The sequence below is a fragment of the Anolis sagrei genome, chromosome 4, assembly GCF_037176765.1.
Source record: "Anolis sagrei isolate rAnoSag1 chromosome 4, rAnoSag1.mat, whole genome shotgun sequence".
Classification (NCBI taxonomy): Eukaryota; Metazoa; Chordata; class Lepidosauria; order Squamata; family Dactyloidae; genus Anolis; species Anolis sagrei.
In genome coordinates, this window is record NC_090024.1 from 40,650,349 (window position 1) to 40,794,527 (window position 144,179).

Sequence of the window (144,179 nt, forward strand, 5' to 3'; positions counted from 1 at the left end):
CGGAGCGATACTGGAAAAACAATCGAGGTGACTTCCTAAAGTCCTTAGTTCTGATAAGATAGAAAGCCAATGCTCTTCTCACATCCAGGAAGTGTAACAACTTCTCCAATGGAATAGTAGGATCTGGAAACAAAGCAGGTAGAACTATATCTTGCATAGTGTGAAAAGAAGATGCCACTTTTGGGAGAAAAGAAATGTCAGTTCTCAGCACCACTTTGTCAGCATGGAAACGCAAATAGGGAGAGTCTGCTCGAAGAGCACAGAGCTCACTTGCCCAATGTGCTGATGTGATTGCAATGAGGAAAGCTGTTTTCCATGACAAATGACAAAGATCTGCTGTAGCCAAAGGTTCGAAAGGTGGCTTAGTAAGTGCAGAAAGAACATGTTGGAGATGCCAACCAGGTGGTGGAGGCCCAGAGGCTGGCCGAGAATTCTTAAATCCCCTTAAAAATAGTTGCACCATGGGATCCTGAAAAGCAGAGGAGTAACCTGCCTTCTTCCTATAGGCGGAAATGGCTGCAACATAGCACTTAAGGTACAAGAGTGCTAGCACCTTAGTCCCCAAAGAAGCCAGGAAGTCCAACAGTGTCACCGTAGGTGCCGTGAGTGGATCCAAGTGCCTCTGAGCTACAAACTCAGTAAACTTAGTCCATTTCCGCTGATAGGAGCACTTTGTGGAAGGCCGATGCGCTGCATCTAGTATGGTCTGGACAGCTAAAGAGAATGGTGAGTATGGACGTGCCATGCCGTGAGTTGTAGCCACTGAACGTCTGGGCGACGAACTCGCCCGTAATCTGCGGTGAGCAGGTCTGGCCGCTGAGGAAGGCGCCAATAGTTGCCGCTGGCCAATGTCTGGAGCATCAGAAACCATGGCTGTTGGGACCATCATGGCGCTATCAGGATGCAATTGGCATTGTCCTAGTAAAGCTTGGATATCACCCTGGTCAGAAGAGGGATTGGTGGGAACGGATACAGAAGCTGTCCTCCCCAAGCGTACAGGAAGTCATCCCCGAGACACCTGCCCGACGGACCCTGTACTGTCCAGGCACAGTAGAGATGACATTTGGCATTGTTGATGAATGGCTGACCCCAAAGTCAAAACAGGTGAGACACCTCGCTCTGATGCAGGGACCATTCATGATTGTTGGCAGGAACCCTGCTTAAGCGGTCAGCCAAAGCATTGTCCTGTCCCAGAACATGAATGGTGATGAGATGAATGCAGTTGGCAATGCACCAGTTCCAAAGCTCGATGGTGAGGCCGAGCAGCGACCGAGACCGTGTCCCGCTCTGCTTGTTCACATACCAAAGAACAGCCTATTGTCTGTGCGTATTTGAACAGTGCTGTTGGCAAGAATATCCCAGAAGGCCTGCACCCCCTTGAAGAGAGCCAGAAGCTCTAGAAGGTTGATATGGTACTGGGTTTTAGACGTCGACCAACAACCCTGGACAGTCAGGGTTCCGGAGTGCATCCCCCATCCCTGGAAGGAAGCATCTGATGTGATCGTTCTGGATGCACCGGGTGGATGGAACAGCATGCCTCCACAAACATTCTTGCTGTACATCCACCATCTGAGTGATTGCCTGACATCCGATGGTAACCAGAGCATGGCACGTGGTGAGTCTCATAACGGGTCGAACAACTTCAGAATCCATGCCTGCAGAGGCCACATTCTGAGACATGCATGCGCCGTCACCGCTGTGGTGGAAGCCATGTATACCAGAAGGGATTGTACTTTCTTGGTCGGAATAAGAGACAACCGAATGTCCTCTTGAAGTGAGGGCCTGTCTGGATCCAGCCTCCCAATAAAAACTATTTTTCCCATTCCACTTCTCTGAAGTTCAGAATGACTAATCAATGGTAGGTAATTTCCCAAATATCTCAAGTAATAATTATTTCTTTATTTGAAATAGGTCACATTTTCTTTAAAATACATATATGGCATTTTGGGAAGGGGATCATTCCTCTACACAACTTGATATATACCAGCCATGATAAGGAAATGATGCAAAGTAGTTTTGACCAACAGTATTTTTTCTAAATCAGCAAACAGCAGAAAGTGTGTACGTTCCCCCTTTGTAAATGAACAACTGAATCTATTAATTATTTTGCACATGAGACCATTAATTTACTATGATCTCTCTTGTGCTTTTATGAACAAGTCTTCTATATTTTTATTTCAAAGGAATGGTCTTCCACTTCTCAAAAGCTATTCAATCTTATGTATTTGGGGTTTTTTTCCCTCCCATCATCCTTATCCAAGTTTTCTGTTCTGAATTGACATAATCATTTAAGTCCCTCATCCAGTGTCAACAATGGAAAATTTTCTATTGACTTCAGTGGAATAACAGTGTCATCCATTGTTGGAAACAAGACAATTACCAATGCTTATATGATATGTTTTGTCATTGCTTCTTCCCTCCATCTTCTCTACTGCTACAGATATTGATGTGTAATGAAATGAATGAAATATCCATATGTGTCAGATAAGGTCAGAAGCACAGAGCATTTCTTCTATTGTACACATCTATTAATAAGGGAGAATCCATATAACATAAGACCACAAATATTTTATCTGAAATAAATTCATGGTGAATGCTAGTACAGAACAATAAGGAATACTAAGGAAAAATGATCAGGCATGAAATTTGGTTTAACTGCAACAGATATCTTTGTGAGTTTTCCAGCAACTATCTTGAATATGTTAGCTTTGAGGACAAAAAAAAATGGATGCGATCTACCTTTGTCAATCCTGGTTTATCTACTAGACCTCTTCACTATGGTGTACCAAGAGTAGGTGATCAGCCCTAAGGGGGCACTTTATTTATTATTTATTTCCTATATTTCTACCCCACTCTTCTGACCCCGAGGGGGACTCAGAGCGGCTTACAGATTGGCCACTTCAGTGCCACATTGCAATACAAAGTACATAAAATACAGCACATTAAGCATCAACAAAAACATATGAATAAATAAACTGTTAAAAACTGTTAAAACCATATACCTAAAACTATAGTCATCCGTCACGTTGCTACATATCAATTCTGTGTTGCATTATTCCTGAATGCCTAATTCCATGACTTTGTCTGCATACCTACACATATCCAAACTCTTCTTTTGAATCTGGCTTTAAAATATCATTTTTTCACCCTACCAATCCCAAGATTTATTTTAATAAAACAGTACTTACAGAACAAAAGGACTACAGCACCTAAAGATTGCACCAGTTCTGCCTAAAGCAAAGATGACACAGGATATTGTTATAGATATCTGTGTTTCTTTGATAAAAGATGACACAGGGCCATTTGGCATAATTAAAAAGTGTTCACGTGGATTAAGTGAAGGAAGTGGTAGAGATGAGGAAGAAAGTGGTGACTCTTAGCAAATGCAATGCCTTGCTGGGAGGAAGAAGTGGAAGTAGCAAAATGTAGGGAAGGATAGCCACTTGATCCTCAACCACATGTTGTTGTTGGTGAAAAGAGTCAACAATGATGATGGAAGCTGGTGCCACTGCCAACTTCTCTTCCCCTTCCCTTTCCCCTGAGGTCAAAGGCAAGATTCTGCTAGCAAGGCAGCCAACACTACCATCACCAATGCCAATTCATCCAGCTTGGCTCAATGCTAGTTCCATGTGGAGGGGAGAGAGCAGGCATGGATTTGCCATTGATTTACCATAACACAGTTGAGATTTGTCCCCACCAACTGTCCCTCCCCTGTTTTCTTTATTGAAAAAATACTGAAGAAAATTGCTGACAGTAAAAGATAACTGCTATTATGGAACTTTTATGCATATATGGTGGGATTGTGACAATATACAAAAATATAATAAAATAAAGAAAGAGATGGAAGAACTATTGGGCAAAAAGTTGAGATGAATAAAAGAGATTTTTATTCAGAAAACTGAGGACAAGAGCAGCACAAATAAATGGGCAGATATTAAAAAATGATAGAAGTGGCCCAAGCAACAGTAGCCTTGGGCTGGAAAGAGCAGAAAAAATGGAAATGAAAAAAAGGTTTGAATATTTAACAGACTGTATAATCCAGGATTATATTTTTTGAAAGGAGGTTGTAATACACAACAGGCAACTGTAAAAAAAATGTGATTCAAAATGGGTAACTCTGATTGCTAGAGTAAAATGAAAAACAAAATATAAACTAAATCATATTATTTTCACAACTGATCATTTCAAATAATGCTTGAAGTCACAACTGTTCCTGGTGGAGAGTGAAGGTGGGGGGGGGGGAGAAAAACTGTTAGATACAAGAGATTGATGAGTGTGGAATTGGTATTGATAAAGTTCATTTAGGTTAATTTAAATAAGATATATTATATTGAGATAAAATGTAAGTGGAATTTCATTATCGAGATGTGTATTACCCTACTTGTGTCCATAATTTTTTTTTAAGAAAAAATACTTTAAAAAGATTGGGAATGAGAAAGAGAAAACAGAAGGGGAAATAAGAAAAGGAAAGGGGAAGAAAAGAAGAAAGAGGGGAGAAAAGGGGGAAAGAAAGGAAATGAGAAAGAAGAGAGGATGGAGGAAAGAAGGGGGAAAGAAGAGAGTGATTCATGAATACTCCACTGGAGACTTTCTTTTGACCTTTCCAGACAAGCAATGGAATAAAGAGGGGAAACCTTCCTTTCCTTGCACATCTATGCACTTGCTCTTGAGGTGTTGTGAGTGTTCTTGTCGAATTCTTGAAAAACTTTGTTTACAAGGGAGGTCTTCCCCTATTGAAGAAGTCAATCAATACATAATTTTTTAACTTTTTGTAATATCTGTAAAACCTTTATATCTGGATTAGCTAGTATTCAATGACCATAATAGGGTGGGATTGCATAAGTATGATAATTTATTTTAAACTAGCTGCACCCACCACGCATTGATGTGGCCAACCTTTCCTCCCTCTTACATCTTTTTCCCTTCCCTTCCCCATTTCTTTCCCTTTTCTTTCTTTCCTTTCTTCCTTCTCTACCTCTTTCCTTCCTTCACTCTTTGCTTCCATCCTTCCTTCTCTCTTTCCGTCTTACCTTCTCTCTCTTACTCACCTTTTTTCCCTTCTCTCCTTCCATCCCTCCTTCTTTCCTTCCTTCCCTGGTGGCAGATGAACCCCCCCCCCTTACCAGACCCACCATTGTGCCATCCATTCCTAGCTCCTGCTCTGGCCGGAAGAGGGAGGATGGTTGGTGGTTCCTCTCATGCTTGCTGTGTCCTCATGCAGGAGGGGGCCAGGCCAGGGAAGTCATTTGCATGCATGCGCTGTGTTGTCTTCTACCTTTTTTGCATTTTAAAGTTCTTTTCACTCTTTTTTGGGTGGTTTTTTGAATGACAGTCACTTCTTGGGTTAGTATGTGTCTTATGGCCAATTTTGGTGTCATTTTGTCCAGTAGGTTTTGAGTTATGTGCGTCCCACAAACAAACATTACATTTTTATATAGAGAGACTGTTTAAACACGTGCAAAGATATAGACATTAACTAATGCATATAGTCGGGGTGTGCAATTTTTTTCATTAGTAAGTCAGATCAAATTTGTTACATTCATACTTATGACACAATATCCAACATGTGGGTGTGGCCCACACCAAAAACTTAAGAATCAAATACTTTTTCTTTTGCATTTTGTAAATCATGGAAGCCTCACAAAGTCAATTTCATTTTCAGCACAAAGAACAAAAGCAAGGCCAAAAAGGCTGCCTTTCCTCTTCAAATGAATGGCCTCTTGACATTAGGAGAGGGAAGCAGCAGGGAGAAAGCTGAGTTCACTGAGAAAACACAGATTTCTGGAAAATGTTGGTTGGGAAAGCAAGGAACCCTATGCCAGAGAATTCAAAAGGCTCTGCCCTTAACTACATTTCTCAAAATTCTGCATTAGAAAGCCCTAATCAGGATAGGGGGAGATTTGTCCCTCCATAGCAGTAGCCAGCCAAAGTTCCAATAAATTGTTGAATCTAAAAAGAGGAGGACTGACTGATACTACTAGTAAGCAAATCTCTGTGCTGGGAAGAAATCCCTACATGGAAGTTCTATTGGTTAATGTGAGAGAAATTCAATGGCATAACAGTTGCCGCTTTTAAAAAATGTTTTTGTCAAAAAAAATTAAAATCCCTAAAATCAGTAGATATATGAATATTTCTGAAAGTTGGGGAAATCATCCCCTGTTATCTTGTGTCATTGCACAGAAAATTCAAGGAGATGGCTCTTGTAGTTTTTCTTTTTAAAAATGTTCTTTATAAAAATTTGAAAACTCCCAAAAATCCATGGATAAGTAAAACATTCTGAAACTTGGTTGGCTAACAGTACTAAATATGTTCTACCATTGTGGCAAGTTTTACCCCAATAGCTATAAAAATGAGGGAGAAAGGGACCTCTGGATTTTCCCCACTTATGCAATTAATATAATGAAAAATTAACAAAATTTCTTTACTCTCGTTATAGTAATAAAATTTTAGTAATGATACTTTAGAAAAAGTTTAGAAATAAAATGTCAGCACCCCTAATTTTGTAATGGATTTTGAAACAATTTTTTTATCAATCACACATGGTTATTGTTGAAGTTAATAGACACTGAATGAAATGAATGATGGATACAATTTTTACTGTATCCAGCACTTATTGCTGGATACAGTATTCCCTCACTTATTGTGGGTGTTTGGTTCCAGAACCACCTGCAATAAGTGAAAATCTGCAAAGTATGAAAAATCTGCAAAGCCATATTAATTTTAGTATTTATATAATATTTTATATATTATTTTCTTACCCAGGCTTCCTTACCTGCCTCCCGGCTCATCCCAAGGGCACTTACCTGCCTCCCTGGCCTCCGAAGACCCCTGCAAAGCCTCCGGAGCCACGCAGATAGCAGCAGGCCAGGGAGGCAGGCCTTCCCCACCGCACCTCAGGACACCGCACTTTTGAGATCCATGGAGGCCAGGGAAGCAAGCCTTTCCCACCACACCTCAGGCCGCCGCACTTCCGGGGTCCCTGGCCTCCACTGGATGTAAATATTTTATATTTTATAATTTATATTAATATTTTCAAAAACCCGTGAAACAGCGAGGCCGCTAAAAGCAAACAGCAAAGTAGCGAGGAAACACTATATTTCCACCAGAAATTTTAAAAACAACTGTAACAAATTACAAGTCATCGGCTAATTTAAACCTTTCTTCATGAGAGCCCTCTCCAACCCAGGTACTACATATATGTTGGACGGCAACTGCCATAATCCTTAATTAGCACTGCTATTGGTTTTGTGTTTTGGTTTAAGTATGGAAACATCTCCTTTTATTCAGCTGAAAACCAGTTTGGAATATATTTTAGATTTTTCCTTACAATTAACTCACTCTATTAAGCTGGTCACATCCCACAATACATGCCTTACCTATAGAATTTTATCTTAATTTAATTTCTTACTCTCCTAGACTTAATTCTCATTAACCTTTAACTGGCAATTTTGGTCTCTATTATTGCTTTAAGTGAAAACAGTGCAGTTATCAGGAGAGCTGAATATGTATTTGATCACTTTAATGCTTTAGATTAAGCATCACAGGGCTTAATTAATAATAATGCATGTGACATTCTAAAGGTTTAAATCATTCCTTAAAATTATCTGATCTTGTGATTGGATGTTTTAAGATAGAAGTCAAAGGATTCTAGATTTTACATGCTTCCTTATCAGAGATATGAAGCAATGTAGTAAAATCAACAATTTCATTGCAGAAAAGAAAATGACTACCAATTTGTCAGCAATTGCATGAAGATGTTCCACAGTAGTTAACGCAAAAGAATTATCATTCCTTTATGCAGACAGAAATTGATTTTGCGATTTAAGCTATTAGCAAGCCGATAAAGATTCATCCTTGCATATTCAAGTAGTCACCTCTTTTGTCATTCTAGCAATGTCATTGTGCGATTCACCAGCAGAGGCCACTTGGGGTGGCTCTGGAGTTTTTGTTGAGATCTCATGAGATCTTTCTCCTTTATTACAATAGTACATTAATATTCCGGATGAAATACATTCACTGTTTATCCAACATTTTGGAAATCATTTCTAACTAAAATTTATTATGATGTGAAGTGAAGAAAGGATCACTACCAAATTTCACTTTGCCAGAAGAATACACATTACACAAGAAGACTGCACATACATTCATTTTGCATTAACCTAGCTCTAGTATTACCCAAGGTAAACATAGCCAATAGGCACAAGGCTCAGAAGAGTTAATCTTTTGCTTGGTCACAAAATGGTTACTTTAATCTTTTAAAATGGCATAAATGCAAATCCTCACAAGACTAGTAGAGGTGCTTAGCTGTGGAATTCTAGCTGATTCTTTGGCTGATATGCCAGCTGCACTCCTTCCTAGATTTGGAGGATCTGAAGATGGTAGTACATGCACTGGCAACCTCAAGGTTGGACTTCTGCAATGAGCTTTACATTGGACTACTTTTGTAACAAATTTGGAAATGCCAGCTGGTTCAAAATAAAGGAGCCAGATTGGCTATGGGAACATCCAGGAGTGAACATATTACATCAAACCTAAAGTCACTCCACTGGATGCCAATTAGTTTCTAGGCAAAGTACAAGGTGTTGGTTTTCACCTTTTAAGCCCTACATGGTTTGAGTCCAGGTAACCTACAGGATTGCCTTCTCCCATACAATCTGCCTCGAACACTTAAGTCCTCTGGGGGGCAGCTACTGCAATCAGCCAAAATCCGAATGGTGACCATCACCCAGTTGACCTTTTCATAGGCTACCCCAAGACTTTGGAATGACCTGCCAGAAGAGCTCCAACTGCTAGATCAGCTGTCAGAATTTTAAAAACATCTAAAGACCAATCTCTTCTGGCAGGCATGAATTTTAAACTCGTGTCTTGTGTTTAATCTCTGTTGTGTGTATTTTAATATTTATTTTATAGAAATGCATTTTAATATGTATCTTTTATAGAAATATGTATATTTATAGAAATTTTAGAATGTTTATGTGTTGTAATTGTGCTGTAACCCACCTTGAGCCATGAGGAGGGGCGGGTAAGAAATAAAATTATTATTATTATTATTATTATTATTATTATTATTATTATTATTATTATCATCTCATAAATTCCCCTAACCCTAACTCTAAACCTAATCCTAACCCAAGATCTTTTATTTTACTCCTCCAACTATAGCTACAAGGAGAAGATTGATTCATTACATATGGAGAATATGGACCAGGCATAACATGCTCTATCTCATCATAAATATAAGTACAGAACATATGTTCAACACTCAAATGCCAATGATGAGAGAGTTCTTTTGCAAACTGGTACTTCCTTACATTACACTATGTAAAAAAAAATTTAAAAGCTTTTCTGTTCCTTGTCTGAATGTGTTATTCCTATTTAATCGTATGGTACTCACCATACATTGAAAGTAATTGTTATACTCCCAAAACTTTGCTTTTGTGACTGCAATAAAACTGCTGAATTTCTTGAAACAGATGAGATAGTCATTGAAAAATTTAAGCAAAATGTGCTATAGCATGTCCCTCAAAACAAAGTTTTTGCAGTTTAATAAACTTTTTCCATGTTTTTAAGATAGAACCAAATAGGAAATTATATTTATAACCCAGGAAAAGTCATGTGGGGGCGACCACATTGTGAGGGCAACCACGTAGGCTCTAGACCCTTGCCCGTCTTGGCTAATTAAATCAGCCAGGTAGGGGTTAGTTGATTGGTTTGTGTTAATGCATCATTGCAGCAGGGTTTTTTTCCATCTCATCTGAAACAGGCTGTGGTTCATCCACTCCTTAAAAAGGTCTCCCTTGACTCCACGGTGCTGAACAATTTCAGACCAATCTTCAACCTCCCTTTTTTGGGTAAGGTGCTGGAGCAGGTGGTTGCCTCCCAGCTCCAGGGATTTCTAGATGACATCAACTACCTAGATCAGTCACAGTCTGATTTCAGGCCTGGTCACAGCACTGAGACAGCCTTGGTCGCCTTGGTGGATGACCTCCGTAGAGAGCTGGACAGGGGGAGTGTGACCTTGCTGGTTCTCTTGGACATCTCAGCGGCTTTCGATACCATCGATCATGGTATCCTTCTGGGTCGACTCTCTGGAATGGGTCTCAGGGGCACGGTTTTGTCGTGACTCCGATCCTTCCTGGAGGGTCGATCCCAGATGGTGAAACTGGGAGATGCCTGCTCGGACCCCTGGCCTTTGATCTGTGGGGTCCCGCAAGGCTCTATTTTGTCTCCCATGCTCTTTAACATCTACATGAAACCGCTGGGAGAGGCCATCCGGAGTTTTGGAGTTAGGTGCCACCTCTATGCGGATGACACACAACTCTATTACTCATTTCCACCCAACTCCAAGGAGGCCTCTCGGGTGCTGGACGAGTGCCTGGCTGCTGTGTCTATCTGGATGAGGAGGAACAAGCTGAAGATCAATCCCGACAAGTCAGAGGTCCTCCTGGTCAATCGTAAACCTGATCGGGGTATAGGGTGGCAACCTGTGTTGGATGGGGTTACACTCCCCCTGAAGCCACATGTCCGCAGTTTGGGAGTCCTCTTGGATTCATCGCTTACGCTTGAAGATCAGGCGTCGGCGGTATCCGGGAGGGCTTTTGCACAATTGAGACTCATGCGCAAAGGCTGATCTGGCCAGGGTGGTCCATGCCTTGGTCACCTCTAGATTGGACTACTGTAATGCGCTCTACGTGGGGCTGCCCTTGAAAACAGCTCAGAAATTTCAACTGGTCCAATGGGCAGCGGCCAGGATGTTAACTGGTGCTCCTTACAGAGAGAGGTCAACCCTCCCGTTCAAGGAGCTCCACTGGCTGCCGTTTATTTTCCGAGCCCAATTTAAGGTGCAGGTGCTTACCTACAAAGCCCTAAATGGTTTGGGACCATCCTACCTGCGTGACCACATCTCCGTTTATGAACCCACGCGCTCACTTCGTTCATCCGGAGAGGCCCTGCTCGTGATTCCACCTGCGTCGCAGGCGCGTTTGGTGGGGATGCGAGACAGGGCCTTTTCTGTGGTGGCCCCTCGACTCTGGAACTCCCTCCCCAAAGATCTTAGACAGGCCCCTACATTGGCAGTCTTTAGAAATAACTTGAAGACCTGGCTGTTCCGATGTGCCTTTCCAGAATAGGAAAACTCTAATAACAAGTCCCAGAAGCACTTTATTAGAATTAAGATTGCTGGCACACTGCACTTATCCTATAATCCTTACATATCATCAGCACTTTTAATCTGTACCCATTACTCTGGCCCGGCCCAGTTTTATTGTGTCTTGGTGTATTGTTTATTGCTTGTTGTTTAATATTGCTTTAACTGTTTTTAATTTGCTTTAGGTTGTGTATTGTTATGTTGTGTTTTGAGGCCTTGGCCTTTGTAAGCCACATCGAGTCCTTTGGGAGATGCTAGCAAGGTACAAATAAAGATAATAATAATAATAATAATAATAATAATAATAATAATAATAATAATAATAATAATGTTACATCACTTTATTGCCTGATACCATGTTCAAATATTGGTAATGCAACATGTTTTCAAAAAATGCAGAAGGCCAAAACTTGGCTAAGAAGAACCATTCCAGTACCATATTCAATGGTACTCCTAGCCTGAATCTCATGAGACATTCTTTTCTGAGGATCAGATCCAGATTGCAAGGAATCAAACAAATGGGAAGGGATAGTATTTCCTCCACTGAATAATGGCAGCATTTTGTTTGGCTTGCATTTTAATGAGTTTGTATTTCAATAATGGCTATCTAGATAGGAACACAATGATCATTCTGATTCTGAATGTCTTCATATTTTGTGATACAGCTGAAAAACAGCATACAAAAATGGATACATTACAAAAAGTTGCATATCTAAATGGTACATTGACGACAGATGCATATAAAATGTGTGAGGGAATATTTCCTAGAAACCCAAGAGCAAGAGCATGTGTGTGTGTGTGTGTGTGTTTGGGGGGGGGGGGGGTCTTATATTACCATACTAGAACACATGGATGAAGAAAAGTTGATTGAATTTATGCACAATTGATACTGCTTGTTTTTGGTTGTAACTCCTAACATCCTTCAGCACTGGCTGCCCTAACTTGGAGTGCCAGGACTTACTGTTCAACTAAACTTGGGAGGCTAGATGAATCCTACCTTTGGCATAGAATTTCAGTTATTAATGTACATTGCTGCATTACTATTTGCCATTTAGTTGGCTTTGACTTATAGTTAATTTATTACTATAATGTGTGCATATGTATACACACTCACAAACACATATTCTAAGGACTATTTATTTTGTGACTTTTGGTATGAGTTTGATAAACCATTTAAAAAAATACAGTTTGATCAACATCACATTAGCATTCTAAAGTGGAGGTGCCTGTTTTGCTATTGTAGGGCTGCCTCCTGCAGAATTCTGGGAAATGTAGTTTAGGGCCTCAGGAATTTCCAACCAGAGAGGTCTTTGGCTTCTCTAAACTACCTTTCCCAAAATTTTGTAGGAGGCAGCCACACAATAGTAAAGCAGTTGCCTCCACTTTAGAATGCTAATGTGATACGTTTGTCTGAAGTTATATGTATTTATTTAGGGAAGGGACATTCCAATTTTTTACAAACCTCAACAATATAGCCTTGCCTGTGTGAAGAACTACCTGTAACTGTCATGTCTAGAAAAAAAGTGACTCCAGATTTAAATAGATGGTAGGGCCAACTGTAATGTGCTTTAGTTGCATACCACCAAAAAGAAATGTGTTGGGCTTCCTTCTAGGATCAATCTTACTATGCTACTCTAATGTAGGTCCTGTTTTGGATTAGACTATGACTAACCCAGAGCACCGAAATCTTGGCTAGGATCAAGTTTCAGCACAGTAAAAAGTGGAACAATAGGGCACATTCAACAGATTTTTCTTTCTTAAAAAGTCAATGGCTGTTTGGCATTTCCTATTATGACACTTTGTCTGTTCCATCTGGTGATCATAATAACCATATAACTTTAAACATTGGCAGCTATGAGTTGTAGCAACAGTGTGGAGAGGAATCCAGCATCTTCAATTCAAGGTATGTGAGATACAGAGTGGAAGCTCCGCTCCACTGACATGAGAGCCATTTGCGTACACTTATTTTAAGATCTGTTTTCTGAGTTTGCTTATTTTCTCATTTAATCTCCACCTCTGTCACATTTTGCACTGTGGCTATTAGATTTCAAGGTTGAGGTTGATTGTAAGCTTTGTGCAGAATGTACAGTGGGAATACACCTCTTTTTAAAGGTGCTTTACACATAGGAGCCCCCGGTGGTGCAGTGGATTAAACCGCTGAGCTGCTGAACTTGCTTACTGAAAGGGCGCAGTTTCGAATCCAGGGAGTGGCGTGGGCTCCTGCTGTTAGCCCCAGCCTCTGCCAACCTAGCAGTTTGAAAACATGGAAACGTGAGAAGATCAATAGGTACCACTCCAGCGGGAAGGTAACAGCGCTCCATGCAGTCATGCCAGCCACATGACCTTGGAGATGTCTGCAGACAATGCCAGCTCTTCAACTTAGAAATGGAGATGAGCTCTAACCCTGAGTTAGGCACGACTGGACTTAATGTCAAGGGAAAACCTTTACCTTTACCTTACACATAGTGACTAAGTTGTAACACCAATACACAATTCCACTACAATGGCATTAGCTTAGATAGTGGATACATTTGAGACTGAGCACCTTCAGTGTCACAATTCTCTTCGTTGATACAGTTCCATGAATTTGCTAATCTATAGTTACATGATCATACTTCCACACCATAGTTATCCTGTTTTTCTGCATGTTTGCAGCATCTTTCTTTCTTATTGTTATTTTTGTGCAATTGTGAAATTCCAGCATTTAAAAACAAAATGCAAATATTAGTAGAAGATTCTAAAAAACAACCATCTGGGAAATATCAGGGGAAAGGGGAGAGAGAAAGTGGACAATCCCAGCACTGACATCACATTACTGCCAATGTGCCAGCCCAAAAGCAGAAGGGACCAAGATAGATGACAATAGCATTGTGGTATTGGGAATTATTGAAGAGTATTATCCGTTAATAGAGAATAGGAGTTAATGGAGGAGGGCACTGGTAACACAGCAACATGTGATAGCACAACACTGGTAGCACAGCAACATATGATAGCACAACACTGGTAGCACAGCAACATGTGATAGGGACTGCAATGCAGGTTTGTTTGTCTTGTGTGATAAAATACTAAGAACATGAAATAAATGTTGAAGGTCAAAATATTAGAATTTTTATCATGGTCGTATGTGGGTCTCATTTTTTGAAAGTATTATCATTTTTGCAAAAGTTAGATAATGAATATGGGGGTGGGGAGCTGGTTCTGAATTTATATTTGTTTGCACACTATTAAACAAAAGCAATCTTTCCATGTGGAGACCAAATAATATTTTGATCTCCCCAATGTTAACTTTAAAATACCTAGGAAGCTCTGAAGTATCCGCAACATTATAGATTTCCCACATATCTGCAGTCATAGATTATTTGACAGCATCAGTAATTTTATGAAATAACCTACCTCAAGGTTTGTTGCTTGTTTGTTTTTTGACTGATTGGATTAATTATATAATAGGCCGAAGTGATGATGGAAAAAGCAGGAGTCTATATATAAAGATCCCAAGGCATAGCTTCAGATAAAAGATATAGAAGTAAGCCGAGAAGAGTGTTTTTATGAATGCTTTAATTGTTTGGGGGCCAAAGGAAATGAAATCAGATTGGGAGGGGGGAGTGAGGCGTCTCCAATCTTACTCATTTTTGTTCTTTGATCCCCTGATTAACATTTGCAAGCACTAACTCACTTTTCTGATGGAGGCGACTGTTGTCACATCGTGCTGCTTCCAGAGCCTGGTGCAAAGTTTCCAGCTGTGGATGCAGACAGATCAAAGCTTATGATGGACTCCCTAGAACATAGTCTATCTGGAATACTAATAATAGTCTGTACTACTTGTAAAGAATCAAGTCATTTTTCTCCACTCTTTCAAATAATCAGGGTTTCCTTGTACATGCTATTAATTGATTCAATATGCTGGAAGGAATGTCTGAACTTTTCCCACGCCTTACATTTACCCGTTTATTATACTCTACTTCAATCTACCTCCAGAGGTTGTTTTAATTGAAATCAGGTTTATTTTATGTAGAAAAAATGGATTGATTACAACTTGTTTCTATTTCAAAGCTATGCTCTTTTTTCTTAATATATGGATGGCTTATTGTATTCAAAGGTCAGTTTTGTGCTCATGGCTCAGTGTGTTTAGTACACAAAAGAAATGGGAGCATTATAGTACAAGCAGAATCCTCCAAAAGATCAGCTGACTGGGGCAAGATAGTAGGGGGTGTAGAATTTGTGATTCCCCCCCCCCCAAAAAAACCTGATGTACCTTCTGTTCTTTTTGTAAGAACATGCTTAGCTCCTTCTAATAGCTTGACTAACAGAACAGTAGTTTTATTGTAATGCTATTTGTATTGTAAAAGCTTCTGATTCATAGCCACTCATGGGATTGCCATAAATTGATAGGCAACTTGAAGGCACATACACATACAAAGAATCTTCCCATCTTGATCTAGATCAGTGGTTCTCAACCTGTGGGTCTCCCAGGTGTTTTGGCCTAAACTCTCAGAAATCCCAGCAAGTTTACCAGCTGTTAGTATTCCTGGGAGTTGAAAGCCAAAATATCTGGGGACCCACAGGTTGAGAACCACTGATCTACACACACACATACTTCTTCAAGATGTCAGGATGTCCCTAAACATGCATACTCAAAGATTGATATCAGGTAGGGCAGCCCTCCTCTGGGTCCCATTACATTAGTCAGGACAATATGGTGTAAAAGGATGTTGGACATGCATTTTCTGCTGTAGCATCCCACTTATGGAATATCTTGCCCTGATGCCAAAATTGCTGTTCTCCACTGCAACTTTCTTAAACTCTATTTTTCTTAAACTAAAACTTTTCATGCCAAATTAGTTTTACACAAGTGTACTCATGCACATGATCTTAAATAGATTTAAATTGCCATATTTACTCATGTCTAATGCTCACCTTTTTTGGCTAAATTACATTGCTAAAATTGATGTGCATGTTAGAATCCTAGCTGGGGACAGAGAAGGGAAAGACAATGGTGGCCATGAAAAGGCTGGTGGGAAGGCCAGACTGGAAAGGGGGGGCTTCCCATGTGGCCACTATTGGCTTCCTACCAGGCCTAACAGAGTAGAACATGAGCCACAGTGTGATGCAGCACCTAAAAAAGCCAATGGGATTGTCTAGATCAAGCAGTCATAATGCAGTGCTCCTCTATTCTGCTCTGGTCAGGCTTCATCTGGAATACTGTGTCCAATTCTGGTTGCCTGGGATATTGACAAGCTGGAAGGTGTCCAGAAGAGGGTGAATAAAATGATCAAAGGTCTGGAGGTCATGCCTTATGAGGAGAAGTTTAAAGAGCCGGGTATATTTCACCTGCAGAAGAGAAGGTTGAGAGGGGACATGATCACCATGTTTAAATACGAGGGGTATTTTTTTAAGTAAGGTCCATTGGAACTTAAGTACACAACAAAAGTTTATTTCAAAAAAGTAAAATTATTTTCAGAAAGTACATACTTCACTCTATTTTTCGACATAGTTGCCAAGTTTGTTCAAACACTTATCATACCTCTGAACCAATTTTAAAATACCCTCTTCATAAAAACTTGCCGCCACCAAAAGCCACCAAATCGTCTGTAATCAAAGAAGGGTGACCGGAGCGGTCCTCATCATGGATGTTGTCACAGCCATCTTTGAATTGTCATACCCACTTACTCACTTTGCTTTCACTCATAACAGTATCACCGTACACTTCACAAAACTGTTGATGAATTTCTGCAGCAGGCAGGTTCCTTGCTGACAAAAACCGTATCACTGAGCGAACCTCACATGCGGAGGGTGAGTTGATAGTCTTAAACATTTTTAAAGCACAGAACAGAACTGTACAGGTTAGCGGAAACTGAGCACAGTTGTTCCCGAGGCACGCACTCATTGCGGTATGCGCGCGAACTACTAGTGTCTACAACAAAACGGACCTTACTTTAAAAAAAAACCTCGTATGTGAAAGGATGTCACAAGGAAGAGGGAGCAGGCTTGTTTTCTGCTGCCCTGAAGACTAGGACTTGGAGCAATGGATTCAAATTACAGGAAAGGAGATTCCACCTGAACATTAGGAAGAACTTCCTGACCATAAGAGCTGTTCAGCAAGGCAACTCTCAAGCCTCAGATGCTTTTCCTGCACAGTAGGGGGTTGTACTAGATGGCCCATGTGATCTCTTCCCAACTCTATGATTCAAGATGCACAAAATGTCCTACTATACTTGATGGAAATACTATACACTGAAGTTAGCATATCTTATCTTACATATCCAATCAGTGTAGTGAGCACTTGCTTGTGAATTCAAGGTGTGATTTGTAAGATTTCTTACTTAGAGAAATATTGCAGTCAATCAGTCATCAATTTATTGGCACAGTCAACAGACATCAAAATAAAACCATGTCTAACTCATTCTTGGAATTTCTCCATGCGTTTTTTCAGCACTGGAAAAAGAAATAAAAAAGGTAAGTGCCTCTCTTCTATGGATAATTTCAGGGCTGGTGATTAGAATTAACAACCAGATACTCGTAGTGGAGCTTTATTATAAGCATGAAATTTACCCTTTAAAATGTCTGGAACATGAACATGTTATTACAAGAATAGGCTATTATCAGATATGCTAATTTAATTTAATGTTAATAGTAGGAAGTAAGTGACAGGATGTGCTGATCCTCACCACCAAATTGGCTGTCGTGATCACTAACAATACTATCATCAAACATATAACAGAACAATTGAGATAAAGTGCTAGACTAGGATCAGAGAGTCCCAGGTTTGAATTCTCACTTAGCTGCTGAGATCACTGAATACTTTCTGATCATTTTATTTTCACACATACATTTTATTGTTACAGAGGCTTGATTGCACCTGTTTTGTGAAGTCCTCTGGATAAATGTTATAAAAATGAATAAATGTCCAATTTACTTCACTAGGATGTTGTGACAATCACATGATATAAATTCATCTCTGATACCACTGAGCTCCCTAAGATGAATATGGAAAAATATTTTCAACTTAATAGTATGTACATTCTCCTCCTACATGATATCATGCTCTTGCAACAATGACTTCTTAGGATAAGAACCAGTTTTTCATCATTATTAACAAAAATCAAAATTCTTCAGAAAACTAATGTAATTTTCCCCCAGCATTGTTCAAAATACTAGGATGACATCAGTGACATCTAGAAGTTTGGAGTGCTATAAATCTTCTAATATTATGCATAAAAACCTCTTACGGTATTAGTGTGGGTAATATATAATGGAGGAGACAATATATATCTAATTAAAATCAAATCAAAATAATACCCTCTTTACTCTTCTGAGAGCCATCTGTTATGCATATTAATGTTATATAATAGATTACACTAATGCTGCAGAAGCAATTTACTTTTTCTCAAGTATCTTTAAAATATTAACATGTATTATTAAACCAGACACAATATATTTCGGGTTGCTTTCATAATTATGTGAAATTAAAAGAGAGAGCTTAGACTCTCACAAATTATGATTGCATAATGTAATGGCAAAGAAGGCAAAATGTACCATGTTTCTGTTGATACAAATAGAATGATTGCTAGGTGAAGGAAATGTTACAAATATGATCAAGGTACATTTTAGATGCTTATTTAACAGGTCAACTATTAGCCTCAGAGGTTGTTACTCTTCTGAATTCACTTCAGAGGAATAGTGGCAGATGTTTCTCTATATAGAAAATCTAATGGAGAAGATATTCAGACCTTCACCTAAATTTTAACCCCGGATAGTTTAATACTGTGCACAAAAAGTATGTGAAATATTCTACTGGAATGGTTTATAAGGGAGGGATAAGGTACAGTTCCTGGGGCCTAGAACCACTTCTGTGGTTGTCAGAGAAGGAATCTCAGGATAGCTCCTCACAAGCAAAAAACGTGGCCCTGAACCAGTATTGGCCACACAGTAGTGTGTCAAGCACCTCTGCAGTTGAACAGCAGCCCCACAGCCCTCCTGTGCCGAAGCTGTCGGAATGGTCAAGAATCTAACCCCCCCCCCCCACTTCCCCAGCACCCCCTCTGAAAGAAAACAGCAAGGTACTCTCAAGCTGTTTACTTCCTGGTTTAATTCATGTAAATGAGCAAAGCAGCTTGAGAGGAGTGATCTGTCTTGTTCAATCACATGGCAGCAATCAAGAAATTAACAGCTCAACTTCCTTGCTGTTTTCTTTCTTTTGGGATGAAATTTGAAGTGCTAGGGGCCAGGAGGGGCAGCCTCCCTAGGTTGCTCAAGCCTTGTGGGCATGCAATGACTGTGGTAATAGTTATCCAGGATCCAGCATAAGAATCAGAGTCTCCACTGTCTCAACACAGAAAAAAGTCTGAATCCTGCTGCAAGATTTGGAACTTCCCATGTGTCTTTTGAACCTAAAGCGCAGCTGCATTAAACTGCTTACCCCAGGCTAACTCACATCAGCCTGCATGCATTTTGTGGAGTGAGGACGCTGCCTTGGAAATCAGTGCGTGGAGTATGTGTGTGTTCTTCATAGTTATACTTGGTGTTTTTATTTGATTAGTATAGTCTTGTTGTTGCTGTTATCACTTAGTTGTTAAATATCTTCAATCATTTATGATGTATGGTGAACCCAAATCTCTAATGCAGCTTTCTGTGACTAAGAGTGTATGGCTTGCCCAAAGTCATCCAGTGGGTTTTCATGGCTGAGCTGGGATGTAAACTCTGTTCTCCTGAACTGTAGTCCAATGTTCAGACCACTATACAATTGTGATTTGTACTTAATGTAGCATGCCAAAAACAGAAGAAACCGGTCTTTATAATATTATCATGTCAACCAGAAGTTTGGGGAATGTATTTGGACATATGTTTCCTTTGAAAGTCTCCATCTGAAGTATCTCAAATCTCTTTTCTATTGTGAAAGGGAAGGGTGGAGTTTTTAAAAACTAAGGCAAAAAAACTAAAAGCAAAAATAAATGGTCTCATTTCTAAATGATAAATGTAAAACCATTTGTAGAATTACTTTATTATGAGGCATTCATAAAATTATTGAAGTTTAAAATATGACTTGTAAAGAATGACATTAATATTTAGCAATGAAATTTTAACTGCAGTAATTACTTACTTTAAATCACAAGCAATGTATCACTAGTGCCATTTAAAAGTAATTGAAAAATTAGTAATTCAGTAATTACTCTCTCTCTCTCTCTCTCTCTCTATATATATATATATAGTTGAAATTGATCATTTTACATAAAGACACAGAAATGTTGGGATTCTGAGAAAAATTGCTACAAGGCAAAAATGAACACAGGGAACACAGTCTTCAGAAAACAGAGCTAATCTATTTTTCCAGGGACAATGAAAGAGCACATTTGCAAAAACATGGCAATTCTGTTGGCAAAGTTTGATACCAAACACGCCATTTTGAGTTGAATTTTGTCATCCTGTTTCAAGTACAAGAAAGAAACGGAACTTTTGCCACACTATAAAAATGTAGGTTACTTTTGCCCTCCCTTGCTTTGACTTTCAGACCCCTCCACCATAAACATATACATAAAAATTCTTGTAAGGTTTTTTCAACTGTCCTCAACCCTCTCAAAACAATCATAACATTCTCAGAACCAAATCTTCCGTTTTTGGATGATAGCTTGAAGTGAGGGCTGGAAAATATCATGGAGAATAACATCATTAGTGGCTACTAGTCCAATATCAAAGGCAATATGTTTTAAAATAATAATTGCCAGGGAACTTAAGCAGGAGAGTGTTACTGACTCATGTCATGCTTCTGCACTCCCCATAAGCATTTACTGGGTCACTATAGGAACAAATCAGCTTTTACTCTGGCGCAGCATGCCTCTTATGTTCTTAATTAAATCTAGGTAATATGAAGGTGGATATTGTAGCATATGATGGATGATATGATTGAGGCAAGGTCTATATCTTTTGGAGAAGTGAACCAAACATGGCTGCAAAAAGAAACTCTGCTACAGCTGTCACCTAAATATTAGATCTCAAGCTTGCTCCTTTAAGGCAGGTGACCCTATTTAGACAAGGATGTGTATCTGTCGTGTCTCTGCATTTGAAGCTCTTGACACAAGATACAGACAAAGGAAACCCAAGAAAATCAGGAGAAGACTATGCACTACATTGTCAGCTGTTATTTTAATTCAGAATCAAATTTTGTAGTACATTAGCATTGTGTTTAAATAGCTCACATGGTGGAGCACAACTCTGTCATTAAAAAGTTTGGGGAAACCATTTTGACTGGAAATGGAAGGTCTAACACTGTTCTGTGGGATATTTTTATACTGAAAATTGTATATTTCTCCCTGTCATTTGGTTCTGAAAGTGATATTTGTAGTCAACAACATATTAGATCCAGTCATTTGTTCAGGATGGGATTCAGGGAGTATAAAATGACTTCTTCATAGTCCTGATCCAAAGACCTATGTGCAAGTTTAACCCCAGATTACAGAGAGTAAAAATATGATATGAGCTGAAAGAATGAGTGTATCTACATTGCAGAATCAATGTAGTTTGGCACTATTTTAACTGCCATGACTCAATACTATTGAGTTATGGAAGCTATGGGTTAAACCAGTGGTGCAATGGATTAAACCTCCAAGCTGCTGAACTTGCTAACCGAAAGGTCGCAGGTTCGAATCCGGGGAGCGGCGTGAGTTCCCGCTGTTAGCCCCAGCTTCTGCCAAACTAGCAATTCGAAAACATGAAAATGTGAATAGATCAATAGGTAATGCTACGGCGGGAAGGTAACGGCACTCCATGCAGTCATGCTGGCCACACGACCTTGGAGGTGTGTACAGACAACTCCAGCTCTTTGACTTAAAAATGGAGATGGGCACCAACTCCCAGAGTCAAATGTTTAAAAGCAAGGTTTTAAAAACCCTTATAGCAACCTATGACAAGGTACAACATAGGAAAATGCTACAAAAAGTCTGCCATATTACCCAAGACTATGGTTTTACCAAAACTATCCAGACTCTCTTAGAAAACCGTAGCTTCTATATGGAGTTTCAAGGCAGGAAAAGTAGATGGAGGAGACAAAAGAATGGTTTACCCCGAAGCAGCATTCTTGCACCAACCTCATTCAATATCTTAACTAACGATCAGCCACAACCACCACTCACAAAGATCTTTATATATGCTGATAACCTTGACCTAACAACACAAGCAAAAGACTAAAGATCTCTTTTTTTGATAGAGTTACAAGCTGGGTAGATGCGGGGAATGCCATGGATGTAGCATACCTGGATTCCAGTAAGGCCTTCGACAAGGTCCCCCATGACCTTCTGGCAAACAAACTAGTCCAATGTGGGCTAGGCAAAACTATGATTAGGTGGATCTGTAACTGGACGAACCCAGAGGGTGATCACCAATGCTTCCTCTTCATCCTGGAAAAAAGTGACGAGCGGAGTGCCGCAGGGTTCCATCCTGGGACCAATCCTGTTCAACATCTTTATTAATGACTTAGATGAAGGGTTAGAAGGCATGATAATCAAGCATGCAGATGACACCAATTGGGAGGGATAGCCAATAGTCCAGAGGACAGGAGCAGAATTTAAAACGATCTTAACAGATAAGAGAGATGGGCCAAAACTAACAAAATGAAGTTCAACAGGGACAAATGCAAGATACTCCACTTAGGCAGAAAAAAATTAAATGCAAAGATTAAATGTGGGATGCGTGGCTCGAGAGCAGTACATGTGAAAAAGATATTGGGGTCCTTGTGGGTAACAAGTTAAACATGAGTCAACAATGTGATGCAGCAGCAAAAAAAGCCAATGGGATTTTGGCCTGCATCAATAGGAGTATAGTGTCTAGATCCAGGGAAGTCATGCTTTCACTCTATTATGCCTTGGTTAGACCACACCTGGAATATTGTGTTCAATTCTGGGCACCACAATTGAAGAGAGATATTGACAAGCTGGAATGTGTCCAGAGGAGGGCGACTAAAATGATCAAGGGTCTGGAGAACAAGCCCTATGAGAAGCGGCTTAAAGAGCTGGGCATGTTTAGCCTGCAGAAGATAAGGCTGAGAGGAGACATGATAGTCATGTATAAATATGTGAGAGGAAGTCATAGGGAGGAGGGAGCAAGCTTGTTTTCTGCTGCCCTGGAGACTAGGACATGGAACAATGGCTTCAAACTACAAGAAAGGAGATTCCATCTGAACATTAGGAAGAATTTCCTGACTGTGAGTGCCATTCAGCAGTTGAACTCTCTACCCCGGAGTGTGGTGGAGGCTCCTTCTTTGGAAGCTTTTAAACAAAGGCTGGATGGCCATCTGTCGGGGGTGCAATATTCCTGCTTCTTGGCAGGGGGTTGGACTGGATGGCCCATGAGGTCTCTTCCAACTCTATGATTCTATAATTCTATGAAAAAGATATTTAGCCGCCTGCACTCCTTCTATTTTTATCTGTTTTATACTAATTTATGCAATGCTTTGATATGAAATAAATAAATAACCCCCAGAGTTGGACAAAACTGGACTCAATGTCAGGGGAAAACCTTTACCTTATGGAAGCTGTAGCTTAACAAAGTCTTTAGCCTTCTCTGTCAAAGAGTGCTGTTGTTTGCCAAATAATTCCCATGATTCCATAGCATTGAGTCATTGTGAATAAAGCGGTATCAAACTGCATTAATTTTACAGTGTAGATGCACCTAACATCATTTCAGAAAATTGAACAAATGTGAAAACCTGGGAAAGAAGGGACATTTGGCAAAAAGGGGATATTATATGTTACTTGTGCAAATCCAAATTGCAGACATTTTTCCTCTTTAAACAATAACCGTTTTCCTGCCTACATCGCCATGGGGAATAGAGATCAAAAAAGAAGTCACAATTTGCCTGCGTGTTTTTAATAAAAGTCAGGCTTTCCATCCAGTTTACTAAGAACAGCACAATTTTTAATTCATACTTCACCATATCCATAATGCATTAGTAGATTCACCTTTTTGACTAAAAGACTTCCAAGGCAAAGGCATGTTCAGGTTACAAAACAAAAGCCTGAAGAGTTATAGATGTGCATTGCCAAGGAGAAGTGAGTAGGAAATAAAACACTGTTTTTTATACAACAGTGGCACCGGGAAGTTCAAGTAAGAAAGTTCTAAATCAAATAATCTTTCAACATAAATACTTCACCGGAAACATCCAGCAAACGTATATACATTTTAAAACATCAAGACAGCAAACGTTTGCAGAGGCATAAAAGGGGCATATCAGGATATAAACAGGGCTTGGAAGCAACTAGTTTAAATCAGTTCCTTTTCCAAAAATGAACACAGAACTGCTTCTTTTTATTGATGTAACTTAACAGAGGCTGACTTACCCCCTTTTGTGATTAAACATTTTCTTTCAAAGTTGTAGGAGAGTGATCTCACTAAATGTGCAGGAATATTTGCCACGTATCTTCAAATCAGATCTCATAGCAAAACAATCATATAGGTTTTTTGCCATGATTTAATCAAAATGGTTTTGCCATTGTCTTTCACTTAGATAAAGAGAGTATGACTTTCTCAACATCATCCATTGAATTTCCAGTGGTTGAGTGGGTATTCAAGATATGGTCTTACAGAAACCAAGTCCAAAATGCAGGCCACTGCATCACACATATTGCAGAGCGTATAATATGCATGATGCAATTTGTATACTAGTTCATGCTGTGTTTCATATTCTGTTGAGTGTTGAAATGATGAAGTAGATGGTGAAATCTTCAGTTTTCATGAACTTCAGTGGAATGACATGGAAATAGCTTCTAAACAAGTTCATTGGGGGGAAGGTTTCTGCTACATCATTCACTATTACATGTTAAGGAGGTAGTCTATTGGTAATGTAAAACTCCCAATGTTTTCCTGTCCCAGACTATGCAAATATAATGAGTAATTACTCTTCTTGGGTCACTTTTACACAGACACTATAATACAGTTCAGAGGTGAATTAAAATTAACCAGTTTCACTGTTCATTGACTGCACAAGCACCCCAGGAATTGCTTTTAAGGTTGGTACAGTGGCCACAGTATCCGCTGACTGTAGATTATAATTGAACCCGGGAATGGTCTTTCCTGAGCCAGTCTGCTGAGATGTGGGTTGCCATGTCTGTGGCAGAACACAGAGAATGAGAACAAAAGAGTGGAAAGTGAGGCCCTTTCCACACAGCTGTATAAAATCCACATTGAAGTGGATTATATGGCAGTGTAGACTCAGATAATCAATTTCAAAGCAGATATTGTGGATTATCTGTCTTGATATTCTGGGTTATATGGCTGTGTGGAAGGGCCCTGAGAGTCCTTATTGTTATGATGTGGTTTCCTCTCTTGAGGAAATGCTTACCTTCCAGCCAGCTGAGTTTCAGGGTTTTGTAAAATGTGTCAGTGCTAGAGGTGTCCTGACAAGCACTCTGCATATTCTGGTCTCTGACACAAGCCATGGATCAGATCTGATCAGCTGCAGTGGGTTTTCCAGTTTATTCTAACTTTCTGGATAATTTTTTAAAAAAGATTATGTGACTGGCATAATGCAAGCTGTAGTGCACATTGAAGATGTACATTGTGCGGACATCCCAATGCTGAACCAGCTTCAAGCCTTATTGTAGCGTGTTGCAACTCATCAATTTTGTATTTGAATGTCTATATGTGTGCAAGTGTGGATGCAAGTGTTCTTTTAAACTATATCCTTGAAAAGCAGAATTTAACTAAGTTAACATGCCCTAGTTTATCATGCTCTAATTATTGCTAAAAGACATGTGCTCCAAGGCTGGAAAAATAAATATTCTCTACTTGTTCAATGATCAGAAATTCTTGCTGCTCTGCCTACTTGTGAAGCATAGGGACAGCTCCAAGGAAATGTGTTTTTCCAACATATGGACAGTTTATGAACAGTTTACATTAGTATGTATGTCTGCAGCACATTTATATTCTATATACTCCCCTCTTTTTCTTGTCTTTAAAATCATACTTTTAAAAATCCAATTTTAAAACAACCATCTGTATGTGCTTCTGTGCAATTGAAAGCCCAACGTCATCAGAATTCCTATGCACAAAGTTGCTCCAACTGAACACTCTGAAATATTTCCCTAAGTTTATTACTGCCTTAGTTTTCTTGTAGAGGTGTGCAAGGCACTGATCAGACATTATGTTTTATTGACATGTTTGTTTGGCAGTCTATGGCAGGTCGCCCCACTTTGGTCTGAATCTGTGAAGGTAGTTCTATGGCCTGTATTCTCCAAAGCTTACTACTTTAATTATAAAAATGAGGAAGGAAGGAAGGAAGGAAGGAAGGAAGGAAGGAAGGAAGGAAGGAAGGAAGGAAGGAAGGAAGGAAGGAAGGAAGGAAGGAAATGTAATAGCCCTTTTAAGATTGACTGGCTTTTATTTTTGCATGTTCTTGAGACAGGTAGCTAAGGAATAAAATATATAAGCATTTCAATGTGTTATTTTCAGCAAGCATGAGTACATTTTATTGTACAAATTAGGGAATGGTGAATTATCTAAAACTGTCTCTTACTTCACCCTTCAAAATCATGTTTTCCCCATGAGGAGCTTCAAAAAATGGGACTATCTTGTCTCTGCCAGGACTCTCTAGTACAAAATTGCTCTCTCCTACCATGATGTGACTAGAAGATAGAGAATGCAGGGAGTTTTGAATATTTTCTCCTTCTTTCTGATATGCTGACTGCAAGCACATCACAAAGAAGAGCCTGGGGCTGATGAAACAATGGGAAATAAAGTCCCCTTGTTTTGGAAGAGGGTTATTTAATTTCAGATGATTTGTATCACGTATTCATCCTGAGGCACCTTTGTCAAAATTTGAACAATGTTTTATGGAACTAATTGGCATAATTAAATATTTGACACAATGTCAAATTCATAATATATTCAAAAGGCAACTATACACAGAGGTTTAGTGAATGTTTTTCATATTGAATACATGAACTATTATATGAAGAAAACCAGAATGGTGTCATGCTTTAATTGTTAGACCACGACTCTGGAGATGAGGCCTTCGAAACTCAACAGGAGATCTTCCACACCACCATATAATCCAGAATATCAAGGAAGAAAATCCCACAATATCTGCTTTTAACTGGGTTATCTGAGTCCACATTGCCATATATTCCAGTTCAAAGCAGAAAATGTGGGCTTTTATTCAGCTGTATGGAAGGGGCCCTAGGCAAGTCACACTTTCTCAGCTTCAGAAGGAGGCAAAGACAACCCTATCCCTAAATAAATCTTAACAACAAAATCCTTTGATAGTTGAAGACACACCATGACAGTTCTATAAACTTCTAAGTATCCTTGCAATAAAACTGTAAATGTACTTGAAAAAGAATCACTTGTTGAAGGCATAAACAATAAGCAAGAAAAACATTTATTTTTCAAAATAACAAATGTCATTTCCTCCCCAGCACCACAGCAATATTTTGTTAGCAACTAAACCCTTTTGATATAAAGTTACTCTCTCTTTTAAGACATTGTTGCTATTATCGTAGACACATTAGTAATCAGCAATATGAAAAGCATTTCTTACATTTCAAACTTGGTCATTAGTATGCTTTTGAAATGGCTGAGTTTAGTCATTCATTTCTTTATTTGCAGCATTTATATGCCAGTTTTCTCCTGGTGTAGGATCGAAGGCTTCTCATGAACCATAAAGTTATCAGGGAAATCTTTGGGGTAATTTCTAAAGATCCAGAGCATAGTTGCTGCAGAATGAGAAGCAGGCTGGAGAAAATGGCAAGAAATTACTATGTTAATAAAGAGGAGGGAAGAGCAAGAGGAGGAACAACATTCTTGTTCCTGGATTTAAAATGTCGTTTCCTAATTGTTTTTTAAGCTGAAAAAACTTTGTTTAGGCGGTCTGCACATTAAAAGGTTTAAAATGGCATATTTTCATTATGGAAAATTACAAACGAAGTACCTAAACTGAAGGAAATAATAGTACTACCCTCAGCCACAAAAACAAAGTTTCTGGAATACAACAACTACTTTCAATGTAAGTACTGCACAATTAAACAGGAAATGACACTTTCAAACCAGGAACAGTTTCTTTTTATCAAATTTTGTTTTGTAGTGTTATTTGACATATCAGAAGGCTATAGCAGCGGGGAATCCAACTTATGATGTTGACTAACATAGGATTACATCACAGGAGCATTGACATGGACCTCAGGAGGACCAAATCCAGTCCTATAGAGAAAATTGGAGGAGAAGCGGTTTTGGGGGGGAAATATCATACAGTATCTCTAGCAGAGGTAGGCATTAGGCACATTTCTGCCCATCCCTGGAGATCTTGGAAGGCCACAACATCAAAATACTTTAAACATCCAATAATTTTTTTTTCCAAATGTGCAGGATGAATTTTCACCATGATTCAAAGCCCTATAGGCCATTTTAGGCCAAGAGCTCTATCTGAACCACAGGAAGAGAGTGAAAGTAACTTTGTATTTTAATTTTTTATGCTTCTCCTGAGACTAAATGTCCTGAGAGACACATGCATGATGAAAAATAACCCTTAAACCCCCCCCCTCCCCCAGAGAACATTTGTGTGCAAGGAAATCCCCTATTTTATTTTTAATAAAATGACTTCTGGAGGGCTTGATCCATGGACTGATTTGACCTCATTGAAATAACCTGAGGGATACTCTTAAGCATTCCTCAAAATCTGAAGTACAGACCAACTTTGGGCCCGGGTAAGCTGCTGAACTACCTTCTACCACAAGGCAAGAAAATGGTGCTGCACATCTCACTCAATGCCTGGAATGACAATATCCACAGCAATGCAGCAACCAGAGGACAGGTGAACAGAGGAAATGATTCCTCCTTTCCCTCCTTAACTCTCTCAAGTTGGCATGGTAGGATCAATGGTTAAGTGGTGCTGCCAAAAAGCCTCTGGGCTGATTCAGGGGTTTGCTGTGCAGCCACCATCCAACTCTCAGGCTGCTTGGGAGTATACCATTTAACCTCCAATGATGCGAATATAAAGTACCCCAGTCTATATCAGCATTGCTTTTCCAGCCAATGAAAATGCACCCAGAGAGAGAAAAGTGAGGTGAGTGAATGACTGACTCAATGAATAAATGTGTCAGAATATAGCCTTGCTAACATTATCAGGAAACTACATACATTTTTAGTGGTCAAGTAATATAGCCATAAGTCAAAAATGATTTGAAGGCACACAACAACAATAGCAGCAGCAGCAACAGCTAACTTTTTGTTGAGTGTTATATGTGACATCTCTTTTGACATATTCCATAAGTGTTCAACATAGGTTCATAATGACATAAAATCAAGTTAAAGGCTTACAATTTAAATAATTTTATTGATGTACAGTATGGATGTTCAACAATGCTCTTGAAAAAAATAATAAAAATACAAGATTTTTTTCTAAGACAGTGGAACAACTGTATGACTCTGGTTTCTGATTAATGTCTTGAGAGTTCACATTTGATCTGAAAGTGGAAAATGATATTAGTACTTGCCACATATTCTCCCTTTTTTGCCTTCACTGGTCATTTGCTGTGCTAAATTAGCTGCAGTTTTCCTTTAATCAGTGCTTAAAACCAGCCAGTAAGTAGTCATACAAATGTATTAACAATGTTTACTTTGTTGTGAGAAGGAGTCGGTTTTGGGTTGGTTTACCACTTGACCATGGAACAGAATGGTTGCTAATGAAAAGTCTGTATAGGATTGAAAAGGACATGATTAAAAACTAAAGGACTGTTCTATCATTCCTGTTCAGACATTATTTTTCTACAGAGAACAACAACATCTATAGAAGGTACAGCATAAACACTACCGACGAGTGTCCCCAGGTGAGCCCTTTCTGTTTCCAGTCCCCTGAACCCTACTTGAGTGGAGATGGTAGGCAAAGTACAAGCAATGGACCACTAGGCCTTTCTACAGTCATGTTTTGCCCCCAAATTTTGTCAAAAAGGTTTGGTTTTAGAACAGAATTCTAAAATCTCAGCTCAAGCTTTATGGTTTTGTTTGCTCAACAATAAAAGTCTACTTTTCTCCAGCCCTTGTTCCCTATCCTACAAATATTGATGCTGCTAATACAGAATATAGTGATGCTGCTTATACAGAATATAAGAAGAAATGTGGTGGTGTAAAAATCCATGTTAAAATGACTTTGTTAATCATGGTGTGCTTTAATAGCTTGGAAAAGTTACTATTTTGGGGCTCCAGCTCTCAGAATCTTCCACTCAGTATGACTAAGGACTCTGAGCATTGTAGTCCTCAAAGTAATATTTACTATGCATTTGTAAATTTTCAAACACAGCAGGAAATTATGAAACATTAGTACTACTTGCTCAGCTTGGCCTATAATATCAAAGGGTGAAAGAAATTGTTCATTTATTCCATTCTGGCCACTATTTTTTCACCAGTTCTGGAGTACTGAGAGCTCAAAGTGGTTTCTCTTCCCTGGAAACAGCAAGCCATTTCAGCCATGCATTGCACACCTACACTCCTCCTTAATTTTCTCTTCTCACTATTGAGGTTTAAAGGTGTAATTTGCTCCTATCATAAAGCAAATACAAGCGGCTGAAAATCTAATATTATACAAGACACAGAAATAGGATTCTAAAATATAAATGCCATGTATCATAAAATATTTAAGAATAAAAATATACCATTTTATCTATTTAAATAGAACTCATCATCATACTGCTTTAAGCCTCAATGGGTTTGGACTGCTATGAAATGCAGAAGTAACACATGACACAGGGCACCTCTTGAATGCCTTCACCGTAAGATCCATTTCAATTCCCAATGGGAAAGAAGCCTCTCTTTTTCTTTAAAACAAAAACACAAAAAGCAGACATATTTTCCTGTCTTTCAGTTGCTACCAACATGCTACTATGAATGTAAATTGGAGACCGACGACGAGACCACCAATATGATGCTTGCAGTGCCGGTAGTTTTCCAAACCCAGAGTCAGAAATTAGGCTTTGGGCCCCATACTGAAAGGCTAGAATACATATCAAAGAAATGAATATGTTACCAAAAAAAAGGTGTTACCTTTAATTAAATCAAATCCCTTAATAATTAAAGGTAGATGATATTACATTAGAATTATATCTTAATGTGCATTGTACCACAGTTCCACAAGTGGTATTTTTTAAATCACTGGAAGGTACAGTAAGTGTCTTAAGTTACTTTTGAGTGTAAAGCATTTCCTTTCAAACATAGTAACTCTAATAGTAGTTACTTGCAGTCACTACTATGTCCATTAATTCTGTTTTGAACATCCAGTGCTAGAAATATTTAAAAAAATTCTGAAAAGCAAATATTAATTTTTCCATTTTACATAATGGATAGTATTTTATGATGCAATTATATACAATGGGACTGAGTATCCACAGATTTTGTTATCTATGGTTTCTGGAACCAAACCCCAGAAGATGCCAAGAATCCACTGTATTTAGAGAGCTTCAGAACTATAATTGTTACTAGTTACTTTCCAAGTTTTCAGTAGGCCTGAGTCTTCCCCCACAACTATTTTGGCTATTTTCTGGCAAAATGACAGCACTGATCATTGAGAAATTGAGCAAAGGGAGGCTTCTCGTCCCTACACAGAGATACCTCCTCACTCTGCCTATAGGTTTATCTATGTTGCAGAATTAATGCAGGTTGACATCACTTTACTGCCATGGCTCAATGGGATGGAATTCTGGGACTTTTGGTTTTACAAGATTTTTAGCCTTTTTAGCCTTTTCTGTGCATCACCAAACTACAACTCCCATGATTCCATAGTATTAAACTATGGCAGTTAAAGGTGTCATCCTAGTCCTCCAGGTTACATGACCCATCAGCAGGCTAGGCTAGGAAGTTGGGGAGGAGGGGTTGAGGTGGTCTATCGACGTAACATCTCCCTGACCAAGATTCCCTTGCCCCACTTGGAAGTGTCTTTCTTAGAGTGGGTTGCTGGGACAGATTAGGGATCTTGTTGGTGTACTGGCCACCTCATTGCCCAAAAATCTCCCTACTTGAGCTAGCAAAGTTGGTCTTGGAGCTGGTGCTGGAGTCCCCCAGACTGGTTGTGCTGGGGGACTTCAACATTCATGCCGAGAGCTCCCTCATAGGTGTAGCTCAAGACTTCATGGCCACCAAATTATATCTGGTCCTACTCATAGAACAAGTCACACATTTGACCTTCTTGTCATCAGAAGAAGAGAGGGGCATCATGATACGATGGTGGAGGATCTAGACATAGTTCCTGTGTCATGGTCAGACCATTTCTTAGCCAGGGCTATAAATACAATTGCCCCGAAGCATCCCCTTCCCCCAAGTGGAGCTAAATTGGCTCCCTGGTTTTTCAGTGAGCTGCTAGCAATGAAACAAGGCGGGGGGGGGGGGGGAGAGACTACAGCACAAGTGGCAAAAAACTCAGAACAAATCCAAACTACAACTCCCATGATTCAATAGCATTAAACTATGGCAGTTGAAGTTGTGTCAAACTGCATTAATTCTACAGTGTAGATGCATTTTCTGAACCACTGTCCCTCACTCCCCAGTTATATGGATGGGGAGTGAGAGACATAACCTTGTGGTGCATTCAAAACCATAGTGTCAGAACATTGATACTAGTGCTCAATAGAAGCAAAAGTTCAAGAAAGGACATGCTAACAATCTAAGATATTTCCTGCTGGTATAGTGAAATCTCTCCTTTAACTTTCTTTAGCTTTTTTATTCAGCAAACAGCCACTTAACAAAGGGCGCTTTTAATCTGATAAAATAAGATAAAGCTACTGGTTTCCTAATAAGTATTTGTCTAGCAGATTTTCACAAAATTTCTAAAGTCTGGACAAGCCATTTATGAAAGAAAAATAATGTGTCTTTTTCTTGTTACTGCAATATGAGGTTGGCGGGGCTACAACTATATATGAGCTGAACAGATTACATATCAGATCATTGGAGGGGAAAAGGCTCTTTGAGTTATTGGAAACACCTGGATAAAAATAAAAGCATATCCATATGCTAGCATGAAAGCCTAACAACATGTCTTCAGATTGTTTCTGGAAATATTATTTTCACCTTGACTCATAAATATAGGTAGATCTAAGAGTCCTGCTCAATGAGACCACTGGCCCATCTAAAAAAAATATTTTCCACTATGCAGTGGCCAGTCATATGTTTCAAAGAAGCTACCATAGTAAAGCATGAAGGTTTCCCAAAACCCAATAATATGTTCTTGAAAGCTTTTAGCTGTTGTGGCTAATAGTTTGGAAAAGTTAACTTTTCTGAATAATTTCCTCCCAGCCCCACCCAGTATTGAATATTTATATCTCAAAGTTTTGTACCAGTCCAGATGGCAAATGCTAGCACATTGTGTAATGGTGAGATAAAAAGGACATCCTCATGATTCCTAAATGCCTCAGAATGACCTTGTTCCTCTATGTCCCCTAAGCTGATCTTTCCTGCACCCAGTGCCCTGCTGCCAACAAACAATGTCAGTCTTCATTACTGTTCTGAAGTTTCTACTTAATTTCAGTTCATCCATTGATGACAGTCTTTTCAGAAATTAACCATTGTGTATATGTCCTTTTTTGTGCAATTTTGTATTCTTAAAATCTGCTGAAAGTTTTAAAGTGCTTTTCTCTTTGCAGAAAACCTATTATTAATTTTCCCATCTGGGTGCTCATGTGTGCATCTTATCAGCCCTTGTTTATGCTCTCTGAAGTCCTTGGAAACATCCGATTGTCTCCTTCTCCATTCACCTTAGCAGACTGAAGAGATATAGCTAACACACCTTCCCTCTTTCTTCAAGTCCTTCTATTTTGTCATAATGACCACAATCTGTTGCTCCATTTTCGGTATGAAATCTCAAAAACACTGCTGTTTTCTTTTGCAGAAACCTTACAGTGCCACTCTATTATCTAGAAGAGGGGGCTCTAACGTATGCATGGCAGTTACTGTTAATATAAATGAGGTGTAATTTTCTGAGTCAATTGTGCCAGATGAATTAGAAAAATGCATATGGCAGAGTTTCTCTTATCACCAAGTGGATTCCTATATTTACACACTCCAAATAAGTGTGATAAATGTACATTTCCCATCCTCAGATCATCAAGAATTTCCAAAGAGTATGGCTATTATGTATGTTATAGGTGAATTTGGGGAGCTGTAGTCCCAAAAGGTAACTTTTTCAAGTTTTCTTTGAATGTGGTCTTGGAAATGTCTCTCATTAAAAACGTGGGTGGAAAAAGTGATTGAGATGGTTAGGCTGTGTTCTTTCTATGTCATGCTTCCAATATGTACTGGCGTGGTAATAATGGCTAGCAGTGAGGGCTTTAAATCACTTCTGTCATGGCTGAGGAAATGGATAATGTTTTGCTCGCAACCTATGGGCTGTAGGTTGCCAACCACTATTGTGTAGTGATACCATCCACAATCCACAATATGGAAGGTGAGTATACACAAGTGTACAGGCATTGGCCAAGCTCTCATAATCACCAAATATTTTGAAAGAGCTGCAGAGAGCATATTTATTATGTTAACACTTAGCAGTTCTTTGGACCAGTGAAAAATATAATAACTTTATTTTTATACCCTGCCTCCATCTCCCTGAAGGGACTCGGGGTGGTTTACAAAGGGACAAGCCCAAAAAACACAGATTTCTGGATAGGGCTAAGGATAAGTATAAAATCCGATAAAAGGTAGGGCTGGAAGAATAATGTTCTTTAGTATTAAAATGTCAGGATTATAGGGTAGAGGGCAGTACTAAAGTGCAGGAGCTGCTGGTAAGTTAGGGGCCAGTTGTCTGGTGAACCAATCAGTCTGTGCCGACACAGTCCTATGACATCATATTATACTGACTTGGCCCTGTTGTAAAACTGATAACTTCTTCCATATATTTTCATATAGCAAAAGAGTTGACTAAATATGTAGGGAGGAATGGGGGGAGGAGGGCAGTTCATCATTCTTTTGTTTTGCAAACATAACATTAGCTTCAAAATGCACACCTCACATTATTATGGCAGAAAAAAGAAACTAAAAACACTCTCTCCTCTTTGGCTGATTTAGATTGTTTCTGGCTTATTTTCAGTACACATATGGATTTACTTCTTCTCCCTCTAAGTTTGGAGAATTGCCAAAATGTAGACATGAAAACTTTCCCTCTAGACAGAACTAAAATTCATTATCTGAGCTTTGGGATATCCTTGCTTCTGCTACTAATATGGTTGGACACATCTTTGTTCATCTGTGATTAGTGACAGTAGATTCATGTACAATAATAGTTCTGCCCTATATAGAACAAGAGCCTATGAAACAAGATGAAATTGTGGCAAAGAATATTTTTTCCTTTAATGACTATACCAAAGCATTCAAAATTGCTTCCTTTCGATCCTGCTGTTCTTAACTGTGTGGCTGGTTCATAAAAACAAAGATATTTTAAGAGGATTTCTGGGATTAAAATGGGATAAAATGTTTTTTAAGAAAGGAAGTCTGCAGAAAATCTTATGGAATACGACACTTTGGGACTTGTTGTCGGAAGGGGTTTCTCACAAAATCAGCTTTGACTAGGGTTTTGAGATTTTGATTTCAAGCAGAGATAGATGAACGTTTTTTCGGAATGTTCTTTTGGGAGCACTGGTCCCCAACTCACAGGCTTTGCTGAAATTGATTACTGAAAAATTTAAACATGGGGAATGGGGAAGGTTACTAAGAGGCAGATCTGGCTGAGCAAAGAGAAGCTGGAGGCTTAAAATGAGAGATATTTTGAAGGGTAATCAAGGAGAAAATATAGCAATTTTTTCAAAAGAAAGGTGGCCATCAAATATTGTAAAAAACCGTTTACCTTTCAAAGGGGGGTGCCTTTCAGTTCTCTCTATGCACAATGCCCTCTTTACCTTACTTCAAAAGCAACTATGGCAATCTTAAGCCTAGAAAACTCACTGGACATTTTTTCTCTGATGCACATTAAACAAAATTGATCCAGTATTTCATCTAACAGTTGGTGACCGAGGAAACTATAAATAAGTCTCAACTATAGGGAGATCAATCCAAGAAATTAATCCATTATAAATAACCAAACATTCTTATCTTATTCATGTTTCCTTGGAAGTCTATCATATAGGACTTAGCATAGAGGTATATTTGCCCCATGATGTATCTCTAACACTGAGCCATTGGGTTGCAACTGGCAGGCATTTAGGCTTCTTCAATTCCATCTACTTCAAAGGGATTCAAAGCTACTGCATTCAAGGTAGCTGTCATAGACATTATCTATTTGATTGTTTGCCTGTATCTCAAGCTTACTGCTCTATCCGCCCTAACCAAACAAATTTCCACTAATCTTGCTTGGAAATCATCTAGTAGAACAGCAGACTGGATAGCAGTCAGTACCATTTTTTACTTTACAGCAAGCTCTGGGGTAATCCTGAAAATTGCAAACTTGTGAGCTGACCAAAATAATATAATAATAAAATAAAGTAAAATAAAATAAAATAATGAGGAAATTATTTGAAAATGAAATGAATGTCAGAGTTATAAGAACTACCGATGAGCATGATACAATAAGGACAAAATAATTCAAGGTCTGTAAAAGAAAACTCTCTCTGTTCAACCTATTAGTATTCTTTGAAGGGCTGAAGAAAATAGTAGATGAAAGAAGAGCTGGTGGATATAATTTATTTGGACTTTCAAAAAGCCTTTGATAAAGTCTCTCACAAGAGGCTATTAAGGAAACTAAGTAGTCCTGGGGTGAGAGGTGAAGTTTTGTCAAGGATTAGAAATCGGTTAAGAGGTAGCAGAGATTAGGAATAAATGGTCAATTTTCAACGTGGAAGGAGGTTAATAGTGGGGTGCCCCAAAGAGCCCTACTAGGACATGCATTATTTAATATATTTTTTAATGATCTTGAGGAAGGGTGAACAGTGAGGTGTCAAATGACACAAGATTATTTATGAGAGCCCATACTGGAAAACTCTATAAGGAAAACCAGAGGAACTGAAGAAAACAAGGCAGCTGGACAGCAGGTTGGTGAATAAAATCTGATGTAGACAAATTCCAGGCAATGCATACTGGAAAGATTAGTTTGGACTGTTCATTAGGTTGTTGGTTTCTATAGAAATTACAGTGCTGAGTGGAAAATAACTGGATATCTCTATGGAAAAGTCAATGAAAACATCTGCAGCTGAAGGTTTTTAAAAGCATGTAAAGATGTTAAGCTATATTGGGAATGGAATACATGCATATTCTGAAAACACAATATTTTCTACTGTGGGCAGTGTTCATTTAATTTTTGGTCACCTGACCATAATCAAAATAAATATAATAAAATTTAGAAAAGAGCAAAAAGTCATGGCAATGATAATGGTTTGGATGAGGGCCAATAGAGATTTAGTTCAGATAAGAAAAAAGTGGTGATACAGGATGGGTCATCTGTCCAGCTGATTTATATTACATTTAGCTTGGAAGGGGATTCACTTCACTATTCTTCAGGTTTGTTGTTTAGGGAAAAGGGGGTTTTATCCTTGTGTTGTAGATTTATTTATTGTGTCAGAAGCAATACAGTGTTGTAGATAAAATTGTCTTTTAAAATGGTCCAGAGTGTTAATTATTCCAAGGAAGTGCAGCATGACCCAAACTGGGACTGACCCATACAACCACATTGTACCAATGTTTTACAGTGACTGATGCTCTTGTTCCATGCCCAATTTAAGTATTGGTACTAATCTTTTAAAGCCCGGCAGTGTTTTGGTCAGGCTATCTGAAGGAGCATCCCTTCTCAAGTATCCTTACCAATTTGAAGACCTGCTCTGGATGCTCCAAGTTAGAACAAATGATGTGAGGTTTTTATTAGAAAGATGTCTAATATCTTCCATTATGCTTACACTATTCATGTGACCAAGGTACTCCTGGTCTTTCTTGAGTATCCTGAACCTTCCTCTTGGTTTGTCCCATAATTCTGGCTTCCTTCTCTTTCTTACATAATTGTTCCTGCTTCCTTGTTTGTCCTTCAGTTCTTAGTTCTTCAGTCTGCTTTCTCCTTTAGTATGCATGACTACTGGCTTGAAACCCTGACTCCTCCTTCCCATGCAACTTTGGGTACATTGTTATGTTAAGAAGCTTTCACTGGTTCAGCTATGACACATGATCACTGCTGATATTAGCAAGGACAAAAATTCATATCTTGCATGTCATTGAGAGTAGACCCAATAACATAGGCTCATTTACCTTTATCCATGTATTCCTATCAAATGAAAACTGTTCTTGACTTACGACTATTTCATTCTGAAATATATACTTTTATTTATGGGTTAAGATTAGTATAAAAATAACCTGATATTTACTTTATATTTTATTTGGCTTTTGATTTTTTTAAATTTTTATTTATTTAATTACTTTCAGGACCTTGAATGCTATCAGTAAACAAGTGAGCTATAGAGTTACTGACTAAATATAACCAGGGCTTGATCATAAGATTTTTAAAAATGCTACAGTTAGGGTGTTGTCTCCAGTGCCAAGTAAATCTGAGGCTAGTCTGGATCAGAAATGCTTGGACTGGCCCCAAAGGCAGCCCCATGTACCCTCTTGTACCTGCAGCTGTGGCAGGTTGAAGTCTACAACGTCCCAACAGGCCAAAACTGCAGCAGCTCCGCTGTCTGTATCACTGACACTGTTTCCAACTGCACATAAGGTTCTGTGTTTATAATTTGAAATAATACAGTAGCTTGTCTCCTTCAAACTCTGAGAGACTTGGTGTTTGTTTAGAAGGAGCTCACACAGTAAAGGTTCTGGGTGAGCTCCTGGGCATTGCAGGTTGCTTGGACTAACATCAGCAGGGGCACTCACATGGCCAGAAAGAAGAGGGAAGTTGACTTCCTTACCTTCGTCTTAGTTACATGGGCACCTCGGTTGATGTCAGCATGGAGCACCATTGATGGTCAGGAGCCCACATAGAGCTCTGTGGCCAACTGGGAGAGGCAACAATAGCAACACAAGCAATATACACACTATTTTCCCTACATGATAAGCACAGGGGAAAAGTGATGGGAAAGATCTCTATTTGGACAATGGATCAGTGATATTTGGACCTTATCCAGCTGCCCACACTGTCCTAAAGCCATGTGATACTTCAGAAACCCACCATCACTTTATTAAAGTGGGGCAAATCTAGGTCAGCCCATGATATTCACTGGAAGTTAAGAAAGCCAGGAAACAGCTCAGGGTGAATTGAGGTTTTAATGCCCATGTAGCCCTAAGTATTTTGCCTTAACTGAATGTGGCCAATTACCCATGGGTTTATGACACTGGTACAAAGATAATTATGAACGCAATTACAATTGTAACATTAAGGATTTAACTTGTTGAAATATTAAACCTAGAAATGAATATATGTATGCATCTACCTCTGCACTGACTATTGTACATTCCTATATATTATTTTTAGTTCTTTGGAACCATATATATATAGTAATCACTCCTACAAGAAGGATTGGAATCATACAACTTTACTGTTTGAATTGAATGAATCTACATGGCACCATTGCCTCATTATAATTTCAAAGTAGCTTGTCTCCTTCAAACTTCAAGAGATTTGGTGTTTGTTTAGAAAATTATGTGGGTTTTTTTTTTCATTTCAAATAAATTTACAAGAAAGAGCCTAGGCTGAAGAGATCTATGGTGTGTTCATGTCATGTTTTAACCCAAACAACACTAAGCCAATACTTTATTAAATTTGGCAGTATGGGAATTGTGGAGGCCATGGGTTAAAAGCCTTGTATACTCAGTGTTTGAACCCAACATATATTTTTATAACAGAATGTTAAACTCTTGAAAAATGAGCTTTAGGAAAGAAATGGGGACATAATATAGTTAAGTAGTGCAAGCAGCCATTAACAAACTACAAATTTTTTTGACTTTCTGTTTGAGAAGGGAGGGAAAAATCCTTTTTCTTCTGAGGCACATAGTATAGCACGTTAATTCAGCATTAATTATAGAACATGTCAAACTGTATTTCAGTCAAAGCTCCCTGTTAGTCTCCAGAGCTTTCTTAATGACAGTAATTATAGGTCATAAAGAAGTCATCTAAAATTAACATTTCTCTCATGTCTTGATAGGAAAATGTAAATGGCTGCATAGTACAGATGTTTTGATTAGTAAAATTTACACTTTCTTTTTTGTTTCAGTGCTTGTCAAACTTCACAGTGTTAAACCTAAGGTGCTACATTTTTAATCTTTCTGATGAGATGAAGGTGTACCCAAACTGACTGTATGATTTCTTGATATTTTTCAAATCATGTGCGTTTCTGTGGAAATGATTCAAACTAATTGTTACAAATAAATCTGTAGCTTCCATCTAAATAAAGGTTAGTTGAAGAATGGGGCATATTTCTTCTATACCACAGCAACTGGTGGCTTCCATGTTAGTGAGGTGACAAATTTGCACCAGCTTTTAGTCCAAACTTGAAAGGAGCTATCCATGTTATGGAAGCTATATCAAGGATACAGTTCAACACCTTGAATACCTACTTTAAAATTTGGACAAATGCAACTTTATCACCACCACCTTCCATTTACTTGGCTCGACCACTATTTTTCAGTGGATTCGTAATCCCATTAATATGAAAAACACCAGTCACAACTTGTTCATACCAACTATTTTAATTATTTTGTTTTAAAGACTGCTTTTATGATATCTTTCACCTCCACAAAGGGTCCTAGTAGTGGTACCCAAGTACAATAAAAATACAATGGCATTTTGTAGAAAAATAATGTGGAAAAAAATCAGAAACATAACTTACAGTAAAAGGTTTTGGGTGTGGTGTAACAGTTAAATGTTAGATCATGACTCTGGAAACCAGGGTTCAAATGCCCATTTAGCCATGGGAACCCACTAAGAAAACTTGAAAAATTCCCACTCAGAATAAGGCAAAGACAGACCCCTCTCTGAATAAATCTTGCCCATAAAGCCATGTGGTAGGTTTGCCTTTGGTTCTCCTTAATTAAGAAACAATTCAAAGGACAACAACCACAACATCCACCACCACCACAACCAAAAAGGAACCTACTCCAACCCTGGGTTTACTCCATCCCTGAAGTTGCAACCAAAGCAGCTCTTCCTGCATCCCACCTAGACATTGAGTAGCAATATGACTCAAAAGAAGGCTCAACTTAAAAAAATACATCCTTTATTCAGACTCATTTAGACAACCACCTGATTCTTAAACTTCTTTGGATTCATATTTAATAGCAGTCCATAGAATGGTGATTCTCCTTTAGACTACTGCAATGCATTGCACGTGAGGCTGCCATTGAAGATGACTCAGAAGCTGAAGCTAATGCAAAATGCAACAGCTCAGCTGTTGACTGAAACAGACAACTTATAATGTCAATCTTGAAAGAATTGCACTAACTGCCAATTTGTTTCCAGTCCAAATACAAGGTGCTTGCAGTGACATTTAAAGCCCTAAAAGACTTGGGACAAATGTTTGAGGAATTACTAATCCCCATATATGTCTGCCCAAAACTTCTTCTGGGGAGAGTTTTGTTCATACTCCACCATTAAGGTGTTGAGACATAGGAGGGGATTTTCTTTCCTGTGGCATCCTACATATGGAATGCTCTCCCCTTGGAGGCCCAACTGGTGCCAACAGTTATTTCATTTAGGCAGCAAGTTAAAACTTGGTTGTTCATCAACGCCTTTGGATCTCATTAATTCAACCCAAAACCTGTTGTACTTAGTTTTAAAAATGTTAACTTTCAACTCATTATGTTTGTTGTATTGTTGTTCATTCGTTCAGTCGTCTCCGACTCTTCGTGACCTCATGGACCAGCCCACGCCAGAGCTCCCTGTCGGCCGTTACCACCCCCAGCTCCCTCAAGGTCAGTCCAGTCACTTCAAGGATGCCATCCATCCATCTTGCCCTTGGTCGGCCCCTCTTCCTTTTGCCTTCCACTTTCCCCAGCATAATTGTCTTCTCTAGGCTTTCCTGTCTCCTCATGATGTGGCCAAAGTACTTCAACTTTGTCTCTAGTATCTTTCCCTCCAGTGAGCAGTCGGGCTTTATTTCCTGGAGGATGGACTGGTTGGATCTTCTCGCAGTCCAAGGCACTCTCAGAACTTTCCTCCAACACCACAGCTCGAAAGCATCGATCTTCCTTCGCTCAGCCTTCCCTAAAGTCCAGCTCTCACATCCGTAGGTGACTACAGGGAATACCATGGCTTTGACTAGGCGGATCTTTGTTGCCAGTCTGATGTCTCTACTCTTTACTATTTTATCGAGATTGGACATTGCTCTCCTCCCAAGAAGTAAGCGTCTTCTGATTTCCTGGCCACAGTCTGCATCTGCAGTAATCTTTGCACCTAGAAATACAAAGTCTGTCATGGCCTCCACGGTTTCTCCCTCTATTTTCCAGTTGTCAATCATTCTTGTTGCCATAATCTTGGTTTTTTTGACATTTAGCTGCAACCCGGCTTTTGCGCTTTCTTCTTTCACCTTGATTAAAAGGCTCCTCAGCTCCTCCTCGCTTTCGGCCATCAGAGTGGTGTCATCTGCATATCTGAGGTTGTTAATGTTTCTTCCAGCAATTTTCACCCCAGCTTTGCATTCATCCAGCCCCGCACATCGCATGATGTGTTCTGCATACAAGTTAAAAAGGTTGGGTGAGAGGATGCAGCCTTGCCGTACGCCTTTCCCAATCTTGAACCAGTCTGTTGTTCCGTGGTCAGTTCTGACTGTTGCTACTTGGTCCTTGTACAGATTCCTCAAGAGAGAGACAAGGTGGCTTGGGATGCCCATCCCACTAAGAACTTGCCACAATTTATTATGATCTACACAGTCAAAGGCTTTAGAATAGTCAATGAAGCAGAAGTAGATGTTTTTCTGAAACTCCCTGCCTTTCTCCATTATCCAGCGGATATTGGCAATTTGGTCTCTCGTTCCTCTACTTTTTCTAAACCCAGCTTGAACATCTGGCAACTCTCGCTCCATGTATTGCTGGAGTCTTCCTTGCAGGATCTTGAGCATTACCTTACTGGCATGAGAAATAAGGGCCACTGTACGGAAGTTGGAGCAGTCTTTCGCATTTCCCTTTTTTGGTATGGGGATATAAGTTGATTTTTTCCAGTCTGATGGCCATTCTTGTGTTTTCCATATTTGCTGGCAAATGGCATGCATCACCTTGACAGCATCATCTTTTAAGATTTTAAACAGTTCAGCTGGGATCCCGTCGTTTGTTGTATATGTTTAAACTAATTTAAATTATGTTAGTGTTTTATTGAGATAAGGAAGAGGAGGTGGAGCAGAAGAATTTTGAATAGTGATAGCCTAAATACCCTAATGGTACCAAATCTCATCTCATCTTGGAAGACAAGTAGGCTTACCTCTGGTCAGTACTTGAATGGAAGACAGTCAACACATACCAGATGCCATGAGTTATATTTCAGCAGGACAGATCTGGTTAAACCACCTCTGAACATTCCTTGCCTAAGTAGACCTATGATATTGATGGAATCGCTATAAATAGACGGGTGACTTTCAGGCTCATCACACTAGAGCATTGATTCATTTAAATCTGGTTTCTGCCTCCTGCAGAATTCTGAGGTTTATAGTTCAGTGAGGCCCAGGACCTGTCAGGCCCCTCCTTAAACTACAAGCCCCAGAATTCTGCAGGAGGCAGAAAGTGGATTTAAAATGGATCCATTCTTTAGTGTGATGAGGTCCAAAGGCACATACACATGTACTTTGACTAAAAGCCAGAAATGACCACAACAGGAATTATGTGCTGTACAAAGCAAGCTCACAAAAACATTCTGCTAAAAGTATTTTCTACCAGTTGAAATTGCAAACTGTTCTCGACTGTACAGTTGCACTCACAGAGTGTATAAGTGTACCTACACTACCTGGTTATAGCAGCCTGGTTATCATGACTGAATTATATTACCAGTGTTTAGTGGCACAGACTTCTTCACCAAACTACAAATCCCAGGACATTGTAAGATGGAGCAGTTCAAGTGTCATCAAACTGGAATAATTATACCATATAATTGTATTTTACATTGCAGTAAACCATGACACATTACAGATATTCACATATTTTCACCCATAAAGTATTCCTGCATAAAACAGGTAGGCAAAGTCTCTAGGAAAGAGAGAAACCAAAGGAAAAATGTATAAAGAAACTGAATAGACGACAGGTACGAATCGTATTATGGCTTCTGAATGTATCCCCCACTGGCCCATCTTTTATTATACCTTTTCAGAAAGAAAACATAAACTGGTGTATTCTGAACTGTCAAAATTTACTTACTTGAAAATGAGGATGGAAACATTCTGGCTTAAACAATGTTAATATCATCAAACATCCAGGGAAATATAACAAATTAAAAGGTAATCACTTCATAGCATAAAAGCCCAACACCTTAAGTAATAATAAATCTAATACTTGACATTCATCTCCCTGGAAAATAAAATTAGATAAACTTTTGCAAGGGCATTCTGAACAGTCAATCCAGTTTATTAATAATTTCCTGTTTCATACAGGAAGCTCATATTATCTGGTCACAGCCACAGTAGACCTCCACAGATATTTAATAATGCTGCTGTTGGTAATCCTCTCTGATTACCTATAACCTTCTAGCTATAACACACACTGTGCTCCAGCTCCATAGAAGGACATCACACTGTCACCTGGTATGATGTTTGACAGCTTATTCTGCTACATCAAGCAGCACAAAATTACTTTTTCCAAATCCATCCCTAGTTAATAACCAAAAGCAATAATGGTATTCAGCATGCGTAATACACTGAGAAGGCAAAATGAGGCAACAGAGAGAAAAAAGATTAAAGAGAGACTATTATGAAGAGGAGATCAAAAACAGAATCTTGTAACATACAACAATGTTTCAATTATAACATCATGCAGAGAGCGCCGCATATCACTCGACAAAGCCCATCCTGCAAATCTAAGAAAACACAAGAGAAAATTCCTATTGTGTTTACACTGGATGCATCCTTATTCTAGTTCAAACAGAGAGCACATTTCAAATTTTCCTTTCTAAATTATGCTCTGAAATTCTCCAGGGAGCAGATGCTGACTTACCTTTAGTGGGAATGTCTAGTTAACAGAACTATATTGCTTTGATCATTTTTTTTATTAACAAAAGCATGTGCCTTATTCTGTAGTGAGATTAATATGGTGTTTTGCTTATAGAACAGTTCAGAAATTACTGTCAGATATGTCCATAGAAATGCGGGAAAACTACTGAGCAAACCTAACAAATGTCGAGCACATACACACACACAATGAAAATTAATGTGATTTTTCTCTTCCGGTTGTGGTGTGTGTGTTTTAAATTTCTGCTTTCTTTTGTAAGGAATTGATAAGTGACTTCCATGAACTAAGGGGAAAATGCATTAAATAGAGAACAATAGATAATAAAAATGGTTACATCTCTTTCAACCACCCCAACACATGCACACACACACATACAAAGGGTGTATTCTGATTAGAAATACAATTGGGCCTTGCTTGCTGATTTTACAATAATTACCATTTAATTCCTCTCACACACATCACAGCAGGAATACCATTTAGAAATTAGATAGGTGGTAAGAAAGTCCTGCAAATTGGAATTCTAATGAATACAGTTCCAATATCCAATTGTATTTTTTCCTCTGAGTTTGGAATGATAATAGAAATTATCAAAGAATTTTTATGGTATTTTACAGGAATCGGCTATTCAAAGCAAAGAATGAGTTGGACAAATTCCTAACTGTGTACGTTTGCAAATGCAAATAACTCATTAATTTGTGACCTTTGAATCCAGAGTTTGCAAATCAATCCTCTTTTGAATTTCTGACTCACCATGAGGCATTTCTTAATTTGTAACTCAGTATTTCTTCTGTGTACTTTGCTATTCGGCACTTGTACATTCAGTATTATAATACTGGCTTGGATAAGGTTGATTTGTAGCCAGACTAACTGGTTTATTTAACTTTGTCGGCGGGGTATATATAACACAGGAACATTTGGGTTCAAGCTGCCAAAGCAAATTAAAGGCAGCAAGTTGTAAAGAAACCTAAATTAATGCAATATTTTGAAGGGAGGTTATTAAAAGGAAAATTCTCAAATATAAATTTCAGTATTAAAAAGTAACAACTGCATGATATTTAAAAATAATTTCAGGTATTAAGTTATACTTGTTTTGCTCATGTCCTATTTTTCCCCCAAAACAAATACAATTTGGACTGTAACATTGTGGCTTGCTATGTCAAGTCTTTTGTACCACGGAATTTCCGGCTCTTCAGATTTTCCATGTGTGGGGAGGCACTTAGTAAGCATTACTGTACAATATAAACTTTTTGTCTTTTGTTGAGACAAAAAGCAGCCACATGGAAGTAGATTTCAGGCAAAGCTTGAAAAATCTGCTCTTTTGGTCCTTAACTCACAGAACCTCTGGGCTAACATTACTTGAGGTTTAGAGTCACTTTCACATGAGCATCATAACATCCAAATAAAATGTTGGGCATTCTATACAATCCAAAGTAACTGACAAAGAGACCTCAACTACACTGGCTGATTAATCCAGGGTCATTCCACGTGTGGCCACATGTACTATTCCTAACTTGCCACTGCAGCAGAGGTCGGAGTCCAGGTTACCTACAGGATTGCATTTTCCCAAAACAATCCAACCTGAACACTGAGGTCCTCTGGGGGAGGGCTACTTAAGCCCACCAGATCCTGACTGGCAACTATCACCCAGGGAACGTTTTCATCGGCTGCCCCAAGACTGTGGAACAACCTGCCAGAAGAGATCTGACAGCTAAAGGAGCAGTTAGAATTTAAAAGCCATCTAAAGACTTATCTCTTTGGAAGGCCTACCCAGCCAATTTTAATGGTGAACTTTAAACTTGCTTCTAATGTCTTTGTTCTGTGTATTTTAATATGCATTTTATGTTTTAATATGGTGTATTTTGTATAATGTTTTTCAGATTATTGTGTGCTTTTAGTGGTGCTGTAACCCACCTCAAGCCATGAGGAGAGACTGGTAAGAAATAATTTTTATCATCATCACCACCACGAGTTGAGTTGCTCGTTCAAATGCTATATTTTTCTACTTTTTTGAGGGTTGCTAAACCCTTTCTCTTTCTAATGTCATAGATGTAAGAGATAAAACTTTAGGTGGTGGATGCACAATACTCAAAGTAAGGCATAGAAAAATCAACTTCTGCCTCCCCTCCAAGTTTTGAAGACTTATTGGACTAATATTATTCAAAGATGTTTTAAAAACATGCCAAAATAACTACCCTAGCAGGTGTTTGGGGCATTTATTTTCTATTTATTGGGAATACTCGAAAACACCTCACATTTGACCTAGGGGCCATCTTTTCCTATGTAAGTGAAATAAGGGAGGAACTCTGAAAGACAATCAATTTTGGAGTCTAGAATTATCCAGGGGCACTACTGTGTAGAAATGATATTGGTGCAGCTTTACTTACAAGGAAGATGTATCTACAGATGGTTCATTCTGGAAATTCTTGGAAAATGCTCTCTCAGTACAATTTTTCTGATGTTTCCTGACAAACTTTTACCATCCTGGCAAATCATTGACTGTTATAATGGTCTGATAAGAGCTGATCCATCCCATTACCAATGCTAGAAATGTGGTGATTGACATTTTGCAGAGCATATTTCTGTAGAGACCCTTGAGTAAGATATAAAATAACCAAGGTCGATGTTTACTGTATTGCAGTGCCTAATGCCTTTTTTATTTTAGAATATGACTCCAGTTGGTTTAGTATGCCAACATTCTCACTTTAAATGATGGTGTTACAGAAATGACCAAGATTGGCTTTTCTCCTTCTCCACATACTGTGAAATTGCTATCTTTCCCTTTGGGGTGTGAACCTTGCCACTGTTATCTACTTATCTCCTATGATTAAACAATTGCAATGTACTTCGCATCAGGCAAAATTCTGAATGCATTCCAGGAGTGACATTGGCACAGCACATATCAACCCCCTCATTAAGTGCATATATTTCAGGGATCTCATTATAAAAAAATGCCCTGGGATCTGCACTATTGTATAACTACAGAATGGTATTTAAGATGTTAGTTTTTGACTTGTAAATCTGCCAATATCCTGCAACTGGTATTATTTTGTAATTGGTTACTTTCTATAATCTGTGAAATGGGGTTAATTATAAACACTTACAGCAAAGCAACTGAGTGCAAAATAGAGGTAACTCAACAGAGGCTATTGCAATGCCAGGAAGTATTTTCTGGTATTCTCAAGAAAAAATAAAAATAAAAACAAACAAACAAATTAGCAAGCACATTTATCTCCTGATTTCCAGTTGACATATAAGGATGCATGAAAAGAAATCTATGGACACTTTGTAGAAAAACAAAAAGGATAAATAACATTTTAATACAAGTCAAGACTTATTCTTTTGACTACCATATCTGAGACTAATACTTGGTATTTCTTCTCTCCTTCTTTTGGATTGTCTCATAATAGTGTTTTCAAAGCATTGTGTATGGATAGAGGATTGTCACTGGCACATAGAGGATTGTCCCACCCTACCTTTCTATGATGCTATTAATTCTTTGGAGATGCGGGATCTCTTACATATCTTTTTATATGCAGTTTCTGTTAATCAATCAGAGTCTTGAACAGGGGCACAGAAAATCAGTAATAGGATTTGATTAGATTGCTCCCAGATAGTTAGCTTGTCAGCTACACTATTGACTTATTTTCACCATCATTTATTATGGGATAACAACTCCTTAACTCACTTCAACCTTGAATTTGTTTACATACTCAGGGGGTTAAGATTCCTCAGAGTATGTAAACAAATGAATTAAGTTAAGATGGAAGAGGAGGCAGATGAGGCAGATTCAGGAGAACCAGAGATTATTTTGTCACACTAGTTTTAAATAGGAATAAGAGACTTTCAAAGCAATGTATTTCTTGAATTAGAACATCAAATGCTTTCAAAAATGTATGCATGTGTGGTGGGGAGATATGGTGATTTCCAATGTGAATTAGTAGGACAGGGTCAAGGTTGGATTGTTTGGGTTGGGTTGGGCTACTTCTGAAGAGGTCTGGAGATTTCATTCCAGAATGATGGACATTAGAAAACCCCCACACATATGCTTTCCTTCCCTTACTGTTTAGATTTGACCTTTTCAGGATTGTAGTGTAGTTTTTATTGTCGATATGTTTCTTCCTTGTTGTAAATCATCCTGAGTTCTCTTGGAGAGAGGGGGCAGGATTCAAATATTATTATTATTATTATTATTATTATTATTATTATTATTATTATTATTATTTGAAACACAACAAGATTAGTACATAACTAACAAGATCACTATGCTGGTTGTTGTATTGGATCACATGTCGGACATTTCCCAAGTGTCTAGGACTATGTGATGTATCGACGAATAATGCATGCAGAGCCCAGTAGGGTGGCCTTTTGTAGCTAACAGATGGTAATTTTGTATCATCGAAGGCTTTCATGGCTGGAATCACTAGGTTCTTGTAGGTTTTTTTGGGCTATATGGCCATGTTCTAGAGGCATTTCTCCTGACGTTTCGCCTGCATCTATGGCAAGCATCCTCAGAGGTGAGGTCCTCACCTCTGAGGATGCTTGCCATAGATGCAGGCGAAACGTCAGGAGAAATGCCTCTAGAACATGGCCATATAGCCCAAAAAAACCTACAAGAACCTAGATGGTAATTTTATCAGCGCCGATTGTGTTTAAGTGCAGGCCAAGGTCTTTAGGCGCTGCACCTATTATTTATTTATTTATTTATTTATTTATTTATTTATTTATTTATTTATTGTGGGATGCTTTATAGATTGATGTGATATGGAAGAGCTAGAACTGAGCTGAATGTTCACCCAGAATTTGGCAGAGTTTCATAGGGGAGTTCAAACTGCAGAGAAAGCTGTATTTACTGTCACTGATTTTATATACATTCCCCTTTCTGTCTTTCTCAGCTTAGGGTTTACTCAGGACTAGAGCGATTAGCAGAGGATGAACAAAGAGAGGCAAACCAGATCCAAGAGAGCTGAGTGTCTGCCTGATATGTGGCATTTGCAAAGGATTTCTCTCTGTGTGTTTTCCTCATGGAGTTCCTCTGCACGTGTGCAGGTGAAATAATTTATAAATAATTTATTTTACTAGTAAGAGTCTGATTTTTCTCATTCTTGTAGTTTAATTTCCCTTCTCCAAATTCAGTCCAACTCACTTAGGAGCAGGGTGAATGGAGGAAACCAATTCCTTTAGGTTATATACTTTTTACTTTTCCCATTTTTCTTCTCATTCTTCATTAGATTATTCCATTCTTTTGGTGAAAAACTATTAAAGACCATTCAGTTTTCTAATGATGGCAAGGGAGAAACTATTTCACACAGTCTTATCAGGCATTTAGTGAAGGAAAAGTAGCCATGAGATTTGGAAGAGCTATTTTATCTTTCTTTTTTAAAAAGAACAAAAGACAACAATTTTGCACCATTATTAGCAATGACAGTAGATATGCTTACATTCTGTGTTTAGGGTTATGCAGGCCTTTCATTCTGCACTCTCCTTCATCCCATATGAGTAGCTACTTTTTGGGGGGGGGGGGGGATTGTTAATTCCAAGGAAGAAAGATAAAATGTAAAATGAACACCCAAGCCCTTCAAGAGCCCTCTAAGTGAACCCTTCTTCACATTAAATTCAAGGATTATCTACCCATAGAACACCTTGAAAATGTTAGGGACCATTGGAAAAAATGGAAGACCTCGATCATTACAGTCTGTGAAGAAACCATTGGATATTAAACTAAGAAACATCAAGACTGGTTTGATGAAAATGATAATAAGATCCAATGATAAGAAAAAGAAAGCCTTCCAAATATGATGAAGAGACACCAGCTGTGCTGCTAAGAAAAAATATCTAAGCGATTGCAAAGCAGAGGTACAAAGAAGGACTAAGGTAAAGGTAAAGGTAAAGGTTTTCCCCTGACATGAAGTCCAGTCATATCCGACTATGGGATATGGTGCCAAAGATCCGGTGTTGTCCATAGACACCTCTAGGGTCATGTGGCTGGCATGACTGCATGGAGTGCCATTACCTTCCTGCCAGAGCGGTATCTATTGATCTACTCACATGTGCATGTTTTTGAACTGCTAGGTTGGGAGAAGCTGGGGCTGACAGCGGAAGCTCACGCCACTCCCCAGATTCGAACCTGTGACCTTTTGGTCACAAAGCTCAGCAACTCAGTGTTTTAACCCACTGTGCCACCAGGGGCTCCCAAAGAAGGACTAGAGAACTCAAAAACATCTGGTGGACAAAAATGGCTCAAGAAATCCAACACTTTGCAGATGTCCGTGATCCACAAATATTCTTTAAAGCCACTAAGTTTATTTATGACCAAACAAATCATGGCATACACTCTCTACCTTCATCAGACGGAAGCAAACTTCTAAAGGACAAAAGATCATTTGCACTACATTGGAAAGAGCATTACCATAACCTTCTTAACTGCAGCTCCAACATGGCCAAAGAGGTTCCCTAGCAAATCCCACAACAAACCAGGAATTAGCTTGCAGCACTGCCCTTTTTGAAGGAAGTCAGAAAAGCCATCAGCCAACCAAAAAATACCAAAGCCAGTAGACCTGATGGGATCCCTGCCAAAATATTTAAAGAGGGTGGACCTGAGCTGACCCATCATCTCATTGAAAAAGGGCAGGCAACTGAAAAAAATCCCGCCAGACTTCAAGGACATCACACCATCATCACCCTCTTCAAAAAGGGGGAAAGAACAGACTGTGGAAACTATTGAGATATCTCCCTTCTAACCTCTGCTGGGAAAATGCTCACAAGAATTCTTGCATATTTCAGAAGACATCCTCCCGGAATCCCAAAATGGCTTCCATCCCTCCAGAGGAACAGTGTATATGATCTTTATCACACAACAGCTCCAAGAAAAATACAAAGAACAAAATCTCTGTACATGACATTCATTGACCTTGAAAAGGCATTCAACACAGTGAACTGTAGTGCTCTTGGGACCATCCTAAAAATCAGATGCCCTGATAAATTTGTGAACATCCTGTGGCTTCTCCATGATGGCAACAGTCTTGGATAGCAATCACTCCCAAAGTGACTCATTTAAGGTGGAATCAGGTGGAATCATGGCCAAATATGATTGCCTTCCAAGTGTGGGATCTTGGTGGTATGTTCATATGTGACTCTAGAGACCTATTCTTGATCCGCATGTTCTTTGGTAGCGAAGACATTAGTTTCCAGTTGGAAGGTGGTCCCTTCAAGGGTTGGATTGACATGTGTTCCACCTGACACATTTCTTGTTGAAGATATAAGTATGTAGAAATAAAAACATTCTTAAGCATATGAAGCAAAGTGCTTTTTTGTTACTTGCCTTTGGAAAGCAGTCTTCTCATATTTATCTACTATGACCAATGCAGAAGGTACAATTTGACTGATGGCAGAATCAGTTTCTTTGTTGGTTGTTGTGGGATTTTCTGGAACTAATAATGCATGGATTCCACAAAACTGCATTCAAACCAATCAATGCTGAATTTTGACAAGGAAGATAATGAATTAAACATTCCTACAAATTTTAATATTTATGCAAAAATATTTCTAGCCCTTATGGCTAGAAGCCATAAGACTGATTTCAAAATGTATGTGTGAGAGAGTAAGTGTGTAAGTTCTTCATAGTTCCCAGCCCTCCCTCCATGATTAGTACAAACTGAATGTGTTACATAAATAAAAAACAAACATATTAAATGTTACATACTTTTTGTTTGTTGGCACTTCAAAGCAACATACACACACTAACGCACACACATACTCTTTATTATATACAGAACAAAAACAAATGCATGACATAGTACCAATAGATTGAGATAATATCATGCCATTGCAAAATGCAGACAGAGGTAGATTTTTTTAAAGTAGTCCATCATTTATTTTATAGGGTTGTGTTGTATGTGTGGGTATAGATGTAGAAATATAGATATCTTTGCTGCATGTAAATAAAATACCATATCACAGAGGAAAGTTTGGAATAGCCATCTCCTTGATATGTTAGCTTATAATGTACTAGAAACCCTTCTTACCTGCAGACTGAGATGATTTACCACTGTAGTCTACTACTTTATTCTGCAGTGTTGACTAGATCAGCAGTTATTCTTACAGATTTTATGACTGTTATAACCAGGCCCTCAGTACTTGAAGGAAGCTTTTAAAAAGAGAGTGAGGAAAAAAGAATGATCATCTACTACTTCTTTTATGGGGTTACCATAAGTCAACATGCAACTTGATGGTGCACATACACGCATGCTTAAATTGAAAGGCAAATCCAAGAAAGACACAAAGAGAAAGCAAGCTCCACATGGTAATTGATGGTGCACTGTTTAATCCATTTAAAAGTCCAACAAATGTCAGTTTAAGGATTAAGAGCAAATACTAATAATATTAATACTTAATACTATTAGTAATAAAGAGCAAATACTATTAAAATCATTAAGGACATGGTGAAGTAGAGTAAATTCACCACCGAAAAGTAGGTTGTGGTTCCATAACTCCTATGGTTAGTTTTCGGGATCCTCTTAACATCCTTAAAGTGTTTGTTTGATATGATAAAAGGTTGGAGAAGGATGAAATGTATACAATGTGGCAGTTAAATGCTGTAATGGCTGTGGCTTAGTTTCCACTGGCTCTGCCTTGGATCAGAGCATGCCTATGTTTTCTTGGTACCCTCTCCTCCCCCACTCTAAGGAGAAGTTCATTGATTCCATTAATGGTGTGTGGGGTTGGGGATGGAGGGATGCAATGTTTCCTTAAAGAGGGGGGTCTCAGTGGAGGAAGGTGGCAAGTGACAACAGTGCCACATACTATTTTTAACCTGTCAACAACAGGATGGCCATCTCAGTAGAGTCAGGGTAATCTATCAATATTCCAAATGGGAATTTCATTCTGGTGGATCTCTAACTACTTTCTCCTGTTTACTAACTGTGTGTTCTGTTCAACAAGACATTAGAGGCTGTTACTATTAGTACACTCTTCTCCTTTTTTTACATGACCTGGGTCTTATTATTGTCTGCTTGTAATGATAGATGCCTGGATGATCTTGAACAACTGATTTCAAAGAGTTAGGAGTCCTGCTGTCTGCAGGCCTTCACCCAGGAAACACGGGTCGTATTGTTCAAGGACACTTCATGTCGGTGTGATGATGCATCTGTTCCACAGTTCAGATTGAATTGTGAAGGAACTATCCAAATAATAGCCTTCTAAATGGTTGGCTTTTTAAAGGTTTGTACCAAAACCCAGAGATGTTCCCATGTCATCACCCTCTGATGTGGGAATATACACCAGCCACAACTAACTGTTGCATATGCCCAGCTTTTGTTCCATTGCGTCTGATTATCCAAAACAATGCTTATGAACATGTAAATATGAGTGACATTTCACTTCAAGATCCACACATCAGGACCCCAGAGCCATCACCCCAAACTTTTATGAGATATACCATTTTTTTTCTTTCCTTTCGACCATCTCCAGGAACAGATAACTATTGTAATCATCTATCAATACAGGCACTTCTATCAATGAAGTCACAAAGAGTCAGAAGCGACTGAATTAATAAACAACAACATCAATAGAGGCACTTGAAACTTGAAACTTCTTCAACCAAGGCTTCTGCAAAGTCAAGTCCTATTAGAAGGTAGCCATAAAGCAAAAATATCTACCTTGGAAGAAGGACTACTCCATGTAAAGGGGAGAGCTACTGTGTCCTGCCACTGACATGCAAACAGAGAAGGGCTCAGTGTTAATTAGATCCCATCACTTTTGATTTTGTAGAACATGCTTTCCATTTGGGGCAGAAATGAGCAGAAACAGCTGGAATCTCCTTCCCATCTGTGGCTGCTGTGTACAGGGGCTGTCCTTTCAACTTTTTGTGTTAAACAATGTTCATGAGTATCATGAAGAGATTCAAGTATTCACATATAGTGATGCCAGGGCACTGGCGGTAGTAACATCAGTGTGAGTTTATGTTACTACTGGGATTAACACATTTTGTTCATTGTATGGACTCTGATGCATATGTCTCTGTTGGGAAATTCTTCTCAACACCATGAGATCATTAGCTCCCTCTGTGTATTGTTAGCATATGGCATTCATCATTGGCACATGTATACTTTGGCAGCTGAGGAAATGTCTGACAATGATTTTTTTTTTTGTTTTCTGTGTTTCGATTTTCCCCTTTTCTCCCAGTCTGAGCAGACTGTTCACCATTTCAGCTGAGGTTTTTATGGGAGCTAAAGGCCAAAAAAGTAACTTTTCCTATCTGGGATTTGGAAACTTTTCTGCCAACGTTGTGAAAGATTGTCTCATCACCCACTAGAATCAGTTAATTTGTAAGGAACTCACTTTTAGAAAAATGTCAGAAAACCCAGCATCAACGGGGATTATATAAGTTAGTATCACACTCAAAAAAGATCTTCCAACAACACAGAAATACAAAAAAAGAGGTCCTAACAAGAAATCAAAACACTTGAAAAGTAGAGTGATGACTTTATTTCATACATACTAGTTTTGCACTGAAAATCCCATCCAGCCCTTTCAGAGAGCAGTGATAACAAAACAAGCATTTCTGAGAAAGAGAAATAAATATTATTCATATTAATACCTATCTGTTTGAACCCTAACAAGAACATGTCCAATGTTTTCTCCAAAGTAACGAAAAATGAAAACTATATCTCCTACCTAGGCCTCAATTTCAAGACTAAATTCATCTGGCCACATCAAATCCATCTCTGTCCTTCTTTGTCCTAGCAATAAAGTAATGTGATAACTTTTCAGAAGACAAGATGACTCCAGTAAGTAATTCCTATCCCTAGATATGAATGCAAACATTTTTTACACTTGGAAAATGGATAGAAAGCGCGCCTTGACAAATCTATGAATCAGAAGGCAGATAACAGTGTGCTGCAGATGGATTCATATAAAATAAGATGTAACATTCATACCATATGCATTCATCATTTATTAATCAACAGATGCTTAAAAATACAGTTCTTGAGTCCAGGTAGAAAAATACCAATGTGCAGGTACACCTCTATTCACCTTCACATTGTAGCATCTTCAGTACATGTTTATTTTATTTTTTTAGGATTGCTCATAAATGAAGACTCTCAGGGCTAGCATGGTATAGTGGTTTGATTACTGAATTACAGCTCTGGAGGTCAGGGTTTGAATCCCAACTGGAAACCTATTTGGTGACGTTGGGCAAGTCGCACATTCTGTCTCAGAAGATAGCAAAGAACATCTGCTCTCTGAACAAATTTTGCAAAGAAAACACCATGATAGCTGGCCACAGACTCACCATAAGATGGAAACAACATGAAGGCACACACCACCACCACCACAACATGGATGATCTTCTGAGCTACACAGGCATTCCCTAGGTTATGAACAAGTTAGAACAGGTACTTTTTAAAGAGTAACTCCATCCGTATGTGCATGTGTGTGTATGTTGGATAGCATAGGGAAGGACTAAGACCCCTGTTTTGTTTTGTTTATGCACTCTGTGCCCCTGTTCAGAAGATTTCACCTCACATTCTGTATCTGTAATGATTGAATTTTGAAAAAATTGGCTTGCTGTGAAAACAAGGATTGGTGATAAAGCTTTAGTGGAGACACTTTTTCCTTGATAACTTTTACATAAGTGATTTTCTCTTCTTAGAGGTAGATTTCCTCTTACTTCCTGTTGTCTCACCCCCATTCTTAATTATGAGTCATAAGTAAGTCATATGTCTGTAACTTGGGGGCTGCTTGTATATAAACTGTATATAAACTGTTCAGGTTTATCATGTAGGAATGTCTATAGGCCATGTCCTAACTGAAAATGTAGTGTGTGTAATTAAAATGACAAGAAATCCATTTCCAGTTTTAACGCAAACATCAATAACTTACCTGCAAAGTTTTTGAAAAGCAAGACACAGCACCTATCTGTACAGAAAAATAGCCCTTTCTACAGGTTTTTAGAACTGAAACTGTGCCTTTATTATATACTATTTTTTCTGGTAGCAACCAAACGCATTGGAAACTCCAGGAGGCACAAAAATGAGAAAGGTCACATTTGGACCACATTTTGTCAAATAATGACCAGGTCTCATTGATATTTCAAGCCCCTACACATCATCTACTCTCGTTCCATTTGACTTCTGGAGACCATACCTTTTGAGTATCAGCTTAAAGAGCTGGGTTTGTTCAGAAGGTTGAGAGGAGAAATGATAGCCATGTTTAAACATTTCAAAAGATGTCATAAAGAGGGAGCAGCCTTGTTTTCTGCTGCCCTGGATACTAGGACTCAGAGCAATGGGTTCAAATTGCAGGGAAAGAGATTCCATCTGAACAATAGGAAGAACTTCCTGACCATGAGAGCTATTCAAAATGGAACTCTCTGCCTGAGAGTGTGGTGGAAGCTCCTTCTTTGGAGGCTTTTAAACAGATGCTGGATGGCCATCTTTCAAGTGTGCTTTGATTGTGCTTTTCCTACATGACGGGTTTGGACTAGATGGCTTATGTGGTCTCCTCCAACTCTGTGATTCTATGGTTCTGTTTCAGCATGTGGATGTAGATGTTGGAAAAAAGATGAGGTTCAGGTGGGAGTCAAAGTATTGATTCATTTATATATCATTATGGAAATTCTGTGCAAATGGGGAAAAGGTGTCTTCTGAAAACCTAAGTTTATAAATAATGCCATTAGGCCATCCTTCTAACGCATGTCATAGATGTAGATTTAGAAGCAAGAGTTCCTTGTCTAACAGAAGGAATCCTCCCTGAATTTATCCAGGAATAATCAGGATTTCAATGTTTAGATTTTAAATGCTCTTTTTCATATCTGTTGTTGTTCATTCGTTCAGTCGTCTCCGACTCTTCGTGACCTCATGGACCAGCCCACGCCAGAGCTCCCTGTCGGCCGTCACCACCCCCAGCTCCTTCAATGTCAGTCCAGTCACTTCAAGGATGCCATCCATCCATCTTGCCCTTGGTCGGCCCCTCTTCCTTTTGCCTTCCACTTTCCCCAGCATAATTGTCTTCTCTAGGCTTTGCTGTCTCCTCATGATGTGGCCAAAGTACTTCAACTTTGTCTCTAGTATCCTTCCTTCCAGTGAGCAGCCGGGCTTTATTTCCTGGAGGATGGACTGGTTGGATCTTCTCGCAGTCCAAGGCACTCTCAGAACTTTCCTCCAACACCACAGCTCAAAAGCATCGATCTTCCTTCGCTCAGCCTTCCCTAAGGTCCAGCTCTCACATCCATAGGTTACTACAGGGAATACCATGGCTTTGACTAGGCGGATCTTTGTTGCCAGTCTGATGTCTCTACTTTTTACTATTTTATCGAGACTGGACATTGCTCTCCTCCCAAGAAGTAAGCGTCTTCTGATTTCCTGGCCACAGTCTGCATCTGCAGTAATCTTTGCACCTAGAAATACAAAGTCTGTCATGGCCCCCACATTTTCTCCCTCTATTTTCCAGTTACAAACATCAAACATTAGTCCTAATTCAACATGGATTGTGGGATACCTTCTGCTTAAAGGTCCTTCTGACAGCAATGGTATTGTCATTCTGATACCAAGTACAACCATGAATTTTTTTGAAGCGTTTTGGGACTTAATTAATTTTATCCAAATCTGCACATGCAGTATGGTTTTCAATTGTTTTAAACTGTTTAAATGGTTTTTAATTCTCTTGCTTTAACTTGAACTTCAATATATTTTTAATCCATTTATTTCTTACTGTTATATAATATATAAATTGGTTCAATTGATTTTATTGCATGCTGCTCCTGAGATCATATGGTATAGGGCAGGACTAAACTATTTTAATGAATACATATAAAATGTATACATAGAAATAGATCTTTCTATGTAAAAACATTATTCCTTTCCCCTCCAAGAATCTCCTGCCTGCATCTACTGATCACAGAAAATTTGGATGGAGCTAGTTGATTCTCCTTGTTCAGCACTCTTATGGGCCTACTGATATTTTTCTCATGGAAAAGATGGTTTGTGATCCCTAGAGGAATTACAACCATAATAATAACTAGTTTATCTAATATAAAGTATAATATCTAGCCTTTAACCCAAACCAACCCTTAAAAGGGCTGGGGCCTACTATTTTTGCCCCTTCCCTTTCCAAAATCACAAGTTCTTTTCTCTCTCTAATAAATGGATTATCTTTGATCTAAAGACTGAATATTATTTTTTTGCTGACTTAAGATTTTTAGTGCATTGTTTGAACTTTTCATTTGATTGTTTTAAGCCCTTTTTGTGGCATTTCTCATGTTTTTTCATAAAGTTCCAGTGCTGGGGGGGAAATCAAATCATTCCTTGTAGCCAAATGCTGAAGTTGTTGTTAGTCCTTGAAATAAGGAAACTACACTATCACTCTTTTTAAAAAGGACATAGGGAAAAGACGTGCTCTCATATTAATGCATAAGGTTTTTTAAATGGCGTTCATCAGGTTATGCAAAGGTGGGCAAATGGGAAGTAATAAACAATATATACAAAGACCAGCAAAACTGCAAATCAAATCATTAATCTGACCCCAAACCTATGTTCATGCATATACCTGTATTAAAGGGAAATGGTTGCTTTTTATCACTTTCTGGGCTATACATCAAAGGTACAGATAAAACTACCTAATTAACATTAAGACATTTACACAAAGAAGATATTTACATAAGGTTGCTGTTGAATTAGGGCTAGATAAGTGTGTTAGTAGTACCTTTATGGAGAATATGAGGACTGGGGGCGCATCTACCACAGGGGTTCCCAGACTTTTAAAGCAGTGGGCCAGTCACAGTCCTTCAGACTATTGGAGGGCTGGACTATAGTTTGAAAAAAACCTTGAATGAATTCTTATGCACACTGCACGTATCTTATTTGTAGTGCAAAATAACATGAAAGAATAATACAATATTTGAAATGAAGAACAGTATTTCAATGGGAAGTGTGGGGTGATGAGATTGTCAAATTAATTAGGGTCATTGTTGTTGTGTGCCTTCAAGTCATTTCAGACTTAGCGTGACCCCAAGTCTGAAGTCTAGGGGGGGGGGGGCAGGCAAATGACCTTGGACAGCTGCATCTAGCCCACAGGCCTGAATGCAATTTAACACCACATTAAATGGCATGGCTGAATATTATGGAATCCCGTGATCTGTAGTTTGTTGAAGCACCAGCATGCTCGGGCAGAAAAGACTAAAGACCTTTTAAAACTACTACTTGCATTAATCCTACAGCAAAAATGCACCCAGGTTCCATTAAGATTAATCTCTTTTAGCAGAATATGCAAGTAAAAGTGTTAACTTTTCCTGTTTTGCAGACTAGTTTTCAGCAAAATAAAGGAAAAAGGCACAATGCAAATTACTGAACTAAAATCTTTTTAGACTCATTGAAATGTACATTAAGAACATATAGACATAGATTGCCCAGGCTATGGCTAATGAAAGGAAAAATTTAAGTAAAGGATTATCTCAGCAGTATTGATACTCACTAGCTTGAATGATGAAGACTGAACAAGAAAAAAAGAGAGGAAGGACTCTTTATGTTGCCACAGACTTAAATTTATACGGTCATGTGGTGTGGTTCCTTAGATATATGGACACATTGATGACTATTTATTACAACTGGTGACTGAGCAAATGGGAACGTTCTAGAGAGTCAATACGTAAGGAAACAATATGCTGCCTAAGCCCCATTGACCTAATGGCAAATTTGAAATGGAATGTAGAAAGAATGCCTGGCTGAGTAGCATTTTCCAACAGTTGCATTAATAAGGGAAGCAAAGAAAATTAAGCTATTTCCCTCCCAAATCATACAGTTTTGATTATGGGCCTTCTGCTTTATATAAAGACATGAATTAATGGTAGTCTATGAATATACAGAACCTTGGGTTGTGACATTCCTTTAACAGATGTCCCAGATGAGGAAATTCCTTGCAATCTTGGCTCAATAAGTTCCATTTATCCTGGGTAGATGAATGAGAAGAGACATAAACCTAGGGTAAATCACATTTGAAAGTTTCCTGCCAAAATTCTCCACCTCTGCCTCTATTCATGCAGCATGGGACTGCTAAGATCTGCTAAAGTCTGATCTTCTAGCCATTCCCAATCTAATCGCTACTGTATTCTATCAATCACAAATTAAAGAGCTCCAGATACTTAGTGGTATTTCCAAAGCTACTTTTCTTTCCCATTTTTCTGATTTTTCAAAAACAATTGAAGAGTTTTGTTTTTGTTTTTTTTAAAAAAAAACAACCTACCAAGTGGTACATACCATTGACCTGTTATACAAAATTCTTGTGTCCACTTTGTATTCACCCAGAGCACAAGCTAACATCATTAGCCAGCCAGCATTTGAAACATAAAATATTTCAGCTCTACTACTTGGTGAGACCATACTCCCTTAATCTTAGTAGTAACAAAAGTATTGTATGACACCCCTTGCTGAGTTAGACTCATAATTTAGATGTCTCGGTTATTCAATGAAGGTATACCCCTATACCTTATAACTAAAATCCTTCCTTCAATCCAAATGCTTTTCTTCCATGATGACCTGGAAAATTAGTTTTTGGCAGTCATCTTTTAGAGTTCGTCATTATAACAATTTTAAATAAGGACCTTCCACTCTTAATAAAAACCTCTATCTTTTTGAAATCAGAACCTTCCACCTTTCTGATGTATTGATTGATTGTTAGGCATTGTTTGGTGTATCACTAAGAGACAATCTTACTTCTTTGATATGGGTATCTCTGTAATTTGTTGTTACAGATTCATTGAGCAATCCCAAATTCTGGGGGAGAGAGTATTCTGCTACTACACTGATGGAATGGTTCCCCTATTTCAGAAAAGGCTAACTGACTCAAAAGAGGTTCATGGAGGAAATTGATAAAAGAGTTTTCAGAAATAGGACCTACATCTCAAAGCCACAGTATAATCCGCATATTTATGAGAGACACATTTCTACAGCTTACTGTAGAAGCCATGGATAATAGCAAACTTCCTCCAGAAGTTACCATAAAGTCACCCTGGATGACCTAAAACATTGTCAGATATGGGTAGATGTAACCACATGTACTAGCCCCATGGATATGGGAGCTACACTGTATTTGTAAGACACCAGAGAAGGGTAAGAGTAAGTGATAGTGAAGAGTGTAAGTTCCATAGGCTTTAGTAGAATTGAATAAAAAATGGTAAGCATGAATGAAAAAGCATGTGTTAAGATAACAGAGTTGACAGAAATCGAATTCAAGCACCAGATTCCTTAAGGAATAATCACGGCAAAAGATATCATTACTGCAAATGTAAAAGATTGGATCACTGGATTTGAAATAACCCAGTTGTGTGAATTTTGTGTATTCGGAAAAATACTCAGCTGGTTATGGAAATTTACAAAGCCATCTTTAAAGTTGTTAATAAAACGAAATTGGTTAAATCTGAACAAACTTCAAAAACATGAAAAATTATTTCACAAGGGTTCTTGACAATGGAACCAAACTCAGACAAATGAAGAAAATGCAAGAAAACAAGCCTTTACTGTTTATGTCAGTGAATATGATTTTTCTCATCAAGGATGCCTTTCTTGCAGGGCATAAAAAGATTTACATGACTGTTGTTCAATGGGAAGGATAATTGATCAGCACCAAAATGTACTGCCCTTTCCACCCCTTCCTGGACCAGTCCAGGTGGCAGCTACCCAGTAATCATTCTATGCCACTGAGAATATGCAGAAGCCTGTGATTGTTGTCATGTTTTAGGACCTTCAGAGAGGCTAAATTCTAAACAGAATATGTAAACTGAATGCTCGCTAGATTGGCCTCTGTTTATGTTCTTGTCTGGTATGATCTGATAATTCCATACCCTAATAATTAAAACCAACATAAATGAAGAGAGACATCCCACTAACAACCATTCTCTTCTTAGTACAAATATGGTGAAATGCTGCATTTTGAACATATATAGTGGAATCTATGCATTCTTTGCATAGAGTAGGGGTCCCCAAACTAAAACTAAGGCCCATGGGCTGGATGTGACTATGCAGTCATTTACCTCACCTGCCCTAAACATTAGACTTAGGATCACCCTAAGTCTGAAATGACTTGAAGGCACACAGCAAAAATAATAATAATCCTAATTCACTTGGCTATCTCATCAGCCAAATGCAGGCTCAAACTTCCCATTGAAATACTAGTAAATTGATGTTCGTTAAAATTATTTTTCTTTTAAAATATTGTATTGTTCTTTCATTTCCCCCCTCACTACAAATAAGATCTATGCAGTGTGCTTGGGAATTGATTCATTTTTTTCAAACTATAGACGAGACCCCTCAACAGCCTGAGGAACCATGAACCAGCCCTCTGCTTAAAGAGTTTGAGGACCCCTGGCATAGAGTAATATAGTCTACCAAATATTTTTGGGGCGGTGTCCTACAGCCTGATTATTTATTTATGTATTTATTTAGTGTACTTATACTCTGCCCTTCTCACCCCCAAAGGGGGACTCAGGGAGGCTTACAAACAATGGCAATAATTCAGTGCCAGATTCAGACAATAACAATATCAGTAAAACACAATATTATAAAACTATAAAAATGTACTTATCAATTAAATAGTTTTTCAATTAAAACTTATCAAAAATATCAAAAGTCTAGCACCAACTGAGTTTTTTAAACATTGAACCAATTGCTTTGCCGTTCTTCCATCATAATTATGGGAGTCATATTAATCCCCAAAGGCTTGGTTAAATATCCAGGTCTTAAGATTCTGCCTGAAGCTTAAGTGCAAGGGGGCTGCTCTGATGTCACTGGGGAGGGAGTTCCACAGCTGCTGGGTTACCACTGAGAAGGCCCTGTCTCTTGTCCTTGTAACCACACCTGTGATGAAGGCGGGACCAAGAGCAGGGCCTCCCCAGAAGATCTTAAGAATCGCACCAGATCATAAAGGGAGATATGTTTGGACAAGTAAGCTGGACAGGAACTGTTTAGGGATTTATATGCTAAAGCCAGCACTTTGAATTGTGCTCAGAAGCAAATTGGCAGCTAGTGGAGCTGATGTAACAGGGGAGTTGTAAGTACCCTTATATGCCACTCCAGTTAGCAATCTGGCTGCTGCCTGTTTCACTACTTGAAGCTCCCGAACAGTCTTCAGAGGCAGCCCTATGCAGAGTGCATTACAGAGTGCATTACAGTAGTCTATGTGAAATGTAACCAGAGCATGGACCACCATGGCCAAGTCTGACTTCCCATTATTAAAACCAACATGTATGAAGACGAGGTTGTCCATCGTATAATTAATTACATTAATATAGGCATATTATTTTTGCAAATTTATGGCAGCAATTGAAGTTTTACAAACATATGAAACACACGAACCTCACTAATTTCTTCACATAAATAGAAGAATATTAAAAGATTAAAAACACAGCTGAATAGTTTCAATGTTCTTGGAATATTTTTCCCTAGCAGTATACTTTACAGTCAATTCTTTTGTCATCTGTTTTTGCCATATTCTGGCCTCAGTATTGCTGTTAATTAGAGGTGACTAAAGTTTGATTAATTGCTAACATGTGCCACATATGCACAATATGAAGACCTACAGTCTAAATTTTTCCACTTAGTACATGCCTGAATACAGTGGATCTAAGCCAAACATTTTTTTTAAAAAAATGACTAAAAACCTAATCTTATCAAAGTGAACAATATGAATGTAATCAAAATAAGACACTATAATCCACTTGAAGTGTTAAAAGTTCACAGAAGTATGCAATAACCATGGGTTACATTTCACAATGTAATGCAAGCTGAATCACAGAGAAAGAATATAGGCCATCCAAGTGTCCTTTTTCTGGCTGAGATTCACCACATTTGCTTCCAGGTTTGTAGTGAGTTTTTGAAGCCTCATAACTCACGTTTCCATATCCTATGGTTGGCTGTGATTCAGAGCTTCAAAAATGTCCTTATTCGAATATCCTTGGGGCACTGTAAACCAAACAAAAGGCCATAGTCACATTAGAAGTTTTCTTAGACTCAGCTAAAAATCAAAACACCAATGTTAGTATGAAATATATTAATTACACTTTTTGTATGTAAAAGTCATTTAGGACTTGCTTACAAAACAAAATCCTGGGCCACACTGACCCTGTATTGACCCAATTAACACTTTGTGGTGAGATTGCCATAACCAGCCACACATATCTCCATGGTGAATTCATCGCAATGTTAGGGGATGGACCACACTTCCAATCCTTTTCAGCTACATGGTCATGACAATTGAACTTTTTGTTCTTGTTTTCCCCATCATGCATGTAGCTATATGCATTTTATATTGGAGGTACACTAATATTTATATACAAATATACAAGTGTCTGGACATATGTACTTCCTTTTAGGCATGGGTAGGAATGGTTTTAAATGGTTCTAAAGTACTTACAAAACTAGGGGGCATTAGGGCTGCTAAGTTCTGTGCTGCTGCATTTAAAATTAGAAAGATGATGATTGACCCCACAAGGCAACACCCCGTTGAGAATGTTGTTAGAGCAACATGTAACAGCTGAAATGCTAATAGACTCGCAATGTGCCCCTCCCTTCCCCTTTAGTGCCCCCCAGTGTTTTTGACCCCTCCTATCAATCTCTCCTCTCCCCCCCCCCTTCAGTTTCATACCTGTTACAATATCCTATGTTTTAAAATGTGATTTTAAACTGTTTTCTAATCTACTTTTAAATAACTGCTTTACTGGGTTGTCCTTCCCCTCCCAGGGCGCTTGTGCACCGCCTTGTGCTGGTCAGTGACCGTAATAAAGTTTTGTACTAGGGGGCATTATAAATAGCAGTTCCTAATTGGTTCTGTCATAAATATTGCCAATAATGAAATAATAACAAAATTTTGAAAGTTTTGTTAGAGTTCTGAAATTTTCACCACCAGAACTTCAGCAACACTTTAGAAGCAAAGCATCAGTGTCCCCTAGTTCTGTAAGTACTTTAGAACCATTTAAAACTATGCCTACCCATGCCTACTTTCTTTTTTAAAAAAAATTAGAGTTCTTTCTGGGAAATAACCACTTCCTGGCAGGAATGCTCACCTCTCGCCAACCAGTTCTACCCACCACTATCTCCTCCCATTGCAGGGTAAAAGTAAAGAGGTTGAGTTTTTTGGGGGTTTTTTTTTTGCACCAAATTAGTCCAAAGAGCCACACTAAAAGTGAATAATCAATAATGCTGTGTGTCGATTGTGGCACCTGTGTGGTAAATGTAATATGTTTAGTCATGTAGACAAGTCCTTAAACAGTAATATAAGCACATTTTTCCAGATGAAATTGAATATAATTTAGAACAGTGCTTGTCAGGCTATCCAGTATGTGGAACTAGCATTCTCCAGTATGCTAAAGATATTTGTATCCATTTTGTACAATTATGTATTTTTTTTTCTGGAAAACTACTAGCAATCTGTAGCCAATGGTTTAGGGACTGGGACTGGTCCACAGATCACCACTTTGAGTAGCAATGATTTAGAATGCCTTTATTAGGGAATGATGGAGAGAGTTTCATAAACTAGTTTTCCTGTTCTTACTCCTTCCTATGACATTCTCACTAGATCTTGTAATTATTATTATTATTTTATTTCTGACCCACCTCTCCCCATGGCTCAAGGCAGGTCACAGCACAGTTAAAACACACACAAATACTATAAAAATTCTACAAACACACATTAAAATTTAGTTCCATAAAAGATACAGATGGAAGCAAAATACACATTATTCACACAGGACAGAGACCAAAACACATGACATGAGTTTAAAATTTATTCTTAAATATTGGGTGGGTAGCCCTACCGGAAGAGATAGGTCTTTATATGGTTTTTAAATTCTGACAGCTGATCTAGCTGTCAAGAGCTCTACCGGAAGGTCATTCCAGAGTCTCGGGGCAGCCAATGAATAGGTCCTCTGGGTGACACTTGCCAATCAGGTTCTGGCTGGTTGGAGCAGATGCCCCCCAGAGGACCTCAGTATGCAGTGTGGATTGGGTGGGAGAAGGCAATCCTTTAGGTAATCTGAACCCAAACCATGCAGGCTTTAAAGGTCAAAACCAACACCTTGTACTTTGCCTGGAAACTAATTGGCAGCCAGTTGATTGACTTTAGGATAGGTGTATATGCTCACTCCTGGATGTTCCCATAACCAATCTGGCTGCTGTATTTTGAACCAGCTGGAGTTTCCGAACTTCGTACAAAGGTAACCCAATGTAGAGTGCTTTGCAAAAGTCCTGTCCTGAGGTTACCAGTGCATGCATTACCACCTTAAGGTCCTCCAAATCCAGGAAGGGGTACAGCTGGCATATCAGTCAAATCTGATAGTAAGGATGCCTGACTGTCTCATTCACCTGGGCTGAAATTTTGAGGGATGGATCCAGGAGCACTCCCAAGTTGTGAACACAGTCTTTCAGGGAGAGTGTAACCCCATCCAGGACTGGTTTACACACCTCCAGGGGCGGCTCAACCCATTACGCAAAGTAAGCATTTGCAGTATAGTTGATTTTGCCCAGGGGCGCTCTTGAGGCACTCTTGGGGGAAAATAGACCTTGACATATGTGAGTTATAGTTACTGGGATGTATAGTTCACCTACAATCAAAGAGCATTCTGGACTCCACCAATGATGGAACTGAACCAAAATATGGTACACAGAACTCCCACGACAAACAGAAAATATATATCAGTGATTGGGTAGGGGGGGGGGGCTCCGAAATACTGTTTGCTTACCATTGAAAATTATCTAGGGCCGCATCTGCACACCTCCATCCCTGAATTATGACACTTGATGGCAACCACCTCTGTTTTGTCTAGATTCAGTTTCAATTTGTTTTTCCTCATACAGTACATTTTCCTCATCCAAACCTCCAAAATCCAAAGTTGCCCACTAAGACTGTGATACATTTGCTTTTTGATGGTTCAATGTACACAAAGTTTGCTTCTTACACAAAATTATTTTAAAACATGGCATACATAATCTATATGTATAAGATGCATATGTCACATACATAGATTTTTTTTAGTCTTGGGTCCCTTCTCCTTTATATGTGTACCTTTATATGTGTACATGCAAATAACAAGAATTTCAAAATTCAAAGGGATTCAAAATCCAAAGCATGGTTTCAAGCATTTCAGATAAGGGATACTCAGCATGTACACCAAAACTGTAAACCCGTGTCTTGAAAAGGAAATTAAACATATCCCACACAGGATGAATTAATTGTTGCATTTCCAATAGCCATTTTTTAAAAGTGTTAAACAAATGTAGTGTATAATCCAGGAAGTGCACCTTGAATGTTGTGGGGGAGGGATAAATCTGAGAACATTCTACCAATGCTGGGATAGATTTCTCAGAATGGATTTTGAGAACAAACAGCAAAGAAAAGTTCTTGCAGAATAAATATAAATGTGTTGGGTTTTTTCTACCACACAGAAAAAAACCTGCTGTAGTAGAAAAGTTATGCTCTGGGAGAACAGCAGCAGCAACAGGGTTTTCATTTGCTAGTGCTGGATAATTCTTTTTTTAATCTATGACTTTTATATTATACAGCCTCCGGTAGTAAGTGAAATATAATTCTAATTAATTTTTCCTACGGCTGTATACAAATCAATAACTGTAAGTATCCCAAAGGAAAAAAAAAGCATACAACATGCTTCTCCAGGTTCCTAATGAATGCAAATAAGTTGACCTTTTCTTGACAACTATGAATATTGTTTCACAAATTTACCACTAGAATCGCTGTAATCAGCAATTCATACTGCAAATAGGGAGCCAATAATAGTTCTAAATAGCTGTTCATTACAGCAAGCAGAATGTAAATTCTGACTAAACTATTCCAAACTTTAAGCACAAATGAAATAATTTAGGAATGAGACACGGAATACCTCATTCCAGAAAACTGTTTTGTATGGAGTATTGTGTGTGCAGTTTTCATTTCACTTGGATCGCCCCCCCCCCCCCCCACTCTGCCAATTAGTGAAACAAATTGGGGAGAGCAGTAGGGTAAAAGTAAATTGATACGATGCTACACGTGATCTGTTTTTCCTCTGTTCATATTATCAATGCACAAGAGTGCATGTGTGGATCAATAAAACAACAGAGAAAAGTAATCTGAATGCAATTGTGCATGGTTGAGGCCCCATCTGCATTATATGATCAGTGCAGACTCAGGTAATGCAGTTCAATGCAATTAACCTGCCTCTGTTCAGGTAGCATGGCAGATGGGGTCTACAACTGAGATTCTTGATTTAGATATCTTTTTCTCAATGTACATAAGTAATATAGAAGAAAAGGTCAGGGGTCACTCAGGGTATTCACATCAGGAGGACTCTAATTTGGGGTCATAACTTTAAATAATTTATCCATATGTACTAAATTCCAGAGAAGATGCACTGTCCCATTGATTTAGGAGTTATGAATTAAAGAATAACAGAGTTGGAAAAAGCCATTGAATCCATTGGCACATGTCCAATGACCTCATCACATGTATGCCAAGAATAATCTCCCCGCTTCTCAGCGCTGTTGGCATGCTGCTAACACCTGAACCCATCAGATAACACAGTGATACTTCCAATAGGTCCCCATGTTGGTAACTTGCCAGCACCACAGAGACACAAAGCCTTAAGGAGTTGGATATACACTTGAATCCTCACAGGAGAAGCCAGGGTGGATGTGGGAGGAAGCTGAGGACATTGGGGAAATGTCATAAGAAAGGATCCCTTGACTGACCATGGTAAGGGGATGAAGTGGAATGCTGCTCCAAGCTTTCCTCCACTGTCTCCTGGCTTCTCGGCCTTCATGTGATGAAGACCCTTTTCTCTAGAGCAGCAGAAAACAAGTCTACTCCATCTTCAATAAGGCATCCCTTCAAATACTTAAACATAACTATCATGTCATCTCTTCTCCAGCTTCTTAAGCCATTCCTCATAGGACTTTGCTTCCATATCTTTGATCATTTTGATTTCCCTTCTCTGGAAGAGTTGCAGTTTGTTAATTATTTTCCTGAACTGGAGTGCCCAGAACTTACTGATAAGGATTGATGAAAAACAAAATAGAATGCTACTATTACTCACTTCAATCTATACACTATACTTTTACTGATGCAGCTTAGAATTGCATTGATGTTTTTGGTTGCCACATTGATCTGCTGAGTCATGTTCAGCATGTAGTCTTCCAGTTAAGTAAAGGAATAAAAAAAATGGCAGACTTCTTATGCCCCACTTCTGAAATTATATATATATATATATAACACCTACTTAATGCATTCCTCACCTGAAGGGGTGGTTCTATGCTACTGAAAGTTTAAGCACTGTCCTGAGCCACCTTCGGGCTGAGAAAGCCACCTGACCCCCCTGTTTCATTTCCTTGCCCCCCCACTCATTTACATATTTTCTACTCCTACCTCACCCAGGGTTTTATCATTTTATCTTCTCCATTTGACCTGCCCAGCCTATTCGATTTTATATCACGTGAATTTGTCTTATTATTTCATTTTGTTATTGTAATTTATTTTCTGATGCATTTTGTTTTGTATTCTGTATTTTACTGTGTTTTATTGTATTTTTATAAGGGCTTGGCCTCATGTTAGCTGTCCCGAGTCCTCATTCGGGAGATGGTGGTGGGGTATAAATAAACATTTTTATTTATTATTATTATTATTATTATTATTATTATTATTATTATTATTATTAAAGGTGGTATATAAATATGGTAAATAAATAATAATAATAAATAAGCATTCCTTATTCTTTTCACTATTCAACTTGTATGCAGAACACATCATGCGATGTGCAGGGCATAATGAATGCAAAGCTGGGGTATAAATTGCTGGAAGAAACATTAACAACCTTAGATATGCAGGTGACACCACTTTGATAGCTGAAAGTGAGGAGGAGCTGAGGAGCCTTCTAATCAAGGTGAAAGAAGAAAGCGCAAAAGCCGGGTTGCAGCTAAACATAAAAAAAACCAAGATTATGGCAACAAGAATGACTGACAACTGGGAAATAGAGGGAGAAAACATGGAGGCAGTGACAGACTTTGTATTTCTAGGTGCAAAGATTACTGCAGATGCAGACAGCAGCCAGGAAATTTATTTATTTATTTGTTTGTTTGCAGTATTATATTCCACCCTTCTCACCGGGGCAGATTACAATGTACACATATATGGCAAACATTCAATGCCAAAGACACACGAGGGGAGCTATCGCTTCCATCATCCATCTGCGACACTGATGAAGTAGTTCCACATTCCCCGCATGCTTTTGCTGGAGTGCCTTGCTGGAGTCCTTTTATGGCCTCGTAAATTAGTTAAATTAGCCTCCCCACACATAGGTGGTACCTAATTTTCCTACTTGACAGATGCAACTGTCTTTTGGGTTGCAAAGGTTGACAAGCTACACAATTGGTTGACGCTCACTCTGACCTGGGCTGGCGTCAAACTCATGACCTTTGGTCAGAAGTGATCTTAATGCAGCTGACACTCAGCCAGCTGCGCCATACTCCCGGAAATCAGGAGATGCTTACTTCTTGGGAGGAGAGCAATGTCCAATCTCGATAAAATAGTGAAGAGTAAAGACATCACACTAGCAATGAAGATCCGCATAGTTAAAGCAATGGTATTCCCCATAGTCACCTACGGATGTGAGAGCTGGACCTTAGGGAAGGCTAAGTGAAGGAAGATATATGCTTTTGAACTGTGGTGCTGGAGGAAAGTTCTGAGAGTGCCTTGGACCATGAGAAGATCCAACCAGTCCATACATCAGGAAATAAAGCCCAACTGCTCATTGGAGGGAAGGATGGTAGAGGCAAAGATGAAGTACTTTGGCCACATCATGAGAAGAAAGGAAAGCTTAGAGAAGACAATTATGCTGGGGAAAATGGAAGGAAAAAGGAAGAGGGGCCGAGCACGGGCAATTTTAACTGCCATGCCTATATCCTATAGCATCCTGGAAGTTAGTTTAGGGAAGATATCTGCAATTCTAGCTGGAGAACACTAGTGCCTCATCCTATGGACTGGTTCTTATAGGATGCAGCCATGGCAGCATAATATAAAAGGGTCCTGAAATGGGTTACTTCCAATCCTTGCTTAACCACACCAAGGACCTAACTGGAGAAGCCACAATTTCTCAGCTTAACCTCCCTCACAAGATTGCTCTGAGGATGTCACGAAGCCCATTAATGAGATTCTGGGTTCTTTGCCACAAAGATAGGATACAATGTAGTAAATTGATCAGTGGGTGTTTGTTGGTTTGCATAAAAGTGAATTGTACCTATGTTTTGATTAGCAACATTGAGTAAGCATGTTTTTTAAAATGGTTCTATTTAAGAAATAATTTTCTGGGTACAGTTACATTGGAAGCAATCTGAAATGATGTAACAGAGATCTGACCGAAGCAAGCAGATATTACCTAATATTCCATGAAGAAGCATTAACAGTATTGAGGGGATGGAATAATGCAATTGTAAGGTTTATTGTACATACTGTTTAATAGGCATATTCTTGGAATAATCCATTATTCAAATATTGGGACCCTGACACAGATCTATATTTTATTTTTATAACTTTTAAGTGAATTCCATTATATAAGAGATCTTAAAGTTCCACTAGTATGATCCTTGAATCAAATTTGACTTGCAGATACAAATTATGGCCATGGCCCAGCCAAAGCTAAGCAGTGAAGTCCCTGTCGATGTTATCGAGACATCAAGATTTAAATGTGGTTAGCTTTGGCTTGAGACTATCTATCTATATCTATCTATATATACACAGAGTTTTAGACCAGTTTGCAAATTATTTATTTGATAGTTCCCTGTCTTCAGACTGACTATCTAAATAAGACACGTCAAAATCATGGTAAAGAAAAACAAACGGCAGTGGGGGAGGAGATTAACAATATTATTTATTTATTACCTGCTTCTCCTTGCTGCTCAAGGCAAAGTACAACATAACTAAAACAGGAAAGTAAAACAGTTCCACAAATGGAAAATGAAAGTAGGGCCTGGACCAAGGCATGTTGGAAGTGGGTTTGGCTGCTCTTTCCTTTTCTGGGGCCAGAGTAATAGCAATTTGAAAATGAAAAGAGTTCTTACCAGTTGCAGATACAAAGCAAAAGGGATCTGTGTTTGGCTGCTCTTCTCTCTCTCTGAGGCCAAAGCAATGGCAGTTTGAATATGGAGGGTCATACTCACCCCAGTCACTCAGCCAAGAACCATAGCCCATTTTTTTTAAAAAAAAGCATGATTTAAAAGATTTATTAAAATTTTGTACAAATGTCACTGTGATCAAAATATCATTTTGAAAGAAAAATAAGCCATCAGACAGAATGGGTAGTATTTAGGAAGAAATAGAGAAATTCTTTGTTGTTGAACTGTCCAACCTGGGGCTCTCTAGAGATTTAGGACTACAAGTCCTATCATCACATTTCCTTGACTATGCTCACTGAGGTTTAAGGGATTATAGTACAAAAGTCTGAATGTCACTAGATTGGGTAAAACTCTTATACAGGAGCAACATATTTTTAAAATTTCTTCAAGATAGATTGGGCTATCCTACTGAAGCACATTGGATCAATGAAAACAAAAGAGATATTTGACTAATGCCTACTGTGCATATGACACATATGGTGTTCTTAACTGAGCTAAACAATCGTTTCTTGATGACATCTCGAAAGATATCTCAACTCTCTAATACTAGCAATTCTTTCATGTTCTGAATGAATCCCTACTACATCTCACTCAATATTGATCTTTAAGCCATGTCTCCCAATCCTTTTCCCTGTGTGGTCACTGAAGAGTATAAAAGTTCAATAGGAAGATCAGCTGCTCATCCACTTTTTGCTAAAGCAATTTGTATTATGGATTTACTTTAGCAGTCTACAGTGGCAGTTGCTGTTTTTACTATTTAAATGCTTTGATTATCTGACCTTGCTTACTTTATCTTTTTAAGCGCTGTGCACAAGCTTTAAAAGTTGATCAATAACAGGGGATTCCTCCACCACATTATGCAGAAATCAATCCTGTTTTGGACAATTTGTATTTTACTCTTACGAGTCCATCTATCTATGTGAATTTTACATTTTCTTTTTTTCTGTCTTAAGTAATTCAGATCAGCCTTTGCAGATAGACATTCCTTGATCCCAAAGGAATCTAGGGGCTATGCTTTGTAGCAAATGTATCAATGGAGGAAGTTGTTCAAAAAAGCTACAGAATAATTTTCCCTGGTGGATTTTACGATGAGAAAAGATGTACATCTGGCTTATGTGACACAGGTCTAAGGATTACTAGTGCCCTCAAATTTTGGACAAATGACTCAAGGGATGTCTTTAAACTTTTGGTTGAATCTAGTGGTTTTATTATTAAGATATATTCTTAAATCAATGTTAGTCCTACCTAGAGGAAATCCAATGAGAATTAAATGCAGAATTTGCAAAACATGATGATAACATTGTTTGGATCAGTTGCAACTTGGACTTCAGATTGTGGAAAACTTTAGAGCTATGACTGAGACTGACACTTGTTCAACTTTGGATAAGGGATTTTTTTTTCAGTCTGAGGATACAAACTGGATTGGAGTCAACCATTCTTTTGTCATGCCCTTGTCTATCCTGGCTGACAATAGCAAAAAAAAAAAAGTGGGCTAGCCAATTGGATAGTGGTGACTTTAATTGCCTTTTTAAAAGAATGATCAGATTGTGTTTATGGATCCAGCATTGTTTTGTGAATGCCACAAGAATGTTGTAACCAGTAGTACTCTGGTGTAGAACTGGTTGGCATAGCTGCAATATTGCCTCCTGAGTAAGGCATGTCTAATTAAAAGATCAATGTCTAAATGACTTGTCATGTAGATTATTATAATGTGCTCTTGGAAAGTGTCCAGAATTAGTGGAAATGTGGCAGCTGGACTGATGTCTATTGTGTATTTGCAAAGAAAATGAAAATGGTCTTGAGACATTATTACACAAACCTGCTATTCTACAGCTGTCATGCTGTCATTGATAGTGGATACAGACTAGGTTGAGCATCTTCAATATCACACCCCTCTTTCATTATGCAATTATGTCAATTTGCCAGGTCATCAGTACATACGATCACAGGGAGGATAGCAGTGGGATGCAGATGATGTCATGTAATACTAGCTTCAATGCCACTTTGCCTGCTTCACTGTTTCCAATTTGTTTTTAGGCCCAATTCAAATTGATGTATTTTCCCCATGTATTCCTTAAAAGCTTTATGGTTAATGCCAATTCTGAAAAAAAAAATCCCTGGACCCTGCGGTATTAAACAACTATCAGACTATTTCTGATCTCCCCTTCTTGGGTAAGGTGCTGGAACAAGTGGTTGCTACTCAACTCCAGGGATTCTTGAATGAAACTGATTATGTAGGCCCATCGCAGTTTAGGCCTGGTCATGGACCTGAGACAGCTTTGGTTGCACTGGTAGATGACTTTCCCAGAGAACTAGACAGGGGGAGTATGTCCCTGTTAGTTCTCCTGGATCTCTCTGAGGCTTTCAATACTATCAATCATTGTATCCTTCTGGATTGACTCACTGGAATGGGACTTGGGGCACTGTATTACAGTGGCTCCATTCCTGGAGAGCCGGTCCCAGAAGGTGGTGCTGGGGAATGTCTGCTCAGACACCTGGCCACTGGCTTGTGGAGTCCCGCAAAGCTCAATCTTATCCCCCATGCTATTCAACATCTACATGAAACCACTGGGTGAGGTCATTCAGACACAGGTTCACAGCTTAGGGGGTCCTTCTGGATTCAGTGCTGACCCGTGAACCTGAAGTGTCAGCAGTGACTGGGAGAGCCTTTGCACAGTTAAATCTTGTGTACCAGTTGCGTACCAGTGTACCAGTTGCGTCCATACCTTTAAAACTCCAGATCTGGCCGCATTGGTCCATGCCTTGCTTACATCTCTGATGGATTACTGCAATGCACTTTACATGAGGCTGCCTCTGAAGACAGCTCGGAAATTCAATTAGTGCAAAGAGCAGTGGCCAGGCTGTTAATGGGAGCTAATTATAGGCCACACACCACCCCCTTACTAAAACAGCTCCATTGTCTGCCTATACGTTTTTGGGCCCAATTTGAAGTGCAGGTTATTACCTACAAAGCCCTACACGGTTCGGATCCAATCTATTTGCATGACCTCATCTCCTCCTATGAACCTGCTTGAGCCCTGACATCTGCTGGTGAGGCCCTTCTCATGGTCCCGCCCCTGTCACAAACATGGCTGGTGGAGAGAAGGGAGAGGGCCTTCTCAGTGGCAGACCCCCAGCTTTGGAATGCCTTCCCCAAGGAGATTAGATATTAACGATTTTCAGGAAGGAACGGAAAACCTGGCTGTGGGGACAGGCCTTCGAAAACAGCTAACCATCATTTTAGCCAACAGAGTTTTAAATGGAAATTTAACTGATGCTAGTGCTCATACTAACAAGAACAGGACATATGATGTTTAATTGCTTTAATGCCAAATGTTTTATATTTTATATGCTTAAATATTTATGTTCAGCATTCTTGAGTTATACCCCTTCCTATTTATTATGGCTTGCTTTTATTTCTGGTGATTTAACTTTGTATCAATGTTATCTTGTTGTAAGCCACTCGAAGTCCCTTTGGGAGATGGGGCAAGATATAAATAAAGCTTCATCCATTTATTCATTCATTTCTATAGAAATTAAATTATCCTCCTCTTTGTCTTGATTTTTGATCAGGCCTAGCCAACCTGTGGCATCCCAGGAGTTTTGGACTTCAGCTTCCACAATTCCTAACAGCTGGTCAATTGGCTGGGATTTAAGGGAGTTGGAGGCCCAAATGCTTAGAGAGCCACAGGTTTCCCAGGCCTGTTTTAGACATATGTCTTCTGATGGGTCTGGCTTTCATTTAAGTTGTCTCCATTTTGTTTTTAACTGGATGTTTCAAATATTTATCATTGTATAAATGACATATTGCCCTACATATTTGTAAAAAAAAATTAATGAAAAGCATTTTGATTTTTAAAATATAATGATATTACAGCAAATGTAATGACAGTCACATCTAGATTAAACTAGGATTTTTAGTCACCAGTTATTTAAATCCCACTAATTTAAGTGGGCATATTTACATTAGGTTTGGGTTAAAATGGTGCTCTCCCTCTCCACACCCACATTGAACACACAGAAGCCAACCAGACTGAGAGTTTGCTTTTATATGAATTCTGCCACCCAAGTTTAGAACATTCAAAGTAAACCATGTAATACCCACACAAACACAGATCTGTCTGCCAATAAAATACCACCACTCCCCAATCTCCCCAATGGCAAGGCTAGACTACTCCCAGTTGATCTAGTTCTCTTAATTAATCCATAAAACTTTTTCTACACAACTTATGACTCCAGACTTTTTAAAGGATTGAGCAAAATTCATGTAGAATATATCTTCTAATGGCTATGAGCCATGACAGCTCAATTCAACTTCATGTCCCGAGTCAATATCCTTCTCAATCCAGGTGCAAGGGATAAATAATAGATATTTATCCTCATCATGCTTCCTTCTATATTTCCAGATGCATCTTGCTAGCCACAGACTGATCTTTGCTCTGATCCAAGCTTTTCTTTATTCTTCTGGTGTTAGTGCTAATATTTAAAATTCCAAGCTTTATCGTAAATTAAAGGGATATAATTTATTACACATTAGGTTAGTTTGAAACAAACTCAGTCAAGAAGATTGTGCATTACGTAATGTAATTGATGTGACCACATGATGTAATTCTCATAGTTTGGTCCTCATTCTAAGCAAAATATAATGGAAGCAGATGGTAAAGTAAAATATTGGTGATGGAAATTTAGAAATGTAAATTTATATGTATATGGTTTAAGGAAGTTGGGTTGATTCTATGATTACATCAATTAAAGCAGCTTCACTTCAATGAACTTTTGTTATTTGATGACAAGGATCTCCATATCGATGTCATGTAGCACAACTGACAAAGGAAGCAATCTGAAATTGATTTAGTCTGCTTTCTACATCTAGTACTGCTTTGAATGCCCTTGCAGGAATTTGTTTTTAGTACAGTTGAACAAAAAACTATCTGTCTAGTGGTCTCAGAATCTTTAGGTCTGGTGTGAATTTCAGCAGATTTTCAAAAAGAGACACACATGTGTTATTCAAAGTGTCCATCTGTATGATAGAATTATCGTTCAAATCATTCAAATAGAAATCCAAGGTTTTTAAAAATTATTAAGTGCCAAAGGTGGTATTTACAAACATTACAGAAGATGGCTCAGCACAGCCATTTCATGCCATCTGGTTGTTGTCGGAACTACAATTCCTTCTCCAGAATTGGTTGCTGAATCTGCTTTTTTCCTTTACCCTCCTCATCCTTCCCTCCCTTTTCTGTTGTGTCATTTAGATTGTAAGCCTGGAGGACAGGAGATGTCTTGTTTTTATTGATCACATGTGAGTCACTAGAACACTTTGCTTAAAGCAGGGGATGAAAAATGCATGACATAAATACATGATAAATAAAAAGGGTTAAAATATCATGGGATTCAGATTTCATGAGCATATATAATGTTCATTGATGTAAGGATGAAAAATATTGCGAGAGTACATAATGCTCATTGTAGCCATGAAAACAATAAAAAACTGTTCACTGATTCAATAAAAGGATGATGGATTGCATTACAGCTACCAGAGTAAGATTCTGTCTTAATAGTTCCAACGTTAAAGCAAAACTCTGCTTTCATCAGAGTTCAGAAGTTGCTCTATTGCAACATATAATATATTGCTACTGTTGATTTCTAAAAGGAAATAAAGGACAATCCAATGCACATACACAATTTACTATATATTAGGAAGTACCATGCCATCAAAATGGTCTAGAAATCTATATCTTGCACACATATCCATTTACAATTTTTTTTAAAAAAAAAAACCAGCACACAGAACACTAAATAATATGACAGTGCTGTATACTGTGGCAAATTAAAGAATTTAGCATCGGAAAAATTGTTTAAAATAGCTGTTAAATATCCAAAACAGCCTTTTCCCCGAGGCTGTGTTTTAGATATTCAGTGTCTCTTTTAAAATAAGATAAAAGGTTATGAAGAACAAAGACAAATTTTGTTGCATTAATTCACTTTTTATACTAAATTGTTAGGCTTTTTACTGAGTTAACCAAAAGGTATTAAATAAGTAAATCAATATTTTAAAAATTACAATGCATTGGTTAGTTGTCGAAATTGTTGTCCCTTATATGAAAATCCCTTTATAATATATTGAATTGGAGGGGTGAAAAAAACAAGAGAGGACATCCTGCATAAAGTGCACACAATCACTCCAGGGCTCGTCCTGAAAGAGACAAGTCCATACTGTTTTCCTCAAGTGGGTAAATGTTAAGAAGAATCCAAGTTTCATGATGCAGCAGCACAAAGCTGGGAAGTGAAAATTATGTTGCAGCAGTGTCTTGAAAATATGACTGTAAAAGTTAATCAATAAAATGTCTATTCCTGTCTATTCACCAGGGGCCCCAGCTGCATAGCTTCACACAATCGATACTACAAATTATTACGATTTCCAGGTTCCCACTGGACATTCTGAACAAATCTTTCAAGTGTAACAGGCTTACATAGTGGGGTTGTTGTAGCTGGGTTCGCCTCCCCCCGTCAAACTTTACATTGAGCTCATCTGCAATAAGTGGTAATAAAAATCTTAAGGCCTGTGGATTTTCTACAGCTGTTAAATATTTTCATTCCCCCTTATTCTTGCCATGCTTTGTTTTCTTCACTTGTATTATAACAAATAAAATATTGCTTGTTCTCCAGTTACAAACTTGAATTATCTGAAGCCGCAGAGGAGATAACACTGCACTTTCAGTTTTGCACATGTATGAACATGTCATGCTGTCTGAAAGAGACTGTTGAGAAACAAAGAGTACGATAGAATATTGTCTCATCTACCTGTTCTCTGTTTTCCATTCTCTGTGTGTTTCCCTTTCCTTTTTTTCTAGCTCCTGTTAAGTTATCATTTTGAGTTTCAAAACACTCCAAAAAAGGCAATCCAAAAGCAGCAGGTTGATTCATATGCACACACACCAGCCTTTCCTCTATGTCCCAACAATCCTGCAAGTCAGAACCAGGGATGAATAAATCAGTCTATTTCCAGTGTGACATGTGTTCAGATGCTAAATTTGTTCCATCCCCAGAGCCTAATCAATCTGTGATTTTTGAAAACACATAAACAAACACACTCTTGTTTGAAAAAGACTACACTTTGGTATTCATTTGATATGAATATCTACATTTTATCCTAAAATGTGTATTCCACATACATTATCTTCAAAAACATGCTTAGTTGTATGCATGTTAGTATGCTATCCAAGCAAAAAAATTATCACAATATTTGAAGAACTGTGTTTTGATCCATGTATTACTATAGATAGCACAAAGCAGGCTGGTTCACTTAAAATGCAGACTGACCAAAATCCCTTGAGCATCCATACTCTCTAGCTTCCAATCAAGCCGTGAAGCAGACGTTACCACAGCCATTGAGACTGCAGAGAAAAATGTAGGGTAGCATAGCTATGGAAGCATGCCCTTTGTTTCATGGCCAGCTGCTACAAAGGAACTGCACTGTAGTGACTTTATGGGTCAATTCAAAAGTTATGGTCATAATATCTTTTTGGCAGTGGTCAGAAGTTTTTTAAAAAATCCTAGGCTTTCCCAACTTAAATGTCTTTAGTCTTCTTAGGCCAATTGTTCCAATGTTATTTTCGCATTTTAAAATTGCTTTCACATAAAATGCAATCATTTTGTATTTCATGGTTGGCGTGTTTTTTAATTGGTAAACCATCCAGAGATATTTTGTCATTGGGTGGCACATACTTGTTTTAAATTAAATATTTGCTTAAAGTGTGCTAGCTGCTAGAAATGCTTCTTACTTTGAGACAGGATGCAAGAACACCTGAAAGCCATTGTGACATGGATTGTAGTAATCAAGGGGTTTCATAATCTCAACACACTTTTGAGTAGCTTGCAGACATTGGTTTGGAGATCTCCACATCACTGGAAAAATCTATGTGCTAAACAAAGCTGCAGTGGGCTCTGATAGGAAATATTACCTTGATTATCCTAAGATGATATGAAGTTGCCTGTCTTCCTAGGACCGAATTGCTGCTCCACCTACAATACTGTAGCCCAGTAGCAACTGATTTCAGTTTCAGACAGGATTTTTCACTACATGAAGATTATACAGTACTATACTTTTGAAAAAAAAATTCTAGCGTGTTTTAGGTGATACTGGATGAAACAGAGACAATAGGAAAAAAAATTGGGGTGAATGTGGCTTGCAGACTGAGCTTTGACTATCCATTAGCTTTGGAAGTGCAGTGAGAATGAGTAGCACACTGGTAAAATGTCAGGGGGCAGTTTTGGTGGCAAAAATAGTTCCAGTAAGGTCTGTCTAAATCAGTGGTTGTCAACCTGTGAGTCCCCAGGAGTCCCCAACAACTCCCAGAAATACCAGCCAGTTTACCACCTGAAAGGATTTCTGGGAGTTGAAGGCCAAAACATCTGGGGACCCACAGGTTGACAACCACTGGTCTAAATCAATTTTCACAATAGCCACTACAGGAGACGTGGTTAGGCTTTAATTATTTTTAATAGAAACAAAAATGCATATTCTACCTGTCCCCTCCTTACATAAAGCCTGTCCATGTTGAAGGGCAAAGCTCACAGTGTAGGCATAACTGTTTGCCTGAATACAGTTGCAAAGGTCTACACTATTGGAAACCCTGATAATAACACAGAATTGCATGCAGTTATTGATTGATGGATTTGATTTATATCCCACCTTTTCCTCTATGCATAAGGATCCACCTTGAATGTTCAAATGCTACAGCTTTCTTGGTCAATATGGGAAAATTTCAAATGTAAGAGCTAAATTTGGAGCATGTATCCTCAAGCCTCCCTGTACTTACTAGTTTTGTATGCCCAACAAAGCTGGTGTATCTGAAACTAGATTGATCTTTCTCCCATTTACTTACCATATTATACATACCCTGCCATGTGTAAACTCCTTCAAAATTTGGGCAAAAAAGTGTATACAATATTTTCTATGCAAGTAACACCATTTTCAGGGTAATGATTTCAGTACAGATTTACTTCATTTTTATGCTGTTTTCTATGCAGAAAGTTTTGCACAGAATAAATCCCAAATTACAAACAGATTTGAAAACAGTGTGTTTTTAAGCTTTCTCTCAAAGAACATTGCAAAAGTTACTCATTACTCCCTCAAATAAAATGAACAAATAAAACCTGAATTAAAAGACTTCTAAAATATAAATATCTATACTCCTTCAGTACCCAACACATTTATATCAATAGCTTAAACTTGATTGTTATTTCATTGTCAGATTATGAAGTCTTGTTTTCCTCTTCTATTGCATCCCACAAATAAAACATGGCCTTCAAAAAAGTCCCTTACACAATCTGTTAATCTTATTGTCAAAGAGGGATGATAAGACGCACATAGTTATTTTTTCTCTTTTATCAGGTTGAAGGGTTGCTTTGGTTTTCACTCATAATTCAGCATTACAAAATTAAAATTTAACTCTACACAATTTTGTTAGTTAAGTACCTTCAATTCAGCTACAGCTTGTCTCCTCAAACTCCTCAAATAGGGTTTTGCTTGAAAAGAAAAACATTTCAGAAGAGGGTTTATCATTGCCTCCTCGAAGACTTAGAAAATGTGACTTGCCCAAGCTCATTCAGTCTGAATCTTAGTCCATCACTCAACCACTATATCATGTCTGTTCTTTACATTATTATGAGCCTTTGTAATATAAATGCACTGGTATAAAATTATCATGGGAAGTTTGAACAATTTGGGACCAGGTTTCTTAAGGGCTGCCTTCTTCCATATGTATTCCACCCCATTTGCTCCTTTCATTATCTGTCACATAACTCCTGTTCCTCCTAGCTAATAGGAATGGTGTGTAATGTAGTCTATAGTGACACTCAACCTGTGGAATTTTCTCCCAAGTGAAATTTCTCTGGCCCTGAGAAATTTTGTAAAAAGGAAAAAAAAAGACCTGCTGAAATCTTGCTGGGGTATCACGCTACAGGATCTTTCACATTTCAGAGCTATGACTCCACCTTGACTCTCACAACAATGTCCTATAGAATCTTAAAATCCACAAAACATGTAGGAATATTTAAAATTCTCAGCTAGAGAGCTCTATTGCCTCACTAAACTACAAATCCTTAAAATATTCCCACTGGAGCTAAAGTGAGATCTAGCACTTTAATTGAACTGTAGTGTGAAACTAGTCCAGGTAGAAAAACCACAGCTGCAGCAGCTGTGAAAGAAGCAAAGCAGTGGGAAAAGGGGTGGTTCAAAGTTAGCAGATTTTGTCTGCCTTCTTTCACCATCCCTGTGTGACCCTGGAAAAAGTATAACTGGTAGTGTGCTTTGGCAACAGGATTCCAGACAGTATGTGATTCTACACACACCCAAAGGCTGGCTGCCCTGAGTTTGTTTTGGTTTTGGAGGGAAAAGGAGGACAAAAGTTTGTTGGAAAAATAAATACACAAGAAGCAAAAAGCCAGGCAATATAAGTAGCTTTACGATCTGGCCACAATTCCAGTGGCCATAAGGTCAAGCTCAGGGTTATGTCATCACAATAATACTATAAGGCTACTCCTGGCAAGTTTACCACTATGATAATGACTACAATGGCTACCACTTGTCTTAAGAATTTATCTTAAGGTAAGATTGACAATAAACCTACCACTGCTGCTCTTCTATTTTTAGCATTAAATAAAATGAACAGAGAATTCGTTTTCTTTACATAAGAAATTCTAAGCCATTCACCTGGGATCCTAAGGTTCCACAGGTTTACACAATAGCTTTGGATACTGTTTTATAATATGACATAACAACGTCATGACAGATGTGAATAAATTGTGGTTTTGGTTCTTGCCACAAGTTTTCGATTAATAAAGCACTTTGCAAGCGAGCCATCGCTTCAGGAAACGTGTGTAAAACTTCACGTTGATTTTGTGATATTGCAAAACAGCACGAGAAAGCTGCCTAAATTGAGTGCAACAGATTCAGCAGAAAGAATATACTGTTCAGTATGTGTTTGTGTAAAATGTAGAAGAAACAAAGAATTTAACCAAAATGAATACTTTTTCACAACAATCCCTTGCAAACTGAACAGTAACTTCTAAACATGGGGAAAAAAACCTTTGAACACTTTAAAATTTCCTTAAAGGAAAAAAAGAGGGAGACCTATTAGGATTAGTACTTGAGTTCATTTTAGCAAGTTCATATGTTACTTGTTACTCTGCCTAGAAGCTCAAACTCTTAAGTTTGCTTTAATTTGGGAACGTCTTGCTTTGAGGCAGCTTCATGAACCAAAAAAGACAGACAATAAGAGCCATATGTAACCTTCGGACCCCAAAAAAGAGAGGAAGATGAGAATGCCACTGGCAGATAGACAATAAAGAACACCCCCCCCCCCCCCAAAAAAAAGCATTTTCACATTTTCTGGGCTAGTGGGAGGGAAAGAAAAACATTCAAAAGACTGCTAGTTAACACACAGTTTGGGGGGAGAAAAAAAGGCTATTTTCAAATGGTGTTATCAGCTACTTAATACTTGATTTAATCAATAAATTAGTCATAAAGCATTTACAAAACACACCATCTGATTAAAACAAATACTATAACAGAGCTACAGGAATTATTGTTGAGTTCTGACTAGCCTAAAACATCAAAACAAACAGTAACTCACTTGTAATCACTACTTTCTTCATGAGAATCTATAATGCGTTCTCTCAGTGGCTTCAGCTCTGTCTGTGATTTTCTACTGGTCTGTGCAAATGGTTTCTGCTCTTTGCTCACTTAGCTGCTCTTGACTTGCTTTCAAGCTGGATTCCATTAGAAGTTTTTCATCCTGACTGGCAAATTCTTGCTCTGAAAGATAATAAAAGGATTGAAGTTTCCAAAGAAGCCAACGACATTTTTGTTTCATTTTTATATTTAATATGATGTTAAGCCGGAGCTACATGAACTTGCCAAATTTATATCTTACAGATTTTTTTAAAGAATATGTCAATTCTGCTTCCAACTATTAAACACATACATGCACCATCATGTGGGTAGCTTGAAATGCATTTTAATGACATTTAATAGTTTATCAGTGGCCAGATGCTCTCAATCTCTGCTAACTCTGCAGACATGTACCATTATGGAGCTGGATTTCATAAAAGCAGATATTATTTGCTTCATTATTTTGAGAAATATTTTTTAGTTATTATTCATTGTCTCTCTTGATCCACAAAAGGCTCATAATTGCACCCTGCATCTCGAAAAGAATTAGGATATAAGACAAACTTCTGTTTCCCTATTTTTTTTTTCTCCATTGTGTCGATACCCCATCACATAAATAAAATCTCATCCAAGGTCATCCAATAGATGGCACTCTTTCATTAGACCAAAGAAACTAGGGCAGTGTGTTTCAGCCTTCCACTGAAAAATAGGCAATTTAAGACAAAGACATTTTTCCTTTGTTCTTTTGTTGACCATATTTTAAGAAATATACATATATAGCCCTTCATTTAAATATTTGTCTTTTAGCACAGATTTATAGCCAGGTGCTTTTTCTTCAAAAGTCTTTTGCAAATATACATCTCTCAACATTTATTTGATAATACTGTCCAAATTTAATGAGGGACAGAATTAAAATTTCAGAATAAACATTTATCAATGAAGGGGTGCTCTGTTGTCAAAACTGATGCTTGTTAATCAAGATTGTACACATAGGTCGTGTCTTTAGAAGAGGGAAGAGGGGAAAGCAAAGCACCTTGCTGAGAAGGCATCAAAGTGAAAATTAAGAAGGTCATATATTCTTAGATGGCAAAGCTCTTCAAACAGCTCATTTTTAATAACCCTGGTTTATGTCGGAAGAATGATGTGTAAATTAGGCTTCAATTAATTCGGAGCAAAGGGACTGAAGCCTTATAAAAACCAATATTGTCATAACAAGAATTGAAACGCTAGTCTTTGCAAACAGCCTACATTTATCTTAAATATTTGAAATCAATCTTAGTTGCCCCGATGAGCTGGATCTAAATAAAAGTATTTAATTAACAATTAGAAATATCTGGAATATTCAGGAGACATAATGATTCTCATTGACCCAGACGTTCTGTGCAGAAAGACTGAAATACTAGAAGGATTTCATGCTGGCATGGTCCTATTTCAATAAATATGTATTTGAATCTGTGTGTGTATGTGTATTCATTGTGGAGGATATGATTGTCTCCCACTCAAAACACACACATACACACAGGTTCAGACACTTGCTTATTCTAAGAGAACTATTCTAATACAAAATATTTTTGAAGCATTACATTTTTAGACATATAATGTTGCATATTGAATCTATATAGGTTGAGCCTGTATATAGTGGGAGAAAGAGAGAGAAAGAGAAGAAAGAAGCTGTCCTAATGGATATATTATATATTGGTTTTACAAATTGTAAGGAATTTCGTAGCCTGCAGAGCAAGATCACCAAGGAGCGTTAGCTACGACTATTTAATAAAATAACAGAATACAATGCACAGGACAGATTATTTTAGAGCACCAAAAATGCAAATAAATCAGCAGGTGAGTGGCGTCACTTACAGACTGAGTGAAGAGCATTACGATATCCTTCAGTAAGCCTTAGCAATTTGTTATTTTGTTTTTGCAGAATTGGTTTTGGCATTAGAAATATGCCCTGCCATAAAAGATTGTAAATGCAGTATTACTTCCTGCATATAGAATAGCTTGGTTTTGGCTTTGCTTGTTAGAAAAATAGAAGGATTCAAGGGGGGGGGGGGGGGGAGCCTCTAAACTCTCTCTCACACACACTGGTACTGATCATTGAAACTTGCAAATACAGACAGCTAAAAAAAGAATCAAATGTAGTTCAAATTTAAGCCATATATATACATGAGAGATTAGTTATCCCAAGATGAAGCTAATTTGAAGTATTGTTTGCTCTTTCCCCACAGAAACTGTGGATATAAACATCAATGTATGTGTGTTTTCTGTGGGACTTGCCCTTTCAAACCGATAAAGTCCGTTTATTTCCCCCCAATTCTCTTAAGAATCTATTCTATTTCACAATGTGCTGGTTGAAAAGGGTTAAATTATTTTAAGTTTACCTATGCCTTGGACTTGAGCCTTGGCTGATCCCAAGCCAGAGGCACTAGCAGCTGCATGCTTTATTTACAATCCCTTTGTCAGACTTACAACTGCCTCAGGCTATAACATAGTGTACCTAATGTTCAAACTGGCAGGTAATCTTATGTCAAACATACTTCTTTGATTTAAAGTGATCAATAGATTCTTGTAAAGAGGTAATTTCTCTGATGTTTCCACCTTGCCTTTCTTACAGGTGATTCACACAAAAGCCTGCTTATATGATGTACAAACAATAAACAGAAAGCTATAATCATGTTTTTTCAGATGTTTCCGGTGCACAACGATTTTGGATCAATACCCTGTGTAATACAATTATCTGCAATGATCTGGTTGTATTGAAAAAGAATTTGCAGCAAACCTCTAGGGGGTTTTATCCAGAAACATGTGTCTGGCCATGTTGTGAATAGTGGAAGGGAAAATTAAGGGGTTGACACAAGCTGTCCATTACCTTCCAAATGACTTCATTAATATTTTATTTGTTAAAAAATCGTGGCTTTCAAAACTTTACTATGAGGTGGATCCATAATGTTATAGGATGAGAATCAGGTCATGTCTCTTTGGTATCGACTGCATTCTGGAAAACACCTTCGAACGTATTAAGCAAGATGCCAGGGCTGCAGATATTAGGGCAAGAACTACAGAAAGGGAATTAGGGGCTCTGTGCTACTGAATGCTCTTTGAATGCCTGACAAAATGAATTGAGAAATTGTGTGTGTGTGTGTGCACAGCTGGCTCCAGTGCATGTGAGAATAGCTCTTTGTCTTCAAGGGATTCAAGCAATCCTTTTTGAGCTGTACAAATTCTATACTGGCAATTAATTGTGTCACTTAAAAACAACGATTGCCCCCCAAATGTGTTCAATATTATATAGATGTACAAACACCTAAAAGGAGTGTCTGTGTGTGTCTTTGTATTCTGTTCATTTTAAAACATCTGCAACCAGTAAGTATGCAAAGCTTTCTCAACCAGAAATTCTCTCTCTCTCTCTCTCTCTCTCTATATATATATATATATACACACAATACCATGCAGAAACAAAGGAACATGGTTGTGTTTATTTCCGTTGATAAAGCTGCTCACTCCAGCCCTAAATTCCCCCCTAAAGCTGGACAGGGAACCTTTTGTGTTCATTTGATTACTGCAATCTTTTGTCCGTATGATTGATATTTCTATTCTATTAGCCTGTGCCAAATTCACAGGGCTGCAGCAGGATTACTATTTCCATACGTTATTACCTCGTCCCTCTGCAACGCTCCCTTGCTCATCCTCCCAGCTCCTGTTTTACCTGCTGGATCTTAGGTCTAAATATGATGGCTTTTCTTGCCTTCTGATTCTTTCTTTCTGTGTGTCCTGGAGACTCAGCATTCAGCTTCTTGACCACACTGTCAAAGTGCTCCACCTCAGCCACTTTAGCTTTGATATCTTCTATCGCCTGCAGGAGAGCTACTCTCTTGGAAGGTCATCTCTTTTGCGTATTGCCTCTGAAGAAAAAAAAGCCTTCCACGAGTACCATTTACGATGAACTGGGGGGTTTTATTAAAAAGGGGGGGAATCGTTGCATCATGCTCTTTTGAGGCATACGTTAAAGGCGAATGCACACATACACAGATCCACCTTTTTCTCATTTCCAGTGAGGTCATGTCCTCATACGTCCCCAAGGACCAAGAATTCCACACAATTTGCTTATTTATTTATTTATTTTTAAATCTGTTGAGAAAAATATTTTGCTCAAACCATTATTAAACAGTATAATTAACAGTTCAAACGAAAACATTCCATATAACACCGAGAGCAGCTGGGGAGGAAAACAGGAAAGCAGCTGCTTGATTTCAGAATGTGATAGGGTTTTCATTTTTTTCAGGTGCTGAATAAAATAAAATGTTAAGATAGAAACCAACAGCAGTAACAATTCTGATTCAGATGGTAGGGATAAATGCATAAAAGCAACCAGAATGAGTAAAACTGCTGTAATTCTGTTTTGTAGATAATTTTTTTTCTTGAGATATAACAGAATTTTGTCATTATATTTTATGTATTATTCAAATATATGTATTTTTACATGGGGTATCCCAGCATCAATATAATTTTTTTAAACTAGAACACAAATAAATTATTTAGATTTCTGATATTTTTAGACTAGCAATCTTATTTTGAGTTATAATTACTATAATTTTAAATATAAATATTTCAATTTTAAAATATGTCAAGTTTTTTTCTAAATTTACTGATGAATATCTGGATGTATTTGCAGTGAAAATGATACAGAAATTCAGCCAATGCATTTAACTTCGCATCAGCCAGAGCTGATTTTCTCATAGGCATCTGTGCTTCATTGGCTTGGTGCCACACCTTGATTCTCTATCGTGCTCCATCATGCTTCTTTTAATCTGAATATTTAGTACTCTTTCATGTCTTAATTACAGCAAATTGCACACAGTTGGCACCATTTCTTGAAATTAATCCCAGAGTACTTTGTTTCTGTCAAGCACAGTCAAAGCCTTAGAGAATAATAGTAAATGTTATTGCAGATCTAAATTTAAATGACTGTCTATGTGTTTAACTTAAGCCTTTAATTATTCGTGCTGTACTGTTTTTGGTTCAAATGTTAAACATTCTTCATTGAGAAGGCAAAATTGCTTTAGACAGATTAAAACCTGCAGATATGTTTGGCTGTGATGTTAACATGACAATAATTATTTGTATTAACATATTTTTTCAGGTGTGTAAGACTGAAGAGAGTACATAATATCCTGATGTGATTTCATTTCACTTGTCATTATTAGATCATTTTAAAAGATTTTAAATGAACAGGAAAATGTTGTTTTTAGGGGTTTTCTTCACTGTGTCCAGATTTTTAAAAGGGTAATTAATTATTCTTATTTAGGAAATTACAAATACTTAAAATGATATTATTTTACCCATCTTGTTCCTATAAAATAAAGGTAGCATATCTTCAGGGAAGCCAAGAAAATACAGACTTTATCAGTCTCTGCCTTTTAGATTCTGCCTTTTCAATCACTGTCCAAATAGCCACTAAAAAAAAAGCAACACCAGAAATGTATAGCAAGGCTGCTAAAATGCCACCACCTGCTTAACATAATGAAATCTTGTTGTAATAAATTCCTGAAACCCCTGTGTAGGGAAATTCTCCCTCCTCATAATACTGACATACCTCCAAAGAAATGCATATGATTTCCTCTTCCATGTATGTTACACGGATTTTGTATGGCTGTAGCATACATAAAAAGGCTCTAGGCATCTGTCTGTTTTTATGCCTCCAGGTTGGTCTAAGATATTGGGCAGAGTCGCCTCTAAAATGGGAATTGTGCTTTCTAAATCTCTACAGACATTTACAGGGCTGAATTCATTTTATTTCATATCAATATGCTTTTCAGGGAAGGGATGTGTGGGGGGGGGGAGTGAAATTGTTATCACAAATGCAAAGCTATCTTGAGTGTTGAGACAAACACCAAAGAAATGTGTGCTTACAGAATTTGTGATAAAATGATAGAGGTTTTTTTACCCCACTTCTTTTCCTTTGGTATGTGTGTATATATATTGTATATGTCTGTCTATGAATGGAGTAGTGCACATTCCAGCTTCTCACACTCCCTTTTTGCAATGTGATTTTTAAAGAAGATAGCTGTGTTGCTCGCTTTTCTCATCACAAGAGTATACCTGATCTTTCCAACTACAAAGTTTCCTGCCATCTGCAAGGTCCCTTTCAAGCTGTGTTATCTGCTGTTCTAGCTGAGCAAGTAGCATTTCGTGTTTCTGCCGGAAAGCTATTACATTCAGATGCAACAGCTGCAGAGGGTTTCCCTAGATTTTCTATCTGAAAAAAAAAAAACAGTCTCCTTTAGGTATGAGTTATATTAGCCGTTTTGGGGTTTTGTTACTGTTGGTTTCGGTTCCTCCTTTTCCACTCACGATGCCTGATATATGCCTGATATATCTTTTGTTATGTTTCCTCTGGAAATATTTTTTAAATTATCTATAGTTATTGACAATACAGTTGACTGTATTTTATTCTATTCACTGATATATAGGATATATTCGTGACAAAAAGGTTCAGAAAAAGGACAAAATCCATTCTTATGTACAAGTGAAGTTTTTTTTAATGAAGGTTTTTTTAAAAAAAATATCTTCTTTTATTTCAGAAATGAAACACTCAGCCTAACAGACTGGGAAAGGACATAAGAAAAGCCACATCTCTTTAAAGAAAAGGGACGTCTTAAGAAAAGGAAGGCACGAGGTCAAAACAATCATGATATTCAAGATCTATGGTTGGGTTTTCTAGTACATTTCTCTGTAGCATTCTAACAGTCTGGAGGAGATTTCAACTAGATCAAAAGTGTCAGTGAAGGGATGTTTAACCCTTTTTCTTTGCAACATTTCAAAACAAACACCCACATGCACACAGGGATATTAGATTTAGAGTGGAAAACAGGCATAGACATCACTTCAGTCTGCACACTGCTAGTGCTTTGAAAGAAGACTTAGATTAAAAATAATACAAAGAGAGGGGATTAGATACCCCTTCCCCCAATGTTGCTACTCCAATCAGGTCTGCAGCCCTGGCTCTGTTTATAAGTTAACCCCCCAAAAAAGTCTCTTGTGAAATTTCAGATTACTGCTGTTTTGTGCTTTGATCAGACCTCACCTGGAATACTGTGTCCAATTTTGGGAACCTCAGAAGGAGGCTGGCAGGCTGGGAAATGCCCACAGTAGGGTAATCAAAATTCCCAAGCGTCTGGAAACCAAGTCCCGTGAAGAACAACTTTGGGAGCTGGTTATGTTTAGCTTGGAGAAGTGAATATTGAAAGATGATGTGATAGCCATATTTAAATATCTACAGTTGGAACCCTGACTTTCAATCCCATCTATTCCATGAGAAGTTGGGGCCATAGAACTGCTGACTATAGAAGATATAGAAGATGGAGCAAGCTTTTATATAACTATACTCCAGAGACTAGACATGAAACAGTGGATTCAAATAAGAAGAAAATACATTATATTTAAACATTAGAAAGAACTTATTGATGTAAAAGCTGCCCAGCAGTGGACTAGATTGGGCTTGAAGGATGGTTGACTATCCTATTTTTAAAAAATTTGTACAGTGTTGGGCAGTTATCTTTTGGGAGCAATTCTATATATCATAGGGTTGGGATAGATGCCATGTGGTCCGTTCTAACTATAAATTCAGGCAGCAATTCTATGGTCCCAGCTTCCCATGGAATAAATTGGAATGAAGGTCAGGGTTCCAATTTTGGCCTAGAGCCTTTAGTCTTCCAGGTTTTTTGTACTTCGGCTCCCACGATTCCTAACAGCTGGGGAGCTAGCTGGGATTTCTGAGGTCCAAAACACCTGAAGGGACCAAAGGAACTACTGGTGTAGAGAAAGGAAATACCAAATCAGAATCTTTCTGTTCTTGTGGATATTTCTATGGATCTTCTGTATCTATATTCAGTTTTAGAAGTTAGATTGGGGCCCTGATGTTACCGGAGTCTCAGCATCTCAACAAGTAGGTGTTATCCAAAGTCCGCATAATCTCTGTCATGGCTACAGTACATCATGCTGGTAGATAAAATCACCTAAGCTACCTCTTGTGCCACTCTGAAGTCTTTGAGGAAACCTGAGGATATATAATTGGATATGTAATTGGATATCGAAAATTACAAGCATATGTGTGTGAGCATATAAATATGTACCTGTATGAACAAACAAACAGAGAAAGAAACATACCCAATGAAATAATATATACAAGACATGCACAATCTTTTTTTCCTCAAGAACTATGCCTTATGTTGGAGGAACATGTATACATGTGCAACTAGAAAGATAAATGCACCTAAAATCTGTCTCTTTCTGAAATAAAATGCTCCTATTTCAGCAGGCAGGGACTGGGCAATTTAAGGTTACCTTCTGTCTCCCCAACTGTGATCTAGGGATTGCTGGGAGGAGTCCCAGAGGAGAAAGTGTCAATCTCCATCACCCCAGGAACACCTAATGATATCACAAGGATTGGAAAGTCTTAAACATCCAGAACTCTCTTCTACCCCAGTGATATCCATAGAGATCATTATAGATACTCATAGAGATGCTGCCAAAGAGTGCAGGACAACATTAGTCTATTTGGTTTATACTTCTATGTTTTTATACCAAGGCTCTGACATTGTAAAAAGCAAAACAGGCTAAAGAAGGCATGTTCTTACTTGGTGTGCAAAGATTAATGGGTTTTCTGCCCTCTGACAAGGTTTGTTAACAAGCCAAAGACATGCGTATGGGGAAGACTTCAAGACACAGTAAATAAAAAGATCAATGTGGGAATCAAGTCCCTTTCCAAAGATGTTAAGTTCTCTCCAAGGGTTTTCTGTAAGGGCCACCAACACAGTTAATACCAGAATTTTGTTATGGCTGGCACTTTCATACTTTCTCCTCCCTTTCATAATCCATTTCATATTATTAAGGGCAATGCTTTATGTGGTTATAATGTACATTGAGTAATGGGCTTGTGTTTCCTTAGAATTTCTCAAATAAACCCTCAAAGACCAAAGAGAAATTCTGTCTTTCCTCTAGGGGCAAAATGCATAATTATTTTGCATTTGTATGACCTTGTGCACTCAGGGAGTGCACATGTAGAAACTACAGCACATGAATTGCTTGAAAATAATTTCCCCAAGTCAAACTACAAATCAGGAATGCAAACTGCCTTACATTATGACAGACTGCATACCCTTCAATACTTCATAATAGAAAAATGGGACAGGTATGTCAAACTACATGAGACTGTAGCTGGGATGGCAAAAATTAATAATGTGGATGAACATGCAAACTAAGAGAGGCTGCAGCAGTTTCTTCTTGCCGGAGCCTACAGCTTTTACCCATTCTTGCCTTGCTGAGTTGAGAACAAACCATATTTGCAGTTTGAACTCAATTTGCAGTTACTAAAGCAAACTGATAACAAAGATAGAACATAGAAAGATGGAGAGGAAAAGAAAGGAACATTTTAAAAGCAGATGAAAAGTCGCATGGTACAAGATTAATCCAATGTTTTAGTGATGCTAGGCACTGGTTTGGAAGCCACCCAATTTTTTACATGCCTGCAAAACTTAGCCAATAAACAGTGCATGATGCAAGCTGTATACTCACTTGGAACATCCAGGTGCCAATCTTGGGATTCAGCCAGTTCGTAGGTGTGCCAGCTTAGTGTACTTCCCCACATGAGGTATGAAGAATGGAACCGAAGCCAGTCACATGCTCAGCCATACACTTGTGACCCATGGGATAGGTGGCCCTGCTCTGTATCTCCTATTTCAGTCTTCCCTGGAGTCACATTTCATCTAACCAGGATCTATAGTGCAATCTCCTTCTCTTCCTACTGCTTTATACTTTACCAAGTATTATCATCTTTTCCAATGAGTTACATCATGTCGTAATATGTCCAAACTACTGGAATTTTAAGGAAGGCCAATAGGCATTGAACCAAGACCATCAACACTCCCCCTTCCACATGATAAACTTGTTACCATGACAGTGAAAATGGAAAAAAATATAAATTTTGATAAATTCTTAGTTTTGCTGTTATATCTGTGTATCCATATATTTAACAGGGGAAATGCTTTGGCAATAAAAGTTAAATGCACTGATGTAGGATGGGTGACACCTGGCTTGAAAACATTACATATGAAAAATATCTAGAAATCTTCGTGCCTCAAGCTGAAGATGAATAAACAGTGTAATGGGGTAGCTTAAAAAGGCAATGCAATTATAGGGTATAGTAATAGGAGTATAGTGTTGAGATCGAGGGAAGTCAAAATCCCACTTTATTCTGCTTTGGTCAGACCTCACCTGGAATAACACTATGTTCAATTCTGGGCACTGCAATTCAAGAAGGATATTAACTTATTGAGAAAAGGGCAACCAAAATGATCATAGGTTTGGAAACCAAGCCTTATGAGGAATGACTTAAAGAGCTGGGTATGCTTAACTCAGAGACAAGAAGGCTGAGAGCGTACATGATAGTCATGTTTAAATATTTGAAAGGATGCTACATTGAGGATCGGACAAGCTTGTTTTCCACTGTTCTGGAGACAAGGACACAGAGCAATGGATTCAAATTGCAGGAAAAATTCCACCTAAATTTTAGGAAGAATTCCTTATGGTAAATGCTGGAATATGCTGCCTCGCAAGGTGCTGGAGTTTCTTTCTCCGAAGAGTTTTAAGTAGAAGCTGGGTGGCCATCTGTCAGGAGTGCTTTGATTGTGTTTTCCTGCGTGACAGGGAGTTGGACTGGATGGCTGTTTTGATCTCTTCCAGCTCTATGATTCTATCTACTGAAAAATCTGCTCAAGGTGGTATTGACAAGCTGAAATGTGTCCAGAAATGTGCCCACAGAATTCTAAATCAGAGCTTGGAAAATGAATCTTTTCCCCAACATCTTCCAGATGTTCCTTACTAGATGTGTTCCACATCTAGTGTTCCACATCTTGTGACCTTGGTGTCCAGAAAGTTCTGCAGCTTGTAGTGCCAAAACAAAATTTAACTTTGCACCAAATCCTCACTTAGTGTTAAAAGCAATTTCAACCGATGTTACAAGTTATTCTCTTTCCATATTTTTTTTTAAAAAAACAGAACTTTTTAAAAACATAAGACAACCAATTTGGTCTTCTTACCAGCTCTGCAATATACTGTAAACACATAGAAAACCTATGGGTTGCTGTCTTAGCGCCATAGCAAATAAAATTAAACTGCTAGTTTAATGTATTATTAATTGGGGGGGGGGGTCAATCTATGTCCCACCTTTCCTCAGAGGAATACACTTTGACTAATAATGGATATTATACTCAGTTGAAATCACAGAGTACAAATATCTAGAAAATAAACCACACATCTAAAATGATGAATATCTACAGGGCTTTTTGAACTTTTTCCTCTTAGACCCCACTTTGCTGGTGGAATTTGTGCATGATTGTGCATATATGGGTAAAGGTTTCCCCTGACATTAAGTCCAGTCGTGTCCGACTCTGGGATGTGGTGCTCATCTCCATTTCTAAGCTGAAGAGCTGGTGTTGTCCATAGACATCTCCAAGGTCATGTGACCAGCATGGCTGCATGGAGCGCCATTAACTTCCCATCGGAATGGTACCTATTGATCTAGTCACATTTTATATGTTTTTGAATTGCTAGGTTGGTAGAAGCTTGGGCTGACAGCGGAAGCTCAAACCACTCCCCAGATTCGAACCTGCGACCTTTCGGTCAGCAAGCTCAGCAGCTCAGCGCTTATATCAAGCATTTACTGACAATAAATAATTAAGACAATTATTTTGGGGAAAAAACCTTTGGTATACATATAATTTTACCCTTTATTAAAGATGTGTAATTGTTTATTTTTACATAAAAATAAATCTTGGCTGGATATTTAGCACTGCAGGTCATAGAACATCTTCAACATTTTTCAAGCTACACTGGCATGCTTGGTTTGCAACCTCAGCTGGCAGAATAAACTCTGTTGACTCTCATTTTTTCTCCTGAATTAGGGGAACAACTTAAAAGCTCCCAGGCTGCAGATTGGGCCATAGGCCTGAAAAGGACTCATACTACATCCCTCTTGTTCCCATCAAGGTCTCATAGAATCCTATGGTTGGAAGAAACCCGAAAGTTCATCCAGTTCAACCTCACTTCTGCCATGAAACAATAATCAGTCAAAGCCCTCTCAATAGATGGCCATCCAGCCTCTGAATCATAGAATCCTGGAGTTGGAAGAGACACCCAAAGGCCTTCTGACCCCATTATTGCCATGCAGAAATACCCAGTCAAAGCTCCATAGTGTAATCACAGCAATACAAAATAAGGTTTTTACTGTGTACATATGTTGCCTATATTGGTTTATGGATGGTCACATGACAACAGTGGCAGCAGATGTAGTGGCACAGGAAACACGTGACAAAGTAACAATAGCATTCCAGTCATTTGATTATTCACATTGTATCTTAATACCAAAAAATGCATTAAACCCAATATGAAACTGTCCTAAAAATAAGACATTAATTATTCAATAAAATAAGGCCAGACCAGTTTAAAACAAAGAAATCATTTACCAAACTCTTGTCTGTTTTTTGAATGAATGTATGCAAATCAATTATGATGAAAGTCTGGTGAAACTTCAGCTGTGTCCCACAAAACAAATAAAATTTGCGATTTGATATTTTCATAGTTGCTTCCTCCAAATACTGCCTTCATTTAAAATTTAAATGATTATCTAAGTATAAATATTTGAATAATTAATGTAAATATTAAATTAGTATTAGATTGAAAAAAACAACTATTCCATGCCATTTCTTTAAAACAACATATGGGAAAGGATAGAAAGAAACACAGAACATATAGTCCAGGAAGGTACATTACAAGCAAATACTGTTATTTTCAGAATTTAAAGTTTCAGCCAACATCAGCCCCTGCCATAGTGTTCTATGTTGTCAATTGCTGTCAAGTCAACTATGTATGACAGACCTTCAAGTTACCCTACCCTCACCAGCCCTGCTCGGGTCTTGCAGATTCAGGATTTCCTTAACTAAGTTCATCCATCATTAATGCAGTCTTTCTTTTTTCTCACTGTTTTCTACCTTGCATTACTGACTTTTATTATGAATTATGTGTTCTCATGATATAGCCTGTCCAATAATTTCCGTTTAGTCATCTTGGTTTCTGGGAAACTTTCAGGCGTGGTTTGCTATAGGGCTCATTTATTTTCTTTTGCCCAGCACCACATTTCAAATACCTTGATTCTCTTCCTACCATCCTTCTTCACTATCCAGCTTTCATAACCATACTTATAAAAACAGGAAAAGCTGGAAAGTTGGGTTGTAATTATAACTATAGTGTTTAATTATATATATTTATACTTCATTACAGCATTTTAGGCTCTTTTTAAAAAAACACATATTTGTAGTTACTCCCATGGCTTTTTTTATCCAAGGACTAAGTAGCCAGCAGAGACACGTGTAAATGAGATTCTGCTCATACCCATGTATATAGTTGATGCATCGATACATATATATATGGCCTAAGCCCAGCATCACAATGGCATGGTTGAGCAATGGGATTGGCTTCTGCCACTCCTGGAGCCCACCACAAAACCTGTATCTCATGCTGAGCAGAGTACTCAGGAGGACTGCAGAGAAACATCATCTATTTGTTTAGTTCTCCATGGGAATTCATACCACCTAATGTCAACATTTTGATTCTATTTTCACTGCCATGGCAACAACTATGGTCTTATCACATTGGTTCCCTAACTTGGATGACAGCAGGGGAATTCACCGGGCAGCGTAGCGAATCCATGGGGCAACATGGGAAACAATTGTCTCACTCCACACATCACACTGGGGAAAGCATCACCACACAACCTCTCCCAGCACTAGCCCCATTGTAGGCTATGAGAACATGGGTAGCCATCCGTGTTCTCAGGGCTCCATCCTAAGACACTTCCAGGAAGGAGCCAGGATGGGACCCTGCTGGAAGTAGCCCTGCATCATGTGAAGGGCTCTGCTGGATTCCATCCTGGCTCTATCCTGGAGGCATCATATGAAAACTGGGGTTTATAGTTTGGTAAGGCACCTTAATTCCCTTGCTGAGAATTTTGAATGCCTGTCGCTAATCTGCAAATCTCAGGATTCCATAATATGTTGTCAAGGCAAGTAAAGTTGGCTATAACCATGTAACATAAAAAGATCCCATGTAACCCCTTGGTGAGCTATGCCTTATCTTGGATATATGTAAAATTATAGTTCCAACAGAAAAAGAACTGCAGATCTTATTCAGGCAATGAAAGAGACGCTGACCTATGAAAGCCATCAAACAGAAGTTTCTTTTTTAAAAGATGGACAGTATTTTCAATCTCTCAAGATGCTTCAATTTTTTTATCATAACCAGTCTGCCCATGCAAATCAAGTTCTACTTATCCAAACATATTAAATATCTTCTGATATCTTCTGATGAGCTTTTCCCACTCTTGACAAAATGAAGAGTCCCTGGCTTAGCTTCTCATTCCTTCAGGATAAGTTAGAGAATTTTTTAAAAAAGATCTGCCACGTTGATATACCTATTAAAAAGAAGAAGAAATGAGTTATCACCTTTAGATAGGCTTTATTATCTGCATTGAGCATAAAAGATCCACTTCACATAATTTTCCATGGCTAGCCATCAAGAAGTAACATTAATTAAAACAAAAAGACCACCAAGTTTACAAAAAGGGGAGAAGGTCATAATGAATTTTTCTCTTCCATGATGGCAACTTCAAATCTACAGTTGAAAACAACCAGCTTCCCAGAAATGAAGTAAAAAGATGAAGGAGCACGTTCTAATTTCGCTTACTTTCTTTCTGCATTTGATATTTTCCACAGCAATTTTAATTTTAATTTTTGATAACCATCACAAAATACGCCCATTCTTCTCAGACCAAACCAGACATGACATGGCAAGTCTGCAGACACAATTTCTCATGGATATTTGAAACATTAAGTGCAGCTGCAGGGAGGCAGAAATCAGACTGCAACTGGGGGACTGGAGTCACTTTGTGTTTTTTCTCCATGTTATTTCTAAAATCTAAATTGTTGTCCCTAACTCTGGAACACCTATATGCCCTTCAGGAGCAAGCTTGCAGGTAAACATATCATGTAGACAGGTTTCCCCAACAGAATACACAGTGGTTCCAGAAAGATAACTGAGGGCTAAACCAGACAGCCTTTTTCAGTAGTGAAGAATAGCTTCTCTTTCATTTTGAAAGAATTCTCAAGGCAAGAGAGCACTGGGTACAGTGTAAGCCCAATTTCTTTGAACTGGCCTTTGCCAAAGAAAAGGAGTCTGGGTTGCTATAAGACTGCATTTATCTCACTTTGTTCCCAAACTGAAGCACTTGCTTTGGTGAGTGAATGTTTTTTGGAAAACAGTAATATTTTCTTCCATTTATTTCCTTTCAAATATATATGCCCCACCTCTCCAAAACTGTCTGAAGAAGAAAAACATGGAAACAAATAAAATAAAATTGTGTGAACAGAAACATTACAATTTGACCAACTGATAAAACAGATCAATAGCATTAATATTTAGGTCAAAAGTTTTAGGCTACCAGAAAGGATTAAATGAAACAGTAGTTTAAAAAACAAACTAGGAAAAAGGACATGACTGAACTGTCTGTATTTGGGGTGGGCAAATACAACAAGAATGAAGGTCATTTTGAGCTACTGGAGGACAATACATTTTTGAATGTTTTAACATTTTTCTCAATAATTCCAGAAATTTGTAGAGTAATTAACTTTAAGGCAGAAGTGAAGTGAGGAGGGGGGAGAATTTTCACAAAATTTATTTGCCCTAGCAAGCCAATCTTATCTGTGCCAAAGCATGATAAACATCATACACTGTTGAAATTATCAGTGTTTCTTTGTGCCAAGATTAATGGTTTTCTATACATAACCCAGAAATTATCTATCCATAGTCAGGAATCAGTCCATTGCTTTATGCAAAAAAACAAACAAAGAAAGAAACATAACCATATGACAATCTAGAAAATGTTTTGTGTAGAAATGAGGGATTTATGTGAAAAACACATGCACACACAATTCCTAGAAAGCTACATGGCTCCTTTGTGCTACAATTGATGCTTTTTGTGCAAAAGTGGTTATATGACTATATGGAAATCAGAAGACAACGTGCACTCTCATGGTGAGAGTCTTACCCTTAAAAGTTACCACTGGTCACCCTTTTTATAAAAGGGAACAGCCCCCTTCAAAATTAATCTTGACTTAACCTCTAAGGGTAAGAAGTGATGTGAATCATTTGTAAAGAGGATATTTCATGCACAAAGAGCTACAACAGCAAAGATCCCTCACAATTTATTTACCCAGTGCAAACCCATACATGACACCACATATTGCAGGTTGAAAATATACTGTGCTTCTAACAGCTTTATAAAAAGCTAATGTATGTGAATGTAATTAATGCTCATTACTAGTCATAAAATTCTTAGAGTGAGGGGCTCTTTATATCATGTAGTAACTGTTGTGGCCAAGCTCATAGTTTCACATCTAATTAACTCTTGCAAAATACTACCTTGCATCTAGAGAACAAATATTTTCTTCAAAATGCCACCTTATCAATCTTCTGAATGAATCTTTGGACACTTCTCTTTTTAAAAATCCCATCAGCTAAAGATACAGCTGTTTCTCAACTGTCCTCTCCCTTTAATGTGTCTTCATGGACTCCAAGATGCTCCCAAATTGCAGGTCCTTTAGTCCTGCTTTCTGACAGTTTCATTGTATTGTTCAATCTACAGGAAAATAGCCACATTAATATAGCTTAATTAGCAGAATTGCAAAGTAAGGGAGAATACTCCAAGCAAGAAAAGCCTCCCGTGGAGCTAATAAGCAGAGTTTTGGGAGGGGGGTATGCCAATTAAACAAGTTACTACTATGTAAATTCTGCTATTGTATTAGCAGAAACTGGTCATTTGGTGCTTGTTTTAATGGTGAAATCTATCATATTAACACCTGCATAATTAGCTTTGGGAATTCTGAACCATATTTAAAGAGCTTATAGTGATGCTCTGTGAAGAAATAGGTTCACTCTGGTGAAATAGTTCTATTTTAGTTGTTGTGCTTTATGAAGCATAAAGTGGGGGATTGACAATTTTGCAGTGTGTCCTTTTGTATGTGGATAGCCCAGTGAAAGTGGTAAACATCCAGGTGAGATTTCTCTGACCCTCCAATGTTGTGGAACAACAACTCCCATCAATCCTCAATTCTGACTAAGGCAACTGGAAAATGGACTTCAATACCATCAGGAAAACACCACAATGGACATCATTAAGTCAAATAGACCCACACAAATGAGGACCTGCTTATCACCACCTATGTGAGCCACATAGACCCAAATCCTATTAGTAGTCCCAACCTCAGTAGACCCATCGAAATTTTTAAGTGGGGGAAAATGTAATATGATTGGGACAAATTCTTATTTGGATGAGCTAATAACTTCTACCCTTGCCTTTCTCATAAATTATGTCCACAGAACAGCCCTGAAACACCTGGTGTCCTGTCTGAGGCATACCTTTAATGGTACATCCCTTATCCATTCTGCAAGGTTGCCAAGTTGTGCTTATAGCATTTATATTGGTTATATTGCTTAGTAATTACACCTCAAACAAATGCTGTGTTCTGCTGGTGTTTATCCAGAACAAATAAGATCCAACTAGAAATTGAACAAAAATCATATTTGAAGTTTAACTGACGAAATATCATTGTTTCAGAAAGTTGGTTTTTAATAACAAATTTCCCAGAACCCTGTAGAAAAGGTCAAAGATATTTAGACCTAGCTTGTTGTTTTGCCTCAGCTCACTGCTGATGATAAAATCAACAAATATCTAGCCACCATCCTGGGGTTTTGCATTCAATTTCAAAATGAATGCAAGCACCCAACTTGCCTGCTCCCAAGAAAGGAACATCAAGGAAGCAATGAATCTGTTGCTAATTTTTACCTGAATTTTGAATGTCCTATTTTGAGAATAATGCAGCTTTTGGATAGCTCCATCACAGTACAAATTGAAACCTATTGATCATGGTCTTCAAAGAGACAATAATAAGGATTCTTAAGAAACCCACTAATTGTAACTGCTGGCTAGCTCTGGGCATATAGCACCATAGACATATGTTGTTGTTCTTGCTATTTGTCATCAAGGCAGCTTCTGTTCTTATATTAAACCTTTGGAAGAAAGTTTTCAATGGATCAAAGTCTTCAGAATTTTGTGTTGCTTGTGCTTTGGATATTGCATAATCAAATGAACCACAAAATGGACAATAGATACATTATCAAATACAAAATCAAATGAGAACTATTGCCAATTTCAGCAATGGCAAACAGATACCATCCACTGAGATGGAAGATGGAGACAATGCACTGAAGAACCAAGCCACATCTTCCAGAAGTCAGTCAGAGGACTAAAGACATATATTGTCATTCACAGCAGTAAAGAAAGATTGGAGGAGTCAAAGTAGAACTGCAGAAAGGCTCTGTAAGATAGCTGTTTGGAGCATTGGAGAGCTGAATTTGAGTTGAACTAGTCTAACTGAAACATTAATCAGACCTATGAAGTTTTGAAGCAACAGTGCTTGAGATTAGCCCGGTCTCTATTGGTTTCCCAGATCACCTGATTTGTCTGAACTGTTGCAGCTCCTTGCCTTGTCATTACATTTTAGTACCTGTCTCTGTCCAATAGCTGCAAAGATTAAAGTCCTGATGGGTCTGCTACATGATTCCAGGGTTCAATTTGCAGTAAATTTTTAATTAAATTAAGCTATAATAATGATGGAGGAGAAGCACAAGTACAAATGTAGAAAACTCCCCATGTCAGCCAAGATTTTCAGGTGAGCAACCATATCTCCACCATGTTATTGCAGATCCAACCAGTAAAATATTTGAATACTCTCAACTAGTTCTGCGTGTTTTGCTGTCTGCATAATGCTTTCCCACTGTCATTCCTGACATATTTCTTATGTCTGAAGCAGTGGCAGCTGGTGGGATCCAGTCGTAACAATTGAGAGATAGATCTACTCATAGCTTTGATTTAAATTTCAAAAAAGAAAATCTTTTAGTTAAATAAATACCATAGTGGGATGCTTTAGATTTAGGAATGCGTTATATTTATCTGATCGTTACTTATTGATGATAGGCAGACAATCAGTTGAATGACTGATAGATGGATGATGATAGAGATAGAAAGATGGAGAAATGCCTTTGACATATACCCTAGAAATCTGGGTTTATTCCCAACAGATTTTAGTTACATTTGTACATGCTAGTTTTTTCGTGTACCTTACACCTCTGTAAATAGTTCAGTCTGTCAGTCTCACCATGGTATGGCTAATGAATATTCCAGTGACAGTGAAATCTCCTTCTAGATTTAAAAATAAAATCTGAGAGGCTCCATCAGGCTAAATAAATGATTAGATACAGACATATACAGCCAAGTATTATTCAAAAACAGCATGGTGAGGAGCTAGATAACAAGTTGCTATTTGCATGTAGAGTATTCTGAGGTGATAACAAGCTTTGCAAAAGAGCCAAAAGCATGGCAGTGAAGAGGATGGAAAGATGCCAAGCACAATAGGGAGAACATGTTCCAAAGGGATACTAAGCTCAGTAAATCCATCCAATATGCATTGTTATCTAGGAGTTAACAAGAAATGCACAGGGGAAGCATCTGGTATTGAATTGAACATGTATGCTATGACTGTGGTGACTGAGGAGGTGTACTCTCTGAAGCAGTTGGAAACTTTTGCTTCCAAGGGATCAAATACAAAATGCACCCAACAGGGATTTAGAATTTATTAGCTGGTGCATGGAAGGGGGGCACAAAGCAGATTATACAGAAGAGTATTGAGGCTATAGCTTAGTGATAGAGCAACCGCTTTGCATGCAGGAAGTCCCAGGTTCAAACCTTGGCATCTCCTGGTAGCAGGTGGACAAACTAATACATGAAACACTGGACAGCAATGTCAGACAATGCAAATACTACCAATTTAGGTGGATCAGTAGAGTGACCCAATACATTCCTAGATATACATTATTCTAACTGACTAAGGTGGAATTTGTATTGAAGTCAAACATATCTCATTTTAGAGATGCTGGTACTGAGTAGAACTAGGTAGATGTACACAGATCAGTTTGCCTACAAAACCAGTATTAGAACACATGCTTTGAAAATGTCACACAAGTCCAAGAATGGCCAAACATTGTTTTGATGTGTCATGTCAAGAACCTTTAGACTACACTTCTCAACTAGATTAATTATAGTGTTTTATAGGTCCATTATAATTTCTTTCCAAAGCAACATATTTATGAAATAGACTAAAAGCTTGAAAATAAGACTTTTTGGAATAAAATTACCAGAATCCTCCAGTAACATTCTTTGAAACTCTGAGTAGGCTGCTAAATCCTCAAAGAACTTCACAATTTATATTGTGTTAGGGTGATAAGGTACTTCCTTATTTTAATGTTGTTAAACTGCTATATAATTCTAAGAGTTGTTTCTCAGATAATATCAGTGATACTAAACCAGGGGTCCTCAAACTCTTTAAGCAGAGGGCCAGGTCACAGTCCCTCAAACTGTTGGAGGGCCAGATTATAATTTGAAAAAATTGTGAATGAATTCCTATGCACCTCCACATATCTTATTTGTAGTGCAAAAACACTTTAAAACAATTCAATAATTAAAATGAAGAACAATTTTAACAAGTATAAACTTATTAGTATTTCAATGGGAAGTGTGGGCCTGCTTTTGGCTGATGAGATAAGATAGTTGTTGTTGTGTGCTTTCAAGTCATTTCAGACTTAGGTTGACTCTGAGCGAGGGCCGGGTAAATGACCTTGCAGGGCCGTATCCGGCCCCAGGGTCTTAGTTTGTGGACCCCTGTACTAAACCATCCAACTTTAAATGTTGTATTGAGATATAAAAAAAACCTATGAGATTTGAGCATAGTGAAATTGTACACTAGTGTATTTATACTGATTGTCACAGTAGCACAATGTGTGCAATAGTTTGACAGTCTAAGCACATGGGGGGGGGGGAGATGTTGCTACTTACATAGTGATTGGCTGCAAATAAGCACAGCTCTACCTGCAAAACTACAATCACTTGCAGTATTTTTCTTTTGCGGGTGTAGTTCACAATGCCATCTTAATAATAACAACAACAACAACAACAACAACAACTTTATTATTGTATCCCACCACCATGTCCCCAGTGGGACTTGGGGCGGCTTACACATGGCCACTCACAACATACTGAATAAATATCTATCAATGTTATCATCTTGACTAGCTAGGTGCAAAGAGAAAAATTGAAATATTAGTCTTTTCTGGTTAGACTTTTCTAAAAGCGATCAGTGCCTTTTCTGTCAAAGTATTCTGTTTCTTGAACGTACTGCTCTCTAGTCAACAGGTACAGGAGAAAGAGGAGTCAGAACTCTGTAGTAATTAGGAAATACTATTCAAACTGCTAACTATTTTTAGATGCTTTGTCACATAAAAACAAAGAAACAGACAGAAAATCTCATTGCAAGTACAATAAATCATCATACTATGTAATCCTGTGATGCAAGCAGCTTTTCTGAAGTACATCCAAGCCTGTCCAGAGGCAACTGTTTATATGGATATCACCTATTGGCTAATATAGAAATCATATAAAGCAGTAGATGGAGAAGTTCCATTCTCTCTACAAAATCAAGACCAAATTGTGTAATTGACCATGGACTGCTAATATTAAAAATTAGAGTAAAATTAAATATGAATGTTAAAATCACGCAAAAATTGAATCTGAAGAATATCCCTGTAGAATGTAAAAAATTGTAAATGTAAACAAATTTGAACTATGAAGCCTAATTGACTGTGAGCCAGAAGAGATTTAGACTTAGTCAGTGAGGACTGCAAAAAGATATAGTCTGCAGACAAAAATAAAGAAAAACCACAATAGATGACAGATGAAACTCTTCAAAACATTAGGGACACATGAGAAGCAAAAGTAAAAGATGACAGAAATTGAGGCCAATCTTTAAATATAATTGTTCAGTAACTTTAGGAGAACTACTATAATTATCAATACAGAGAAATAAAAGGTGGCAACAAAAAAGAAAAAAGAGAACTCTTCCGCAAGATCTGAGAAATAAAAAGAAAATTAAATCAAAAGTGGAATATTCTATGGCCAGCAGTGGAATATGTTACATGACGAAGTACAAAGAAAAAAGTTGATGGAAACAATACACTGAGGAACTATATAAAAAGCAAAAAGGTTGGTAGAGTCATTCAGGAAAGTCATTTGAAAACAAACACTTTTACTATATGTGGAACAAAAAATGTGGGATGTACCAGTTAGGTTCAGCAAAGAGTCACTAGGGATCATTTTACAAACACACACTGGATAATAGAGTACACCAAAGAATTTCTGAAGAAAATTCACCTGTACTTTATAGCAAAACTATAGATCCCTCTTTTAAAAAAAAAAGGATGTGCCACAATATTTGATTGTCCTGATGTGAGGTTACTATCGGGGCAGAATATGGGAAAACTTATCAATGCCTATTGCTTTGGTAAGCTAAAAGGCAATAGGAAAATAGAAGGACCACATTACAAATGAACAGACTCAATCAAGGAAGCCATGGCCTAAATCTGCAACAACTGAGCGGGGTTGTTGATAATAGGCTAATTGAGAGGTCTCTCATTGATAGAATTTGCATAAGTCAAAGTCAACTTGACAGTAGTTAAGAACAACAAAATATTATACTAGTTGTTTTAGATTATCTCAGAAAACTTTTAAGTAGGATTTTAGTTTTAAATGGCATCCATCTCATCTGTGAAACCTTTAGAGTGCTCAGAAACCCTCCAGATCAAGGTTCTAGTTGACACAAAGGACTGCAGGAGAAGGAGACAAAGAAGCAAGTCCTTCTTCTTTAACAGTTAGAATCAGTGTAATGACATCCATCTCATCTGTGAAATCAGTGGCGCAATGGGTTAAACCTTTGTGTTGGCAGGACTGAAGACTGGAGGTTCAAATTTGGGGAGAGCGCAGATGAGCTCCCTCTGTCAACTCCAGTTCCTCATGCAAGGACATGAGAGAAACCTCCCACGAGGATGGTAAAGCATTAAAATATCTGGGCGTCCCCTGGGCAACGACCTTGCAGACAGCCAATTCTCTAACCAAAAGCAACTTTCAATTTCTCAAGTCACTCCTGACATGAAAAAAAAACCTCATCTGTTGTCTAAGGGTCAAAGTAGATGACATATTTCATTTATAATACTTTTATAAGAAAGGATCCCACAAGCAGCAAAATACATTGCTTTGTTATAGCATGTTAGAGACCTCACCTATGTATTTGACATTTAGCTTTTTTGTGATTGACCATTGATCTGGGCTTCATTTACAAGTCTCATTGCTTGATTTGCTAGTGTCATCTATTTGGAAATCCTGCAGTGCGTAGAAGAAGAAAGCTCTTTATTGCAGAGAAGACACATTTCCCTTATTGTATAGTTTGTCCTTGAAATAATACAATTCATTTTACTCTATCAGGCCTCTCAGGCCACTCTTATCTAGCTGCACTGCATATGATTCTATAATCTTCAAGAAACAAATAACTAGCTCTTCTTCCACCTAGAATGATACTTATGTTGAAATAAACTTATTTTCTCTTTTGCTTCGCTGCCTATGAAATAAGGTAGTGGTCATATAAAATACCCTGACATTTGGTTGGAATTATGTTTTAAAGATGGTAGTGCACGCACTGGTAACTTCAAGGTTGGACTTCTACAATGTGCTTTACATTGGGCTACCTTTGTATCAAGTTTGAAAATTCTAATTAGTTCAAAACACAGCAGCCAGATTGGTCACAGGAACATCCAAGAGTGAGCATATTGCACTAATACTAAAGTCAGTCCATTTGCTACCAATTAGTTTCCAGGCAAAGTACAAAGTGTTGGTTTTGACCTTTAAAGCCCTACATAATTTGGGTCCAGGTTTCCTACAGGATTGCCTTATCCAGTACAATCACCTTGCACATTTAGGTCCTCTAAGGGGCAGCTACTCTAGTCTGCAAGAACTCGACTGGCAACCACACCCAGATAATTTTTTTATAAGCTGCCCCAAGACTGTGGAATGACCTGTCAGGAGAGATTCAAACAGCTAAATCAGCTGTCAGAATTTAAGACCCATCTCTTCCAGCAGGCCTACCCAATGAATTTTAAGTTGTGAGTTTTAATTTGCATTTTATTAATGTAATACAACTTGTATTTTAACTCTGCATATCTTGTTGTATATCTTTTTGTAGTGCTTTATCTTCTGTTTTACTGATGTATCCTGCCTCGAGCTGCAGGGAGCAGCAGGTAATACATTTATTATTATTATTATTATCATCATCATCATTTACATGCAACCCTTTACTGAGAAATAAACATAGGTCTTAACTCGACATTACACTGACTCTAAATGTTAGAAAAGCAGGACTTGCTTCTCTTGTTCCTCTTTCTGCAGTCCTTTGTGTCACCCAAAACCCTCATCTGGAGGGTTTCCGAGTACTCTAAAGGTTTCACAGCATGTTTTCACGGTGCATAAGACACTGCAAAGGGGATAATAGACTGAGATCGGCATGGCTTATGTTTCTTTTTTTACTTTTCAGAATTGCCCTCTGTTCCTGATTTCTGAATCCAGAATGGCATGGTGGCTTGCTTATTACACTGAATCTCTGGAGAGCAGGATGAGAATTACCCCTCAGCCATATAAACTCACTGGGTGCCTTGGACAAATCACACAGTCAGCTCTAGAAAAACTCATGGCAGGTTTGCCTTAGAGTTGCTGTAAGTCAGATACACAACAAAATAACAACCTACCTATCTATACCTAAGAGCATACCATCCAACTTCTCACAGATGAAAACCAGGACTCATATGATCTAGTAACATCAGAGGCACTGCAGACTACTTCAACCAGAGAAGTCAGCCATAGCAGAGCACCTGATGAACCAACCTGGACACAGCATATTATTTGAGAACACAGAAATGCTGGACCACTCTAACAACCACCATGTCAGACTACACAGAAAAGCCATTGAAATCCATAAGCATGTGGACAATTTCAACAGAAAGAAGGAAATCATGAAAATGAACAAAATGTGGCTGCCATTATTAAAAAAAACTCTACAATTACAACAACAAAACAACAGAGAGGAAACAATCAGGGACAGCTAATCACCTCTCAACAAAAGATTCCCCCAGGCACTAACAAGCCACACCAAAAAACCGCCAGGCCATCAAATGCTAATCAAGGTGGTCAGTTAAAACGTTCACACCTAGCTCCAACAGACAAGAGTTCTTTGCTCCACTCTGGTCATTCCACAGATATATAAACCCAATTTTCCTAGTTCCAATAGACCTCACAACCTCTGAGGATGCTTGCCATAGATGCAGGCAAAACATCAGGAGAGAATGCCTCTAGAACATGAACATATAGCCCAAAAAACCCTACAACAATACATAGTTTTAACTATTTTTATTCCTACTGTGAGAAAGATATTGAAAATGACATTTTTAATATAATTGACATAGTACATGCCTAGCATTTTTGCACAGAAAACAGCATAGCCTAATGTCATAAGCTGATTTTTTTTGTGTGTGTGAAAATGTTATTTTATATGCAGAAAATGTTGGTTTTTGCATTTTTGCAGAGGTACAGCATTTTTGCCCCTTCTGGCCAATCTTAGCAAGCCAAGCAGCCCACTCATTTGGGTAGATGGCCTTAATGCACATCAGGAGATGTGTTTGGAGCCCAGATCAAGGAGACTAGGTAGAAGATAGGGGATGAAGGGAGTGACTTCCACAGCAACTACCCTGCCTAGTAAGTTGGGCAGGGGATTTTTCCTGAACAAATCAACCTAGTGGAAATTTTCCAAATAAGAAATAATCACATCATTCCAGATTACTTCCTATATTTGCATTTCTTGACATTTCAGAAACACATTTTGATAATTTTAAAAACAAAAGTATTATTTTTATCCCTCCTCAAAACAGAACATATCATCATTGAAAGGCAATTATCAATCTAGTCATTGGTAAGAATTATTGCTTAAGTAAGTTTTTTTTTCACTCCATTCCTTGAATGCCAATGTAGACAACCCTGCTACTATTAGTAAAATAAACACAAACACATTACTATTCTTGTATTACATAAACTGTTTATTGGCATTCTGAAAATCTGCTTAGAAGACTAGGTTGGTCAATTATGTTAATTTATCATTCTTCTGAAAATTTGGGTGTAAATAATTTCTTTAAATTGCAGTATGGAATTTCGATATGCTAAGAAATAAGATTGTAATCACAGAATCCAGATTTTCTTAATTCAGGAAAATATAATTAAGCTTGCATTAGATAAAATGTTAATCTTAATTTTAAAAGGCCTTGTCTCCAACTGAACTTTTTGTGGCTCTTTGCATGTCCCTATCTATTTCTATAATAAGTAAACAGAGCAGAAAGTATTACAATAATCTCTTCGATGCCCCACTGAAGTATATAATACCTATTTTATATGAATTTTCTGTTCATGCTCTAGTTGCTGGTTCACTTTCTCTGAGTGATTTCATCAATCTTTCTGCTCACTGCTCTCCCCATTTCTTTCCTTTGTTCTTGTTTTGTTTTTCCCACTGTTTACATACCTAACTCTGGAGACTTTTATAGTGCAAAATGTAGTTACTGCACTTTGTTGAATTTTCAACAAAGTCGAAACATGTAATATGCAGTGCATGTCAAGATATATGTTGTGTATTTTCAAATATTAATGAAAATCTACAGTAATGTGGTATTCCAATAATATAATACATCAAATAAAATTATATAGTAACATAGATAATATCTCATATCCTTTTTCATGCAGGTAAATATCTGCAGATTTTTCTCTCAACCACTTCTCATTTTAAATTGTGAACCCCCACTAGCCAAAAATTAGTATCATTTAGATGTGTCAATGTTTTCTTTGGAAGGCAGTATTTGGACAGTAACCAAAACCCGGGTAAGACATTCTTGCTTCAAAACTTATCAAAACAACTCATTCAATCACTGAATTTACTTATTACTATGAGCAAAATTATCTCCAAAACATTGGACTATGCCATTACAGAGATCAGAGGATCTGGACAGTAATCTTAAAATAAGCCTAGAATCAAAATATATCAATTAATAATGCAAGTGAGATTTTTGAATACATCTATATACATATACAAAGCATGAGCAGCAAGCTCTCTACAATGATGAATTATGGAAGTATCCTTGATGAGCATCTAATGCTTTATTTCTAGGAATTAGACTGATTCTCTAAAAAACTGAAATATTTTCTCTATCTTCATAGCATCTTCTTTCCCCATTGAAAAATACCTTGACAAGAATAGTAACATTTATGTAAAGATGCATAAATATTAGGGCTACACAAAATTTTGATTTTGTAACTTTCTGGGACATAGTTTTAATTAACAGAGCAACTAAGCATGTTGGCCCTCGAGGTGTTTTCAGTTTCAGCTCCCAGAATTCCTGACCATTGAAAAAGCTGGTGAAGGCTTCCGGGAATTGTGGTTGTGACGGCGCGTGTGGCGCCACATATATGTAGTACTGTTAGTTGCAGGATTTAAACTGTCATTTTATTCCTGTCTACCTTGTATATGTATAGTTAAATGTCATTGGTTATTATAGCTGTCAATTTATTGTTGTTGTGCGCCAATTGGCTTGTTTCCCCAGTTCATTTGTTTAGGCTCCGCCCCTTCCAAGGGAGAAAGGGAAGGTTTCTCCCTCCCCTTTTTTACCTCAGTAAAAGACTCATTGGATGGACGTGTCCAAAAGCTTGGCCCAAAAGCCCCTGGTCAAGTCATTTTTACTACCAGTTCTTAGGTTTATTTCCCCTGAGTCTTATTCTTTATGTTCAGACCACCCTGAATAGAATTGTGAAGATCTCAGGCGCCTTCACACCGGTTCTGTGGCACCATAGGAAGGTCTTGTCCTTCAGTTTTTGTGCCTAAGAAGTTTGTGCCTAAGAAAGAAAGCTAACTGTTAACAATAAACATCATTTCGAGTTAACTGTTGTGTTCTGGTCCTTGGGCGTTACAGTTCCCTAAAGGAGGGCAAGAAGCAATCTCCTGGGGAAAGAAGTCTCGTCCATGCCTCTTCCTCTATAGCCCCAGGCGCGACGGCACAGTGGTCATGAATACCTGAAGGGCCACAGGTTTTGTATGCCTGTGTAGATCATTCATCACCATGTTCTTTTTATATAAAGAGAATTTCTGCTAACCCAATCATCATCATAATATTTATATTTTCATCTTTTAAGTGTATAAAATAATTCCTACTATTACAAAATATATTATTTAGCAACTACTTCATACCATTATAAGGAAATATTTCTTGCTATTGTTATACTTCTTTCTGATAGGTCAGTGCTTCATGGCACATAGTTCTTTCATAGGTACAGAACTTGCTAAGACTTCAAAATGTGTAAGCAGTTTTGTAAGTGGAAAAAGTTATGTTTGTTAATAGGCAATCTTTTGAGTCAGTTGTGTGAAATGCACAGTATTTGCTTGTCCATTTCTATATTTAACCATGACCTATTTGACTAAGAGAATTAGATATATTAGTCTAATTATATGTATCTATTAAACAGACCATCAATGTTTTTGTCGTTGTTAAAGATTTTATAGCATCTTGAACATTTTGATAATGGAAGTCAATTTTGTCATGTAGAATTAAATCGACTAAAATGTTTTACATTCCTCCATTTCATTAAAGGTTGCAGGCACTGTCCATGCAGGAAGAATATAATGCTCATTGTTCTAAAAATGATTAAGATGATGAACATAATCTAAACACTGGATAGTCGTTTTTAGGAGGGGTCGGTTCAAGCTATTTCCTTTTCTGTGGAAATAGATTGCTGCTGTTAGATATCTGAAAGTTTCTCTCTATCTATATTGCAGACAAAGCATGGGAGGAGTGTAAAAATTCCTGTGAACACCTGCTGAGTTTAATTGCACTACAGCTGGCACTGATTGTAAGTAGAAAGAGTGGGCTTTGCTGACTGATTGGCTGTCATTACATTCAATTTTATTCTCTCCCCCTCCCATTCCAGCATTATTCTTCCATGTTGGAAGGGGCCACTAGTCTGAGGGATTAGGTACCTAAACTATGGAGAAATCTTATGAACTCTGGACAGTACATGATGCAATACTTCCAGGATAAATCCATCCAGAAAAAGTGCACATTCCTGGAGAAAAAACCTGGTGATCTTAACGGCAAAGACTGATACAGAAAGAAAACTATAGGGGTTAGAAATGAAGAGATCACATCACACCAATAACATAGGGGTCTTGAATGCATAAGACAGCTAACAGTGACCACATAGTACACATGATTGCATCCAATGAGGTGGAAGCATATTTGGATCCCTCAACAAACCAAGGTAACATTGTACAATTTATCCAGCCACAATTAATCCAGTCACAAGGAGTCTGCTTCTTTTCTTCAAAGTATCGTTAGGGCCTCTTAACTAAAATCTTTCTTTTGAAATGCAGAAATGGAAAAATATTAGAATGGTTCTCATTTGATAATTGCAGGGGCATGCTATTTGTCATAGAACTAACTATGTGTCACATGCTGCTGGGAATTGAAGACATATGTCTTCATTCAGCAGGGCATCAGAAAAGATGACCAGGTATTACAAGAAGCCAAACACAGAGAGCCAGTTTGATGCGATGGTTTGAATGCTGACCTTGGAATCAGGGAAACTAGGTATCCAGTGCCCAGTCAGGCATGGAAACCCACTGGGTGACTTTGGACAAATTATCCTCTGTACATTGAAAAGAAAAGCAATGGCAAACCTCCCCGGAATAAATTTTACCAAACAAACCCTGTGATAAGGTCACCATAAATGAAAGTTGACCTAAAAGGATATAAAATCAAACCACATAAAGATTTTTGATATTACTAACTTTAGAGATTGTTACAAAGTGAAATGACATTTTGGGTAAGGATTACAGGTTTTTAAAAAAATAATAATAATGCCCAACCACCAAAAATTACCTACATAGAGATCTTTAATTTATTTAAGGGTGTGGAGATTTTTTACATGATTCTATAGCCATCAGACCTCAGAGTGGTTAAAATTAAGTTTGACTAATAAGGACTATACAGCCTCATGATCAAAATGTATTCAATATAGATATGCAGTTATATTCAATATACTCTGATAGATGAGCAATCTTTTATAGAGTTAATTCCACAGAGATTCTTCAACAGCAGATTTCAACAGATCTAGTATTTTTCCTCCAATACTAGAGATAGTTCTAGCCATAGATACTCAAATCCTCCCAGGAATCTGTGCAATTTTCTGAAACTATCCAGGTTGAGAGCCATGAAAGCAAATTTCGCAATTTAACTATATAGTTGTGTGCAGTAAGACCCTGTAACTGCAGGAAATACTTTCCTGGTTGAACCCTGATACCTGAAATTACTGATACCAACAAACACTTGAGTTATGGTTCCAGCATACCATAAACTCACTCTAGAGAACCCAGAAATTCCAACAGAGGTGTCCTCCCTGGGAATTTCCTAGGTCCTCCAGGGTGCCTCCATGATAATGTATAAGGGACGCATACTATTGAATTACTGGAGGAGCTATCAAATTCCTTGGGAGAGCAGTCTTCCTCAGGCACAGTTAAGTCAAATCATGGGTATGGATTCCATGGTTATAGGGGTCTTGTGGTAAATTAGAACTGTTTTTTATCTGACCTGAAACTTTCATTATTCAACTTGACTGAGTGACTGATGAGTTGCTGCCATTGGCAAGTTCACAACTAAAGTATAAAGAGTCATGACCAGAAGCCTGTATCAGCTACTTAGGTTGGAACTAGGCTGCCATATAATGCAGTTTCAGAATGTAGGTTGGGAAGGCGAGAAGCCCTATGCCAGAGAATTCAAAAGTTCCCTTTCTTAACTACATTTCCTCGAATTCTGCCCAGCATCGAAAGTCCCAATCAGGATAGGGGAGAGATTTGTCCCTCTGTTGCAGCAGCCAACCAGAGTTCCAATAAACTGTTGAATCTGCAAAGTGGAGGACTGATTGATACTTCTAGTAAGTAAATCTCTAGGCTGGGCTGGGAATAAATCCCTAAATGGAAGTTCTATTGATTAATATGAGAGACATTCAATGAGATAGTTGTTGTGGCTTTTTTAAAAAACAGTTTTTGTCAAACATTTTTTTAAAATTCCTAAATACAGTAGATGTATGATTATTTCTGAAAGTTGGGGGAGTGATCCCCTGTTATCGTGTGTCATTGTATAGAAAATTCAAGGAGATAGCTCTTGTAGGTTTTTAAAAATGTTGTCTATAAAAAGTTCTCAAAAATCCATGGAGAAGTGAGACATTCTGAAGCTTGATGAACTAACAGTGGTAAATGTGTTCTACCATTGTGTCAAGTTTCACCCCAATAGCTGTAAAAATCAGGGAGAAAGGAGCCCCTGATTTTTCCCAACTTGTGCAATTACTATAACGAAAAGTAACAAAAATTTGCTATTCCCATTATAGTATGAAAATTTCACTAACTATACTTTAGAAACACTTTAAAAGTGAAATGTCAGCACCCTCAAATTTTAATGAGCTTTGAAACATTTTTTAAATTGATCATACAGCCCTAACAAATAACTAACACTTCCAGCAAATTTGGGGTAACAGTGGTCATGCCAAGAAAGGTTACTTAGTTAAGTATTCTTAATTTAGGGTAGCTGATACAGTATTCCATCCTATATGTATAAAGCATGCTTAATCTCTTGCATCCACCCTTCCCAATTTATTCAGATGTGTATTATACAAAATATAGGTGTGTTACAATATGCAGAAATTTAAGACCATGCATGAAATGACATTGACAAAACTAAAATACTTGCCTTGAAGTAGGGATGATTAAATCAGTCTGTCCAGTCCATGTCAGTTTCACATATGTTCACTCAAAATATTTTCCATCCAGTTTCTTCATTAGGTTATAAAAGACAATACATACATTTCATACATTGTGTTCTTTATTAAACACATTTTGAATGCATATTTTTCCTAATATACATATTTATACATAATTTTAAGTCACAATCAATATTGAAATTGTGTATTCCTAAAGATTCCAGTTGCACAGTATTTTTGAAAGCACAAACTAATGTGGCATGTTTAAAACATGGACACAAAAAATGATTTTCTTTTATTTCCCAGACCAAGTGAGACAATTAGATACATTAATTGGGATGAGAACTGGTAATCTCTAGATTAAACTTGCTTATCTTAATTAGATAAATCCTTGGAAGTAAAACCCACAATGGACTGTGATTGACTGACTGATACAATGGCCAGCATGTAAAGAGTGTCTTGCGTGTTCTTCCATGAAAGCCCTGGAAATAAAGAAGTAAATACACCCACATATGGTTTGAATATGTGGAAAGTATGTATGCCACAGAATATCTTTGTCTGTCACACCTGATTCTCAAAATGCTCTGCTAAAATGTACATTTCATTTATAAGTTATTGGAAACACATAAGCTCCCCTTTCTTGTGGCATTTTTGTCTCTACTTATGCATGAATTAGAAAAATACAGTTGCCATAGCCCAACACTGAGTAAAGATTGTTAAAATTATATTGCTTTTATGTATTTGATGCATTTACATCCCATGCCAGAGGAAAGGCCGAATATTAAACGAACAGACAGAAAAAGTATTTCTTCCAACACACTTAATGATGGTTAACGATTTAAAACAGAACAGAAAAAAGTTTAGAAAGTTGAATGCTGCTATTATCGTCAAGGTACACAACAGCTGTCTTCAGCATGGTAACCTACAGATGACTTGGGTCACAACACCCCAGTCCATCATTAGTCATGCTGATGGAGGATGATAGAAGTTGTTGCACAGCACATATGGATGCCACCAGATTTGGATAGGTTGGTGCTATAATTTAGGAGTACTACTCTTGTTAAGATTTACAAGCAGTAATATCCGTATGTCCTGCGTTCTGGTTGAAGACAATGAGTTACATATGCATAGTTACATTAGAGAAAATTCCAGTGAACTCAATAGGGATTTCTGTTCAGTACACATGTAAGAAAGTAAACTGCTGGCCAGCAATTGGGGAGGGAAATCTTCAGCCTGTACAGTATACAACATGAGTAGAGAAAGTGCAGTGTAATCAGCCACATATAGCCTCCTGTTCCCATTTTAGGAAGCACTTGGATCCCTTTGGATCCAAAGAACAGCTCTTTACGTGCTTGTTGATGGTTGTATTTTATTCCTTAAATAGGTTTTCCAGTTATAATGCCTTGTATAAAGCCCAACACATTTCAGCCCTCATATTATTGATTAGCCTTCTTCAGGGGCTATTAGCCTTCTTCAGGGGCTAAATCTAGAAGTTTCAATAAAACTTCTAGATTTATTGAAAATCTCTCTATTCATATACTAAACTGTCACACACTAAAGGCACCCATTTCTATCATTTGGGCATACCTGAATTCTATATATGCTTGACAGTACTAGCCTGTATTTCCACCAGGGTCTCCCAAAACAATTTTTTAGATTTCTTTAAAATCAAGGTATGCTACAAAAGGCCCTCTAAGAGAAAATAGAGGCAAGGGGGTGTTCACCATATTTTATGGGATGTTGCAACAACGGGGCAAGAAGTAACATAGAAATTGATTCCTGAGTTTATATCACTGTGAAAACATGACCAAGAATATTTTCTATCTGAAACAAAGGGCAAGTTGGTGGCCCATCCGCATCTACATTGTTGATCCCATTTTAACTGCCATGGCTCAATATTATAGTTTGGTAGGGTATTGGCAGAGAAGGATAAATACCTAATAAAACTACAATTTCCATTGTTTCATAGCATCGAGCCATAGCAGTTAAAGTGATGTCAAACTGCATTCATTCTACAGCGTAGATCCACCCTAAGTCTGTTACAGTAATAATATGGGAAACCCCATGCACTCCATGCTAAATTCATACGAAGAAAGGTGAGTTACAGATGCAATAAACAAACAAAGAAACAAACAATTATCTAGCACTGAGACTGGAATTAAATTATTCACATTACAAGATCTAGCTGCAATAATGGCTGTCTGTCTGAAATATTTGTCACAAATGCATTGCAGCTTTAAATGTGTGTGTAGTGCCGCCCCCCCCCCCCCAGGTTCATACAATATCTATAGTTTGAAACAAGTTGCCACATGATAAGCTTGTAGTAATAACATCCCTGGCGGAAGAAAAGAAGGGGAGCCAACATAAATGTTCTGGGATCAGCAGTAAGCCAGCTTGGCCAGACTCCTGATGATTCTGCTTACTGGCACAGGTCCCACAGTAACACATGTAACTTCATTAAAGTGCCAGTTTTGATTTAAATGCCTTGCTTAATAAGCAAGATAGTAAAACTGGCACAGAGAGAATGAAACATTAATTAGTACTTCTTAAGTTGCCATGTCTCACTTCTGTAGAGCTCTATCTAATATTCTACAGCATACTGTAGTTTAATAAATTGAAGTCCATACACACAACTGTATATTTTAAATATTTTTTAAAATATCAAAGCTACCATTGTATATATTTTCTACAGTATATATATTTGAGATCTAAAACACACTAACCCCTTCATCCACATATATACACATATAACACAGAAATACCCAATCACACCATAACTTGAGAGTTACTTTTGGGAAACATCCCAGAATTGCATAGCCAGCATAAAGGGGAGAAACTATACAAAGGATGAAGGATTATGGCAGCAAAAGAGAGGCCCAATAAGAAAATACTCAGGGCCCATCCAGATAGGTCCAAAACATGGGGCCTGTCCCAGGTTTACCTGTGGCTTCAGGTAAACCTGAATCAATCCAGAGTAAACTGAGATTTTCCTGTTTACTCCAGATTAATAAAACACCTGAAAAGATCCAGACCTTAATCTAAGGTCTTGATCTTTCCAGGTGTGGGCCTTATGGGGATTAACTCTCTCAACTGCTTGAGTGATCCTGGAGATCAATCTACACAGCCATCCAAGTTATTCAGGCTCCTGGAATCCAAAGGAGTGGGATAGCACCCCCTCCACTCCTTTCCAGTTTCCCCAAAAACTTACAGGAGGGGCCTGGCTGCATGCTCAGGCCTGTCAGTTTTGCCCCAAGAATAGCCTTTAAAAACAAAAAAAGCAACTCAAAAAGCTTTTACTTCAGCAAAATCAAATTTATAAAAGCAAGTTCACAAAACAAGCCAAAAGTCTCTTGGCTGAGCAAAGTAAAGTCTTTAATATTTTTCTTCTTAAGGCAGGAACACTTACAAAGGTGAGGCACATTGCTGGAGCAGATACAGGATCAAAGACGAGGTAATGGGTCAGTTGCTGCCAGCGCCAACTATTCCTGATTGGTCCACATCTTTTCAGCAATCCTAGCTGACCTACACTTAGCTTGTTGGTGTCTTTGGTGTTCTTGAAATGTTGGAACAACCGGCCTCCTCCTCCTTCTTCCTCCTCCTGACTATCTGCCCAGAATCCCTAGCCCCTTCTTCTTCATCTGTCTTCCCTTCCAACTCCTCCTCAGAGGAAGAAGAGTAAGGCACAGCAAGGCCCTTCTGTGGAAAGCTCCTGGAGTGTCAAAATGACATGTCAGGAAATTGGGGGGGGGGGAGAGAAGGGATTCCTCCTCCCCCCTTAACCTCCTGATATGTCATTTTGATGCACCATGAGTTTTGGGGGGAAATGGGGGCAGAAGGTTAGCTTCATGCCCTCCCATGTCAAACATGTAGTGCACCCCTCCCTTCCCACACAGGGAAAGCCTGGAGTTTGGGGTGGGTTTCAGGACTAAATCCAATTCCTCCCAGGATTTAGTTGTGTCTGGGAGGTACTGCAACTTGCCTATTCCAATTTAAGCAGTTTTCTCACTGACATGTAACATCATTGTATGTTCTTATCCATTATATTAGCTTCCATGTTGTTTTTATTGTCACTGTTGCAGCTGTTATATTTGTTTAGAATCATAGAATCATAGAGTTGGAAGACACCTCATGGGCCATCCAGTCCCACCCCCTTCCAAAAATTGTTTCTGTCATGCTTTTTCCACTCTTGAAGATAAGAACCATGTTTGCCCTCCTCCAATCTGCTGGGACTTGTCCCGTTCTCCAAGAACTCTCAAAGATTATTGCCAGTGGTTCCAAAATGGCTTCTGCTAATTCCTTCAATATTCTTGGATGTAGTTGATCTGGCCCTGGGGACTTAAATTTATTTAGGGTTCCTGGACAACTCGTTTCCCTATTGGGAATTGGATTTCCCCTAATTCTTCATCCACTCCATGTTGCTGAGGTTGAGGAAGGCTTTCTTTTTGTGAGAATATTGCGGCAAAGAAGGTATTAATCACTTCTGCCTTTTCTCTGTCCTCTGTCAACATTGTCCCATCTCCTACTCGCAGAGGCCCTATCACCTCCTTGTTCTTCCTTTTTCTACTGACATAAGCAAAGGAGCCCCTTTTATTGTTTTTAATGTCCCTGGCAAGCCTGAGCTCATTTTGCGCTTTAGCCTTGCAAACCTTCTCCCTACATGAGTTGGTTATTTGTTTGAATTTTTCTTTGATGATTTCTCCCCTTTTCCACTTCATGTGCATGTCTCTTTTGAGTCTTAGCCCAGAGAAGTTCTTTGAACATCAATTCTGGCTTCTGTGCACTTGTCTTATTTTTCTCTTTCTTTGCATTGTTTCCAACTTCACCTTGAGTATTTCACTCTTGAAAAACTCCTATCCATCCTTAACTAAGTTCATTCTAAATTATTATAGTAAATGCTATTTGGTTTTCATGGCAAGGCTTTTCATACAAGGTTTGCCACTCCTCTCACACTGAGAGTGGGGTTTGCTCAGGGTCCCCTACTAGGTTTCCATGTCTGAGATGGGATTGAACCCTGGTCACCCAAAGTCCTAGCCCAGCATTCAAACTGCTACATTACACTGGCTTCCTACATTTATGGGGATTGCCTGTTTGTAATCATCTTTTCCAGCATCTTGCTGAACAAAGCCATATGCCTTTGATTCTCAGCAATATGTGGCACATAATTCTGTGACAAAAGCATGCCCCCAGCAATGATCAAATGGAAACCATTCTAAGGTAACTATTATTGAATAGAACTTGGGTCCCAGAAGGATACTATAAAATTGAAGGTGATTCTAAAAACTTTATAACATTATTAAAAGCACATGTTCATTTTTTTCTAAAAACCAAATCAAACATTTTGGCTTCCGCCTTCTTTTGTGATGAATTAAAAAGTTTAGCAACTGGCCATGCCAGCATTTTGATGGTGATTGCTTATTTATTGTTGTGTGCTGGTTTTTCTTATATGTTACATGTTGCATCTGGGCTGCTGGAATTCAACCACATGCATGACATTGTTGAAACTGCAAATAAGTTTTATTAATATTGTTATGGTGTGATGTAAAATGATATCAGCTTTTAAAAGCTGTAATTTCATGCAGATACACACAAGTGATGCAATATGTGGATGCCAAGAGATATCATCCAGGATTTATTGGAGGTCTTAGGCTGAATCTACACTGCCCTATATCCCAGGATCTGATCCCAGATAATCTACTTATCCCAGCTTATCTGACAGTGTAGATTTATATAATCCAGTTCAAAGCCTAGAATCTGAGATCATAGAGATGGGACATAGGACAGTGCAGATCCAACCTTACCAGCAACTTCTTTAGTACAAATGGTTGACTGAAAGCAATGACAGCTTTAGCAAGATGTGGTGAATTAGTGATTTTTTTGTGTGTTTGCATACATTTTGGTTCAGGTTTTATCAGTGGTAGTATTTGCTTATTTTATTTATTTCATTTATACTTCTTTTTTCCCATGGGATGGAATTTACAGCAGCCTTCAGTGTTTTAAAAACACAATAAGGTTTTTTAAAAGCACTCCTAGCACAAAAGTTAAAAACACAAATCTGTTAGAAGCATTGGTAGTTTTGAAGTGGTTCAGTAAAGCTACAGCTTCAATGACATTTATGTGAAGGCTCACTGAATACCACTAGAAAATACATAACAACCGTTAGCACTGTAATATCCAGTGGTAGTTAATTCAACTTGAGATTTATGTTCACAACGAGTTTTTAATTTGCTGGGAATAGTATTTTTAAATGTCATAATTTTCTACATTTGCATAAACATGATCATGAGGCTATGATAAAACACAACACTTTAAAAGCTAAGAAATCAGAAAGTAGAAGAAGATCTCAAATAAATTCTTCTTGTTATCTGTTCTGAATTTTCCATCATTCATGTTTATCAGATAGTTTTGGGTTTTTTAATGATGAGAAACAGAATGTTTTCTCCCTATATAGTGTTGCCAAATAAAATATTATGCACCTCTGTGAAACACCCCAGTTGCACCCCAGCTCTTCCTTTATCGTGCCCCCTTCTGACAATTTTTCTAAGTTAAATTGCTCCCTATCACACTTTCCTCATGGAGGAATGGCTCCAACCGCTTGGTGTTTTTGACAGCTAGAAAGAAGATCTGAACACAGTTTTTCAATACAGAGTTGGATAAAAGCATTGTAATTTTGGCAATTTTATTCTTGATTTCTCAGGCCCCCAATGTGATACAGATTTTTTTCAAAGTGGCCCTACACTGATCTGATGTTCTCATAAAGCTATCTTACCAAAGCATCATGAATGCAGGCAGCTAGAATGTTCAAATCTCATTGATGTTTGTGGGTACACATACATACATACACACACATACATAAATCCGGGATTCTTTACTCCTACATGTATCATTTTCAACTTACTTGGATTAGTATTTGGTGCCTGTTCCCCACATCTGTTCTGATTATGGTGTTATTCAACTGTCAGGTCACCCTGCCACTTTCAAGAGCTGATAAGAATGGAGGAAATTGATTCATGCTAGCTCAGGCATTTTGTTTGTCTGGCCCACTTTTTTCTCCTATGCCTGGCACAGGTTTCCAAGGTTTCAAGTTTTTCAGTCTTTCACATCAACAGCTATCCAGATCTATTTTAACTGAAGATGTTAGGTTTCAAACCTTGGACTTTCTGTATTCAAAGTTTGCACTTTACCACAATGATATATTTTCTCCATCGACAATGAGTTAGTTAGCTGAACTGTCTCTAAAAAAACCTGAAGTTTGCTTCCCCAATAGTTTTTCCCCCCTCCATATAAAGTAAACAATCTTCCTCCAGTTCCGCAGGAAAATAATAGATGTAGTTGTTGGCCCTGAGTACCAATTTTCAGGAGTGGAAGTTCAGCACTGTTTCAGATGATGTAACCCACAAAATTGTTTCTAGTCAAGTGTATTTATGGGCCCTTCCACATAGCGTCCATAATACAGGTGCCCCCACGGTTTACCGGTGGCGTTCAAACTTTGTTCTTAAAGAGACAATTCGCAAGACTGATAGCCTTGTTCTGAATAAGTATAGAGATACTGAAAAGTTTGCCCTGTCAAAGTTAAAAAACAAACTCAGAAAGGCCAAACATTATATTAAAATAACAATGGACATATATTGTCATAGTCAAAAATATATAATACCACATGAGATATACATATGTTCAGCATGCCAAACTAAGAATATGATATCACTAGGCATATGGTGTTTTATAGCTCAATATTTCATGAAATGGAACCTATAATTTGATTACTTAAATTTCTGCCAGACATGTGGCAGAAGCGGAAACTGCATGTTGACTAGTGATATAGGCACTTGCAGGTAAGTCATGTGATCCTTCTATCACATTTGGTGCAATACATATATATCCCTGTTTCCTGTAGATGTGACGTTGAACATTATAAAATTTTGGGATTAAATGTACACCTTTGTCTCAGAGCCAAGCTAGGAACATAACAGGGATACACCTAATGTGGGCCTGAACCCTTTAAGGGGGAAATAGAAAACAATCTTCCATATGAAAATAGAAATAGAAATAGAAAACAATCTTCCATATGAAGAAATCTCATCAAATAGACAAAATTAGCAGGATGCAGTATAGGACTTGAGGTAACCCTCTCTCCTAATACAGAGTGCATATTGTACATAAAGATTAATTTATTTTCATGTTGGGGGAGCATTCAAACTCCCTGGGATCCAAAATAATAAAATACAGAGATAGATTGAAAGCATTAAGCACCGGAGAGGAGCCTCTGTCTAGCCACTTTTCTACAGGGAGGGCTATCTCACAGCTAGGAAACCCGACTTCACAAATTTAAGAAGGAATGTAGATGTGGTATGGGAAGAGAGAAAGCAGTCAGCTGCATAACAAGTTAGTGTAATGAAAATTTAAATGTATATAAAGCTGTGTACCACATTTGACATTTATGGATTCACAGAAGTAAATAGAGAAAATGGGCAACACACCTTTTGACACAAAAATTTGGTATCACCAGCTCCATGTAAATGATATATTATATTCTAATACCTATCTGGAATGCCTGAGCTGTTGAGAGGATTTGGACGTAAAGATACCTCATGCAGTCCGAAAGGTTTCAATTTTGCCATTTTCTAAACACAGAAAAATGCATCCCTCCAATTCAGAATATTGAATGTCTTATGGAAAGTGAAAGGTCATTTGTAACTGTCCAAAGGATTGATGGAGTTGAGATACCTCCTTGACCTTCACCCTGCACTCATAAAGAACAGTCTCAGATGACAGAGCATCAGGCAAATTTTTAGAAAATGTCTTTTCTTATTTTATGCTGCTAGTGGATTTGCTACCTGATATTTTTCATAATTGTATGTCAAGATTTAATTATTACATGTCTTTCCTCATTAAAACAAGTAGCCTGCCAACTAATATCGTTAAGCTACAATTGTCAAGCATTTCTTTCTCCATCCTTGCTGTTGTTTTCCATCTTAGTTTCCTGGAATAATTGCTTTGGAGACCTGCACAAACAATGTCAAGGTCAAATCTTACAAACACACCAACATTCTTTTCCAATTAATAACTGTCTGTTAAAGATGCATATTATAACAGTTAATAAGGTGCCTTTGGGGGGGGGGGAGTCCATTGGTGAAATTGTCATATATAGTACGAGTGGAAGAAACTTAAGTTGAGATGTTAAAAACAATTGTTAAACTTTCACAAGGCTTGTGGGAAACAAGCAGTGTATTGTATATTGATCGCTGTACCATTTTTCAATTATGTAACACTTCACTGGAAAGAAATGCAATACATACTGCCAACCATATAAGTTGAAAGTAAGGAAAAATTACTCACTGAAAATTCCTCCTGTCATGATGCCACCTCTTCTTTCTCTTGGTAGGAACAAAAATAAATACTGAAAGCTGCAGTGAACTAAAAAGATAAAGAAGATAAACATACGCTAACTTACATACACCCACTATCCAATCCAGAAATAAAAGATAGCATTCATTATCATTATATTTTTTATTCTAAAAGCCAATTAACCACAACCATTTCCACACATATTTATCTATTTATTTGGAGCCAACATGGTGTAATTATTTCAGCTTCGGGCTAGACCACACATGTTAAACTCAAGCACCATGGGACAAATCCAGTCTGCCACATCATTTTATGTGGCTTGCAAAGCTTACAATGCCAGGGCAACATAGTTACAATTACAACTGACCCTTTGAAAGCAACCATAAGGTGATGTGGTCCTTGGTGAAAATGGTTCAAATTCCCACTCCACCATAGATACCTACTAGGTGAATTTGAGGCAAATCACTCTCAGCCCAAAAAGAAGTCCTACTCTTCTCACCTTCAGGGTGAGAAGAGCGGGATAGAAATAGAGTAAATATATGATAAACTTACTTGGAATACAATTTGCCAAGAAAACCCTACATAGGATTACCATAAGTCAAAGTCTACTTGAAGGGAAATAACACATACTTAAGAAATTCTACAATACTGTTTGAAATGCTACAATACAACTATCTAATATATATAGTTACTTAAGTATATTTTTAAATAACCTGAAGAATTGGCAGTACAGTGGGTCTTTGGTATCTCCTGGGGTTTGGTTCAATGGTTGAATCCATGGATGCAGAACCCATGGGTACAAAGGGTCAAGTGTAAAGCAATAAATACATGGAATGGTCAACCTCTTTTAGAAGTTCTTTCAATTACTTTTTTTTACTGGTGTAAAGCCGTGTCCATCAGAAATGGAGAAACTCCACCTTTGTTGAACTTCTGTTATTTGCCAGTTCACCTGAAGGCACCACAACACATGCATTTGGCTAGTTTAAAACTAGTAGTTATTCATGAAGTATAACACAACAAATGGTTACTTGCCATTATGATAATCTAATGCTATGCCTCTGAATACCCAATGCCAAGAAACACATTTAGGAAAGCATTATTGCATTCATGCCCTGCTTAACAGGCTTCACATGGGGATGAGTCAGTGCATTGTGACAGCAGAATGTGGACTTCATAAGATTTTGATCCAGTATGTCCAGTCTCGATAAAATCGTAAAGAGTAGAGACATCACATTGGCAACAAAGATCCGCCTAGTCAAAGCCATGGTATTCCCTATAGTAACCTATGGATGTGAGAGCTGGACCTTAGGGAAGGCTGAGCAAAGGAAGATAGATGCTTTTGAGCTGTAGTGCTGGAGGAAAGTGCTGAGAGTGCCTTAGACTGTGAGAAGATCCAACCAGTCCATCTTCCAGGAAATAAAGCCTGATTGCTCATTAGAGGGAAGGATACTAGAGACAAAGTTGAAGTACTTTGGCCACATCATGAGGAGACAGCAAAGCCTGGAGAAGACAATTATGCTGGGGCAGGTGGAAGGTAAAAGGAAGAGGGGCCGACCAAGGGCAAGATGGATGGATGGATGGCATCCTTGAAGTGACTGGACTGACCTTGAAGGAGCTGGGGGTGGTGACGGCCGGCAGGGAGCTCTGGCATGGGCTGGTCCATGAGGTCACGAAGAGTCGGAGATGACTGAACGAACGAATGAACAACAACAAATGCTTTTCTTATTTCATTGTGTGTTTATGGAACTTTAGACCAGGTTTTTTTCAATGCCTTATTTCTGCATGGAATCCTATGTTTTCCTAATCGTATACAATTATGTGGATCCACATTTCTTAATGATTGATGGTTTGCACATTATCATACTTAGGATAGCTCTACGTTGTTCTGCTGTACAGACTGTATATAGCAGAAAGAGCTAAAATTTGTTACAGGAAAATGATAATTTGGTGCTCCAAACTTAAGAGTAGCCAAATTAAACCTATGCAACAGTAATGGTAAAGACAAAAACAAGGTGACAGTCCAGACCCAATTAATTACTGTAGAACAGACGCAGACAGTGGACCAGTTTGTAGATTTGATGAACCCAGGTAAAATCTATTAATTCATAAGTATGGCTTACAGAAAACAGCATTTTTCCTCTACTAAAAATGTTTCTGCACAAAGAAATTATGAACTAATATTATTTTCTGTGGGAAAAATTACTGTGGTAGGAGATTATTCTGTGAAAAAACTGAAAAAATGTATAAAAAGAAAAAATCCAAAATTCACACAAAAGTGCAAAGATTTCTGTCAGTTTAGAATTCTCCTTGTCAGATACTTGAGTCTACTTTTTGCCTACTTAAAATGAATATTCTTTACATCCTTAATACTAAAACAAACAGCGCCATCCAAACTGTATAACAAATCAATGCATTTTAGGCTACAGATTACACTTTATCAGAGGTTAATTGTATTTTAAAAATATAAGTAAAGCCTTGGAGAAACAGTTCTAAGAATTCATGGCACACACTGTTTGTGGAATTTTGTTGCATTAGACTTATTTGGTGAAATATTTTCCTAAGATCAAAGTGGCTAAATCAAAGAACTATCAGTATTGAAATTTTGTAAACCATTAGCAGGAATCATGTGCCCCTCTAGATATAAGCCCCTTCTACACTATCCTTATATCCCAGGATCTGATCCCAGGTTATCTGCTTTGAACTGGATTTTATGAGTCTCCACTGCCAGATAATCTGGGATCAAATCCTGGGATATAGTGCAGTGTAGACCCAGGCATAGTTGCACACCAATATCCATCATTACTCATTATTGCCTATGGCTGTTGAAAGTTGTAATTCAAGTTGTAATGCAACAACATCCGGAGAGCCATATGGTCCTCGCCCCATTTAAAAGGCATAAAGCTTTCTTAATATATCTATTTATGTAGCTAATTTATTTTCTCTCAAAATCTGATTCAAGGTAGCTTACAATATTTTTTAAATTGTAGCTCAACTTAATTCTTTATAACTTTTTACAAAAGTTAAAAAGAATTAAATATAAATATTGTTATGAACATGAGTAAAGTATGGTTTCAATAAAATAGTTTTTTAAAGATTGCTAAAACCTCACAATTAGAATGGGGCAGAAGGCATTGCCATTTTCTTTTGTTCTGTCCAATGTATGGCTCTACTTTTATTGAAATATATTGTTATCCTTATACGAGTGCCATAAATCCCAGGCTTTAAGGAAAAAAAACAAAATGAAAAAGTCCCATATTGAACACCCTCATACAGTGTGTGTTATGGGGAAAGCAGAATGGACTGAAAGTTTTTAATGCATGATTTTTCAGTAACCGTGGCCAAGTGCTTTGATTTAAAGAATACTTCAAATGTTTTGCCATTGGCAATGAAATCACAGTTAATAACTTTCGCAGACTGCAATAAACTCCTGAGAGATCTGTATGCTGTCAAATTTATGATTTTAAGGCCTGATAATGTTATATATTTATATATAGTTTATCAAAGTGCACTTTATTTCTACTTCTTTTGATTTATGAAAAAAACATTATGTAAGAAATTCTTCTTCAAATATGTCAGTCAACAAGCATGTCAACCCTACCCTGCAATCTTTGAAAGGACTGTTTAAATAGGTATCATTATCAACCAGAAACTGGGGAGAAATAACTATGTGCTTCAAATATTTCCTTTTTAATGTATTTGCAGAAATAAAATGGAACTTTGCTACCAACCAGATGTTACCAACAGTTTGTCCACTCTCTAGTTTCCAAACCTATCCTCTGGCATGGTTAATAGGAAAATTCTATAAAGTGAGAGGCAACAAGAATCACCTGCTCCCTGCCCAATTTATACAACAAGCATGTGGGTGTGTTGGGGGGGGGGGGGTGTCATAGTGAAGAGAGCCATAAACTTTATCACATCCTTTTCCTCTAGGTGCAAAAGAATCTGGAGGTATGCCACAGAATAAAACAGGTTTGAAGGAGTGGTTGCATCCCACTGAGGCTGGATCTACACTGCCATATAATGCAGTTCCAGAGTGCAGTTTAATTGCATTGAATTGGACTATATGTCAATGTAGATTCATATAATCCAGTTCAATGAAGTTAAACTGCATTCTGAAACGGTATTACTTGGCAATGTTTGTCCAGCTTGACATGGTCAGCCACAATTGACTCACAAAATTGTACCGTGTGTTGGGCTTACTTACAAAGTTCAATGTGGCCCAATATATACTGACATATAGTCCAATTTATTCAACAAGCATGGGGGGGGGGGGGTGGAATCCCATAGTGAACAGAGCCATAAACTCCATCACATCCTTTTCCTGCAGGTGCAAAAGAATCTGGAGGTATGTTACAGTTGACAGGTTTGAAGCAATGGTTGCATCTCACAGAGGCAGTGTTTATTCAGCTTGACATGGTCAGCTACAATTGACTCACAAAAATGTACCATGCTTTGTGCTTACTTCCAAAGTTCAATGAAGCCCCATCTATATGGTCAGTGTACTCATATATTGCAGCCTAACTGCATTGAACTGCATAATATGAGTTTACACTGACCATATAATGCTGTTTTAAACAATGTAGATGGGCCTGAGTAATTGATCCCAGTTATTCTCATTGTCTCAGAAATCTGATCACAATTCAGATTTCAAAAAAAAAGAGATTCAATCTAAACATTAGATATATTTTTTGACTATAAGAACAATTTGAAAGCAGAATACATTGTTTTGTAGGGTAGTGGACTTTTCATCACTGGAGGTTTTTTTAACAGAGGATAGATGGACATCTTTCAGAAGTACTTTAGTTCTGCACTGCTAGATGAAAGAGGCTTGAACTTGATGGCTCCTAAGAACTCTTCCAACACTCAAGTTGTATGATTTTATTAGTTTACTCCACAGCTCCTATAGCACACCTTGAGGCCTGGTCTACAGAGACAACAGAAGAGTGGTAGAGCAATGGGTCAATAGAATGGATTGTAGCTCTCAACATTGACAGTGAGTGACTATATTTTTAGTATTTATCTCTTTATTTAGAAACATGCAGCTAATAAAAAAACTACCATAATTGCTAATGGTCTGGGATGAAATCTCAAGACCTCATCATATTGGTCCAGCGTCGTGATTCACCTGTCTCTGTGGAGAATCTGGGTGGCAGTGGGACAATCCCGGCACCTTGGCTGCCAGCTGATGCTTTCCCATCCCAAGTGGGAAAGAGTTGCCACTCTGCCAAAGCCCTATTATTCCTAACGGAACATGGGGTGGCTTCCATGTTGCCGGTGGCAGCATCCCACCACACTGCCACCCCAGTTTGCCCATGGAGCCCCACCAGAAGTCAACCTATCTTATATGATGGGTGGCATGGGGCTCCATGGGTGAACTGGGGCAGAAGTGTCCTTCCACCCCATGTAATCAGGCTGTTAGTCCCTCTTGTCCACTGCACTTTTTTTCAGATTTTCTGGAAGGAGTTTCTAACATGAGAGTTTATGGCTCCTCTTTTGGGGTAAAGGTGAGACATAACCTAACATATGTTTTAGCAAACATAAAACATCCATAAACACATTTTTTGTAAAAGTGTTGTCTAGCTATCTGATTTTAGTATAGTGACTACTGATCATGATGAAAGGAACTAGTTTGTCTTAACTCTGGTGCAGTGAACTATCCCTTTGATTTTCTTATAACTGAAATTGGATGCATGATGAGAAACAGAACCCTTAGGTCCCATCCACACTGCCATATACTTGTAATGCAGTTTGAAACAGCATTTAACATTACATGAGTCTACACTGACCATATAATGCACTTTCAAACTGCATTATATGGCAATGTAAATGGGACCTAAGTGAAAGCCTTGACTTGATAAATTCATCTGGTGCAGTTTTATGCTCTTTCTGCAACAAGCACAAGGGTTTTGTTTTGCTCAAGCATTCCAAACATACAGCAAAAACTGAATGTCTAGACTCTGCGGAATTTTATTTATTTCACACAGTTGCATCTGTTATGATGTAGGCACAGATACATTGATTATTATTTTAGGTTATAGAGAATCTGTAACACCTGAGGCAAAAGATGCTAAGCATGTGTTATAGTCGTGTTATGTAATATGCCACTGCTGCAATATTATGTAATATAGCTTTGTTGTAAATATAAGTAGGTAAAATATCTACTTTTATTTGAAGCCCAACTGTTCCGTCTCCCAGGAGCATGGATTTTGCATTACCTTTTAAGTTGATGGAAACAGCCTCTCCTTGTGTTTCTCCTAGGCTGCTGCAGCCTTTGCAAGGCCTAAAGGGTGAGCAGCCAGAAGCAGGAAAGCCAGTTTGCAGGCTCTCTGCAATGACTGGCCAAAGAGTAGCTCTTTGGGCCCGCCCCCCTGTTTCCAGGGTAGAAGCATCCATTTTGGAGGTCTCCCTGCCCCTTCAGTCTTAAGGAAGAATTCATGATGTGCTGTTGGCAGACAGGTACCTCCGAAGATACCATTGTAAAAACAATTGGGGCCTATAGATAGATAGATAGATGATAGATAGATAGATAGATAGATAGATAGATAGACAGATAGATTTATTAAGTAATTGAGTCATAGATAGAAAACAATTGAGTTTGATTGAGTTATTTAATTAGAGATAGATAGATTAAAAGAGAACTATTTAGATAGTTATAGAGGATTATCTAGATAGTTATAGAGATACCCTTTTTGGAGAAAGTTATACCCTTTTTGGAGAAAGATTGCCTCAACTATTGAACCCCAATTGACTGTTTCTTTTGTAATATTGATATAAGCTGAGCCAAGTCTACCAGGACTTCGTGAATAAATACCCTGTTTGATGTTTCAAACTTGAAGTTGACTCAGTTATTCAAGAAAGTTCAATCTTCTAAAGAAAGACCCCAGCAGTTCGCCTAGACCTAGATAGCAGCACGTCAAAGTTTTATTTTAAAGCGTCTGGGTGTAACACCACACCAACAGTTCTGTTATTTTTATTAGGAAGACAGGGCCCTTCCAGACAGGCCCTATATCCCAGGACCTGATCCCAAGTTTTCTGTTTATTCCAGATTATCTGGCAGTGTGGACTCATATAATACAGTTTAAAGCAGAAAACCTGGGATCAGATACTGGGATATAGGGCCTGTCTGGAAGGGCCTTCAGAAAGCAGCCTTATACTAAGTCAGGTCATTGGTCCCCCTAGTCTCTGATCATTCAACTGATGGTGGCTCTCCGGAAATGTTGGTTTCCTACCACTGAATGGTAATTTATAGTATTTCTTAGCAGTCTTTTATACATTAGGAACATTAGGGAGAACTTCCTGACTGTGAGAGCTGTTCAGCAGTGGAACTCTCTGCCCCAGAGTGTGGTGGAGGCTCCTTCTTTGGAAGCTTTTAAACAGAGGTTGGATAGCCATCTGTCAGGGGTGCTTTGAATGTAATTTTCCTGCTTCTTGGCAGGGGGTTGGACTGGATGGCCCATGAGGTCTCTTCCAACTCTATGATTCTATGATTCTAAGTTCTAGCCAGGCTCCATTTTATGTTGTTGTTGTTGTTGTTATTGTTGTTTTGTTTATTATGTTGATTAAGTTTATTTATACTTCATTTTTTTCTTTTCACAAGAAGACTCAAAGTGGTTTCAAAATCAAAAAGTTTCCAAAATCAGATGAGATCATATGTGCTCATGGTAGTATGTTATTTATTTATTTATTTATTTATTTAGAGGTTTTCTATACCGGCCTTCTCAACCTCGACGAGGGACTCAGGTCGGTTTACAGCATATATAAAATACAATCATATAAAAGAGCAACAAGTACAAATCATTACATATCAAAATAACACAACACAGTACAATAAAAACATCATTATTACATCATTACAGTTTCCTACGCCAAATCGTCAATCCAGTCAAAGTCATAGTCATGCTCATAGTCATAGTTCATCATAATTCATCACCGGGGAAGGTTCTAGGTTCAGTCCCCGAATGCCACCTTCCAGAGCCAAGTTTTTAGTGATTTCCTGAACGTCAGGAGGGAGGGGGCAGATCTAACCTCTAGTGGGAGGGAGTTCCAAAGCCGGGGAGCCACCACCGAGAAGGCCCTATCTCTCGTCCCCACCAACCGTGATTGTGAGGGTGGTGAGACCGAGAGCAACCCCCCCCCCCGGAAGATCTTAATAGCCTTGATGGTTCATAGGGGAGAATCCGTTCGGACAGGTAAACTGGGCCAGAGCCGTTTAGGGCTTTATAGGTCAAAACCAGCACTTTGAATTGTGCCCGGAAGCTGATTGGCAGCCAGTGGAGCTGGCGTAACAGAGGGGTCGTATGGTCTCTGTACCCCACCCCTGTTAGCAATCTGGCTGCCGCACGTTGGACTGATTGAAGCTTCCGGGCAGTCTTCAGAGGCAACCCCATGTAGAGAGCGTTGCAGTAGTCTAAATGGGATGTAACCAGAGCGTGGATTACCATGGCCAAGTCAGACTTCCCAAGGTACAGGCACAGTTGGCACACAAGTTTTAATTGTGCAAAAGCTCCCCTGACCACCGCCGAGACCTGGAGTTCCAGGCTCAGCGATGAGTCCAGGGTCACTCCCAAACTGCGAACCTGTGCCTTCAGGGAGAGTGTAACCCCGTCAAGCACAGGCTGTAACCCTATGCCCTGTTCGGCCTTTTGACTGACCAGGAGTACCTCTGTCTTGTCTGGATTTAGTTTCAATCTGTTGTCCCTCATCCAGTCCGTTTCAGCGGCCAAGCACCGGTTCAGGACTTCAACAGCCTCCTTAGTAGCAGGTGGAAAGGAGTGACAGAGTTGGGCATCATCTGCGTACAGGTGACACCGTACCCCGAAACTCCGGATGATCTCTCCTAACGGCTTCATGTATATGTTGAACAACATAGGGGACAGTACAGAGCCCTGCGGGACCCCACAGTACAACGGCCGTGGAGTCGAGCAGGTGTCCCCTAATAACACCTTCTGGGAACGCCCCTCGAGAAAGGACTGGAGCCACTGCAAAGCAGTACCCCCAAGGCCCATTCCCGCGAGACGTCCCAGAAGGATACCGTGATTGACAGTATCAAAGAGAGGTCCAGCAGAACCAACAGGGACACACTCCCCCTGTCCAGTTCCCAGCGAAGATCATCCACTAAGGCGACCAAGGCTGTCTCGGTACCATGCCCCGACCTAAAACCAGACTGCGCAGGATCTAGATAATCCGTGTCTACCAGGAACTCCTGGAGTTGCGAGGCCACCACACGTTCCAGGACTTTGCCCAAATAGGGGAGATTGGAAACTGGCCGATAGTTGACGAATTGAGTGGGGTCCAGTGATGGTTTTTTCAACAGCGGTTTTATAACAGCTTGTTTTAAGCTGACTGGAATGATGCCTTCCCGAAGGGAGGCATTAACCACCACCTTTACCCCCTCTGCCAAACCCCCTCTGGCTTCCTTTACCAGCCAGGATGTTAGTTATATTGCACATATTATTAGTTGAAACCTGTTAGCAACTGTAAAACTCTTCCTCATTTATTAAGTGATTACAGAGCTCAACATATTTGTGGCATCTCCAGGTAAAGCTATGCTGTATTGGACATTCAAAATGTTCAAGGTGTGATAGGTCTTCTATTGAACATAATGTTCATGCTCTGCTGGTTATTGGAGACTGAGGAAGGTGTTCACATAGAACTGAGAGGACAAGTTGGATCATGAAGTTGGTGGCTCTTCAGAAACTTCAACTTGTTCTATCATTATAATTTCTGAGTGTGCAAATCAGTAGGAAAGCATGTGTGTGTCCATAAGAAGGGTGAATAAATAGTCTGGATAAGAGACAAGCAATGTATGGTTTTGGATAAATGCAGCCCCTTTTTTTATTTCTTAAAATTTTCAAATCTTCCTGAGTCCTGCTAAGCTTCACTGCTGAAATTTGGCAATTCATTGCTTGCCATCCAAACACAATTGTAAACAATTCTATCAGCTTTCTGTTAAAATAATAATAAGAATAGTTTCATTTCTTGTCCGCCTTTCCTCACAGCTCGAGGCAGTTTACAGCATTACTAAAACATAAACAAATGCATAATCATTTTTAAACACTCCATAAAATACATATATTAAAACATACTTCAATAAAATACATATTAAATATACAAAACAAAAATTAGACATACAGTGGAAGTTTAAAATTCATAATTAAAACTATTTGGGTAGGCCTGCCAGAAGAGATAGGTCTTCACTTGTCTATTAAATTCTGACAACTGATGTAGCTGTCGGAGATCTACTAGCATGTATTTCCACAGTTGTGAAAAGGTCCTCTGGGTGGTGATTGCCAGTTGGGTTTTGGCTAGTTGGAGTAACTGTCCTCCAGAGGACCTGAGTATGCAGGGCAGACTGTACAGAAGAAGGCAATCCTTTAGGTAACCTGGACTCAAACAATGTAGGGCTTTAAAGGTCACCTTGTACTTTGCCCAGAAATAATTTACAGCCATTAGAGTGAGTTTAGGATAGGTGTAATATGCTCACTCCTAGATGTTCCCGTAACCAATCTGCCTGCTGTATTTTGAACCAGCTGGAGTTTCCGAACTTGGTAGAAAGGTAGCCCAATGTAGAGCGAGTGGCAGAAGTTCAACTTGAGGTCACCAGTGCATGTAATACTATCCTAAGGTCCTTCAAATCTAGAAAGGAACAGCTGGCATATCAGCTCAAGCTGTTACTAAGCACTCCTGACCATTGCATTTACCTGGGCTGGCATTTGGAGGGATGGATCCAGGAGTACTCTCAAACTGTACTCTCATGTAAGCCGCATGAGAGTACAGTTGGGGAGATGGTGGCGGGGTACAAATAAATTATTATTATTATTAAAGACATGAATACAAGACTTGACACAGACTCAATGGGTGTGTTCCCAGTCAATCAGGCTGATTAGCTGACTAATCCAGTAGCACCCTGCTCCCACTGGGGGACTGTCTTGTAGCCAGCCAGATGGTTCTGATTAGCCCTCTCACTGCTAACCGGTCCTTCAGCTGGCTTTTTCACCACCAGCTGGCATAACGGTTTCAGAATGACCAGTATCCACCCAGAGAACCTTTGCAGAAGGCAAGGTGTTGGTGTACGTTCGTGATCTTGGGTATTGTATGGGACTTGTCGCTGCCTATTCGTGTTTGGAATTGGGTCCAGGATCTGCAGGTTGGAGTTCCTGGTTGTGACTTGGACTGACTTCTCGTGAGTGTGAATTTTCCCCCCTTCTTGACTTCGGACTGACTTGACGATGATGCTGCTTTTGTGGATATCAGAACGACGCTAATTCGGAGTGCTGCTGCCTTGACCTCGTAGTCCGGCGGACTATGCTTCCTGCTTTTCAGCTTCACTGCTTTGTTAACTGTTTGTGTACTGTGCTTTTTGTTTTGGCCTCAGCGCTTCCTATTTAATCCGTTTCTTTTGTCTGGATAATCCGGGTTTTACTTCTGTTGCTTATTTTTGAACCAGGACTGGTTAATGCTTTAAATTTTGACCAGAGGCACATCAGCTAAGTGTCTCTGTGTCCTTTTCCTTTGTTTAATAAACTCTGTTTTGAGAACTAACTCTGAGTCTGACCCTTTAAGGCATCTGTGTCCCGACAAGCTAACTCCTTGAGATTTCTATACGATGAAACAAGATAACATGGGATCATCCCCCTTGACTTTCATTGACTGTATTTAGGGATTTTTAAAAAATGTTTGATGAAAATGTTTTTTTTAAAAAGCCACAACAGCTATCTCATTGAATGTCTCTCATATTAACCAATAGAACTTCCATTTAGGATTTTTTTTTCCAGCCCAGCCCAGAGATTTACTTACTTGAATTATCAGTCAGTCCTCTTTTTTGCAGATACAACAATTTATTGGAACTCTGGTTGGCTGCTGCTAGGAAGGGACAAATCTCTTCCTTATCCTGACTGGGGCAGGGCCTTTTGAATTATCTGGCATAGGGTGAGGTTGTGGATTTAAAAAAAATCCACAGCAGTTATCTCATTGAATGTATCTCATATATTTACCAACAGAAACCAATATTAACCAATTCTACAATTTCATGAAATCTTAGAGTTGGAGGGGACTCCCAAAGGCCTCTAGTCCAACTCCTTTTTCCAGGTAGAAGGGCACAATCAAAATTCTCCCGACGGTGGCCATCCAGCCTCTAACTTCCCCTACTGAGTTGGAAGGGACCCCCAAGTGCCATCCATTTAGGAATTTCTTCCCAGCCTAGCACTGATTATTATTATTATTATTATTATTATTATTATTATTATTATTATTTAGAAGTATCAATCAGTTCTCCTCTTTGCAGATTCTACCATTCATTGGAACTCTGGCTGGCTGCTGCTACGGAGGGACAAACCTCTCTCCTCTCCTGATTGGGCTTTCTGATGTGAGCAGAATTCAGGGCCTTTTGCATTCTCTGCCATTGGGCTCCTCACCTTCCCAAACTATATTTCCCAGAGTTCTGTGCTTTCTTTCCAGAGAACGGTGCTTTCTCCCTGCTTTTCATATAATCATAGAATCAAAGAGTTGGAAGAGACTTCATGGGCCATCCAGTCCAATCCCCTGCCAAGAAGAAGGAATATTGCATTTAAATCACCCCTGACAGATGGCCATCCAGTCTCTGTTTAAAAGCTTCCAAAGAAGGAGCCTCCACCACACTCCGGGGCAGAGAGTTCCACTGCTGAACGGCTCTCACAGTCAGGAAGTTCTTCCTCATGTTTAGATGGAATCTCCTTCTCCTTTCCTTGTGGTGAGATGCCATTATTTTAAAGAGGAAAGGCAGCCTTTTTGGGCTTTGTTTCCATGCGTTGAAAATAAAACTGACTATGGGAGGCTTTCTAGATTTACAAAATGCAAATGAATAAGTATTGGATAAGTTTTGATTTTGGCATAGGCCATGCCCACATGTCGGATATCACCTCGTAAGTACAAATTTAACAAATTTGACATGACTTATGAAGACTAATAAAAAATGCACAGTTCTCATAAATACCCACTATTTACATCATACAAAGTTAAAAATATAAGCTGAAATCACCAAAGTCCTGTATGGTCTTTACATGTGTAAGCATTGTAGTTATAGTGCTATGCAATAAATGCCAGCTTGACAACCCTACCCCTGGTTACCAAGCAGCAGCTGATCTGATTGATGGGGGTCCATTCTCTGGAAGAAGCAGGCTGCCATTTCTATTCCCTCCCACAAAAGATCCCAATTTTGACAGGAAAAACCAGAATCCCTGTCACAATTCTCCCTTGTGATGAAGACAGCTCATGCAAGGGATGGGTTGAAAATGTCAGCCTACTGCTTCCCTCTTGAGAGGGGAACAGGCTCTCATCAATTGCAGTAACTACTTCCTGATAAGTGCAGATTGGAGGACTGGTCCCTATGTAGCCCCTAAAGTATAGGTCACATAAGACCCATGAACATGTAACTGTCACAAGCCTGTAACTGACATACACAATTCCAGATGCATACTATTAAAAAGAAGAGTAACAAGTTATGCAACTTATAAAGAAAAGTCTTATGAGGCTAGCATTCCTGACAGTGAAAAGGGTTTTCAGTTAACAAAAAACCAAAACTTTCAGAAGATTGTGACATAAGAACAGTTGATAACTGGGTTGTTGTAGGTTTTTTGGGCTATTCCTCCAGATATGGGTGGACCACAATGCTCAGCATTCTTCTCTATTGGTTATGCTGCCTCTGGCTGCTAGGAAATTTTGCATGAACATTTTTTCATCCTGCAATGTTTTAGGGCTGGAGGCCCAGGAATCTTGAGCCTTTGGGGTGAAGAGCAACTCTTTGCCAACCCTTATCTACTTACACCTTTTAGAAACAGTTGAAGGGAGGCTATGTTGACTGAAGGGAGAGACTCAGGAACAGCCCTATTACTAGATAGAATAATAATAATAATAATAATAATAATAATAATAATAATAATACCATCTGCCTGCAACAAAGAACTGGTGGGATCACAAGCCAGAAAGAGTTACAGAGAATGAACACGCCGGACCCCTCTGGGACTTCCGGATTCAGACAGACAGAGTTTTGGAGCATAATATTCCTGACCTCACAATCATGTTAAAAAACAAAGTATGGATCATCGATGTTGCAATCCTAGGTGACAGCAGGATTGCAGAGAAACAACTGGAAAAGCTGAAACGATATGAGGATTTAAAGATCGAACTGCAAAGACTCTGGCACAAGCCAATAAAGGTGGTCCCAGTGGTGATCGGCACACTGGGTGCAGTGCCTAAAGACCTTGGCCTGCACTTAAACACAATCGTTGCTGACAAAATTACCATCTGCCAGCTGCAGAAGGCCACCTTACTGGGATCTGCACGCATCATTCACCGATACATCACACAGTCCTAGACACTTGGGAAGCGTCTGACGTGTGATCCAATTCAACAGCCAGCAGAGTGTCTGCTGTGGACTCACCTTGTGGTGTTAATAATAATAATAATAATAATAATAATAATAATAATAATAATTTATATTCTGCCCTATCTCCATGGGGGGGGAGGGGATCAGAGAGGATTTGCACAGCAAGTAAATTGTAATGGTAGCAAGATATATGAAAGAGAACTGTAGAGGGCAAACAGCCCCATTTCCTAAAATCTGCCAACTTCTTTCCGATGTGGTAGAATATGCTGTGCTTTTGCCCATACTAAATTCCTATTCTACTGTCTGTCTAAATGGCTAGCAGAAGAGGAGAAGGAATCTCTCCCCTTGCTGTAGACAGAATATATTTTGAGTCACTCCTGCCACTAAGGAGACAGTAGATATGGGTGAAAGAAGCTAAATAGAGTGGTGGGCATCACCTAGAGAAGAGACCTGGAATTCTAGAGCATTTCAGGTTAGGCCATTTTTTAAATGAGAAATAACCAAAACGTACAGATTTATTTGAGATGGAAAGAACTATTGATTTTTGAAAATGAATATGGGAGAACTGAAAGGTGATAGATTCATCCAATCAGGCCTGGTAATTTGAGTCTTTCACTCTACAACATCTTTAACATCTATGTAGTGACAAGTAGATACAATATGATGCCATCCATGCTTGGAATAGCTGTAGTACTAGTTCTGTCCAATGCAAAAATATACTTCATTTTTGAAGACCTGATCAACATTTACAGATTTTGTCACATTCACAATGAAGAAAGAAAACAGACAGGTTTATCTATTTCTAACTAAAACATTAGTGATAGTAAAGTGTGTTATTGCCTCCCCCAATAAAATGTTTGCCCCTCCTGAAAATTTTCCTCTCTTCCCAAATGTTTAGCATTACAATTACTTAAAACTTCAGAGGAATATGTAGAGTTTAGGCATCCAAAATAAGAAACATTACCAAGGGGAATGCGAACTCAGGACTTATTTGAATTTAGTGTGATTCTGGTTCCAGACAGGCTGCAGAGACAGCCAGATCAAACCTCTGTGGCACCATATTGGCATTCAAATTGTCCAGTTGGGCCAAGACTACATTAATCCTCTTGGGCACACAGGTGTCCCATTCTGACATCAACAGAGAAACCCACAGTGGCCAGGAACTCAGATACTGCTCTGCAGTTGGCTAGCTGCAGCAGCAGTGACATGGGACAAGAAGTCCCCTTCTCTGTGAACTGGGTTGAAACAGACCCGATGGAGCTGTCCAGACTGCCATGCAGTACTGGGATACTCCTGACTTATCAACAAGCTCTGGGGTATCCACCATCTTTGCCAAAAGCAGAGCAAAATCAGAGTAAAGCAAGAAAACCTGCAATACTCACTGAAAGAGAATGTTGTGAGAACAGCCAGCAGTTAATTCAAAGAGAGTCCAAATTTCCAATCCATATAGCCTCAAATCGTAGGACCTCATCACCAGCTGTAATCACCAGCTCGGTCTCAAATTCATTCCAGGGTTTCCAATGTAATCATCTGCACAGTGAAACCAGTTTATTTATTTGTTTATTTGTTTGTTTATTTATTCAAATAGAAATACATTTGTGTTTGTTGCATACAGTGCAATACTTTTCAGCTATTAGTGTCCCATAATCATTTCTGAGATAATATATATATTTAAGGGGTCACAGTCTTCTATCCAAATAATATATATGAAGGTATCATGGGATCTAAATCAATATCCGCTTCATCCTTGTCTACAGTCATATAGAATCCCCTATGTACATTTTTAGTTTAATTTTAGATGTTGAATCATTGGTTGCCATTCATTAACAAAGCTGTCTAATAGTTCTCCACTTAAGAGTACAGTTATTTTTTCTACTTTCTTCAACACCACTTTCTTCAATACCAGTTTGAACCTGCATCAGTGTAGATGGCCCCTTCATTTCTAAGGTGTTACAAGATCTATTTACATACTGATATTCCAGAATAAAACAAATATGTCTTCAAGTTATGCCCCATATAACTTGAAGACACATTTGTTTTATTCTTCTTATATTACTAGTATATCTATATATACTATTCTCAATATTAGAAATTTGGGAACTTCAGGGAAAAAATTCACTGGGGAGGACAGAATTCTTAATTGGAATAAGGCCATCATTCCCCCCCCCCCCCCCCACACACACACACACACACACATCTTCCAGTACTACATTCTTGAGTGACTGAAAATAAGAAAGATGGAGAAGATGAGATAACCAATAAATAAGGTGTAATGCGAGGAATGGAAGATAATAAAATGATCAGGAGTTTGATAAAAGAGGCAAGTGATGGAACTTAGGAGGAAATGTTATGGGAAAAGGAAGGAAATAGAAGAGTAAAAGTAGGAACTGCAAGGTGGACCCACATCAATTGGGATCAGATGAAGTAAGCCCCAGCTGGGTTTAGCTTCTGCACTAAGAAACAGTCTGTCTTTATGGTGCTGTTTGCTTACAGAATAGTGTTCTCTGGTGGGTTTCCCACTTGTGGTGAAATATCATGTTGAGTCTGGCACAGATGGCTACAATATTTCTACCTAATAAGGTTTAGTATTTGTGTGTGCAATATTTTTAAACATCCAGATGGTTCACTTAGCATATGCAAATCGGGCACATTCATTACATGAAATAAAATTATGGTTTGTAGTAATTATTTAACTTATGTAAATCATCACATTCACAGGGCTTATTTATAACAAGGAACAGCTCCAGCTCATATTCTGGCTTGCAGATGTGAGTATGGTTCATTAATACTATTAAACGTCATTAAAGACAGCTCAGTTCAATTGCTATTAAACAGACTGTGTATGGATAGGATGCAGCATTTAGCAGAGAGGAAAATGGCTGTTTTGAGGACATTTACGCTAATGCTCACTCGATCTATTTTTCATACATGATACTGTATTAAATAAAATAGTCAGGATCTATAGGACAAATATTTTTACTTGAATGAGTTAATGCTCTCATAGCTTTTATAACCCGTCTTTTTCTTAATCAGGTACATGAGTCTCTGTAAACTTTCTCTGCTTTCAAAGGCAAACATAACTAATAATTTCTGCAAAGGTCTTGAGCCCTTGGAACATCTGTTTTCAGTTTACTATAAAAACGGTGTCTCTGATCTCATGTGTTGAACTACTGTATGTTTGCCACTGTCTATTTCCTGTGAAAAAATACACTGAACAATAATAGCTTTTGTTCCTAACCTTCCAGCCACAAAAGCAGCTGAACAAATAACTTTCATGCTTTCATTTGGAATAATTTATGCCATGTATGTGTTTGCACAGGGTCATTTGGGTTATTGGATGTTTCATCATTTAAAAATCAAATCTTAGAATTCAGAACTACCGAAACCTTCAGCCTAATAAGTTCCTCATGCTAATAGCCAGTCTATTAATGGAAGTTCCTAAGTACTTCTTTCCATTATGATTAACAATTTATTAGCCTTATAAAGAGGTGGCAGAATACTCATCATTATGATGGAAA

General features: G+C 38.3%; 1 long non-coding RNA gene across 2 annotated transcripts; it reads right to left on the reverse strand.

The window, feature by feature from the left end:
- Positions 1-62,677: 62,677 nt before the first annotated feature.
- On the reverse strand, positions 62,678-88,944 carry LOC132774932 (uncharacterized). Of its 2 annotated transcripts, none has more exons than XR_009631457.2 (3): positions 88,725-88,944; positions 84,981-85,162; positions 62,678-65,157 (listed from the first exon to the last, which is right to left on the reverse strand). It is a non-coding gene; the product is annotated as an uncharacterized lncRNA (long non-coding RNA). The 2 variants fall into 2 exon arrangements; XR_009631456.2 differs by having other exon boundaries at positions 88,675-88,944.
- Between the last annotated feature and the right edge of the window lie 55,235 nt (positions 88,945-144,179).